General features: G+C 33.2%; 1 protein-coding gene across 1 annotated transcript; it reads right to left on the bottom strand.

Annotated features, from left to right (window-relative positions):
* Window positions 1–32,211: 32,211 nt before the first annotated feature.
* Window positions 32,212–88,688, bottom strand: CNGA3_2 (Cyclic nucleotide-gated cation channel alpha-3). The gene is made up of 12 exons (XM_051215560.1): window positions 86,737–88,688; window positions 59,699–59,757; window positions 51,331–51,392; window positions 48,449–48,537; window positions 46,329–46,431; window positions 44,907–45,061; window positions 43,937–44,020; window positions 38,616–38,712; window positions 35,760–35,883; window positions 35,557–35,716; window positions 33,790–33,853; window positions 32,212–32,307 (listed from the first exon to the last, which is right to left on the bottom strand). Exons 1-12 carry the CDS (start codon window positions 88,272–88,274, stop codon window positions 32,224–32,226), a joined length of 2,619 nt encoding a protein of 872 aa, XP_051066093.1. The 5' UTR covers window positions 88,275–88,688; the 3' UTR covers window positions 32,212–32,223.
* Between the last annotated feature and the right edge of the window lie 55,491 nt (window positions 88,689–144,179).

Below are 144,179 nucleotides of genomic sequence, written 5' to 3'. Positions count from 1 at the left end.
CATTCAGCACCTTCCTCCACCTTCAAATAGTTGTCACGTTGTACTTTACTTTAAGCCTCGGATACATGATATGCGGCACGTATCTGCCCCACCACGTCCCAATATCCGGTTAGCTTGCATTCCAATAATCAGAGTCTGTGCTGTCTCAACAGACTGGTCGGTCAGTGTAGGTGGGTGGATCGAAGGCGCATGAAATAAGTATAAAGCCACATTTGAGTCCGTAACATCAGCGTATGTCCCATGGTCAAAACGTAGGTTATCATGCTGCCCTCCATGGATTAACAAGGAAAGCTGAAAGCTGTAGAAGTGCAAGAAACAATTCTGGAACTTATTCTTGTCAACAGGACATGAATCACTTCCGTGTAGATACCGAAAAATCCGGAATGTATGTTAAAAGATCATTGCTAAATGCCGTACTATTTACGAAAGGCAGATGACAGTGATAGCGGCACTTTCGCGAAACACTTGTTCTTTTCACATTTAGCGAAGAACAAAGCTTAGTAATGGTATTTCTCTATTATTGTTGCACGAAAATCCAGATATACTTGTTTGATCGGATCTGACCTAAGCTGATAATTTATCAAACTATTTCAGCCGACTCTACCCTACGAGTATTGCCAACAATACTCATAACAATCACGTCATTGAGGTACCGGCTATGGGACCTGTACATGTGACTGAGGTAACAGTTGTTCGATTGAATGTCAATCTCAAACGTGGTATGATACCAAGCTCTGGTAGGTTATATCCACGGGTGTTGTCATCTCCCTTGGACATTATTTCAAGGCCCCTCACGGAAATCTTGAATATGTCTCTTTACTACACTTAACCCCCAGGGATTAGGAAGATGATATAGTCAGTCCTATGTTTAAAGATATTCAGAGATCGATAGTATCTAACTGCCGACCAGCTTAGTAGTCACGTTACTCGAAAAGATAGTTCGGACTAAGCTACTAAGTCTCATAAAATCATGCAATTTATTAACTGTCGAGCAACACATAATTCGAAGCAAGCATTCGTGCTTGACCAAATTACTAACTGCGAGAAAGGATAGGACGACAGCCCTAGATAATGGTCTGTCTGTCTATCGGTGTGACAACCATAGACTTGTAACGGTAAATAAATCCCCGAAATAAATAGCTCTGTAAGTTTTCGACATTGGATGCTGACCACATTAGTTTTAATGGACTCGCCTAGCTGAAGACGCCCGGTCATGCATCCGCACTAGATCACGAGTGGGAACGCCGTTCTCAACAACCCCTGCGATCGCTAGCCAGATTAGATCAGGTGATCCTCGATATATTGATAGCCTATCAAATATATCTTCGAACCTCCTCGCTTCTCCCTTTTGATTTCACTTGGTGGGTACGTTTTATATTAGTTGTTACTGGTTAAAGTGTTGTCAAACTCCGAATACTTGTGGCATCTTCAGACTATAGCAATGCGTTTACAAAGTTTGTAACCCAGGTCTTATCCAGGAGCTCTTGAATAACTGGTGCTGTTTAGGAATGAACATGTAACTTCCTATGCTGCGGAAGACAGAGAGTGGGGATAAGTGGAAACTAGCTGAATGGTAGCCGGTCAAAATTGGTACGGTACCACCTTCAGTCCTCTACTTTTCCTTTGCTGTGCCAAACAATAACCACGACTTCATAGGTCATCTACATTGTTCCGAAGAACAATAAGAAGTGAGCCTGATCATTTTGATCTTCAAGCTTACCAAGACGAATTGGAAAGGAATTAGTTGTAGAAAGAGTGAGCTCATGCACATCGGATAAGGTGACAATTATCAGTATACTATCGACGGTACATCTCTTCCACGTATTCAGGGGGGAGAAAGACTTATGGGCAATAGTAATTAACGACTTAAAGGCAACTGCGCATTGCAACGCAGCAGATGTCAAAGGTTTACGTGCGCTACTGTTACTTTGACGAGCATTCAAATGCTTTGACGAGATGTTTCGAGTTTTACGCATCACCTACGTATGGGCGAACTTCGAGTGCTGTATTTAGCGGTTGGTCCACGCCTTATTAAAGATATTTACTTACTTGAGTATGTCCAGTGTGTGAGAACAACATTTGTGAAGGATCTCTCCAAACTCACTTACGATGAGCGCTTGAAGCACCTAATCCTTTCCCCCTTATCGTATTGTGAGACAAATCGACATTTTGTTGGCATTCCGTATCTTGAATTGCGATTTCAGCGTTAACATGTTCCATCTTTTTGCTTCCTCCACCACTAATAATTTTCGAGGTGGCAGCGAAAAGGTTCACAAACTGCCATGTGATAATCTCAGGGTTGGGTTTCGTTTTTTTCACCGAGTTGTCAGTGACTGGAACGCCTTACTCGAACAAGTGGTATTAGCCCCATCAGTGAACATTTACAAGGAGGAACATTCGCTGAAAAACAAACTGTAAGGATTAGCACAGGTCCACCAACCTACCATCTTTATTAACTGACTGATAATAATAGCAATAGTAATGATAATAATAATATATTCTCAAATAGATGGGAGATACAATGTTAGAGGCAAGATCAAATTGTAACAAGAGATACAGTTTTCACCGAAATAGGTGACTCAGTTAAGTTGATATTTTGTAAGGTACATTGGCCATAGAGTCATGGGGAATAATACTTCTCACATATGGTTGTAGATAGTATTAGTAAGACCCGTATTGTCAGTACGACAGTTGGTTTGCTGATGTTAGAGAATAGATCCATTCAAAGTTGAGAGCTTCTAGGCACCGCAACCTTATCTCTCTCTGGAACATCTGAGGAATTAGTGATTGCTCACGACGAAGTCACCCGTGTCATATGTGTTTTCGGTGGCATATCTCGAGGTGGCTGAAAAGGATGGAAAGAAAAAGGACGAGAAGCAGAGCAGATGATGTTCATGCCTATCGAAGGAAAAGTTAGGATATGACTGCTTATTCGAATTCCCTTCCATTAAGGTACTTTTTAACGTTTTAGAAACAGATAAAGTTTATCAAGCCAAATAGCTTACTTGTTTTGACTTTGACTAAACCAAGACTCTGTGCTCGACAGTCTGGAGAATAGCTCAGAGTTACACCTGTAAGAAATTGATTCCTACAGGTGGTTCGAAAAGAAAAGGATTGTGTAGTTTTAAAAAATAGTACTGAAAACAGTAATTCCACCTGGAGCCCCTTCGGGGCTACTGCCGGTCCCAAACTCGGATAAAAGAGAAGGGTTGGACATGGAGCTAGTGACCCAATCCCGTAGAAAACCAACTCGCTGAATAACGCCGGTAAGAAAAAATCATTCAAACCATTTAAACAGTGCTCTGGGAGTTGGGAGGTCTTCACTTAGAAGAATCATGACGCCTCATAGTGAAGTCACGAGACTTATGCCCCTTCTGACAACCAGAACAACCATTAATATAGGTACATGGAATACTCGTACAATGTGGGTGGCCTGGAGAGTCTTCTAAATTGTTGCACTGAAAACAATATTCTGATACATGAATGGCTGACTATTTTTTGTCGCGGCGATTTCAGCTAATTTTTTTATTTTTGTAGATTTATAGGGTCATGAGCAGGCTTCGTTTTTGGCGACCTATTCTTGTTTGTAGTAGGATTACTCGGTAGGAAATGAAACCAATTCAGCGTTACAAACACAATTCATAGAGGTATTTTGCATAATAAATTAGCATCAATGCCCTTTGTTCGTGATATTCCACTAAATCTTAAGAAGCCTTTGCAGGAACATATTATTATATTATAAACAAAATTTCCTGTCACACAGACGTGGATTGATTGAAATCATCTCCTCACCGTTGCGTTCGCTGGTTAATAACGCCACTCCCCCCCTTGTGATGCTACGCACCCTTACGTTTGTGTTTAGTACGAATATTGCATTAATCTAAGCCCCTTGTTGAAATAAACTGTCTCTACTAGTGCCATGTTACAAGTAAATCAGATAGCTAAAGCCTTTGTATTGTGAGTTAAGCATCCATTTAGTATATCACGTTGCCATGAGGATAACTAATGGTATAAGTTATAAGACGTTGGTCAGATAATATGTGGTTTCGAGATTGTAGGGACGAATAGAAAATCAAAAAATATTGAAGACTATAGGATTGTTAGCTTTCAGAGAAGGAAAACAAAATATTGAGCAACTCACAAGAATTTATGACATCATGGGCTTCTTATGATCGGCCTTAGTTAATCGGGCATCCATAAGATTGATGAGCTATCCGTCTACTTGTAATAGAAAAAAGGACGTGACACTTGGGAAGAATGATGCGACTTTAGCCAACAGAGAATTCGAAATCTGATAGTGAGAAGTAGAAGCATAAGGGTATGATTAGTGATCAATCAATAATGGGAGAGAGTAAACCATGTGTTCTATCATTCGACTATATTCATACTAATGACATTAAGGTCTGTTATATTCATGATCGGTCTAGATATTAGGCGGTTCATAATAAAGTGCCTCAGTGATGGGCGGGAGTTCAGTTATTAGTTGATGAAGCTTTTTAGAGTCTAGTCACAGGGTTATTAGTCTTTTGAACTTTGTGATAGTGTTACAGATGGGTATTGTCAACCTGTTCCATAATGAACTATACCGCAGTATAAAAAACTTGCAACGCAGTGGTTTTTGGTGTTTTACTACAATATTGTATATTCGATGTTTCTGAGTCTGCAGACTGGGTCATGGATCATAGTCGGGCAGGAAGTTTGAAATGAGAGTTCATATATTGCTTTGTGAAGAAATAATGCATTGTTCCTTGGACAACACGACCCAATCACACTTCATGGAGAAACTCTGGAAAATGTGGATACTTTCACATGCCTGGGAAGCATAATCGATAAACAAGGAGTACCGGATGAAGACCTTAAGGTGGGGACTGGTAAAACGAAGGCCTCAATTGAAGAACATATGGAACTCAAGACAACTTTCAACCAACATCGAAGTCAGAATCTTCAGTACGAACATCAAGACAGTTCTACTGTACGAAGCAGAAATCTACAGAAATACTACAACCATCATCAAAAATGTAAAGCATTCATAAATAATATAATATAACATATTTCTGCACGGGCAAGTATACGCTGTTTTTACAGGCATGATCTACAAATTACGACATTTATTGTTTCACAGTATGCATGTAAGATAAACTTATTCTATAAAAGTGAATAACAGTCCATTGGTTTAGATATACTGAGTAGTCTTCAAAATAATATCCAATGTGCTATAGCGTCCACGTTGCACACTGCAAAGTATTTACGCAATGCAAGTCTTAAGTTTATGGTTGCTATAAAGTAGACTTGTAGAGCGCATGGCGTGAACTATGGTCTTGGAAAAACGCGTAAGTCTAGTTTGTTCCAGATGTCAGAAGCCCCACAGCTATGTCTTCAGGGCAAGATTCTGAAAAAAAGAAAAACCGAGGAGCAGCAAGGCACTTGGATATGAACGATAAACAATACCTGACGTTGTGTAGTGGAACAGACAGGGGTGTGATTTTTGTTATTTGACGAGGAACAAAAGTCTTCACGAAATAGTCCCGTAAAAAGTTTGGGTCTTCGTATACTTGTTTGTCCTCAATAAATATGTCTCCTGCCTTCGATTTACAGCGTTTATGTTTATTTTGAAAAGAATTATGGTGGGTGTGGAGGAGGCATTTTCAGGTTCGACACCACGATTTTCCTCTGTGACTGTTTTTGTTTACGTATTGCCTCTACCTGGACAAATATTTCTGTCATCGTTACTGAAGACGAGAAGTCATTAAAGTTGTGAAATAGAGTACAAGGTCTTTCAAGACGTCTTCACGTACAGATCGATATATACAGACCTGCAGAACATTTAATTCCCCAATATTCTTAAGGTGCGGTTTTGTTAAAGATATGTCTGATGTAGTGATAGGATATATTAGTTAGAGTGTCGGAATTGTTTACGGTAAAAATCTCCCCAATCAGTGCTTCTTATGTGATCTTTGAAGTTTTCTCGATCGACCATGAGTTAGTTTCTACGACGTGTTACAGTTTTACGTCTATCGGTCGTGGTTTTTATGTCAGGACTACACATGACAATGTTATGACCACTACCTGTAAACCTTTTTCCGAAATACATAGTATTGGGAGTGAGGCTATTGGTAAAGTCTAAGTACCAGACATTATGATGTGCTGGTGGGGCTACTGATATACTAAGTCCACTGTTCAAGATCTAGACATTCAATAAACGATTCATGACGTTTCGGCGCCTTAATTGAAAACCAAGAAGTTTTAGGCACGTTGAAATCCCCACAAATAAGCTTGTCTGTGAATGGAAGGGGTGATGCTAGTGGGGTTACCTCTGATAATACTGCTGTAATGCCGTTAGAATCAAAGGACTGTTTGAATATTTAAGGCCTTATTTGTCCTTGACCGGTCTTTCAATATTTGCCCGCCAGTTTCTTTGTTGTGTCATACAGTTACTTTATATTTTCTTTTGGAGCAGCTTTTTCGGCTGCTGTTGCAAGCTCTTCCGCGTATTCCTGGTAGTTAACTCTAACACTCCTCTTCACTTGCTTGTTTGATTCAGTGTATTCAACTTGTGCCTTGAATTTCTCTATTCTTGCTCTGCTTTTGTTAATTCCTACTTTTTTTCTTCCTTTCTTGAATCTTATTTAGGGTTACGATTGAGATTCATTCACTAAAATCATGCTTCTTGAGGCTCAGTACCTCCTGACACGTTAAATTTAGAGCTTCTTCGACCTCTTTTCTGTTGCTCTATTTTATATAAGGGGCATCGGCCTCGTAATTTCCGAAGAACATCGACTTTCGTCCTGAGGCGTCACAATTCTTCCCACAACTCGGAGGACAGAGTTTAAACGACTGAAGATGTTTATTCTGGGTTTTATCATGATTGTTTTGCCGACCCCATGCCCAACCCTCCTCCTCTACTCGGGCATGGGACCGGCGGTAACTCTAGAAGAGCTGCAGCCGAAGTTACCAACCAGTCACTACCACCTTCTTTTTGATTTATCTCTAAGACTATCAATACCAGGAGGATTCTTTTTATTACTTTGGTAACCTCTAGAGCGCAACAACCCCACTCGATATGGCATCGAACAAACGTCACGTTGATTCTGATGGGAGAGTTGTGTAGCGGAATTGGTCTTAACTGCACAATCCTCAAAACTGAACATTAGATAGATGGAAAAATGCACATTCAACAATAAACACGAAGAGAAAGTGAACGGTGGAGAAGGCGGGATGAATCAATTGAATTCAGTCGGATGACAAGGATCAGCCTTGTAGTATCGGTCATTCTCGTGTAACACATCTTTTCTATTCATATTAAACATAATGTTCTATCTTCAGCCTAAATGTGTTTTTTAGAAACGCTAAATATTGTATTGTTTTGATACGACGAGTCAGAATAGACAATAATGTGGCTTCTAAATAAGATTTTCTATTCTGCTCTAGAAGTGCTGCCAACTCTAATGAAAAAGCAAATGTAGTATGGATAGATTTTCCAGTCGATCAAAATGGTCTAAGGAGATCATTATTTGACAGTTGTAGCATGTTGATTAGTGCATCCCCGAGTAATTGTTTCTACAGAAACTCTGTATTTGAAACCAAGTCGAAAAGTGCAGATGGTAACTCTGTAAACTTAGATATAAATCCAGCTTGAAACTCAGGAGCACCGATCCATGGTCTGAGTGCTTAAATATTCGTAGGTGACGTGCTTGAATAAATGGAGCTAAGCGAGTCGTATCAGGTCTGAGACCATTGGCGTCCACATTAGAACCTAGGCAGTTAGTAGCGTTTGGTTGAATGTGATACTTGTATGAATTTACTGCTACATCTGTGTCAAAGTAGCAACTAAATATTATGTCCTAGTGACGAATAAACAGCTGGTAGCTTCTGAGATTTATTTATGGGCCAATATTATACACAAATTTTTATTGTATAATTATTCAATAACTGAATTGTGTATATTTATGTTCCTCTGAATATAAGCCTTATTTTGACCCATAGACTATTACGATATGATTTACTAACCTTAAATCATACTAAGTTTATCAATTACATTCTTCCACGTTCACAGCCACTTTTTATCTTAAATTTGTACAAATGTTATTTCCTATTTTATGGTATGATGTGGTTCGTTCAGCCTGTATGTAAACCAGGTATGTTTGAAATAAATGATTTACATGGTGGTGTAGCGTGGCGTCGAGTCCCAATTGACTATGAACACCGCTACCAAGAAACACGTGCCAAATGACTCCATAAAATCCCCCGGAAGCCAAATATCAGGAGGCAGTTAATGGACCAAGTCGAGATATATTTGCTGGCGATCTCGTGGTATCGAAAGGATACCGAGATCGTGCCAGGATACAACCTTGGTTACAAAACGTAACCGAATTCGCGCGAAGTCACAATCAAAGTGTGTGAATAATGGATGCTTTTTAGCACAGTTAAACAAAAGCACATTAAAACAGTCACTGGTACAATTGGTTACAATAATAATTGTTTTCAATAAACCAATCGTGTTCTCGTGATAAAGATGTGTCACTACAGTGGAAGCTGGTATAGGTGTTCTGAACTCAACTCACAGGGCTAGGAGGAAAAAGGACCAGTAAGGACGCTAGGCTGCTCATACCAGTTGAACTTCATCGGTTTGGCACAGTGCTAAGATTGTATAAGTTGCATTCCGATTGACCAATAAATTCTGATATAGTTAGTCGGGTTTGAAATCGCAACACTAAATAACCTTTAAAGATTCTTATTTTACACCTTCATATTTTCATCATAAACTATGATATCATCCTGATGCGATTCCACATCATCAAGATCGCTGATGATCTGGTTTATTACCTCCTGGAATATTTCAGTAGACACAGTCAATCTTAGTGGTAGGAACAACCCGAATTGTGTATCAACAGTAGCTAGTTCACTAGAGATTCCATCCAAGTGACTTTGCAAATACGCATTTTTCAGCCCTAGTTTGGAAAAATAACTTGACCTTCATAATTTATATGGAATATTATCGGTTTCTTTAGTGGTACAATTCCATCGGCTTCAGAGTATTGCATGAGCATATCTTTGATTAAGGTACTGCCAGAAAAAAATCGTACGTGAAGAAATGCTTACGCCCGGTGATCTTAGGTACTTCATCCCAAACACCAATGGGCCGTACTCACCAATTACTCTGGAATATGTTACAAATAAACAGGTGTTTTGTTTCTCGATAGAGTTCCAAATAACTTCAGGAGCAGCTTTGGAAAATCTGAAGATCATAAATAAACTTCTCTTAAAGCTTAATTCTAGTTTCACAACTCTATTCTCCATTGCATTGTGAGTGTTTTTCATAATCATAAAAAATCACTGACATTGGAGACTAAAAATTCACCAAACGTGTTCATGAAATTTCATCTGCCACCTTGATGCTGCTGACAAAAGCAATGGAAACAGGTGGCTATATGCTGCTGTGCAAGTGATGCCTATTTTAAGTTTAAATGGACGTCTAAAAAACAGATGCACAACTTCTTTAATGAGTTATAAGAGCTGGTTAAATTTAGGCCTAGGTCAGTTTTAGTGCAAATATCTACGCTACTAGAGTAGCACACATAATCCAAAAATGATGGACTTGCTATAATGTGTCTACCCAATATAAAATATTTCAAATAGGAATCACACAATGATCTATACTGACTAGTTCTATAGTATTAGTCAGCAAGGCGGTTTTAGCGAACCATCAAAGAATACATTCATTATGCTAGAAGATTAAAGAGTAGAATACAAAACAAATAAGTTCGCAGTGACCACTCCTGCATGGTCGAAACTGAGAATCTCGACAAAATGTTTTCCCATCGACGTTTATTGACCTCATCCAAACTATAACGCCTTATGTAGATCTTCACAGTTACTATATGTTCAGCTTCAAGGTTTGGAACCAGTGTCACTACAACTTGTCATATCCAAGCTTTTCACCTAATTTTGCGCATCTAAGGGACAAAATACCCACACTTATTATAGGCATGAAGATCTATAGTAAAGAACTTCACGTAAGGAAACTCTCCACTCCAGTTGGAAGAATTTGAATTATTATAATAACTAGGAATTCCCGAAGTAGTGCAATGTACAGCAAGTGGACCTAGATGAGCACAAATGAACGTTTTGTATTTAGAATTTGTAATTAGGCAGTCATCAAGTACAAAGGAATCATTAGTTCATACAAACACGACAATATTCGTTTTCATTTATGACGACAATACAAACAGTTAGTCTTCAGTAACCCTGATATGTTGTCATTTCCTCTTGTCGCAATGAGATGTCGTTTAACCAGTCCTCTAACCTTATCCTTTTTTTGGTCATAGTGACTTAAAAACCCAGAAAGGCTTCTTTATGATTAATCGCTTAGACCTTCTAGATCAATTTAGCGAAAGAACAAACCGATATTCTGAACAATCTGAATCTTCAATACAGACGTCAAAACAGTCCTACTGTGCCGAGCTGAAACTTCCAGAACTACTACAACCATCACGAAAAAGGTACGATCGTTTATAAGTAGCTGTCTGCTCAAGATACTGGATGTCCGTCGGCCGTTTACCGTCAGCAACAGCCTTCTGTGGGAGAGGACAAACCAGCTTCCATGTGAGGAGGAAATTAGGAAAAGACTTTGGGAGTGGGTGGGACATACATCGCGAAAATCAAGAAGCCGCATCACGAGGCAAGCCCTAAATTGGATTCCTGAAGGGAAAGAGTAAAGAGTAAGGCGGAAGTACACACTATTTCGAGAAACAGAGGCAGACATGAAAGGATGAATAGCAACTTGAACTGGAAAGGATTGCTTGGGACAGACTTGGATGGGGAGTGCTAGTGGTTGGCCTGTGCTCGTTGATGAGGGGTAATAGGCTTGCGTAAATAAGTAGGTATTCATATATGCATACATTCAGACGAGTATGTAAGAAAGCACGTATATGTCCTTCAAGTCCGTCAATTTTGCTCATATACTTAGACAGCTCCATCTGTAGCTAGTCTAGGACTAATACCGTTCCGAAGTCATTGTGAAGGAGAGGGAGTGGGCGCGGCCCCAGCATCCTCATCCAGTAGTCTTGCCAAAGCCACGCTAACCGGAATTAGCAGATTAAACCTGCTAAACTCTGCGCTTCCATTTAAAGAAAGAATTATGGCGCCTCGCGAAAGCGAAGATTCTTCGGAAGTCACAAGGCCGATGCCCTTGTCCAACAACCACAGCACCATTTAAAAAAGGCATACGAAATGTTCGGTCAATGATAGAGACGGAGAGAACTAATCAAATAGCTCCGGAAACGATGAGGTACAACTTGACGGTACTTTGAACCCAATGGCCTCGAGTTGGACAGAAAAGGTTAGATTTGAAAGAGATGCGGCTTTACTTTGGTCTTGAACAAGCAAATGCACTAATACGATGGTGATCTCATGGATCCAAGACCACCACAGCATCCTTCAAAATAAATAAGAAGGGAATCACGATGAATCTTATCCAATGTTATGCACCCACCTATGATAGCAACGACGACAATAATGATCGGTTCTATGTAAGCGTGCAATCAGTCACAACGAAGTACCCACTTAAAGACCTCACCACCCAGATGGGAGACTTAAACGCCGAGGTCGGAATGGACAACGCCGGATATGAAGATATCATGGGACGATATGGACAGGGAGAAGGAAATGAAAATGAGAAGAGATTGGCAAATTTATGTGCATTCAATAAATTGGTTATAGGCGGCACAACACTCCCACAAAAGCACACACACAAAGCTATACGGATCTCACCGGATCACACCATGGAGAACCAGATAGATCATATTTGTGTCAATAAAAAAATCAGAAGAACAATGGAAGACGTGAGAAGCAGGAGAGAATCTGACATAGCTTTAGATAACCACCTGGTGGTCATAATCTCTACACATTCTTTCTTGAAACTTCATTGTTCATATAATTATTTTTGACGTATTTGCGGATTTAGTTAATCACGTTATTATTTTTTTCCCAGTCAGTTAATTAACTTTACTGTTTTTATGCTTCTCAGAAATTTTGTTCTGTGTTGTGAGCTCAATACACACTTTTGATAAAGAAATGCTGTTCAGCGACACGGTGTGTCTATCATTAACTTCCTGCGTTGCTGGCATTAGGGGATATTTGTTTACTTTTGTGGTTTTGCTCATGATGTACCTCACTTAAGCTTCTTGACAAAGTATATGCCCATTAAAGACAAACAGATCTGATCATTTATCTTTATTAGTTTCTTATCAATTAATGAGGGTGTTTTTAAAAGACTTTCTGCTCAATATATTTCAGATCCATTAGCCAGATATTATCAGCAATAACCTACTGTGGAAGAGATCAATCTAGTTGTCAGTTAAGAAAATTAGTAAAAGACGCTAGATTTGAAAGGGACACTTAATGAACGTCATCGAACTGCATCAAAAGATATCCTCAAGACTAAAAGAATAGCAACAGAAAGCATGATGATGTAAATTCGAGGCAAATATTGAGATCATGAATAACACTTGCCGACAAATGGAAAAGAGAGCTAAAAAACAGAGTTGGTATTATACATGTGTGCATAAATTCAAATCAGTTAAGCCGTTTAATTGACCTGTTCAGCAAACAAATAGTGCAATTCAACTTCAGAATGTTTCATCTGATTTTCGTGTATTTCTTTACTCTTGTATCAATGAGAGTATACGATCGAATGCACGTACCAATTAAATAATTTGTTTCACTTATCCGTTTTAATACCGATTGCTTAAACTCTTGATGACTCAATCGCATGCAAATACATATTTACTTGTTAAGCTTTATTAATTAAGTCATCACTGTCGTTGCTCGGTATCTGATCATTGAATTCGGGCTGTTTGTAAATGTAAACGTTTCTGCCTCCTTCATTTTATGGTACAGAAGTTATATACAGTTGAGAACTATTGTCATAATGGTTGTTTAGTTGAATATTCTATAGTATTCTAATTGTCGTATGAATTAGGAATTCCAGGATTAACGCAATTGAATTAAGAAGACACAGGCACAACGAATGTATTGTATTTAGAATTCGAAATCAAACATTCAACTAGTACAAAGGTATCATTGGTTCATTCAAACACCACATCCGCCACAGCTTAAGTTGGAGTCTAGGTGTTTGTAATCAATCGTACGTCTTCTTCTCAAATTCATCCTGGGTCTGTCTGACATTGTATTGGATAAGGATTCTGTATTATCTAGAATATGCTCATTAGCATTAGAATTAACAATCGAAATTGGAACTGACTCACCTGGTTCCTGAAATTGTGTTTGATCTACATGTCGACTGTGTGTACTTAAGTCATTGATGTCTAGAATTCGCACCATCGATTTTCCGACATTCTTCAGAACAATACCCGTAGATGGTCGAAGATCATTTCCTCGATAGTATGTAACTTCTGCAGACTCCAGACATCTCATATTCGACCGAAGAATTCTTCCTTTAAATAGCTTCGCTGGAGTCTCCTTCGTCACCGAATGTTTGGCATTTCTATATTGCAATAGAAAGGTATCTACTCCCCTCTCCAGCTCATTAAATGTTAAGGGGGCTATAGAATCAATAGCAGTCTTTAATGTCCTAACAAAATTCTCTGCCTGACCATTAGAACACGGATGTCTGGGAACAGTAAATAGATGTTTGCACCCTATACCGTTCAACCAGGTAGTGACTGCATCTGCAGCAAAATGTGAGCCATTATCAGTCACTAACACCAAGGGAACACCTTCTCGACTAAACACCTTTCTTAATGCTTGTATTGTGAAATCAGAATTTGGTGAAGTTGTGAAAAAAACTTCAGGCCACTTTGAAAAAGAATCAATGACTACTGGTGCGTAGTATTTACCAAGAAATGGTCCACAATAGTCGGCATGAATCCTCTGCCAGGCCTCAGACGATACTGGCTATGGAGCCCACTTCCAAGGATGATTTTTCAACTGATGACATTTCTCACAATTGTTTGCCGTACGACATATATCTGCATTTATCTCTGGCCACCAGCATGTGAGCCTTGCCAAGGACTTCATTTTCTCAACACCTAAATGACCACTATGAAGATCTTCAAGAACAGATTTACGCAATGAAGGAGGAATGACAACACGATCATTTAAACACAGAATACCATCAGGAGTAGTAGATAACTCATCCCGCTTTGAAAAATAGATAGGAAATCTCCGTTTCAAATTAGCATTCCAACCTTTCCTTATAGCACTGAGTATACATCCAAAATATCTACGAGTTTCTCTAATGAGATCTGAACGTCTCACTGGTAAAGGTTGCACTAACAAACAATCCGAAGTATTAATAGGTTTATCTTGTAATGACTGTCGAGAAATGTAATCAACACGTTGAATCTGTTTGGCACTTCTGTGCTGAACCGTATAGTCATATGCACTCAAAGCAATACTCCATCGCTGAACCATAGCTGCTGAGGAACGTGCTAAGGATTTTTCGGGATGATAAATAAACTTTAAAGCTTCATGATCAGTAACAATAGTGAATTTCTTTCCGAATAAATATTTATGAAGTCTTTTAAAAGCCCAAAACACAGCTAATGCTTCTCGCTGAGTCTGTGAATAACCTTGTTCAGTAACAGTAAGTTTGCGTGAAACACAAATAACTGATCTACCTTCCTGTTCCAAAACTGCACCAATTCCCACAGGTGATGCATCAGTAATAAGCACAGAATGTACATTAGGGGAGTACGTTCGAAGAACAGCATCACTTTGAAGAAACTTCAGCAGACTTCGTAAGCACGACTCTTGTTCCTCACTCCATTTGAATGAATTGGATGTTGAAATATTAAATAAACAATTTGCACGACAAGAAAAATTAGGAATAAAACGGGAATAGTATTGAAGAGCTTCCACTAGTGAACGTAATTCTGTAAGATTTTTCGGAGACGGTGCATTAGTCAGTGGAGCTAGTCGTTTCATATCTGGTCTAAAACCATTACCATCAACTAGGTATCCAAGGCATTCAAAACTAGATACACAAAATGAACACTTATTTGGATTCACTGTTATATTCTTCTCAATTAAACGACGCAATAAAGCAATAAGTCTCTGGTCATGAACTACCTTATTAGAGCCATGAACAATGAGATCATCTTGATAAACTTCAACAACTTCAAGATCACTAACTACTTTATTCATAACTTCCTGAAATATGGCTGGAGAATAACTTAGACCAAATGGAAGGAAATTGTATTTGAACAGACCAAAAGGAGTGTTAATTGTCGTCAAAACAGATGAAGATTCATCTAAAGGAATTTGAAGATAAGCATCTTTTAGGTCAACTTTCGAGAACACTTTAGAACCATGAAGTCGATTTAGAATATCTTCAGCTTCTACCGTCGTGCACGTTTGCTTCAACAAACGGGAGTTCAGAGTTAATCTATAGTCACCGCAAATTCTAGGGGTCTTGCCGTCCGACTTCAGTGGCGTAACGATAGGAGTACCCCATGCTGAAGACTGAATTGGTTCAATTATGCCTTTCACACACAAATCGTTTAATGTCTTATGTACTGCTTCTCGAAGACCATAAGGAATTATTCGTCTTTTAAGAAAGACGGGATCACCCTGTACTTGAAGTTTTATAGGCTTAATTTTCATACCTCCACTGCACTTAGCACACATAGCTATCAAATCTTTAAGTAAAGTATCAGAATTTTCTTTAGAAACTAAGAAGGACAACTCCACCTTAGGCAGTCTGTGTCCAGTAATCCCCAGTATTGATACTTCAGTGGGTCGTAACACAACGTTAGGATCTAAAGCTTTCAAGTTCTTGAATGAAATAATGGACTCTATACTGCCTGTTTCCAGAATAAAGTCATAAAATGAACCAAGCGATGTATATAATCACTTCTGAATATGAGCATTACCTTTCGAAATAGTGGACAAAGACAAATGATCACTAGAAACATCCGAATTATTGAAATTTAAATTACAAGATTTAGTACAGCTCGAAGCAAAATGGACAGTAGCTTTGCATACTGACTGAATGTGTCCTACCTTACCACATTTAAAACATTTAGCATTACGAAATACACATGAATTGCGAGCATGAAACTTTCCACATGATAAACATTTACCAAACTTCATCTCACCTTTGTGATTTGCTTTGTAATTCCTCGTTGAAACACCTTTCATATTTACACGAGAATAGGAATCACTGTTAAATGAACGCAAGTTTGATTGACCCTGAGATTGTAGTTCATCACGACGACTAAGCAAAGTATTAGAAATCTTCATCGACTGGATATCAAGTTCATTGACTGCTTCGTAGTTAATACATGCAGTTCTAGCATCTTGAAAGGAACAGTTTGGCATTCTTAACAGCTCTCTTTCCAAACTCGGTATGTTAATTCCTGCAATTAATCGATCTCTCAGTTGCACATAAAGTTGACCACCGAAATTACACTTGGCAGCTTGTTTCTGTAATTCAAGGATGAATTCCCGACCCTTTTGGTCATTTTGACGAACCATTTTATGAAACTTCGCCCTTTCACGGCATTCAAAACTGGTGCATTTTACATGACTTAATAATAGCTCTTTAAGAGTTGCATAAGGGAGTGAGATAGATTTTTCTGGATATGCCAAAGTTTTTAGTAAGCTGTACGCTTCTCTCCCAATGAATGTCAGAAAATGTGCCACAATTTTCTCACCTTTAACATCTTTCTTGGTCATGCTCCAGATTTCGAACCTTTCCAAATAATCCTCAATAGCTTCAGGAGTTGAATGAATATCCAACTTTTCGATTGCAGGATCCTGCTCGCGACGCCAATATAGTATTCAAATTCTCGTATGAATTAGGAATTCCAGGATTAACGCAATTGAATTAAGAAGACACAGGCACAACGAATGTACTGTATTTAGAATTCGAAATCAAACATTCAACTAGTACAAAGGTACCATTGGTTCATTCAAACACCACATATTCCCACATTCATTCTTAAAAACGTGACTGCAGATCATTACTTTTTTACTTTATTTACTCTTGATACTCCCATTGGAGCATATGCCGCCGACCAGCATACTGAAGATCATTGGTCGGCGTATTATGCTCCATAAGGAACAGGGAATTTAGTTAAGTGATTTAGTAGAGACATTTCTTAATTTAGTGTAAACCGCATTCATTATCATGGTTATAACTTCAAATAAAGAAAATTTAGAATCTTAATTTGATGTTTGCCTAGATATAATTCCTCAGACGTTTGAGTTCATCCTCTCTACCTACCAAATTTACTCACACATCTGTAGTATTTACAAAACAACTTAATACACAGTATATGGACTTAACACTGAAATTATATATTCGGTAGACGATTTTGAAAAGGAATCATGTGGATGACAAATAATTTAAACTCAAAACTTGATGGTAATATACAAATTCAGAATTGGATAAAAAGGTAATTCAACCATGAGAAGCATAGAACTTGAAATCAACAGATATTTTCTCATATCAGCAAAAATACTTTACAAGGTTAAGACAGATCAAGTAAAAGAGTTAGTTTTGTTTCAGGGAAAAATCTGGAAATTGGAAATCCAGTTCTAAAGCGTACTTATTGGACCAAAGGATACAATGAATGGAGCTTTAAAGAGGACATGTAACTGAACAACATTGACTGTTTATGTGTCATGTCACTTGAAGTTTACACTCAAAGATGACGAGTTCTCCTTGGGTCGAAACCTATTATTTCAGGTATAATTGCAGCCTAATATTATACCATTCGAAATTCATGAATAATACAAAACATGTTATCTCTAAGACAAATTACCTTCTGATAACTAGACTGACATCTCACCTCTGTTGCATTTTAGGAAGGGGAAAAGTATCCCGAACAATCTAGACTTCAAGGCGTTTACAAGACTTCTCACGTTTTCAGCATTATCATACATAATGCAATCATATGTAAACTGTAGACCGGTAAGTGTTTCTGCAGGCAATAAAGCAATTCCTTGAAGACAAACTAGATAGCATTAGCTCTAAGAGTGTAACGATGTCAAAATGAGTGAAACTACAGGTAGTGAGCACCATTAGTTTATATAACTTAAAGTGACTAACTAGATGAAGGTTCACTTTAGTAAGTACCCCAATTGTTTATAAGTGTGGATAATAACCAATCAAATTACAAGTCAAAAATAAACCATTGGCCGACTGTGATGAAATCCTAGTAGATCAATTCTCGTTCAAATACTTGCTGTTGATGTTGTCCTGAACAACAATGAATTTTTCACGCTCAAACCATGTAGTTCAGAAACTACAACACCTTTGAAAAGTCAGACTTTCAGAAAAAAAGTATAATTACTGTCGTTCACGTAAAGACGAGGATTAGTAAAACAAGGGACGCATTCCTACAATTGAATAACATATGGAACTAAAAACAACTGTCAACCAATATCAGAGTCACAATATTCAGTATGAACGTCAAGGCAGTTCTACTGTACCGAGCTGAAACTTCCAGAACTACTACAACCATCACCATGAAGGTACAAGTATTTATAAATAGTTGTCTTCGCAAGATACTAATATACATTGGCTGGATACCATCAGCAACAGCCTTCTGTGGGAGAGAACAAACCGGCTTCCAGCTGAAGAGGAAATTCGGAAAAGACGATGGAAATAGATAGGACATATATTACGGAAGTCATCAAACTGCATCACGAAACAGGCCCTATCTTAGAAACCTGAAGGCAAGCGGAAAAGAGGAAGGCCAAGGAACACATTACGTCAAGAAATGGAAGCAGACATGAAAAGGATGAATCTCAACTGGAAGGAGCTGGAAAGGATTGCTTGGGATAGGGTTGGATGGAGAGTGCTGATGGGTGGCCCATGCTCCTCCACGATAAATAACAGGCGTAGGTAAGTAACTATCGTCAACCTGCACTGATCAATGTTAACAACAAATTGATTAGTAAAAAAAAACTGAGTTAACTGAATCAACTAATCACTGTGTATATCAAAACAGTAATCAATATATTACTCAATAATCACTGAATCAAAACTTTAATAAGTTCCTTACTTGATATAAAAATATATATACAGACTAATATTCAGATTCATGTTCATGGAACTACTGATTAGAATGACAATTTTTTAAAAACAATTAGTCCCTTTGATACATTTCGGTAATGCAACGAAGTTTATCAGAATTGTGACATATTTGCAGAAACAAATGGATTCCAATGGTCAAATAAGATCACAGGATAGACAGACATCATCATCCATTGCGAAACATTTGATTGAGACGGGTCATTAGGTTGACATCAAATCAGCATTTGTAGTGTTATACAAAAACCTTCAAGAACGTATACTAACGTTTATTGAAGCCTTGCCTATACGGAATTGAAACCCCCGTTTATGCGTTCAAAAACAATTTGTCCTTACACTTAACCTACCCTGATAATACTGATTTATTATCCAGAATGGTGATCACATTGTTTTTGTGTACTCTATTATTATTTTTTTTCTTTGTTATGGCTTACCATTAACCTCACTAGTTGTCCTTTAATTTTCATTAAAAAAATGTCTTAACAAGTACATTACGTGTGATCAGATTGTTCGAGATGTATTGCTCAAGCATATCACATAATTCTGATATAATTCGTCTTCTCATTGCATTATCGAAATATACTTTAAAAAAAACATACAACAGAATTGTTTCTTCAGATGTTTTCTCTACACTTCCTTTCTACATGTTATAATGAAATTATCCCATGTAAAGATAATCAAATATTTACCAGATTGTTTCATGTATCAATATTTTAATTCATTTAACGCCATACAAAAAAAATTAATGAAGCTTGCTAAAAGTACTCAAATTTTCTTTTAAGCAAAGATGAACGAATACATAGTAGATCCTATAAGAGTTTACTGTTTAAAGATTTGAACTAACCAGTATAACTTGCAATAGCTGTTGCTAGCCCAATCCTTCGTATTTCTTGAGTTTGATAATTCAATTATTTGAAAATAATAAAAAAACAGCCTTAAAATGTTTCATATTCTTATTAGTCAGTTATAATACTTGCACGAAGTGTCGGTATAAAAAAACGATATATAGTAAATGATGAAATATTGTTATTCATTAGTATAGATACTTGTTATAACTTGTGGTTTGTACCTTTGGTTCTTTGTTTTTCACCCTGTCCTCAATTGTTATAACGCTGTTTTATTTCATCTAATGTTATAACGGTTGAGTTTCCACGTCTAAACGTATGGGACGTTAATTCACTTTAGACGAATATCTACACTAGATTCCCTCCCTCCCTCTCCAGGATGTCAACACAACTTAGATCAAGAACACGTGATTAGCCTGACCACAACGTAAATATATTTCCATACCAAAACTCCGACACAATCCAACAACAATGAACACTCAATAATAAATGAGTAATAATAAGAATGATAGGGGAATATATAACTCATGTGACACACCTATCAGACTATCTATATGTCTGAGTAAGCACACAACCAATCATTATCATACTCGCCTATACATCAATACTAATATGAAAAACTAACGTTTTTGTTATTGCACGATTATTGTTGAAAATGTTAAGTATTGAAACTATTCCATATCTTTCAATTTTTATTCTTTAATTATTGAGTACTTAAATTATTGTATTCAAGTATTCTACTGTTTGTAATCTGTTCCTTAATGTATAAATTGCTGTTAGGTAGTACATGTTTCTTAAGCTACAGTTATAACTTGTGGCCTTGTATCCTATTAATATATAACGTAATGATATCGCCAATTAGAGAACAGTGATTTGTTGACCGAATCAATGTCACGTAAACCCGTACGAATAGTCTAGAGTCATTACCGGTTCTACTTCCTGCCTAGCTCTGCCTGTTAAGTCCAGAATATCAATTTCAGTCTCTACGATATGAATTATTTATTTCAAATATACTGGGTTTATATACAAACCAAACAGACCAATTAGTACCATAAAATGGTAACTAACATTTATACAAGATCTAGCCAAAAGTGGCTGTAAATGTGAGAGACTGTAATTAGTTGACTGGGCATAACTCAAGAATGGTAAATAGTATAATAATACTCTATGGGTCAAAATAAAGTTTTTAATAATAGGAACATGAATAAGCACAGTTTAGCTGCTTGACAATTATACAATAAAAATGTATGTATTATATTGATTCATAAATTGTTCTCAAAAATTATCATTCATAATTCTCGTCGTGACATAACACGAATATAACCAACTCTCTCTCACTTAAAGAGTAGTAATGCCATTATCGTGGTTTCCAAATTATTTTGATATGTAGTCAAGATTTTACTCTATATTATTGTGTGGGTTTTGAATCATGAATTCGATTGACTGCAATAAAGAACTTGTTTGCTTCCAATCTTCGTTTTCTTATTGTCGTCAGGGATCAACAAGGTTTAAGTTCCTGGGCGTTGTTTATTGGTTTTTCCATCAATTGGTAATTGGAAGGTCATCAGTCCTACAGGAAATACTGGTGATTTAATCGATATTTGGAATTTTGAGTGGGAAAAATAGCATTTGTTGTCGAACAATATCGCAAGTCATAACAGTCTTTTAGAAATTAAAAGCATATCGTTACTATTTAATTAGATGTCACTTTCCATGTAGATTTAAATCATTGGTAGTTCATTTAGTTCTGGTAAGGTTCACTCACCAAAATCATCAAAGGAATACACAGTGCAAATCGATTTCAATATATGAATAGAATATCATATTTAGCATACGTTGTTATCTATGCAATAAATTCTACAACGGATTTCGTGTAAAAATCTTTCCTATCACTTGAAACGTATTCGACTTTGAGTATTCAAGGAAAATCCGTAGTACCTTCTGAAGATTCTATTTTTTTATCACTGGAGTCATTTAAGACCTGTATCTTGTGCTCAAATTATCAGTGATTAGACGAAAGTTTACGTAATATCTTGTCAAGTTTAATCTCTAAATAAGATATTTTCTTCAATGTTAAAAATGGATACATTATTTGGTTACAAAAATGTTAGTGAGAATAATTTTATTTACAACCGATTAAACCGGGGATAAAAATTTCCGTTAAGATTTTTCAAATAAAATCTGACCAAAAACAATTTATTACATTTCAGGTAATAAATGACTCCATTCACTGATCTGTTATAAGTTCATGTACTCTTATTTACTTACTTACTTAATTACCCCTGTTACTCCTAATAGAGCATAGGCCGCCGACCAGCATTCTCCAACCCACTCTGTCCTGGGCCTTCTTTTCTAGTTCTATCCAATTCTTGTTCATTTTTCTCATATATGCCTCCATTTCTCGGCGTGTTCTTTGGTCTTCCACTTTTCCTCTGTCCTTGAGGATTCCATGTGAGGGTTTGTCCTGTGACGCAGTTGTGTGCTTTCCTCAATGTGTGTCCTATCCACTTCCAGCGCTTCTTCCTGGTTTCTTCCTCCTCTAGGTTCTGGTTTGTTCTTTCCCGCCTGTAGTCCCACCGGAGGCTTCTACCGGTCCCAAGCCCGGATAAAAGGGAAGGGTTGGCCATGAGTTAGCGACCCCATCCCGTAGAAAACTAACTCGCCAAAAAAAACACCAACCAGAAAAATTATGTACTGTTATTTAAGCTACACTATTTGTATAAAGGCTAGTACTATCACTTGGTTGTTTAACCCAAAGTAACAGAATCATTCTGTAAACTAGTTATGTGAAATTATATAATCGAGTGCTTTAACTCTCAAGTGATTATACTATCCATCCCGAATAATGAAAATGATAGTAGATGTAAACCATATAATTTTGTTTCTTATTAACTAAACATAATTACATATATAAATAGTTTTTAATTTGTTCTTATTGTATGTCACTTTGATCTCCCTTTTCAATTCACTTAATGTATATACACATTATACGAATATTAGTCAAGATTAGAAAGAATAGTTTGACAGTAATTGAGCGCCGAGTATAGAGAAGTCATTATATGTGAAAATTATATTTGAAATATTCTCAGCGATTGAAATTTAACTAATTCCAACGTTTCGTCCAGCTAACTTGTCTGGACTTCTTCAGGGTAATAATCAAAATCAAAATTATCAAAGAAATATATAGCTTTTAACAATCAGGATTATACTGTGTTAAACCAATCATATTTGGGTGTTGATTTTTGTAAAATAGGATAAAATGAGTCAGTTGACTACAAATCATGTGATGAATTCAACTACATGGAAATACTTAACTGAGTAACAAATCGTATGTGTGTGAGTGTGTGTGTATGTATGTATGTGTGAGAGATTGATATGAAGGAATAAATAAAGTTCAAGTTCAAGGATGAAAAATTGATAATGAAACATCGATGTACATGTCAAAACATAAATTGTATTGTTTAAAAACTCATTCAGTTCATTCAATAATAATAACGATGCATGTGATATTAAAAACAGGTTTAAACAAGAGATAGGTTCCAAATTTACTTGTCAAACGAAATTTGCCAGGTAGTTGCCATTTGAATACCATCTTTTGGTTCAGGCTGTTCTTGTTCGCCCATATATGCAGAGCTTCTGCTGTCAATCTTTCTTTATGGGTGTTAAAACCTTTCTGAAGTATTTTGGTCCCTTCAAAATTAATCTTGTGTCCTGTTTCTAACGCATGTAACGCTATCGCTGACTTATTTTCAAGTTTCTTTAAATCTACCGAGGATTTTGGAACATTTTTCAAGCATTGTTTGTGTTCCTTCAATCTTACATTTAATTGCCTGGATGTTTCTCCAACATAGGTAGCATTACAGTCATGACAGTGAATCTCATACACAATGTTCTGTTGTTCTTCCTTTGCTAACTTGTCCTTAACTTTCACCAATGTCGATCTTAATGTGTTATTTGCTCTAAAATACACTCTTATATCATGTTTGTTTAGAATCCGTTTGATTTCTTCTGATGTTTCACTCCGGTAAGGTATGACTACGGTGTACTTCCATTCTTTTCGTATACTTTCTAGTTTTGTTTTTCTTTCATTTTTAATAATCTTTTTTAAAAACCTTTTTGGGTAGTTGTTATCCCTAAGAGTAGAAAATACTTTATTTAATTCGGTTCGTTGGTCTTCCTTGTCTGTAACAATCTTAGTACTTCTGTTCATTAGATTTTTACCACATTAATTTTCGTGCTCTGTGAATGGGCTGAATTAAAATCCAAGTATCTCTCGGAATGCGTTGATTTTCTGTAAACATTTATTTTTAACTTCTTATTGTGTCGACGTTCAACCAGACAATCTAGAAATGCTAGTTTGTGGTCAACTGATTCTAATTCCTTAGTTAGTTTAATGTTTTCAGAAATGCTGTTTGCATTGTTAAATAGTTCTTCCATACCATCCCGTTTATTGATAATAAAAATATCGTCTACATACCTTAACCATAACTTTGGTGGACATAAACTCTTTGCGATTGCACTAGTTTCTAGGGAATGCATGAATAAATTCGCTACAATCGGAGAAACTGGTGAGCCCATTGCTATACCCTCTTTCTGTCTGTAAAGTTGACCTCGAAATATGAATAAGGTAGATCTTAAACATAATTCTAAGCATTTATCAGTCGAGCTATGAATATTATCAATGATTGTTTAGAATCTGATTTAGATTTGAATTTACGATGCCCATTAGATCCATCAGAGGTTATAAAATGCTTAAAATTATGTTTAAGATCTACCTTATTCATATTTCGAGGTCAACTTTACAGACAGAAAGAGGGTATAGCAATGGGCTCACCAGTTTCTCCGATTGTAGCGAATTTATTCATGCATTCCCTAGAAACTAGTGCAATCGCAAAGAGTTTATGTCCACCAAAGTTATGGTTAAGGTATGTAGACGATATTTTTATTATCAATAAACGGGATGGTATGGAAGAACTATTTAACAATGCAAACAGCATTTCTGAAAACATTAAACTAACTAAGGAATTAGAATCAGTTGACCACAAACTAGCATTTCTAGATTGTCTGGTTGAACGTCGACACAATAAGAAGTTAAAAATAAATGTTTACAGAAAATCAACGCATTCCGAGAGATACTTGGATTTTAATTCAGCCCATTCACAGAGCACGAAAATTAATGTGGTAAAAAATCTAATGAACAGAAGTACTAAGATTGTTACAGACAAGGAAGACCAACGAACCGAATTAAATAAAGTATTTTCTACTCTTAGGGATAACAACTACCCAAAAAAGTTTTTAAAAAAGATTATTAAAAATGGAAGAAAAACAAAACTAGAAAGTATACGAAAAGAATGGAAGTACACCGTAGTCATACCTTACCGGAGTGAAACATCAGAAGAAATCAAACGGATTCTAAACAAACATGATATAAGAGTGTATTTTAGAGCAAATAACACATTAAGATCGACATTGGTGAAAGTTAAGGACAAGTTAGCAAAGGAAGAACAACAGAACATTGTGTATGAGATTCACTGTCATGACTGTAATGCTACCTATGTTGGAGAAACATCCAGGCAATTAAATGTAAGATTGAAGGAACACAAACAATGCTTGAAAAATGTTCCAAAATCCTCGGTAGATTTAAAGAAACTTGAAAATAAGTCAGCGATAGCGTTACATGCGTTAGAAACAGGACACAAGATTAATTTTGAAGGGACCAAAATACTTCAGAAAGGTTTTAACACCCATAAAGAAAGATTGACAGCAGAAGCTCTGCATATATGGGCGAACAAGAACAGCCTGAACCAAAAGATGGTATTCAAATGGCAACTACCTGGCAAATTTCGTTTGACAAGTAAATTTGGAACCTATCTCTTGTTTAAACCTGTTTTTAATATCACATGCATCGTTATTATTATTGAATGAACTGAATGAGTTTTTAAACAATACAATTTATGTTTTGACATGTACATCGATGTTTCATTATCAATTTTTCATCCTTGAACTTGAACTTTATTTATTCCTTCATATCAATCTCTCACACATACATACATACACACACACTCACACACATACGATTTGTTACTCAGTTAAGTATTTCCATGTAGTTGAATTCATCACATGATTTGTAGTCAACTGACTCATTTTATCCTATTTTACAAAAAATCAACACCCAAATATGATTGGTTTAACACAGTATAATCCTGATTGTTAAAAGCTATATATTTCTTTGATAATTTTGATTTTGATTATTACCCTGAAGAAGTCCAGACAAGTCAGCTGGACGAAACGTTGGAATTAGTTAAATTTCAATCGCTGAGAATATTTCAAATATAATTTTCACATATATATACACATTAGTTACTAATTTGCGTTATTTTATCTAAAATAAATTCCTCCTACCCCTTTTATTTTTGCATGATATATACTTTATTTTGACTTTCTCAAAATTAATAATAATAATAATCATTAAAGTTTATTTTATGGCACTTAGTAATTTACTCATATATTTTGCTTAAAATAAGATTTATAATTAATTTAATAGTTTATATGATGAGCTAGAATTGACTCATGATCTCAATTATTAAATAACCATAATATCCAGAAAAACCTCTTCTTATATTAATCAACATATGCTCATTAGTGACTAGCTTCAAGAAGCATTTCATCAAGTTCTAGTGAGAAATAGTGACCAGTTGGTCTCAACCGGGTATGTTGTGAAATAGTAACTCACTGATGACAATGATTGACGTGTGGCTCAATTTCGTGGATTAGTTGAATTTAGACATTAACACCGTTAGATGATAGCCGGTTCAGTGGTCTGAATGTTAAGCCTTCGCCCGTGATACTGATAAGTCCTAGGTTTAAATCTCGTGAAACGGGACCGTAGATGCGCACTGCTGAGGAGTTCCACAACAGGTCAAAACAGCCTTACGGTGCTCCCAGGTTTTCCATAATGATCTAGCTTCAATTGAGTCATAAATTCAACTGTTAAAATTACTATAATTTCCAAAAAACCCCATTCTGATTATAATTAATTCATACTTTTGAACATTTTTATTGGAATCAGAAGGGGTTTTGTGGATATGATAGTAATTTTAATATTTGAGATCATAATTCAATTGAGGCCAGACTACCATGGAAAACCTTGAAGCACTGGATGGCCGTTTTGTCCTATCGTGGGACTCCTCAGAAGTTCTCAATTCTTTACTTATAAATAAATAAATATTTGTTTCTTATTTGTATTTAAATTAACAGAAATAAAGTGTTGCTGTATCTAGCATTTATTCAAGTAGATGTATTCTTAGTCATTGTAGGTAGAGAGGACATCTGTGGTGTAGAAATTTGAATGACAACTAGGGACTTAAGTCAATGAAACTTTCAAAAGTTGATAATTTCATTGAATTCAACAAAAAGTGATAAGAAAATATGAAACGAACAATGCAACTAACTATAAATGTACTTAACTACTAACTTATGTATAGTACAAACGAGCTAATTATTAATCATTTTGATTATTAATAGCTAATAGAGGCCAAAAGCGATAAATTTACGGTGATACGGTAAAATCTTGTCAATGTTTCAAAGCTATCCTTATAATTACATCCAAGGTAGTTAAATGTTATGAAAATCTTTAAAGGTGCTAGGTTTAAAGCTTATTACGACAAAAGTTTTGTAGAGATTTCGTGATTGACACCACAGATTGATCTAAGTTAAACACTGATTGAGAACAAGAAAGCTCTGGATAGTTGTTTCATCTTAGTAATTAACTTTTCACGAGTGTTTCTTCACTACTCCACTCGGGCTTTGATCTAGGACCTTCAGGTTTTTCAGCAAATTTTTGAACTTTGGACGATTGTGCTGAAATCCACTGGTGTGTGTCAATTAAATTGAGATATCGCTCAGCCTAATATGGTTATAATGATCATGTGTTCACTCATGGATAACTTCGACAGGCCATTCACACAGTCCTAATGGTGCACCCCGACCTGTTTAGTTCAACCAAATCATGCACTAGGCAGTACCCACCAACGTCAATGAAAGATGACTGTGAATTAATGTGAGCTGAATGTAGTTAGACATGTCTACCACTGGATGCTGGTTTGATAGTCTAAAGTTTAGGAGATTACTGAGAGACCTGAAGATTCTGAGTCAAATTTCTAGTGAAGTTGAAGACAGGCACTGCCGAAGAGTCCCATAATCGGGTAAATCAACTATCTAGTACTTCTTGATTTCCGATGAGCATCTAACCAAGATCAGTTTGAGAAGTAAAGTATGAAAACAAAAATCTAATTTAATGCGTTAACTTGCACTATGTTTACCTAGCTCATAAATGAAACCTCATTTACTCGATTTATATAATAGTGTATACAAAACCAATGCATAGATGATCTTGAAAATCTTCTATATCATAGCCTATAATTACTGTCAATTAAATGAACTGGAAATGGGATTGTTTCCTTAAAAAGAGAATCACTGACAAATGTACATCAAGAGATTTTGTAAAGGATAGATAATATAGCAGAAAATATAACAGAATTTATTCAACATTAGCAACAACATGATAAGTGGAATTCTCTCTAACAATGATATAATCCAATAATATTTATATAATAAACATCAATAACAAATGAGCCTATACTAGTCCCATATTATATTCCCAGAAACGTTTGGAAAAAATGTACTTTTTATGTAATATTGACTTTATTAAAAAAACTATGGTTGTAACTAGATGTTTGAAATCTTGCAAATAATTAGTAGATTTGATTGAATAAATAATGAAAACAATCCATTCTATTCTAATTCTTTCAATTGACACATTTCTTTTTTGACAGAACAAAACACAAGTATATTGAAATTCATATACGAAAATAAAAATACCATAGTTTTGCACTACTAGGTAAAAAATATATATGTAATAGAATGGAAACATTTATAATAACTAACTTAATAAAATACTTTCAATCGTTGAGATCATGAGTCAATTGAAGCTAGACCACCATGGAAATTTCGAAGCACTGGAGGGCTGTTTCGTCCTACTGTGAGACTCCTCAGCAGTAGGCGTCCACGAGCCCGTCTCACGAGATTCGAAACAAGGACCTAACAGTCTCACACGCGAGCGCTTAACATTCAGACCACTGAACCGGCTATCATCTAACGGTGTTAATGTCTAAATTCAACTAATCCACGAAATTGAGCCACACGTCAATCATTGTCATCAGTGAGTTACTATTTCACAACATACCCGGTTGAGACCAACTGGTCACTATTTCTCACTAGAACTTGATGAAATGCTTCTTGAAGCTAGTCACTAATGAGCATATGTTGATTAATATAAGAAGAGGTTTTTCTGGATATTATGGTTATTTAATAATTGAGATCATGAGTCAATTGAAGCTAAACCGCCATGGGAAACGTTTTGCTACTGAATAATCGAATAAATGTTGAACAAGTATTACATCGACATTGCTACGTAGTTATTTGATTTTTATCAATTGAAAGTAACAAACACAATGAATTGAGTGAACTTATTTGGTATCATATACTCTGAGTCTTTTAAATACTCCATAGGAAGACATATGTTAGACAGAGTTCATTCAGTGAATCCTATTACTGAACCAGGAAACCAATTACATAAAATGAGTTTATAGTTTTTCTGAATTCATGAGTCTATTCGAGATAGATCACCATGGAAATCCTAAAAGCACTGGAAGGTCGTTTCGTCCTGGTATGGAACTCCTAAGCACTGTGCATCCATGATCCCACCCAGGACCTATCAGTCTCACGCGCACGGATGAAACGGGTTAACCATAATGGTTAACCATAATGGTCTAGCTTCAATTGACACATGAATTAAACTATTAAATTACTATAATAACCACAAAATCGCTCTCTGATAATAGTCATTTTGCTAAAGGAATGAATCAACATAGTATGTATTGCGACAAATATACGAAATTCGGATTCTATAAAAAAAAAACAGTTTAACAGTTACACAACTCCATTTAAATAATTCCTATCACTAAAAACTGTAGCATATCTAGGTTTGTGTTGACAAATGGATAACAGATATTTAGTTTGGTTACATCTATAGCCATACATCCGCAATTCTAAAGTATATTAGTAGTCTAGGTTTTTTAATGAGGAAATCAGTGAAAAACAAGTTTTCTTAATGTTCATCAAATGATTAAAATCTTATTTATAAACTAATTTGATGGGAAGAATACCACCTACCAAAATATTCTTTAGTATAAATCTCCAGGTGAATTCGAAAATCGCTTGTTTTTTTCCATTGATAATGATGCTATTGTACTATACTTCTGTTGTGAAAAATATGTGCATTTAACAACGAATATGTATCTAAGCAATATAATTGTGTAAATTAGTGTTTTTCAATAAATATTTATCTATGTACTTTTAAAATAGGTTCCTACCTTTTATCGTTACTAGCCGTATAATCACTGTGCACATATTATTAACACTTATAATTTTATATTACTGTTTTCGATTAACTAATTTTTAGTACACAAAGTTCAGGCAAGGAATCCCTTTTCAACGAATTTATTATCAAACTGTACAATCATATATAAATAAATAGAAGTGAGAACTGTGCATACAAAAGAAGTATGTTTTATCCTTACCATTATCATGACTTTAATTTATTAACTCTATTGAGATCATTAACCGATTATTGTTAGACCACCACCACCACCACATTTCTGAACAGCGATTACCACGACGCGCAATGCTAAATAGTGTTGGGGATGGTTAGGAGCGGCCAAACCAAAACGTGGCATCAGTCCTTAAGCATCTAGTTTGAACCATTTTGGTAGATGCAGACTGCCTGGTTTGGGTCCGCGTGAATATCGTAACCAATGGTTGGAGACTCTTGGTGACATGGTTCAGGATAGATCACAATGGCGTCGATGTATACATTCGCTGTCTTCCCTTAAACTATGAGATTAGAATCGCTTCATATCTTTCTACTAACTAATTCTTTCTTATTGTACTATGTCCTTATATGCAATCTTTGTTTTATATGTTACCACCAATGAATTAACTACTTCTATGAATCCGGTATTTATGTTGTTGTTCTAATGAGGTATGGCAACTCGGATCGATGCATATATGTGCCTGGTCTGACTGAATGACTGAAGAGCTCCGTGATTAAACCATCCATCTCAGACTATAGAACTTCATTAAAACCATCCACTTAAACTGTAAATCTTTCTCAATGTCTCGATAAAAATAATAATCCATTATCCTCATCTTAATAAACTTTTCGCTGGTTCTACAATGTAAATAAATTTCGAATAAATATAAACTGATCATTGAAGGGTTTTTGTGGATATTATAATAATTTCAATGGTTGAGATTATGAGTCGATTAAAGCTAGACTGCCATGGAAGACCTGAAATCACTGTACGGCCGTTTCGTCTTATTGTAGGACTCCTCAGCAGTGCGCATTCACGATCCCGCCTCGTGAGGTTCGAACCCAAGACCTATCGGTCTAACGCGCAAGCGCCTAACCACTAGACCACCGAGCCGGCATCCAGCATTTATTGTAAGATAGTAACTCACTAAAGAAAATGGTGGAAATGTTGTTCAATTTCGTGGATTGTTCGAAGTCAGACATTAACACCGTTGGATAACAGCTCAATGGTCTAGCGGTTAAGCATTCGCGCGCAAGACTGATAGATCCTGGGTTCGATTCTCGCGAGTTTGGATCGTGGATTTACACTGCTGAGGAGTTTAATGCTTCCTAGTTTTCCATGGTAATCTAACTTCAGTTGACTCATGATCTCAACCATTCAAATTATAGTTTACTTTGAAAAAAGGCTAATCAAATCTTCACAGTTAAATGAATAAAAGTCATTTGATGTTGTACACTTATCTGTGTGTATGTATGTGAACAATAGTAGTTTTTTGTTTGTTCTGTTTAATAATAGGTTACATCCACATACAAATCTTTTCTTTAAAGTATGAATGATATAAAATAAAAATAATGAATGAATTCTAAATAGAGAGAAAGACTTTCTTACATAATGTAATGTCAATAAACAGATATGTACATATAGAGATGAAGAAAAGATATTGTCTAATGCGTTCCGATAGATGTATTGATAAATTCATACGAACAAGATAAAAGTGAAATTACAAATATAGATACATTTACACTTGCACTCATATATATATATATATATATATATATATATATATATATATATATATATATATATATATATATATATATATATATATATATATATATATATATATATATATATATATATATATATATATGGTTAGATAATATTAACTTGTATTCGTTGAACTGAACTGTATAATTTGTTCACGTAGTACACCAATTTCTTCACGGTAATTTTTAGTTATATTCGTCTAGGATAAAATAATTGGGAAGAAGAAAATATGAAAAAAAACTAGTACTGCAATAGAATAATATAATATTCAATTGTCAATCACCATGAGACTGAAATCAAAATTTATTCATATAGAAAAATTATCTTCATTTTGTGTTGTTTGCTTGAATTTTCTTATTGATATTTAGGACTGCAATTGTGTTATATTTGGTCGTCGCAATTGTTATATCTGGTCGTCGCTGATTGTTGTGCCGGAAAAACTCTGATCACTTATACTCGGAACGAGGGACCTCTGCAATTCTCACGATGCGAAAGTAAGAACACAAAGACTGGTATAAGTGAAGATTTAGTAGCCCCAAAACACTATGACGACGACGATGATGATAATAATGATAATGAATAACAGTAGTCTCAAATACACTGGTTTATATATTGATTGTACTCCCATTTTAAATAATAATTAGGATTTAATCAGATACTCAATTACAATAAATCACTTACTGAGTATAGGTCATGTCAACTGAATACACGAATATCGTATATTATACAGAAGAAAATATCATACTGGGAAAACAAATCAAATACTACACTGAATGATCCTCGCGTTGAATCAAAAAGGATGTCAATGTTGAATAAAGCTCATAATGAGTAATTCAATCAAAAGTTGAATTTACTTTCCATCATATCAAATTGATCAGTCTCTTATTGTCATATATGCATTCTGTGCGCATTGTCTCGATATTGCTTCAAGTCACAGAGATTATAAACAAAAATAGATGGAGGCTAGTAGTGGAATTTTGTACGCACGTTCCGTCCTATTTGAGACTCGTCAGCTGGATGTACCTGCATTCTAGAGTTGATGTTCACTCTGGGACTCGATGCAAGCACATCTAGCCGACGAGTCTCAGACAGGATGAAACGCGCGTCCTGAATTCTATTGATAGTCACTACCCATCTCTGCCTAGAAGAATTATCTATTGTTTTAGTTAAAATATCACTACATCAAATGTGATTGATAAAGTATGAAAACTAAAATTATGGTTAAAGTAATAACATTGTCAATCAGTGCAATAAATTTCAAAGGTATATTCAAAAATGATGACGTTCTTTATAATTATATAAAATTCTAGTTTTCATCCTTTAGACAAAATTTATTATTCCATAGAAAACATTTCACTAAAACTATTTATGACATTTGGAAGAAAATCTTTATTTTAATTTTTGTCTAACTCCGCCTGGAGCCCTTCTAGGGCTACTGCCGGTCCAATGTCTGAATAAAAGAGGAGGATTATATAAGAGGTTAGCGACCTCATCCCATAGAAAACCAATTCTCTAAAAAGAACACTAACCAGAAGAAGTAATCCATTTATTTTTGTCTGTGCATTATACTAAATTAAGGGAATTACAAATTAAATGCATTTAGTTAATTTCTTATTAGAATTACCCAACATACTATTAATAGTATACTTAATCTGTTATAAAAAGAATATGATACGCTTACTAATATTGTTTCCCATCGGTCTGCAAATTGATCTATCGTTTCTACAAGTTGATTTGTTTCATTCCTGTTTTTTTTTAAAAATTTAATTCATGGGGGTGATAGAAATAGAAATATAAGAAATACTCATAGAATTAAGTAAATCGATGAAAAAAAAGTGAAACACACTTTGACATACAACGATGAAACTGATCTATCTATTGAAGGTCAAATGAGAGGAGTAGAACGTTCGAAATTCTTTGATAATAAATCTTAAGATTTATGATGCCTACATAAAACATACACTCTTCTCTTATTTATAATGGTAATAAGCGATAAAGGTGAGATGGTTCTAGTGCATATATATACCGGCTGGTCAAACGAAAAGTTGTCCACATTTTAGATTCTTGTTGATAAACTATCTTATTAGAAATTCATTAATTTGCCCTTTTGATCGTGCTCTTATTAGTGCGAATAATTTTGGGTAGATGAAAAACTTGTTTTATTTGAATCTATCATCAAATAAACTGATGAATATTCTTAAAAGAACATGTTTAAGAATACAAGAATATTTATAGGATATACAATAGTACTAGTCACATGAGGATTGGAAAGGGTAATCACAGGTAATTGTGGGTCAGGTTTATCTGATCCACAAGAGTTTGTATTTTAAAGTACATAGTGTCGGTTGATTCTTCTCAGTACTTAGCAAAACAAAGGTTCGTTTACATATGAAATCATGTGTGTAATATTCAGCTAAAACGTGAAGCATCTAAGAACAGTTTCGGAATTCCTCGCAGTCTCCCCAGAAATCTTGCTTATAAATGCAGTCATTAATTGTCCTAACTTTGTCACTTTTCAAATGAGCTAGTTTACAATTTATTTTAGTAAAGAACCATCATATTAATTGTTGGAGACTAGCATCATGACGCTTAAACTTCTTAGTAGCTCATTATGTCTGTCATTCATATTTGAATCATCACTATATTTCATGTAAATCTGAAACCCAGATATTCTATCGACGCTGGAAAATTGAAAGCCATATTATTTATGTTTAAGACTTAATAACTGATTGTTCAAACACTCTGAACTCAAGGATACCTAATTAAGGTCTCATATACACCAAGATTTCGTTCCTTTAGGCAGAGATTATCGGAGGTGATTTTGTTGACAGTATTCAGTGAATACTAGGTAAAGACTCTGAAAGTGGATAGGGTATACATTGCAGAAACCACCAAACCGCATCACGATGTAATAGCGAACTTGGAATCCTGAAGGGAAAAGAGGAAAGACCAAGGAACACATTGCGTCAGCAGTTGGAAGCACACTCCAAAAGAATGAATAGCGAACTGAAAGGATTGTCTAGGACAGAGTTCTATAGAGAATGGAGGTAGAAGGCTTATGCTCCTCGCCGATGGGAAACCGGCGCAGGTAAATATATAAGGAATTCAGTATATATGAGGTTTGATATTATGAACATAAGGTTTCATGGATTTTTCTGAACTAAAAGATTGCACTGCAAGACGTTACTTATAAAATGGTTTTCAAAGTATAAAATGGGTAACAAGTTTAATATAAAATGCTTTGAATCGTTCTAATACAACACAAAGCTTCAAAGATTCCAGTGATCACCTTTAAACTATTCCTTCAATCTTATAAATGTAATTAACGAAACTAAAAAGATTCCCTATGCATAGTGAAACTCGGAGTATAAGCGAAGTAAAATCCTAAAAAATTATTAAAAACAGACTTTGTAAATAGGATTGGATTAAGAATAAAAAGACTACTCACTTTCCACCAGTATGTCTTGATTTCCATTGTGCAAGTATACCGGAATTAACTGTTGTTTGTTGACTTTGTGAATCGTTTTCATTATTAAATAACATTGACAAATTCCTTATTGTCCCAGATGATGGTACTTCTAATTTGACTGAAGCATTTTCATGTACACCTTTTAAATTTAGACTAGAGTTTTAATATAAAATTTTAATTACCAGATGAAATGAATGGTTTACAAAAATTATTAGATAAGATTGGTGACTTTTTTCCATGCAGATGTGCTTGTTGACGTACACGTGTTTCACAAAGGCGTCTTGTTGCATGTTTTCTTATTACTGCCTATAAAGTACAGAATAAAAATATTTTCACTTAGATATTATATATATATGTATATACAGAATAGTAATTTATTATGAAAAATCTAACCAATAAAATACATGAAAATGCATTTTCTTTCATTTATACTGTAGTGAAGGAGAACACAGGTGACGACATCCGAATTGTATTTAGCACAAAATTACAGAGTTATTTGGTAAAATGGAAAAACCGTACTATAATAATTAATTTGCAAAATGTTCAATAATTGTCTCGAACTTCGTTGTTCTTGCATTTCCATACTAACTGCTTTCTATTCCCGCTCTTTCTTTCCTGACCTTCCCCGTCTTCTGCTGCCAGACATTACATTTCTGACTCACGTTATATACTACTTATATCAATATAAGTAGCACACACCACAATACTACATAGCAATATTAATTGAATATAAGTCAGTGTATATTAACCCAAATTACTGTTTCATTCTTATAACCATAAGCTCAAGTGACCATAGTGTAAAAAGTATGTTCCGTCATAAAATTCGGTTAGAAAGATTCTTGAGTAATATTCTATATTATTCTTTTACTACATATACCATATAAAAACATAAAAATGTACTGAATAATGTTGGATTAAGTGTTTAGTAATGTTGACTAATTGGAAGATCATACAAAAACATGTTTACTCTTACATGTATACATAAAAATAGGTTAACACTGAATTTATAAATACTAGCCATTTCAAGTTAATTAGGTCTATGGTAAATTTTTATGATAATATCTCGATAAACAGAATATTGAACTCCTGACAGTTTGAATTGAAATATTCCACTTGTATAAGATTATAACATAATCGCAGTGTGAATTCACTTACTCAAGTAGAGTAAGTTACAAAATGATATGCTTCATTAAGGGGCAATGTTAGCGAAAAAAAACACTAAGTATCCTATCTTTGTTTAAGCTTAATGATAACGATTTATTTAAGTTAAACCATTTCTTTTGTTGTAATCCAGTGAAGAGAAAAATTGTATTTCTAACGTTACATGACTTGATATAAGCCGCTTATTCAGAGTATTCATTTGTTTTTACACTGAAGAAGTGGCTTACATCAAGTCACGAAACATTAACTCCCTACTTAATTCTCAATTTATTTGAAACTATGAAGTCTAACCCTGGTAGTGATACCATTTCTACTAACATTCTGGTATGTATTAACTTGAAAGAGTCACCTACTATGATTTAAAAGAAAGTAAATATTATGAAATCACCTACTGTAATGAGTGATTAATTAGTATACATTATATTTAGTTATTCTATTTTTCAACTACATTCCTTATTTGAGAAAAAAAAACAGGGATTTTTGTGATATCCATTGTAAGCTATAAGTTGAAGCATTTTGATTGTATCTAGCATTGCAATTTCCGCAATGTTACTATATTTATCTATTAGGTCTTAAGGAAACTGACCTGACCGTTGTAATGATTCACACTTAATCAAAATGTGAATGGTCAAATCGTCTTAACAACAGATTAGGATTATTTGGAACTCTTGAAGCAATGAAACATCATTTTGTAAATAATCTAAACTATTTTTAGTAAGTTTATTGATGAAAGCAAGTTTTACAGTAATGTATATTAAAATCATAGTCATTATAATTTTGTTTAAAAACAAAAATCCAAATCCATGACTATTGAAACGTATTATTTGGTAAAACAGGAAGTAGATGTGGGTGATATAAAGGAAACGATTATCATTTTATAGTTGGAATAATAATATTAATAATCTGGTTAGCATATGATTTAATAGGCCACCTTTGGTATAACTCTATAAGTTATACTACATGGAAAATATTGACATGCATCTAAAGTATATGCGTTTGTAAAACTTGATGAGTTTCTCAAATAAATTTGAAACTCAGGAAACATATTTTAGGTATTAAAATCGGAAGTATTTATACGCTTTACCTTCTGTCTGTAAATTATCGGTTTGGTGTGTGTTGTTCATAAATTCTACTAGATTATTTTTGTTCTATGAATTGTATACATTCTCTTTAAGTCATTCTGTCTATGTGTAAACTTCTTTACTACTACTGATACTTTGACAGTGTTCACCTCTTTGAGATTTGTCATCATAATTGTCTCATTAAGGTAAGATGGTGTAGAAACTTGAACTAAAATACATGTGCCATGTCCTGCATTACATATGATTAATTGTATGTTATCTTCTTATAAATGAATCAGAACAGTTGTCTTATTGATATGTTCAAAGCATTTTGATCATATCTATTGTATTACTTTTCAGAATACTACATCAAGTCAGTGAAAATTTAACTACTATGAAAAAGTAGTTCGTTATATCCAGTTGAGCTGTTTTACTAATGATCAACTTCTCTTACAAATAATAAACATTAAGTGAATATCTCACTCATTAGGTTTATATTTACACAGTTTGTCTACTCTCAGTATTTAGGAGACAATATATTCCGCCATCATTTTGAGATTAAAAGATAAACTACTTATAGTTATGTTTCTTGGGTCTGAGTTACTATTTTGTTAAATTCACTATAATATAGACATGTAACTATGGAACTTTTTAAGTTTGTTTCAATAGTTTTATAGACCACAACACTATACAGTTGATAACTATAGAAATAAAATCAGTTATCTGATAATTCACACACACAAACAAACATTAAAATCATTACGTTTACATATACCAATCAATAAAAAAAGTATTGCTAGTTTTACTCACTCATACCTCAGCGTCTGGATGATCTTTCAATGCTTTTAAAATATCATCTCGAGACAATACAAATAATTCGGCATAACCAACGGCACGTACATCAGCTGTTCGTCTAAGTAAAATGAAAATAGGATTATGAAATATATCCATGTGTAGTATAGCACATGAAATCTTACTGATATATGCGGTTGTTTAACTGTGAAATTTTATTTATATTTTACTAAGTATTTTCACGAATCGCTATAAGCTAGACTCCCACTGAAAACTTAGAAGCACTGGACAGCCGTTTTGTTCTAGTATGGGACTCCTTAACAATGCGCATCCGCGATCTCGCGTGTGGGGCTTGAACCCAGAACAAGCAGTCTCACGGACAAACTCTTGACATCTAGACTACTGGTAATAGATGTAGGGTTGTGCATGATCATGGATCAATTGAAGTTACACATTAATGCTGTTCGATACTGACTCATTGATCTAGAAGTTAAGCATTCGCACGCTAGACCGAAAGTCCTGGGTTTGAGTCCTATATGCGGGATCGTTGATGCACGCTGTTGAGAAGCCCCATACTCGGATGAGACGACTATCCAGTGCTTCCAGGTTTACACTAGTGATCTAGCTTAGATCAATTAGTGAATTCAATCATAATTCTCAGTTAGAATCAATTGAATATGAGTTCATCACATGATAAAATAACATAAATAATTAAGAATGTTGAATGTATTCCACTTAGATCCAATTAGAATTTTATTAATTAAACGATAATGAATTCTGTAGATGTGATACTAAGCGTTCTTTAAAACTTTCCAGTTAAAATTTAATGTAATTCATTGCTTAATGTCTTGTATTTGTAGCTAATTTCAGTACCTTATTTGTTAAACAAACAAGAAAAAAGAAATGATAGTTATCATTTATCTTATATAAATATCTTTTTATTCATATTGTTTATACAATGAAAAAAGTTAAATTCATTGGTGTTATTAAATAGTTGTCTAAGAATATAAGAACATTATAGCCAAGATAAATAAGAGTTCCTGCCTAAAGCTTTTATTGTTTAAACATAAAACACAATGTCTTTTTTACTGAACGGAATAAAAATTTAAAAGAATTAAAAGAACAAATATTTCTATCCGACAAGACTATTTACTTAAGCTATATGTTCGTATTTATAATTGTTTGGTAAATATGAATAGGGTTTTGGATTAGAATTTGACGGGGCGAGATCGTAGATGCTCACTGCTTAGAAGTCTCACACTAGGATGAAAAAGTAGTCTAGTGTTTCAAGGTTTTTCATGGTGGTCTAGATTCAATTGACTATTAAACATGGAAATCTTGAATAAATGAATTTCGAAATCTCTGAGAAAAGATTTATATTGTGTTCTCGATCCGGTATATCATTCATGGATATGTTAAATATAAATTTCCGCTTTGAGCTACATCAATAAGTTCATTTGCATTTGTGAGGCAGGCTACATTGATTCATCCTAAGCGAACACGTTTTAAACGTATTTCAGAACATTACTAGTCATGGTTTTTAAAATAGCAATACAACACTATCACGGGCTCATCATTTCTGGGCACATTGCTCCGATGGAATCGTCTTTTACAGTAATATTCACATTCAAAAGAAGTAGATCAAAGGGAAATCGTATCAACATCTTGTGTATTGCTAATGCATTAGAAATTCAACGATTCGAGACCAAGTTGTGCGTGCAAATGAAATATGTCCGACTTTTCATTCTTCTAACCTTTCGATTATAATGCAACCTTTCGATATTCCAAATCTCAGATAACTTTATTATGTAATCTCTTTTTTCCTTCTATAACCAAATATATTTATCATACGACCATGTGAACCACTTCATGTTAAACTAAGAATGATTTGTCTCTTAAAATAATTTTAAGATTGAAATTTGACGGTTGATATGTTATTTATTTAGCAAAATACTAATCTGTTATATATTAACAGTACATATAAAATGCACCCCCACCCGATATATTTATAATTCATTTCCATAGGCTACTAAATGTTTTAAAATCCCCCCACTCCATCAAACTAACATATGAATTAAATAAGCTAGATTACCATTGAAAACCTAGAAGCACTGGACGGTCGTTTCGTTCTAGTATGGGACTCATGAATTCAAATATTAAAATTACTACAATCTCCATGAACCCAATTCTGATAATATGAATGAAGATAATTTTTTCAATAAATTTGCTTCAGGTTCGATAAATGACTGAGAATGATTAATTCATGCCATCAGTATAATCAATTTATACTGCATGCAACAGTATCGAGTTATTCACTATCTCCACTACATCTCTGCTTATATATACTGGAAGGTTGCCGCAGGTATGAAAGGCGTTTAGTTCCTCTTCAAACGTTTCCGTAGAATATAATTTACATATCCTATAACTAAAGATCTTGATAAAGTTTATTTTGTACTGTATAGGTACAAAGTTAAAGAACTGTGTACTTACCTGTTCAGTCACTTTTCCCATTTAATTCTCTTCTTATTGACCCACTTGCTATTTTTATTAAAAGATTACCCAAAAATCAAATCCTACCCTTAAATTCCTCTTAAGATCTAAACATAGTGTAGGGAGCCTTCTTTCCTGAAATTTCCGAAAAGAAGACTCCCAACACAAATTATTAAAGGGTTATATAAACTTGTTAACCTCAAGTGCAAAATTATATTGGAACGAGTGAAACTGGATTTTTATAAATCTTGATTGTCAAGTCAAATATTTCAGAATCAGTTATGTAAGAATCTTCGGCCAACAAAATATTTCAAATCTTATTCGACTGAGGAAATTCTATGTGGACAAATGTCGTGTTAAGTTGATCAATTTAATTGAATTGCATACTTAAGCATTACCTGTAACAAGAGAAATGTCTATTGTTTGCCATATTAAATTCATCAATTTTTGTAGTACTGTTATTTTAAAAATGAAAGAAGGGATCAGAAATAAGCTGGAAAAGTCTTGCTGTAATAATAATATTTATCTGCCTTCTTTCCCAATCAATTCTGATAAATATGTCATTAGTTTATTCTCCATTGTATGGTCCATTTATGAAAAGGAGGCATATTCTCTGAGTTTCTTATTTTTCTGTCCCTACAACACAAATCTCTGAAGTAACAATCAATACCCGATTTGAAAACCTCTATAATCGATTGAGTACTTTAGCCTCTTCATCCTTTGAGAATCAAATTTGGTTTAAAGCGAAACAAGTGGATATAGAGCACCAGTTTCATTCTTCTGGATCAAAGCACAGAAGCATATTAACTTCATAGCACTTCAAGTCATTAAAAAAATTGCTAAATAATGCCGATATTATAATAGTTAAACCTGATATAGGATATAGTGTTGTTATTACGAATAAATCCAGTTACAAAAATAAAATGTAATCCATCCTCAGTGATAAAAACAAATTTCTGGCTAATGTTGACTCCGATGGATTAGAAACCAAAGTAAACTCGAATCTAATGATATTGTTAAACATGAATGCTATTTACAAAGATGTGTTTAATTTATTAAAACCTATGGGTTTGCTTTATCCTAATTTATATGGAATACCGAAAATCCATAAGCCTAATACCCCCATATGTTCAATTCTATCAATGTGTCGATCACCTACACACAACCTTGCAAAATGGCTAACAAAAGTACTAAACCATATCCGAAACCACTTTTATAGGTATTCCTTGATTGAATCATTTGGATTGATTTAGTGGATGTGAATATAAAAACAAAGACAATGTTCTCCTTTGATGTGAACACTTTAAATTACAAATGTACCTCTTAGGAAAACTATTGATATTTTATGTGACTATATGTCATTGAATAACCTTCCATTGCCACTTCCTGTTAAGTCTTTCAAAGATTTATTATCATTGTGTACTGACAACGTAAAATTCACTTTTGAGGGTGAGCACTTTCGACAAATCAATGGCGCAGCTGTGGGTAGCCCTTTAGGACGGTTGCTGGTTGATGTGTTTATGGGATATGTTAAAAATCCAGCTGAAGTCTCAATTCGATAGATGTGTCTGTACAAACGATACGTTGATGAAATAATTATCATACGGAACAAACATGAAGATGTGAACTGCTTGCTAAAAGAGCTCAACACAAATCAAAAGCATATTCCTCTTACATGTGGGGAAAAGAAGAATAAACAACATTTTTTCTAGACATATTGATTAGTAGGAAAGATGATGGTCCCATCAAATGTTCTGTATATAGAAAGCCGACACGGACAGGGCAATATCTTAATTTTTATAGTCACTGCTCAATTCATTACAAACGTGGATTGATAAAAAGCTTATTCAATAGAATCAATCATACTTGTACTCGAGATACTATTGAAGTAGAGACGAAGCTCATGACTGAAACAATAATGAATAGCAGTTATTTGTTGAAATTTATAAACCCCTAGAAGGGTTGCTATACGATAAGATCTATGACGCTTCTGGCACTCAAAAAGCAAGTTTACATTATAATGCCATTCAGAGGCGATTGGAATAGTTTCATTTTGAAACGGAGACTTAAATTAACCATCTACAGGACGTTTCAACTTTATTCATTTATGTACAGGTTTTGCCGTTGAACTTGAAATTCACATTCGTGACAATTCAGAAATGTCTCCTGTATGCCAATAATTGGAGCTGTAGTTTCTATATCTATTTTTCTGAATCATTCACATATTTATTCTACAGCCCGTACGAATGTGACATCTCTGACTGATGATGTCACATCGAAAGACAACCTTTTATTCCATAATAATGACATTTTGGTCTCATCAGCAAATTGCAAAAACATCCCAAACATTATGCTGCACGAGTTTATTATGAAATGGTTTCGTCAATGTATTTGCCAATAATATAGCTAACAGTTCATAAATAACATTGTAAATAGGAACATCGATTACTTGAATGACATATACGAAAACAGTTTCCCTATAGTTAGAGTACAATGTGATTTTCCAATTGAATAACTACTGACGAATAAATACTTGTCGATTCAAATAAAAAGAATAGAACATAATAGACAAATATGGATTTCGTTGATTGGTTGAAGTTAGACATTAACACCGTTGGATGCCGGCCGGCTCAGTGGTCTAATGGTTAGGCACTTTCACGCGAGACTGATAGGTCCTGGGTTCAAATCTCGCGGGGGGGATCACACTGCTGAGGAGTCCCATACTAGAACGAAACGGCCGTCCAGTAATTCCAGAAAGAAAATAATGATTATTGTATAAATGATTACAAAATCATCTTATAGTTTCACGATGAAATTTAACTTCAGTTTTTCTAAATGTTTATTAATTAACTTACTTATTTACTCCATCCACATTCAGTACTCCAATTTCACCAAAGAAATCACCAGCACTCATCTTTGATAGAACTTCATTAGAATCACTAAGGAAATCATCATCATAATAATAAAACTTTGATAATCTTATTGTCATAAATTTAAATATTATGAATCTAATTCTGTCACATATTTCAGAAGAAAGATTTTTGTTTAGAAAGTAAATGATTATGTTCACATTGAAGATGGATTCATACTTGAATGGGTTGATTTGATAGCCTCATTATTTTCAGTTGTATGATTTCTATTTAATGGAGAGAGATGGCTTGGTGGATTTGGCGGTTAATTTCAAGCACTGAGTCATAGATTTGAATTCTCCTCAACCTACATCAGTTTGTGTAAATGATTAATACTGCTAATGATCATACATGGAATGTGGCTCTAAGCCAAATACTGGAATTCGTACCGGATAAATGAGTGACCAAATAAAAACAATACGATTTATCTGATAGTGATTAATTTCTGAAATTGTCTACAAATTTGTAACTCAATAGATGACCGACTGTAACAGGTTAAGTTATTTATCTTACTCAACTGATAAATTTTTTTTAACTCATGGACTTCTTTTGTAAATGTAATACCGATATCTCATACATAATATTCACTAGTAGCTATAATCAGACGTGTAAACTACTCCAGTTGAGTCATAATTATAAACTCTATTAAAAAGTACACAATACTAATTTTATAAATTAGTACTCATTAAATGATAATGACGATTCTCGTCATCTTGGATTAGAAAATTGTTCGCAGTGAGAGCGTCAAAAATTAATGTGGTATGGTTTTCAAATACTCAAATTCTATATCTTGTTTCAAAGAAGAACATATATAATCAAGGAATAGACTATCAAACAGCTTAACGTAAAGTTAATAATTCCGAAATTCTGTTTTAAACTACTGAATAATAAACGTGAATATCTTCAGTTAACTCACCTTAAAACTTCAAGTACACCATCTGCAATGATAAATATTTCACGTGCTATTTCACCTTTACGACATATTAAATCACCCGGTGTGAAAACCAGTGGACGCATTTTCAAAACAATATCATGTAAAAATTCTGGTCGACATTCATGAAAAATAGTTACCTATGACAGAAAATAATGTCAACAGTTTATATAATGATAATTTGATCAATACTAAGACGATCTTTTATATCTAAGACTAAACATTCAGACAGCTGAATAAGAGTGAAACAACACAAAACATGTTTCACACTTGTTTTTAAATTCTAAGAAAACTTCAGAAATCCTGATTAAGGATTAGGGTTTGTGGAAATAGTCAGGACTGTTAGAAATACTGATTTTTATGAGAACATTTCTATTGTAGAATGGTTATGACTAGATTCGGCAATGTGAATATTATGGATTGATATGGGATGATGAATTTATGTAAAATAGTTTGATCATGTTTCGGTTTGGTTGGTATCAAACACATTTCCTAAAAACATTGATTTTCTTCTATGTGATATTTTGGATTCATTTATTTTTAGGGAATAATTTTGTAACTAATGTTACGCCGGTCTCGTTTCCATTCTGAATCGAATTCTGTCGATAAACTCGTATTGTGACCATTGAGTTACTCAATCTAGCGTGAACAATGTTTCGATGTTCCGTTGTTTGGAGTGATTGACAACAAGTCCTAGACGCAGTTTTGTAATAGGTAAAACTCTTTAGCACGACCTATCTACGTTGCCTCACACATTGTCACATTTAAATGCATTACCAGTTAGCTATTTTGGACGTAGGATTGAGTCATGTAAACTGGTTAATCGACATAAAGCCATTCAAACTAATGGTCACATTCCGACCTAATAGACTGAATTCCATCAGCGCTGATGACTATAAAAGCATATCACTAACTAAGATATAATGATTAGTCATTTGTATTATCTCAGTCCAACATAAAATCAGACATTGTCTGTTAGGGTGACACCACCGGCTATAGCACTAAATAATGCGGAGGATAACTAGTGCCTTGAAGCTTTTGAATATTTCTTGGTTACTATTGCCTATAAACTTCTCACTAACTACCTACAACCATCTGACAACGGACAATTCAATGTCTAATAAATAATAACGTAACAATTCTTATTATTACTTAACTTTTACAGTCAAGTACGTAATTACCTCGTAAGTATTTCTGATGGAATCAGTAAAATCTAAATTGGACCTACAAAAAGTACCATCCTGTTATTATCTTTATTATTGTAATCTTATTAATTAGTAATATTTTAAGTGTAAAATTTACTAGAAAAAAAAAGATAGAAATTACATATACATATATTGACAATAATAAGTAGTATGTTAAATAATCACAAAAATAACAATCGGTATTATTATTAAATGAAATTACTTTTTTCAATGTTTCCAAATTCACATTAAGAGCTAATTCCGTTTTTAATTTATCTGGTAATAAACCTATTGTATTAATATCTTGACCACCACCACCGCAACCTCTAATTCATATTATCATAAAAGAAAATGAAACAATAAATCAATTAATTAATTAATCAATCAATCAATCAATATTATTCATTTGGCAAATATCCAAATGAAAAGTAAACAAATATTGATAATATTAAAGTTAAAATATAAACAATTATTGAATAGAATAGAAGATAATAAACAAAATACCAATGATCATTATATTATATTACACTATACTATGAAAATTATCCAAACACATTAGTAAAGAAACCCATGAACTAGAATAATAACTATTTATGAAGTCAATGTTTCTATGGAACTTTTTTGAAGTTTTCTTTGATTTGAATGACATTCAAATATTATTCTTATAAGAAGCATAAATTGATTATAATTTCATTTCATTTTATGTATTTGGAACATTCTAGAATATTCAATTGAATGGAACTTATCTCAAAATAGTTAATGAATAATAGAATAAATGTAACTATTGTTAATATTTTTCATTATCGAAATGATTCAATCTGGATTCAATGTGTTTTACAGATTCCAAGAACTTTCAGATTGCATCATTTCATTTCTGCGACTCTCCTGGTCTTTCATATTATACGAGCATTCCATGTACCTATATTAATAGTAACTCTGGTTGTTAGAAAAGGCATCAGCCTCGTGACTTCCGAAGGAGCTCAACTTTTATCATGAGGCGTTATAACTCTTCTAAATGAAGACCTTCTGATTCTCAGGGAAGAGTTTAAATGTTTTGAGTTATTTTTTCTGGTCAGCGTTTTTTAGACAGTTACTTTTCTACCATCCTTCTTTATCTGGGCTTAGGACTGGCAGTAACCCCAGAGAGGCTCCAGGTGGAGTTCTTACCGAAATTACAATGAATATATTTGACGCTTTTTACATTAATTTCCTGTTTATTGAGTTGTTCATCAAGTTTTATTCAAATCATATTGATGATGAAATTGCTTTGTAATCCAATTTGAAGATTGAAATCTATAACTTATAATGATTATTCTTCATACATTATGCGATATTAGTTAGTCTCATATCTACTTGTCATTAGTGACACTTATTATTCGTAGCATTATTAGTGTATCCCAATACAGAAGGTGGAACGTCTAACATAGTTTATTTTACAAAGAAAGAATTTAGCTATTGACTATTAAATTTGATCAGCGTGTGAAAATAATGTCCTAATCGCTTAAAAATAATCATAACTATTCGTTGGGATCCGAAAGCTCTCGTGTGGTAGGCAAGATGGGATGAATAGACAAGCGAAACTAGAAAAATCATCTTTAAAATGTAGGAACTAACTGCATGAAATATATTTGTTCAGCTGTTTAAAAGGTAATTTCTTTTCATAAATGGCCTGGTAGAATTTATCATAGAAGAATGTATGATAAACATAGTATTTTAATAATATCCTTCAGTTTAGCTCAAAATGAACAATCAAATATGTATGATCTTGGTAAACAATTTGGTCTTTTTATTTATAACTTATTATTTTCAAAATAGGTTTCATTATTGATTTGATGTTTTAGACAAGAAGTGATCATTTCACCGTCATCAAGGTGTTACAAAATCAACTGTCAAACAAGATTATATATACGTATACATTCATTGATTTGTATAACTTTTCTGGTTAGCGTTGTTGCTGATAGCCAGACACTATCAACAAAAACCTACTATGGGAAAGAACAAACCGTATTCCAGCAGGGGAACAAATCAGGAAGAAGCGCTGGAAGTGGATAGGACACACATTGAGGAATGCACGGAACTGCGTCACAAGGCAAGTCCTGATTTGGAATCCTTAAGGCGAAAGGCGAAGAGGAAAACCAAATAACACTTTACGCCGAGAGATGGAGACAGACATTCAAAGAATGAATAACAATTGAATAGAACTATGAAGGAAGTCCCAGGACGAAGTGGGTTAGACAATACTGGTCGGCGGCCTATGCTCCATTGTGGGTAACAGCCATAAGCATATATATATATATATATATATATATATATATATATATATATGGAATATTGTTTACTCACTTAGACCATGCATAATCATACCATCTTAGAATACGACTTTGTAAATCTTTATCAACTGAATTAGCCCGCATGTAACTTTTAGCGTGGTCCTAAAAAACGAAAGTTATAAAATAAAAAAAAATTAAAATATAGACTAGGAATTAAGATTTATTGCCTTATTTCATGCTAATGCTTAAAACTAGTAAACGTTTCAGTCGTATTAGGTTATTTTTGGGTTAAATGTTTAGAAATTGAATTAGAATCAAATTTCAATTGTTTTACAAATGATTAAATTCACCTTTATGAGGTTTTGTACAATAATTGGCACTGCTTGGAATAGCATTCCTTTCACTTATACTCTATCTTCTCAGTTACAACTTGAGAGGGATCTAGCGTTCGAGTGCTCAAGTTGTAAGCAGTATATAAGGAAAATATAAGCTCTAGATATAACAACTCCGATAGCCAGTCAAGTAATTTACAGTTTTGAAGCTTTTTAACTAAAAAAAATAGTATGTATCTACTCATTTAGACGTGAGAAATAATGTTAGATTTTGAATAACATCATCTGATAGAGAATAAGTTGCTCTAGCACAAAAATAGAAAGTACCACTACTATACTGAACAAGAAGACAAGTGGGGACAATCTAATGTATTTTTGAGTACAAAATGAAAAGATCTCTTACTAAGATCTGAGAACCATACCGTAAATAATTCATTTGCAAAATATCCATCAATTATGCCGGACTTGACTGTTCCTTTGTTTCCACGTCAATCAGTCTCGATTCTCGATCGTTTCTTTTCTATTTTCCTAACCTTGTGCCGCAAGTCATTCCACTTTTGATTGGTGATACATGCTACTTATATCTATCGATATCAGTAGCATACACCACACTACTACTACTACGGATAATAAGCAGAATAATTGGTCATTTTCTTTCTAGCTTTTATTAATATTTTTTCCAAAAAAATACAACCGGTCTGGATTACTTTGACAAGAAAAAAATATATTGCATTATATTTCTTCGTAGACTTAGTTAAGAAGTGAAACAAACATACATTACACGATTAATTTACTTTAGTCAGATAAAATTCGTGCATGTCATCAATTAAATTACTTATAGAATAAACTATTTCTTTCAAGCTTTATAAATAACTGACTCAGTAAAGGAATGAGTAAAGAATTTGTTTTGTATTTATTTACTTTCTTCCAAGACATATTCTCGTTTGACTCGGTACTTTTTTAGGTAAATAGGACGATTGTCAGAGATATGACTAGAATAGTAAGTACCATAAATCACGATATGTTTCTGCCACTGTCATCAATCCTACACTGAGTAATTGAATCAGAACCATTTACAAACTTAATTTTTTAAAGATATAACAATATCTCGTTACGGAAAAACGTTAGACGATTGTTAGATAATAGGCCAAGTTTCATTAAGCATAACGATGATGAAACAACACAGAGTGTAATGTATGAAGTAATGTCTAAAATGACTAGTTATGCATGGTGTTCAGATCATTTAGCTGGACATTATAAAAAAAGTGGAGTATGTTTTAGTGTAACTACCTCTTAGAAACTTCTTAGCGTTATCACACCAAACACAATCACCTGATCCAAAAATCCTCCTAATCATATCAGCTTCATGTATATTTATCCCATTGTTGATTTTAATAGGGCTTATCCGTTATACTTATTTATTTGTTTATTTAAACACATAAACATTAGTACAAGGAGGTACCAAATAGATATGCACCACATAAGTCATCTGATTTATGTGGGGGATGGGATACTGCTTGGGTGACCAAACCGAAGCGGATGGTCTTCCTAATGAGCCACACCCTGAGCTTTTCACCTAAAGGTCTAATCCACAAGGCAGTGGAGCAACGTCAGGAGATGCAATCTCATGGTAGCCGGTGACCAATAATTGGTTTATACGCCATTTGTTTTCTTAGGATCCTGGGGTCCATGTATGTTATTGGTTTGGAATCAGGGTTTTCCAACTCCCCGGTTGAAGCGTCATACATTCGTTTTTTTGTCCTGTCAATTTCGTAAACAACACCCCCGCCACGAGAAGGCAGTGAGTAGGACTTCTCTTGCAGTGGTTGTATGCAAATGACCATGTGAGAGGATCTGTTCTAAACATTATAGCCTAGAGAATTATTTGTAAGAGATTCACATTAACAAATTTAAATAGAATTTAAGAGCTTCTTTCATCGTTTCAAAGTACTAAAGCGTACACATGTATTTACACATTACAATACAGTTTTGAATCAAACTAGAAAGCTGTAATCATTGATTTAAATAAAGATGACAAGCGGAAATTTCATTTCATTTATAAATGAAATAAAATTTTATCACGCTAGTGATCACTTGATACCATCCCATATATCTGCACTTGAAGAACCATATTTCTACCATCATATTCTCTATTGAATGCGAAGAATTCATAATTTATAGAATATCCTAAATATAGCAATCAATTTGTGGCAAAAAGAAAGCTAAATGTGTTCTTTTCTTTCTTCCAAAATCAATTACAATGAATGGGTTGTTGTTTTTTGTATATTTTAGTTAAGCTGTTTCTCTCCTTAATAAATACTATTTTCTTTTTATGAATTTACTAAAGTAAAACTATTCCTGGACACTTTGAATTAAGGCCAATATTATTGATCTCTTTTTTCTGTTTTGCTCAGTAGTTCTATCACTGTGAACAAAATTATATTAGTTAGTTTCTCATTTATTTTTATTTCTATGCGAATGAGAAATTCAGTATTAAGGTGAACTAGTTGAAATCTTCATATTGTTTATACCTTATTTCAATGTAATATAACTTAAGTATTTTATAAATGGTATATACATATATGTGTATATGAAAGTGTTTTGTACGATTTATAATTCTTACCAAAATTTTCTCAAACTCAATACGATCAGCATTTCTTGTTGTAATGATATTTCCTACCTGACCTGAAAGTAAACAAAAAAGAAGGAGAAGAAACTCATTAATTATTCAATAGATAAATTTAGTAATTGTTTTTTTCTTTGTTTTTCATATATCAAATATGTATGTATTACAGAAGCGGACCGGCAAAGGAAGAGCAGCATATTTACAATAGGAGAACATCTGATACTCAAAACAACTGTCAATCAGCACCAAAGTCAGAATTTTCAATACAAATGTCAAAACAGTTCTAATGTATGTGACGGAAACTTGGAGAACTACAAAAGCCATTATCCAGAAGATACAAGTGTTTATTAACAGTTGTCTATGCAAAATACTTCGGATTCGTTGGTCAGACACTATTAGCAACACCTCACTGAGAGACAGAACAAACCAGATTCCAATGGAGGTAGAAATCAAGAAGAAGCGCTAGAAGTGGATAGGACACACATTGAAAAATCCACCAAAATGCGTCACAAGGCAAGCCGTCACTTGGAATCCTGAAGGCCAAAGGAAAGGATGAGGAAGACCAAAGAACAAATTATTCGGAAAAAATGGACACAGACATGAGAAGAATGAACAAAAATCGGATAGAGTGGATTGGAGAATGCTGGTTGGCGGCCTATGCTTCATTGAGAGTAACAGACGAAAGTAAGTAAGCAAATACTGTATTACCGAATGTATCTAGATTGATGTACAGTTTGAAGCATCATTGCTTCAATAATGAAATAAATTAGATATCTTGATAATTAAAAGTTAACAAGTGAGATCACTTGCAGAATTTGGATCTCTGTTAAATATTTCACATCATAATTGATATGCATGCATATCACTCTTTACGTAACAAAAGCTATGCAGAGAAAACAAATACGTTTTCAATGGTTGAGATCATGAGTCAATTGAAGCTAGATGATCATGGAAAACCTGGAAGCATTGGACGGCCGTTTCATCCTGTTGTGAGACTCCTCAGCAGCGCCTACCCACTTCAGATATTAATCAACGTATGCTTACTAGTGAATGGCTTCAAGAGGTATTTCGTGGAGCTCTAGTGTGAAGCATTGACCAGTGGAGTTTAACCAGGTCTGTTGTGAGATAGTAACTCACAGAAGACGGTGGCGCAATTTCGTGGATTAGCTGAAGTTAAACATTAACACTGTTTGATGCCGGCTTAGTCTTCTAGACGTAAAGTGTTCACGCGTGAGACCAGTATGTATTAGGTTCGGATCTCGCGATTCAGGATCGTGAATGCGCACTCCTGACGAGTCCCATACTACAGTGAAACAGCCGTCCAGTGCTTTCAGGTTTTCCATAATAGTCTACGTTCAACTGACTCATGATCTCAACTATTACAATTACAATTATATTCAAAATACCCATTTTGAGAAAATATATGTTTATACTAAATTAAAATACTGCAATATTTCCTAGGACATTTTACCTTAAATGCTTCAAAGATTTGTAAGGTCCACTGCATTTTGTTAAAACTTATTCTATTTATAAAGCTTATTATTCTTTTTTGGTAATCATATTCCAACCAGTATTGATTAATTACACATAATTGAGAAAAACAATACATACAATTACGTGCTTCTTTAGATAATTTTGTTAGAAATTTCGTGACTAAAAACTTAATATGGAGTAATAAATTCATGCGAGTGATTTTGTCTTAATCAATTAGATTGAACTGTATATACAGTTCGCTAAATAGACATTAAGTAGACTAGCAAAATAAAATTCTTTGAACTCGGTATACCAATTAAGTAAACTAATATCACAGTTAAATTCATGAATTGATCTATGCCTTACCACCATCGAAAATCTGGAAGCACTAGACGGTCGCCTCGTTTTAGTATGGGACTACCTCAGCAGTACACATTCATAATCCTGCATGCAAAACTCGAACCAAGAACCCTCTGTCTCGCGTGCGAACTCTTAACCTCTACATCACTGAGGCAGCATCCAATAGTGTTAATGTATAACTTCGATTAATTCATGATCTTGCTCAACCCAATATCCATTGTCTGAGGTGGTGGTTGGATATACCGTTCCCTACAATTTTGAAAACTAATAACTGAAGTGATTCAAAATATAACCTGTAATTTTGCTACTATAATTTGCCTACAGAATATATTTCATAAGTACTATATAGTTTGTTCATTTTTCGAAATAAATAACTCAGAGAACAGTGGGCTTAAATACTTTTACACAATCATTTTTTACTGTGAATTCATTTATTTCAGAGATATTCCTTCCTAAGAAGGTTCGGACAATGTCAATCATAAGAATTACAGATTTTCTAATGTATAGATTACCTTAAAGAAATTGATAGTTTAGAACGTTACTGTAAATTAACTGATGAAGATTTTGTTGAAGACGTTCACTTTCAGATAATGGTTACCGATGTTCATGCAAATTTATTATTGGAAGAGTAAAAATTCAAAAGAATTTATAGTTACATGTATTCTTTTTTTTATATTCGATTGTGTCTTCAGCTTATAGAAACATCACACAAATAACCACGTATTGTCTCATTTCTTATCCTATATTGAAAAGCTTACAATGTATCAGACCTTTAAAATAATCCCCATAATCTGATGTAGAACAAAATCAAATCCAATCTTATTCTACTTCAATACATCAAGTAGTACAATATGACACAGGTAAAACTCAGAAACATGACAGTTTGACAAATCAACAAAGCACTAGTATGGGGGTTGTGGAGATTATTACGTTTTTGATTGAGATCATGAACCGATTGATGTTAGACCACCACCTTTGGAAACCTGGAAGCACTGGACGGCCGTTTCGTCCTATTGTGGGAGTCCTCAGCAGTGCGTATCCACGATCCCGCTCGCGGGATTCGAACCCAGGGCCTTCGGTCTAACGCGCGAACGCTTAACCTACTGGACCACTAAGCCGGAATCTAATGGTGATAGTGTCTAACATCAACCAATCCACGAAATCGCGCGACCAACTTCCATTGTACTGAGGTAGATACCTGTCTCTACCCGACATGGATTAGCTCCACTGATCACGGCTTCTGACTAGAACTCCGAGAATTCCCTCACGAAGCTAGTCACTAGTGAGCACATGTTGATTGCTAGTATGGGGGTTATTACGTTTTTGATTGAGATCATGAACCGATTGATGTTAGACCACCACCTTTGGAAACCTGGAAGCACTGGACGGCCGTTTCGTCCTATTGTGGGACCTCAGTACAATGGAAGTTGGTCGCGCAATTTCGTGGATTGGTTGATGTTAGACACTATCACCATTGGATGCCGGCTCAGTGGTCCAGCAGGTTAAGCGTTCGCGCGCGAGACCGAAGGCCCTGGGTTCGAATCCCGCGGGCGGGATCGTGGATGCGCACTGCTGAGGACTCCCACAATAGGACGAAACGGCTGTCCAGTGCTTCCAGGTTTCCAAAGGTGGTGGTCTAACATCAATCGGTTCATGATCTTAATCAAAAGCAAAGTTTAATAAAATTTGTTTTCTCATCTTCACAAAAGTAAACTATAAGAGATATACAGTGTGTTCATGAAGGTGATTATCTAAAGTGTTCATAACTCAACATGATATAAAGAAGGAATACAATAAATAATCAGTTGATTCGATAGGTTAAGGAATTAAAAATTTGAACGTTTTCAAATTATCAAAAGTAAAATGACAGAAAATATTGATTAAACCAAAAACAAAATCTAACATGATTTGAAGGACTACCAAAATACTAATTTCAAATTAGTGATAATTATAGCAACTCACGCGCAATTGAGTTTGTTCTCATTTAATTCGGTTAAGCCCTTTTGTTAACTTATTTAGCGGACAAAGTCATCCGTACTAAAGCAACTTATTGTACCTTTATCATTGTTGTGCTTGTATGCTTGAACATTGCTTACCGCCTATGCATAAATTCATTCTGCTAGCTTCATTATTAGTTGCTTAGTTGATTTGATGATCCATTCATTTCCCTATATATATACATGTACATTCAACACTCTACACTCGGTTCACTGACTCACTCATTCGCATCATTGCATTGTGGTCTGAGTTATCTGCCAATAAAACTGTATTCACAGCTTCTCTTTGCCTTCTGATCTCAAACACCGTTGAAGATTATATGATAACGGTTACGAGGATGATTGAGCAACGAAGCACAGCCACTACATAATCATGATATAATAATAAAAGTTGATCAGTTCTAAATAACCTAAAACACAACATTCATTACTCCTCAATGTGTAGGTAAAAGAACTTCCAAAATCTTCTGGAATATCCATTATTTTGATTTGATAGAATTCTCATTAATCTTCCGATTTGAGTGTTAAGTAATATATATATATATATATATATATATATATATATATATATATATATATATATATATATATATATATATAGGAAAACAATATTGTTATTCATTTTTGTATTAGTCGTTTGAATATGCCAACTGATGTTTAGGATTGCAATTGATCGGTATCTTATTGGCATATGTGCATCCTGTGAAGATGGCCTTGATATTGTCTTAAGTCATAAGCATTATAATTAAAGACGGATGGTGGTTAGCAGCGGAAATCAAGACGTGCGTTTCGTCCTATTTGAGACTTGTTGGGTGGATGTACCCAATAGCCAATGATAGCCACCATCCATTTCTGCTTATATAATACTTGTAACTTAAGTCGATATCGAAGCCATACACACAAAATGCACATATACCAATAAGATACCGATCAATTGCAGTCCTAAACATCAATGGTAAGATTCAAACAACCAACACAAAAATGAATTAGACTTCACTCCATTGAATAATGTAGTAGCTATCTGGACTCATTGGCTATATGGATAATGAGAACTGAGCGAACGGTACTGGGTTTAAGTCACGTAATGAACATCAACTCTAGGATGCAGGTACATCTATCTGACGAGTACCAAATAGCACTAATCGCGCTTCGAGGATTCTACTGATGACCACCATCTATGTTTGCTTATAATGCTTCAAGCAGTATTGCGTTTTCGACCACTATGTTTGCTAACTAGTATTTTGGTGGAAATTTTGTGATAATTATATAGTACCTATCCTGGAAGTTATCGAATAAATGTATATATCATTGCATAACTTGTAACAAACAAATGAAGTTATTTTTGTACACAATTAATAGATTTTCAAACATGAACATGAAAACAGTTTACATTGAGAAGAATGATTTATCTGTATGATGTTTATATATAAACATAAGTGTTCTCAGATTATGTGAAAGATTGTTTAACTTGAATCTTTTGAAAAATGTACGTAAAATTGTTGTTTTTTTGTCAACTGATCGATGCAAAATTCTAAGATTAAATTGTTGTTTATATTAATTCATAAGTCGTAAATAAAGTCTTCTCCTTGATCGATGAAATATGATCAACACTTGAAAGACTGAAATCGTAGTTGTAACGTTTTAGATTTAGTATCTGGGTGACGTAGGTTAAAATAGAACAGAGATTATTAAATTCTTCAAAACATCATGTGTTCCAACTTGTATAAAGCTTAAATTTACAGTCACTTATTGACCATTCCAAGCTAACTCAATAAATCTTCCACCGATTGTTATGCGTTATTTAATATAATACTCTGTTCATACTGATTTACAATACTTAGCCTTTGTTAAATCTAGATCATGCAATGACAAGACATTGTTGATCGGAATATGATTCTAATATGGATTTAAAATAATATAAATTAACATGTCCCCTTATTTGTGTGAAAAGTATCTTGTTGTTTAGGAAAAACTATTTCGTCAAGTATAATTATCATTGTCTGTTTTATATATAATGAGGTAAGTAGGCATAAAAATCACTACACGATATTAAGGAGTTAGCATTGTGGGACTATTGTGGGACTCTTCTGCAGTGCGCATTCACGATCCCGCCTGATGAGATTTGAACTCAGGATTAATTGGTCTCGCGCACGAAAGCATAACCTCCAGACCACTAAGCCGGCATCCAACGGTGTTAATGTCTAACTTTAACTAATCCACGAAATTGAGCGACATGTCTACCACCGTCTTCAGTGAGTTAGCATGTATGTTGAAAAAGATATGATACTATAGAGTTATCATTCAAGTATTGTTAGAGGTACATAACACATGTCCCAACCATCTCAACTGGTGAAGTTTTACTACTTAATCATTTGATTTGCCATCCTCACCCAGTAAATCAATTAATGAAGTAGTGGAACGTCTTTCTGTTCGCCCAAGTTCTAATATTCTGAATTCTTTATGTCCTTACCTTTTTTTCTCTTTCCAAATTTATTTCACTGGATTATACTCCTTAAATAACATCTTCAAACGCTAATGTTTCCGATTACTGCTTATACTCTTACTATATCTACGACTATGGGATTTGAATCGGCAATTTTATCTGTGTGCTAAAGTGGTATGGAAACTCGATCTGATGTGCGTACTTACGAAGTTCTACGTTTTTGATTGACTGACTGACTGTTGGAGGTACTTTAAACGACTAAAATAATTTAATATTTGTCTTATTTGTCTACTTAAGTGTTAGTGTAAGTAGTTTTTTTTATTCAAACGTTCCAACAATCAATAAAGTAAGGAGAATATGCACTAGCTAAAAAGGATTTTTATGTATTACTATTGTTCGGTAATTTTTATCTTGATGACTTTAGTAATAAGGTGTGTTTTATCTTTCATTCATCATACTTTAAGTACAGGTTGATGTCTATTTTTACATAAAATCATTTTCTTTTTATATACAAATCTCAATCAACTTTCAGTCTTTTCTTTTTTGCTTTAATTGACTAAGTTTTTATTTATATCATAATGTACTTTGTGTCAACTAATTTGGAAGTAAACATCAAAAAGGTGAATAACAACTGGAAAGAATTGTCCAGGACACAGTTCGATGAAGAATGCTGGTGGGTGGTCTTTAATCCTTCATGATGGGTAACAGACGTAAGCAAGTAATAAATAGAAATATGAGAAACTGACATTGTTTTGTATTTCTCAAGTGTTTTACATAATTTCTTTCAACAATGAAGTATTTTTTTAACAAATAATTATGGACGTTTATTAATTTTTAGTGAAAGTGGGATTGTTTTCTAATCTGTTTAGTTTGAACACATAATTGTCTGCTATTTAGTTTTGAAGTGGGATTTAAAGACAGTATTGCGTAATAAAACCTGAAAAGTAATATCCTTAAACTGATGAATGTAATACCGTTAGTGTTATTAATTTAATGTAGCTTGAAAACAAATAGTTGAAGTTATTTAAAATAGACATAATTATATGACATAGACATTATAAAAAGATCAATCATAGTACATAAGTCAGTTATAAACAAAGTTGATCGTAACACATGTAATTATGATGATGTATGAATCACGAGTTGTTGTTTTATATGAAACGTAAATTTCATAGAAATGAAGTCCACTTAGTGTTGTTTACATATATCTTCCGATTGTTATTTAGGACTGCAATTGATCAGTCTCTTATTGACATATGTGTTTCCTGTGCTGACTGCCTCGATATTGCCTTAGGTTACAAACTTAATAAGTAAAGATGGATAGTGTCTAGCAGTGGGATCCAGGACGCATGTTTTCTCCTATTTCAAACTCATCAGCTGGATGTACCTACATCTCAGAGTTGATGTTCACTATGGGACTCGAACCCAGTACCGTTCGCTTCAAAGGCCATCGCATTATCCAGTTAGCTACTGATTTTCGATAACCATTTGCAATAGAGTGAAGTTTTAAATTCATTTGGAGTTTTTGTCCCAGAGTGAACATCAGCTCTGAGATGCAGGTGCATCCAGCTGACGAGTCCCAAACAGGACGAAATGCGCGTCCTGGATTCCACTGCTAGCCACTATCCATCTTTATTTCATAGGAATTGTTTATAAATAATAACCAATATGAACTCTGGAACCAAGACCATCTAGCGGTTTTCATCAATCTATGTCTGATCCATAGTTATAAAAGCGTTATCGTTTGGCTTCATTTCTTGTAAACAGATATCGTACTCAAAACACATTGAGTGAGGACAATTTTCTCAAATTGTCTTTCGGACTAAAAAGGATGGTAGATGTACGAATTGTGTTACTGGTAAAATTTCATTAATCGTGCAAATTTTATGATCATATAATAATAATGCGATTATGATAATTAAAGCACTATTTCTAGCTATTTGTCATCTCTTTTCAAACAAATTTATTATTCACTGTCAAATAGCCATTATTTTAATGTTGCATAAGATGAGTTCTGTCAGATCTGTATTATTTGATGACTTTTCTCATTAAGTATTTTTCATTTATTTGGATTAGAATTATTAACACTTACCTACAATTGTAGCAAATACAAATACCCCAGTTAGATATGATACAATTGTGAATGTAAGCCTAGAAACAACAAATAAGAAAATAAAGAGAAGAGATAATACATTTGTTATCACCATGTAAATTTGTTTATAATAATAAGTAAGATAATGAATAAATAATTTCTTGTACTGACATGACAACAGTACTTAGAAGTATCACATGACGTACACCTAATGAAGATGCTCATTCCACTAGTAATGAAATAAAAGTGAATGAAATATATTTTACATGCATTTTCTAGACAGATTACTGACGTTCTTCTAGAAACTTCTTATTTCAACAGGTAACAAAGTTATTAAAGTGCAAAGGATGAAACATTAAAATAAGTATAAATATACAAAAGTAACTATGAATAACAATTCATTTATATAGAACTGATTCATTCAATTCATAAACTTAATTGGAACAAAAATGAGCACATGAAGGTTTGTGATAAACAGAGGAAAGACTATAAAATAATAAAGAAAATTAGACCTTTTCACAACATCTAAATGTTCGTCGTATAAACAAAATGTATTTCACACACACACACACATGCGCACAAAAAGTGTTTACATTACAAACAACATGTACAATTTGATAAAAATAAGAAAACTAATAAACATACACAAATTATAATTGAGTTGAGTAAATGAAGACAATTCAGGTAATAATTGATTGGAGGTCTGCTTGAATATCTGGGCCACCTGTTCCTGTCATCTAGATATTTCAATAAGTTATCTGTTTTCCTGTTTGTTTCAAAACACATCATTATGTCTATTGAGGGTACAACCTATTCAGGCGCATTTATGAAAATTTTACAACCTTTCGCTGTACAGGTTATAAAAAGGTACAATCAGTGACATCAATGTGGCTGGCAATATGCATTGAAACGTGTTGGGATATTCGGAAAAATATACCAATAACTATCATGTTGACTCTAATGGTGACCTTGGACTTTAAATGGAAATTCCTTATTGGTCAATGTTTATTTCACTTGTTAAATATTATACAAATGTTGTTTTCTATTTCATGGTACGATACGGTTTGTTTGATTGGTATGTAAACAGAGTATGTCTGAAATATAATGATTCATATCTCAGAGGCTGAGACTTGCGTTCTGGACTCAACTGGCTGGGCTAGACAGGGAAGCTGGGTCAATCGGACTCTAGGTCGTCCTTACGTGTTTTACATGTCATTGATCCGATCGATAAACACGCTGCGCATCTAATCTGCAGTCCACACGTTACAACAAAACGAATGAGCATTATTCAGATGTTGATTATCGAACTGGTAACATCTAACTGGCTATCACTCAGAATCGATCAAGAAATAAGAAAAGGAAAGTTATTGAAATACCTTGCTCTAGAGATTCTATATTGTACGAAAAATGTAATATTGAATAAAGCCTGTAATAATAATAGTAAGAGTATGGAAAAAATCCTTGCAAAAATTCAGTTAATTATATCTTGGAATCTCTTTGAGGTATACCATTCAAATTATTTATGAAATTACGTGACTACATTGTAGATTATAGTAATTACCAGAAAATGTAAATGATATTTTCATTATCTTTGAAGAAACTGTTGACCAAAAATACATTCATCTTTTCTACAAACATATTTCAATCTAAAGAAAGGATTATAATACTGCTTAGTTCTCAATTGACATGAGTGGTACAGTAAATCAGAAGAATCTCAACATCAGAAACTTTATTTTCAAGTTCCTGATTAAGATTTTTTATCATATAATCAGTAAATACATCAGTCAGCCAGTCAGCTACAACGTGGGACTAGGCACATATATACATCGTTCCTAGTTGCCACACCTCATTAACACAACAAGATGAACATCGGATTCATGGAAGTAGTTAATTCAGAGGTGGTAATATATAACAGAAAGATTTCATATAACAACATAGTACAGGAAGAAAGAACTAGTTCGTAGAAAGAAAGAAAGCTTAAAGGAAGACAGAGAGTGTATACACCTACACCATTGTGATCGATTCTCAGCCATGTCACCCAGAGTCTCCAACCATTGGTTACGACAGTCATGTGGACCCCAACCAAGTAGTCTGTATCTACCAATAAGGCTAAGACTAGAAGTTAGTGACTTTATAGACTGATGCCAGGTTTTGGTTTGGCCACCCCTAACTTTCTTCCAACCATCTCCATCATTAGTCACTTTTGCAAGTATATACCATCGACTATTCAGCGAAAAAAATGAATTATTGATTAAAAGTTCTGACTTAAGAACAGATACTTAACATGATTCATTAATTGAAATGCGAAAACAACAAACTGTAAATCAAATTGGTAATTTGTAAATCCCTATGTTTTCTAATTTTTTTTTAAAAAAAATAAACAATCTTTAAAAATTTATTCAAACTTTTGTTTACCGCTTTATTTGATTAACGGTTTTCATTTGATTTACATATCTCTTGTAAATATGTATATATGTAAGTGAAATATAGACTGATATTGTATATTTTGTAATCATGTTAAAAGTAGTAGATGGTTTGGAAGAATATCAGATTATTTACTTAGAATAAGTTTCAGAAAATAATTCAATCCTCATTTTTACTTCTTGCTAATCACAGAAAAATACTGTCAAAAATCTCTGTTCAAACAGCTTATATATATATACTACTGAAATTCGAAACAATTTCCGAATTAAATTATTCAACACATTATTCATTGGATAAACTAATAGTTGTAAGTAAAGACGGATAGTGGCTAGTAGTGGAATCCAGGACGCGCGTTTCGTCCTATTCGGGACTCGTCGGATAGATGTGCCTGTATCTCAAATTTGATGTTCACTCTAGGATTCGAACCCAGTACTGTTCGTTCATGATCTCATCGCATTATCTACTTAGCTACTGAGTCTTTATAGCCACATACTTGTGCATCTTTGATTATAATACTGGTGAGTTAAGGCAATATTTAGGCAATATGTACAGTATGCACATATACCAATAAGAGACTGATCAATTGCAGCCCTAAACATCAACGGAAAAATTTAAGTAAACAGTACTAAGTGAATGTAGACTAATATTTATTTATAAGAACATTGGTAAATATCTCCAGAATCATTAACATATATCTAAAACATGAAGTCTATAATTCTTGATATATAGTTCTAAATTTTAATTGTATCTTGATTTCATAATGAATAGATGTTATGTAATATTTTGAGTGAGTTGTTAGAACTATTTAACAGTAAATATATGTTTAGTATGATGTAATTAGTACATACAAAACTTGTCCAATTGTTAATTTCCCCCCTTAATAATGATATGTAATTATTTAACATCATAAGGGGTTTTTGTGGATATTATAGTGATTTAAATAATTGAGATCATGAGTCAATTGAAGCTGGACCACCATGGAAAACCTGGAAGCACTGGACGTTGAATTTGAAGTTAGGCTCAAACACCACTAGATGCCGGCTCAGTGGTCTAGTGGTTAGGCGTTCGTGCGCGAGACCGATAAGTCCAGGGTTCGAATCTCGCGAGGTGAGATCCTGGATCCCACAATAGAACGAAACAGCTATCCAATGATTCCAGGTTTTCCATGATGGCGTAGCTTCAATTGAGTCATGAACTCAACCATTGAAATGTAATTATTTATTAATTTTTCTGTAAAAATAAATGAAATAGATTCCTTTTATCTTAAATATTTGATTGTCGGTTTTCTTTGAGTAAAAGTGTTATTTCAGAAACTAAAATATTCCATAGAATGTTCGTAACAAACATGCTTTAATACAGTAAATTATAATGAAGAAAAATACAGCATTCATTCATGCAACAACTATAGTGTAAAGTGATAAGACATTGATAAAAACGAAAACATATTGAGCATACCATAAATTCGACACTGAATTCTCATGATCACGAACACTAGATAGGTAATTATAAGAGAAAAATAAATAACAGATTAAGAATAAATTTAATAATACGAGGTTTTTGTATTGGGTTGTACACTTCTATCTGTTGCTTAATCTTTATTTGTCTATTCACAGCTCGAGAAAGCTTAATCTGGCTCAATTTTTTTTCTGTTTCAACATTACTTGAAACCAAATATCTAGGTCGAATTAGAGTAAGCAAGAATACAAGTGGGAACAACCAAATGCATAATTACAGAATCGTTTAGTAAAATCTGAGAACTATACAGTAAATAATTCATTTGCAAATTACCCATCAATTGTCTTAGACTTGACTGTTCCTTCGTTTCCACACCAATCATTCTCTGTTCTCATTCTCTTCTTTTCGATTTTTCTAATCTTCTAATGCTAGGCATTTCACTTTTGATTGGTGATACATACTACTTATATCTGTCGACTTCAGTAACGCACATCATAATATTATGTATGACCCTTTGTAGTTCAACAAAACGTTTTTTGAATTTCTTAGTAATAAATGATGTCGTTATTACAGCTCCTTAGATTATTGTAACTCAATTTTTTCATTCTTTTTTCCATATAGTATGGTTACAATTAGTCATGTCCATACTACAAATTAGGACTTTAGAAATTTAAGAGGACAGTTAATATATTTCTTTTGTGTAGCTTAATTTATATCTACTTCAAGTCAAATGTACTGTTGAGCTGATAACTTATCTACTCTATGCACACACACAAACGATCTATCAAAAATTATAATTACACATAATGAATAAATATTGTGATCTGAAGTTCTAACTTAATAATGACCGAATTGATATTGTCATATAGATCTGAAAGTAATTACGAATAACAACATAATATCATTAATACCAAAGTAAGAACATAAGAGTAACATCATAAATAATGCAAACATGTACCGAATAGCGAAATCATTTAATGAAATACAATATCTTATGCAGACATAGAGTTTGTAGTGGCTTTGTTTCATTAATCAATTATCTCGATAACCGTTATAATATAAATCTCAACCGTGTTTGAAATTAGAAGTTGAAGAAATAAGGCAACTATAGTTTATTAGCCGATAGCACAGACCACAAAGATATAAACACATCGAGCGTATTTGAAACGAAGAGGCGAATAAGTATATATGAGCAAATACATAGGTGAATTTATAGTCAAATTGCATAAGAGTGCAGTAAGCAAAACCAAAAGCTAATAATAAGATTTGAGTACACACATACATGGGGAGTAGGATGAATCATCGAGTGATATTTAAGCAGTCAACATTTTAAAAAGAGTCTGTCATGTGCTCTAGTGATTATAACAATACAAAGAAATATGCGAATTGTTACGGTTCAAATAACATTTCTCTTAAGTACGTGAATAACAGGGCTTAATCAAAAACTAACCATAATCGAAATTGGTTGTAGAATAGTTTCTATAATTTTCCTCATCATAAAATTTATTAAAAAATTGTATTCAAATGAATAATTCCTAGATGACTGTTAAATTCCAGTGACTAGCTTGTTAAATCTTGAAATAACGTCATAAAAGTATTTTTCTTCAATAAGTAAGGTTAAAATAAAACGTATGACGTTACAGTAATTCACACTGACAATGCGTTGTGATCCAGTCGGTTAAGCGTTCGCGCACGAGACTGAAGGCTCTGGGTTCAAATTCCGCGAGCGCGATCGTGGATGCGCACTGCTGAAGAGTCCCACAATAGGACGACACGGCCATTCAGTGCTTCCAGGTTTTCAATGGTGGTCTAACATCAATCGGTTCATGATCTCAATCAAAAACGTAATAATCTCCACAACCCCTATACTGATAAATATCAATAATAGTTCAATCAGTCATGTTGTAATAACATATTATCAAAATTACTGAGTGCTTGTTGAACAAAATTCATCATAGTTTTAGTTGTGATTTAGATCTCACAGCATCGTTTACCTGACAATATTACATTTCTTTAAATTCTGTTGTTAATATCTAAAACAAATAAACAGTGTATGCTATTTTAATAAATAACAATGCTTTTCGTCATCTTAATTTTTGACCTTTAATATCTATGCATTGTTTTTGATCTCCAGTTGATCGTAGATACACCCTGTTGAGAAACTGCTAGCTAAAACAAATAGCGGTCTACTAATTCCTACTTTTTAATGATTGTTTCAATCATCCAATAATCATCAGAAAACCATAAATTGAAATATCTTATGAAAGCTTTACATTCAAAATACTAATTCCTTTTTATTCCCTTCTTTATACATACTACTGAAATTTAACAACGAATAAAACCTCAGCTTAACATCATTCATGGGAAATTTCAATAATTCAAATATAATGATAGAATTCATCATATTGAATTGTTATTGAAGTGAAAATAAGAAACTTTTCCTTAATAGATATTTCCAAACTTAAGGTACGATACAATTTCGGTATTAAAAACACATACGAATCTTACAGGATCTTAAAAATTCTGTTGAGTCGGTTTCCGAAGACTACAAAGGAGCCTCCAGAAGCCCAAAGAGTTCCAGCCGATCAGAACATGATGGAGCTTTCTAGAACATCAACGTGGCATGCTACTATTGGTCAGTGGCGGATTGGCCAAAATATAATGTTGATTTACCAAATACAAATATCTATAAATACCCGTGATTTTCTGTACACTTTGATTCTTACCAAATAAACACTTCTCCAGCTTTTCTTCTGTCCTCTGATTTGCGACGGTGAAGTTCAATGTTCAAGTGTCGCAGTCGTAAACCGTATTCTACGTTAATCAAGTACCGAACTTAACAAATTCAAAAGGTTTTAATGGGATATAATGCTAGTAGTCTATGACTGGAATCTTTTGAACACCGACATACCGATCACATTTTTAGCCATTCGCATATTCACCTCATTAATTATTCCCTATGAATATGATAGGAAAGCTAATAATGAAAATGAGATCGTTAAAGAAGAAATTTCCTACATTGAATACATACTTTTATTCAGTTAAAGATAAAACTAATGTCTAACTAAAAGTTTCTGGCCTATGTAAAAAGGCTAGTATGGTTTTACGTTGTAAAATCATTGCATATTTTGTGTACTATAGCGTGCTGGGATTGAAATGCGTATACATTATATATATTTAGTACGGAAATGAATAATAGTCGCTTATGTTACGCAGAAAAATAAGCTTTATCTTAAAATCAAGTGAGTTCTGTGACCGTCTTGTCGCTGAATCAAGCTAACTAACAATATGAGTTTAGTCAAAATAACCATAATGAATGAAGTTCCTGATCCTTTAATAATAACAGATAGTCAGCTGTGATTATATTCAGATTATATTGTTATTACTAACTACCTATTCGTTAAGCAAGATTGTGTTTAGCCGTATAGACTAAGATGCTGGTATCGTCTTATTTGGAACTTGTAGGCTGGATATATTTCTTTCTCATATGATAAAATCGAACCTAGCCAACATGACTGTAGCGACCTCTGAAATGAATTGCAGGACTTTTGTGGTGTGTGCTACTTATATTAACATAAGTAGTATATGATGTTAGTCTTGAACAGAATGTCTGACAGCAGAGAGACAAGAGGATAGAACAGTAAAGAATGGAAACATAATGCAATTTGTATGAAAATGCAAGAACAATGAAGTCTGAGTCATTTTGAGACAATTGGTGGACATTTTGCAAATTAAGCATTTACTTTATGATTGATAGATTTTATTACCAAGTCCTCTAATGTCGTGTCCACTACGCTTTTACTGAATGTAGTAAAAGTATATCGTATGATACAAGAATTCAAACCATTGGCTGTTATTCGTGCTGTGTATTACGTAATCACTTTTAAAGGATTCTAATATTTACAGAACTCATATACTGTAACGTTCGGTTTAATGTGATTAAGATTATGTTAGGTGTGGACCAATCTAAATTTAAGTGAATCACTGAACTGTACTTAAGAAATATCCTATCATTAAATAGCATTCTATCAGTTATTTTCTTACTATCATATTAGTATCATATGGTAGGCCTTTTCTTATTTACCCTTCATTCTGGTATTGGTGGTATGTACATTTTCATATATGTTGGATGGTGAGTGATGCACTTTTAACTTTACATTCATAATTGGTTTGTAAGAGTCAACGATTTACTATGGTTACATTCTCTCAAAAAATAAACTGGGTTATAATGCCTATGATAAAGTAATTGGACAGTGCACATTTACTGAAGATTAAAGAAAGTAACATTTGAACAGTATTTGGTAGCACTTAAACTCTTATCATTTATTATTATTTTTTATTTTCCAAAGAAGTGAAATAGTGATTGCTGAATACTCTAATCTTATTTTCAGTAAATCAATGTTCTTTACAATATCAATTGTTGATTAAGTCTATAACCTTTGTCATGAATATTAGAAATCCAACACCCAAGGAAAAGTATTCAACTGAACAAACAATAAATAGTTGATTATATATTTCAATATACGTTGGAAACTAGTTTCAAACAGAAGATAATAATCTGTTATCACTATTCTTTATGACGTAATTAATCACCAAACCTTCCTTAGAAACAGTGTAGATTTGTTGAAGATACATTTATATACATATTTTAATTGTTTTTGGAAAACAAAAATTAGTTTCTCACTTGAAAACTAATGTATAAATCTATATGTGGACTTTGTTCTTTGACACTATCTCTATAATTTGACATTTGATTTTATCTCTATGCATTATAAATGAAAGTACGTTTTGAATGATTATAAGAATGTCAAGTTTTGTAACCATATGTTACTTTCCAATTTTTTTTTGAAAACTGTATTATTAACATATGTTAAATATGTTTACAATGAAAGTCAACAACATCTCTCATTAATTGAGTTTTCAAAGGCACTTAATTAACATGGGCCGCATTCCTACAATCGCAGAACATATTGAACTCAAGACAACTGTCAACCAATATCAAATTCACAATCCTCAATATGAACTTCAAGACAGTTCTACTGTACGGAGCTGAAACTTGAAGAACTACTACAACCATCATCATGAAGGTATAAGTATTTATAAATGGTTGTCTACACAAGATACCCAACATCCATTGGCCGGATACCATCAGCAACAGCCTACTGTGACAGAGAACAAACCAGTTTCCAGGTGAAGAGAAAATTCGGAAAAGGCGATGGAAACGGATAGCACATACGTTAAGGAAAACACCAAACTGCATCACGAAGGAAGCACTAACTTGGAATCTTGAAGGGAAGAGGAAAAGAGGAAGGCCAAAGAACACATTACGTCGGATAATAGAAGCAGATATGAAAAGAATGAAAGTGGAAAGGATTGCTTGGGACAAAGTTGGATGGAGTGTGTTAGTGGGCGTAACAGGAGTAACAAGCGTAAGTAAGTAAGTAAGTAAGTAAATTTGATTAACATATGGATTAGACTTAGGTTTATAACTTTCAGCCATCACATGTAGTTGGTTTCAATATAATTCAACATAAAAACATTCGAAATCATCGCTCGAATGTTACTTGATTTCATAATATTATCTGTAACTATCTTTTTATGTGTGATTCTACTGCTGTTTTATGAAGGTTTTATAGCTAATTTTTTAAAACATTCAAGCTTTAAAAGCGTGTAATTTAAATACAGTTAACATTTATGAAAAGTTAATTGTATCTTTGTACTCTTAGTCGGTGTAGACGCCAAAATTTATTCTTAACAGACATACATCTGTAAGAATCATAAGAATCTAATGAATAAATTGTATACATAACATAAAAATATAATGTAGCAATAGTAGTAACAATATCAGTAAAATCCGTTATAACAATAAAATTGTTAAGTTAAATAGGATACAATATCCAGGTGCAGAAATTGAAATGTTTATGAAACTGCCATTCATATTCTCCAAAATCTATCTTTTAAAGAAAAAAATCTGTGTATAAAACACTCAGATATGTCCCAAAACAAAAATCCTAACCATGGATACATAAATAAGTGATACATCCTAAACACATAAAGTGTAGGATGTGAGTTTTATTGTGTAATAAATATTTAGTTCAGAAGGGTTTTCGTGGATATTAAAGTTATTTCAATGGTTGAGATTATGAGTCAATTGAAGGTAGATCACCATGGAAAACACGGAGGCATTGACAGCTGTTTCGTCAGATTGTGGGGGTCCTCATCAATGCGTATGCAGTTCCATAATTGTTGACCACTATAGCAGTTCATATACATTCGAGTTTGTTAACATTTATTTGGTTAAGTCCTTTTGTTAACTTATTTAACGGACAGAATCATTCGTACAATAACAACTTATCTATACCATAGCACCTTTGGTAATGTTGCGCTTGTATGAATATGTATGTTTGAGTATTGCTTACCGCCTACGCACATATTTATTATGCTAGCTTTAATGTTAGTCGCATAATTGATTCGATGGTTCATTTATTTCCCTATATATATTTTATTTCTATTCATTGAATTCGCACGCTCCCTCGTTCGCTTGCTTTTCAGCATTAGCCTATCATTCTTGTTTTGCGTGTTTTTGATTTTGGTGATCTGTGCGTCGTGCATTAATCAACGCGATCAACAATTTGTACTCGTCTTATGATTTTTACACCGTTAAGAACATTATCTCGTAACGGTTATCCGGACCGACTGTTTACTAAGTTTAGGGATTATATCAAATACTGACCACTACACCAATGTAAAATTTAAACACAAGATTATCATTTCATGCAATAAGTGATTATGGCAGTAGAATAGAATAGCTGATGACTAAGCTTGGAATATATATAGCAACTAATTAACTTTTATTCAATACTCATTATGGTAGTTTTAACAATAAATGGATGATAAATGAAATACAATCTCATATTTATCTATAATTTAGGTCTATATGATCATGTTCTCGAAATAAATCTAATGTTTTGTTAAACACATGTGAAATTCAACTATATTTAAGTATCCATTGTTCTTTTTATTCGTATAAATTTGATTAAAACCTCACATAATTTTGATTTAAACTTGGAAAATGTAACATTTTGAACACCAAATTGTGATCAACTAAGTTTTTAGTTTCTTTAGGTTAATGCTGAACTATTTGTCTGTAAAGATGATTTATGCAAAGTAACAAAACTAGCGCCTCTGTGCTTTATTGAAGTAATCCCTTTAAAAAACATTTTTCTGAACAATTAATTTTAGTTTTAATAGTTGAGATCATGAGTTAATTGAAGCTAGATCACCATGGAAAACCTGGAAGCACTAGACGGCCGTTTCTGTTGTGAGACAGTAACTCACTAAAGACAATGTTGGATGAGTGGCTCAATTTCGTGGATTATTGGAAGTTAGACATTAACACCACTGGATACCGGCCGGCTTAGTGGTCTAGTGGTTAAGCGTTCGCTTGCGGGACCGATAGGTCGTTGGTTAGAATCTTGCGAGGCAGGATCGTGAATGCGCATTATTGTTAAGTCCTACAATAGGACGAAACGGCCTTCCAGTGCTTACAGATTTTTCATGATGATCTAGTTTCAATTGATTCATCATCTCAACTGTTAAAATTACTACAATCTCCACAAAACCCCTTCTGATAAATTTTATTTTTCCTATGTAATTTTCATTTTCTATATTCATATTCTATATATAAGTTTCAAAATGTCAAAGCTTTTATCATCCTTAATTTCTAAATTCAATATACTGAAAATGATTTCACTGACTTATAATAATCAAACAAATTCTAATCTACTTTGAAGTTTTAAAAATAAATTTAATTAAGAAACTATCAAAGTTTGTCATGTTCAATCGATGAAATGATCACTGTAATTTTATGATACATCTTAGATCATATTGACATAAAGTCGAATTTGTTGAATATCTGGCGTTTGTTTTTCTTTTTTTTTGTTGTTGTTGGTAGAATGAAGTAACTCTTTAGAATAAATAGTTCTGACAACTTAAATTAATGTCATGTTTAATATATAAAATGAAATTATAAATGTATATATTTATCTATCACGCGAACTAATGTAAAAAATAGCTTCGAACTGTTACTAGGGTAATACATGATGAGTGTGTGTACGTTTAACACTACAAAAACAAAATAAAAACTTCAGTAGAACTTTGCAGTATAATACATAAATAAATAATACACAGTCAATAAATATAAATTATAACAAAGAGTATAAACAAATAATAATACCGTTTGTTCATAGTTTCTTTATCCGACAAATTAATTCTAACTGCACTTGTTGTGATAACTAACTTCTGATTGAAATCATGAATTGATCTATGTTAGACCAACATTGAAAACTTAGAAGCAGTGGACACCGTTTCGTCCTTGTATGGGACTCCTCAGTAGTGTGCATCAACAAACCCGCATGTGTGACTCTATTATGGGACCTTCGGTCTCACGCGCGAATGCCTAACCTTTAGACTACTAAGCCTGTATCCAATGGCGTTAATGTTTAACTTCCAACAATCCACGAAATCGCGCGACCATTTTCTATTGTCTGAAATGGATGTCTGTCTTCACTAATCTTGATGATCTAGTGAGTAGCCGTTGGATGCCGTTTCAGTAGTCTAGAGATTAAGAGTTCTCACGAGAGACCGGAGGTTCTGCATTCGAATCCTGTGTGTGAGATGGTGAATGCGCACTATTGAAGAGTCCCACGTTGGAACGAAACGACCGTTGTTGACAAATATAACTATTATCAAAATCTAAATAAAATTTCATTTATTTCATTTCAGTAATTAAATATTCAATGTTTATTTCCCGTTGTCACATTTGTATCCTGTACTAAACATAACAAAAGCACACTACTTAATAATTATGTAATAAATTAAATAATTTAGGTGAGTAAGTAAGTAAATGATGATGTAATAAAGTGACTTAAAATATTTTATTTATCCCTACAGACTGAATTTAAAACCATAATAAGTTGTCCAAAGCATATGCTAAACTAGTCAAAATATATTAATTATTCAGTACTAATATGGACCAGGATGTAGTTGTATTCGAATGTTAAGCACTGGCCATAAGAAACAAAAAATTGGATTATGAAAAGCTCGACAAAGTATTACTGGAGAATTGGTTCAGAATATAGTTAAGCTATTAATAAGCTGACTTATATAATAAATAGAACGGCCGTTCAGTGCTTCCAGGTTTTGCATGGTGGTCTAACTTTAATTTACTCATGATCTCAACTACTGAAATAGATATTCGTTTACTGGTTTCATAGGTCAATTCCGCCTGTAGTCCCTCTAGGGCTACTACTAGTCCGAAGCTCAGATGAAGGATAAGGGATGGTCATGAGGTTAGCGACCTCATCCCATAGAAAACTAACTCTCTAAAAAATAAATCAAACCATTTTTTTAATCAAACATATTAAACCATAATTAATAGTCCATCACAAAAATTAACGAATTATACTACCTGACCATATCATAGAACATACATTACAAATCATGGTTCGAAGATAATATTCAATTGTTTAAAGACGAGTTTTAAACTTTTACTCAATTATCTAATTGTAGTTAAACAAACGAGATACGCTATAATTGGGACAAATTCAGTCACCATAGTGATGATTCCTGTATTTAGGTAGACAGTTGAAAATTCCCTAAATATCGAAAACAGAAGTGTGGAAAATCCATATAGATACGTTGGTTTATATCTAAATAAAATTCAAAAAACCGGTAAAATAAATTCTAAAAAATCATTTAAAACGAAATGTAATACAATTTAAATATTGCTGTCAATTAGCTTAGTCCCAATGAAATTGAAGAGATAAAATTTCATTGGTCTTAAAAAAACCATACTTGATTGATTGTTAGTGTATATGAAGTATTTATTTTCGACAGTTGAGATCACGAGTCAATTGAAGTTAGACCACCATGAAAAACCTGGAAGCACTGGACGGCCGTTTCGTCCTATTGTGGGACTCCTCGGCAGTGCGTATCCATGGCCCCGCCTCGTGGGATTCGAACCCAGGACCTATCAGTCTCGCGCCAGGCGCTTAACCAACTAGACCAATGGGCTGCCATCCAGGTTTTTCATGGTGGTCTAGCTTCAATTGACCCATAATCTCAAGTTTTGAAATCACTACAATCTCCACAAAATTCCTTCTGATACAAATATTTGTTTATTCAAATTTTTAAAAGAAATGTTAGTTATATTTATTCATTTCGATGTTTCCTTCTCTTTCATAGTTGAGTGTTAGAATGATTATCGGAAGGGGTTTTGTAGATACTGTAATAATTTCAATGGTTGAAATCATGAATTTATTGAAACTATACCACCATGGAAAACCTGAAAACACTGGATAGCCGTTTCGTCTTAATGTGGGACTACTCAATAATGCGCATTTATGATTCCGCGCGCAGAAACCAAACCCAGGACCTTCAATCTCACGCGCGAACGCCTAAACACTAGACCATTGAGTCAGAATCCGATCATGGTAATGTTTAATTTCAATCAATCCACGATATTGTGCGATCGTCCACCATTGTATTCAGTGGGTAACTACCTCACAACAGACACGATTTGACTCGACTGACTAGAACTGCAGAAAACACCTCTTGAAGCCAGTCGCTAGTGAGCACATGATAATTATTGGCAGGATGAGGGTTTGTGGAAATTGATTTTTAAGCTAGACGAAACAGCCTTCCAGTGTTTCCAGATTTTCCAATGTGATCTAGCTTAAAGCAACCGACTCATGAATTCAACCATTTAATTACTACAATTTCTACAAACCCTAATTCTGACAATATATTGTAATTAACGGTTTATATCTAAATATAAAAGTCAAGATGCGCTTTATAAACTCAATTGTCACATATACTCACGGATACAATTTCATCATTACAATTTATTAATACTATTTATTCCTAAAACTTTCTTAGGTTCAATGTCCAAGTAGATATGCCATAAGATAGTTAAAGTTCCATATTTGATAGAATAACTGTTTTTGATAGAATATGACTAGTTACTCTTAATGTATTACCCTGACCAAAAACACTGCTCTTTACATAGACTAAGATAATACATTCTTGTTTCAATGGTTAAAACAAATGTTTCCTATTAAGTAATCAAGAAATTAAAAAAAATAACTATTGGAAGAGGCTCATTGTGTTATTAAAGAAAAAAGAAGGTAATTCAACGAAGAAAATTTCCTTTTCAACGATTTTAGTCACTTAATCTGTATAATCATATTTATGGTTAACTTTATTCACTAAAATAATAGTCTATAGTGAGATAGTGTTGAATATTTATTACGTCATAAACTGTTGAAGGAAATCAGATATTGAAGAATAGTTATGTAATAATCGGTTAATAAAAAAGTAGTAAGATGAAGATCATTTTCCACTTGTTAATCAATAAGAAAAGAATAATTAAAGTTGTAATAACGGCTAACTAGTAGTTGTGAATATAGTTGGAAAGAAGTTGAAGAAAATGATGGATTATGGAAAATAGAAAGGAAGGCTTAGACAATGGAAAAATAAGGGACTGAACATAGTGTTTCCATACACAATGATTAGGCTTGAAATGTTAGATAGTAATTACCACTGCTGTACATAAATTTTTTGTTTGCATTTCTTATGACTGTGTGTATGATTATGAAGAAGGACTATGATAGGATTGGGTGACCAAAATTAACTGCATGATTCAAAACCGAGCTTTACACTAACTTCTGTAATAACCTGTAAAATCAGGCAGCCTAAAGCTCGAAGATGCGTTTCAAAAGAGCTCTCTACGTGAGACCACATTATTTGATTTCACCACAGACTCATAATATAGCAAATAAAATTAACCATAAATTAGATTGTACAGCTTAAGTAAATGAAGTCGTCAAAATGGTATTTTGGGGCTGACTTGTCTTTATTCTTCTTTGATCAATGAATATTTATTTAACAAATTAAACAGTGGGCACTACTTTGATTGCTCCTGGTAGATGTTAAAATCTTTTTGGTTTCTGATTGACGTTTCATTATAAAATAAAAAAACATACTGTCTAGTTTTATGTTGTTATAAACCTTATGAAGTCTCGACAACCTAACTGTAGAGCTTGTTTGCATCCTTTGACAATAAATTCCTTGATAGATGTATACTTGTTCTTAAACAATGCAATGGTTTGGTTTGGTTGACTATAGTATATTTACCAATGATTTATGATGAGTAGTTTTTGGGGATTCATGTAGTGACTAATCCTCGATTCCGTCGAAGTCGACAAAGTTTTCAGTATGTGGTTGCGGAGATGGTGGAATTTAACTTATTAACGGATCAATCCTGGATCACTATTGAAAACCTAGAAGCACTGGACGGTCCTATCGTCCTAGCTTGGGACTCCTCAGCAGTGTACATTTACAATGCCTGATAAGGGACGTCAGCCCAGCACCTTCAGACTTTCACACGAACGCTTAATCTCGATACAAGGGTGTTAATATATAGCTTAAACCAAACATCATGTGCTCACTAGTGACGAGTGTCAAGCATTTGCCCACCGAAGACAATGAAAGGTGTCTGGCCATTATCGTAGATTGGTTGAAGTTAGACATCAACACCGTTAATGGTCGGCTCAGGGTCATCAAGGTTGAGTTCGCGCGTGACCAAAGGTCTCGGGTTCGAGTTCTGTGTGTGTCATTGCGGGTATGAATTACTGAGGATTTCTATATTAGGACGAAACAGCCGTTCAGTGCTTTCAGGCTTTCAGTGGTGGTCTGACACTGACTGATTTATAATTTCAATTAAATAACACAATACTTCACACAAATTTGTGCATTTACATCATATGTATGATTGGAAACATCAGTTTGCTCAGTTTTTCTGGAACGAAAACTTGCGAATAACTATAAACAAATTGCTAGAAAATAATTTCTTTTAGATAGATTTTGAAAGTTACATTTGGCTTACATTAAAATAAAGACATTTTTAACCCTTAAAGCATTCACATACATATACTGCTGTGTTGATGATGAAATGATTAGTTACATATCCTACTTCCGATTACCTAAGTAAAATATTGATGTCATGTTGACAATACTTAATTTATAGTTATTCATGCAAGTTTAATAAATTCACATGTTCTTTGTAAACTACTTGGCTATTAATAAGATCCGGACTAACTGAAATAATTACTATGAAGCTATTCTTTGAAACCTTTTAAAGTTGTACATGTAACCATACTATAAAATGTAATATGTCTATTCCTACATAACTTGAATCAGTATCAGTTCATATTTAAATTATTTCCATACAAAATATTCACTGGCTAACTTGTTTAGTTCCTACTGTACCTAATTAGCACAAACATATCCAACCATCTTTATTTGGCCTATGACACCTCGGGAAGTGGTTTTAGCTAACGTACTACAAGGTCAGCATTTACAGAATCAATGAGGTGGTTGTATTTGGTCTCCATAAGTAAATAAAAAACTACAAATGAATCGTATGTGGCCTCTGAGTGTGAATTTTCACATTGTGTAACAGCTATCACAACATAATTCTTAGAAGAAATAATGATTACAATTAGACAGATACTCACTAAAGATACTTTTCTGGAAACTCTCAATAATTCTTATGAATATTATGACCAATATTATATTCAGTTAAATGTCCCACTTTTAGGTTTTACAATCCATCATCTGATAAAATATTTCTATTACAGACTTTAGAAGTGTTAGACCACCAACATTCATTGTTTAGTATATTTTACAGTGATTTCATCGTTGATGTAGTACTATTACTTGTTATGTAAAACAAAAAAGAGTTTATACTAAAGCAATATATATAGATTTAAAACAAAATGATGTGGTTTATTGTTTTATACACCATGATATTGTTCTAGCGCCAGTTACTAGCATTGATGACTACTTTTTTACATAGCTGAGTTTCATTAGTCACATAGTTATGTTTTGTATGATAACAAAAGGAGTATAAAGACAATAACTTCTTCTTGAAGTATGTTAAAGTTAATCGGATAATCTCTATATCAGTTTAATTTGCCAAGTAACAATATTTCGGGTATTTACAACAATATCCATGTATTTAATATTATCTAAGTTTAACATTATTCATTTTTAAAACTTCCGTCATGTTTATGGGTGTAGCTGGAAGATCTAAACTATGCAGATGATCTGGCAATTCTATCGTACACGTAAAAACAAATGCAGGAGAAGACGACCAGTGTAGCAGCAGCCTCAGCAGAAGTAGAACTCAACATACACAAATGGAGAGGAAAGACCCTACGACACACACACTTGACGGAGAAGATTTGGAAGATGTAAAAACTTCTACATATCTGGGCAGTATCATTAATGAAAACGGTGGATCTGATGTGAAGGCGCGGATTGGCAAAACAAGAGAAGCATATCTACAATTTAAGAATCTTTGGAACTCAAAACAACTGTCAATGAACATTATAGTCAGAAGTTTAAATACGAATGTTAAGACAGTTCTACAGTATGGGGTGAAAACTTGGAGAACTACGAAAGCCATTATCCAGAATGTACAAGTGTTTATTAACGGTTGTCTACACAAAATACTTCAGATCCGTTGGCCAGACCGTACCAACAACAACCTACTGTGGAAAAGACACGATTCCAGAGGAGAAAGAAATCAGGGAGAAGTGCTGGAAGTGGATCTGACACACATTGAGGAAAGCACCAAACTGCGTCACAAGGCAAGCCGTCACTTGGAATCCTGAAGTCCAAAGGAGAAGAAGTGGAAGACCAAAGGACAGATTAATCCGAGAAATGGAGATGGACATGAGAAGAATGAACAACAATTGGATAGAACTAGAAAGGAAGTCCTAAGACGGAATGGGTTGGAGAATACTGGTTGGCGGCGTACGCTCAATTGGGAGTCATATACGTAAGTAAGTAAGTAAGTAATCATGTTTCCATTATGATGGGCTTCGTTTTTGTTGTTGTAAACGTTTGTCTTTCCATTAATGGTTCCAAACTGCATGTTTTCTTCATATTATTCAAAATTCAATCGATAGGAATTCAAGATATTTTTTAATAAATTTTGTATATTTTTCCGATTGATTTTCGAGAGAATCTTCGTTTACGATTCGAATATTAATGATTTTATCAATCCATTTTAATTGTTGTATACATATCAATGTCATTACCGTTTTATGTCTACTTCATTTAAAAATGTCAAGGTTAAAGACATTTTGTTTCGATAAAATTTTAACTCAGTAAATCAACCAATATGTAATCATGTTGTCCTAAAAAGTATCCCTTGTCTTGTAGTAGACTCGAACACATTTTTTCTATAATATAAATAATTTTAAAATTTCGTTGATTGGTTTAAGTTAGACGTTAACACCGTTGTATGCCGGCCAGCTCAGTAGTCTAGAGTTTGACAGTTCGCACGCGAGACTCATGGGTCCGAATCTCGCGGGACTGTATCATATGTGCGCACTGTTGAGGAGCCCCACAATAGGACGAAATAACTGTCCAGTTATTCCGGTTTTTCTATGATAGTCTAGCCTCAATTGACTCATGAACTCAACCCTTAAATAAAAAAGACATCGTTTTTTCTCGAAATAATCTCTTATGTAAGATTTTCAACTGCTAAATATTACTTGAAATCTACATTCTTGTTTTATCAATAATAATAATCTTTTGTATGATACATACTGTAAAATAATGTGACAGCATCTTGAATGAATGTAATTAATTGTTAAAAAAATTCTTAATATCTAGAAAAGTGTAATACTAACAGCATATAGCTAATCAATTATGCTATATATGTAATGTCATGTGCAGTTCTTGCCAAACTGTCTATTATTAAGTTGTCAGATTTATCCATTCATATAAATTTAGTACTGAAGGATAACTATAGAATCAAAAAAATACATAGCAATACCCTATTGATCAATTAATTTCTAATACATTTTTGATCAAATAATGATTTGTGTAGTCACTAGGTTTACAAGATACTTGAAAACTGTGCATAAATAAGATAATAGAATATTCGGGGTATAAGTAAAACATAAATGTTATTTATAATCTTTAGTTAGATGCATTTATGTTTCAGAATTGATGTTCACGGTGGTACTCATACCTAGTACCTGTGGCTTAAAACATCATACAGTTTATCCAATTCAGCTGATAAATCTGTATAGTGAGAAATTATTTAACCGGTAAAATGATCATAATGTTTTAAACTAACATTTCGTTGATGTTCAGAAAAGAATTATGTTAATTATCTATTGACGAAAGTTCATTTTGATTGAATTGAATCCACATAAATTCGTTTCTTTCAAGAATACACACTTGCCAACAAGCATTGATCAAAGTTCAGTTTAGAAAATATCGACAATGAAATAATCCAAACACTTATTATTATACTATGTACTGGTTGGTACGGAAAGTATTTTTGGGAACTTGGCCCAAGTGAGTCTATTTTCTTTTTATAAATTGACGTGGTTTCAAAATCAGATAATAACACTGTTAGTAGTTTAAACTTAAATGAAAGACAATTAAATAATAGGCTTAAAAATCATTTATGCTTCTAAAACTAAATGGATTACATATAAATTCATATATATTACTAATCGATGTTGACACATTTCCAGGAATCAACAAAAATCAGTATGAGGTTTTTAAAGATTATGAATTGATTGATATTAGATCACTATTAAAAACCTGGATGCATTAGACAACTATTTCATCCTATTATTGAACTCCTCATCACTACACATCAACTCATCCCACCCCCTCCCAATGAAATTCTTACCTCTAGACCATTAAACCCAAACTTCCAAGTTTTCAATAGTGATCTAACATCAATCGATTCATGATCTCGATCCAAAAAAAAATTCAACAAAAATATTTGAAAAATGTATAATATCTATTAATGAATTTCCAGTTTGACCCTAATATAAGAATTATTTCATAATAAACAACAATTATTTATCGGTATATTTATAATATAAATTATTTAATTTGATAGAATATACTTAAATTGAAAGTATAAAAACAATACAAGAAGTTCATTTGTAATTTATTAATTTAAAGAATCTGACAATGTATTCATTATCACAAATGTAACCAATAGTTTTACTCTTTTTTTGTTTTTGTTTTTGTTGTTGTTGTCGGTGGTGGTGGTGTTGTTGCTGTTGTTGTTATTATTATTGTTCGAATGAAACATAATCATTTATTCATAAATTTATGATACGTTTTTTCTTAACTAATCTATTGTCCTTGCAAATATAAATAAGGTCAAATAATTATTAAGTTTAATAACTATTTATTGATAATAAAACGGAGGAGGGAGGGGGAAATATCAGGAATGAAGTATATATGCATATATATATATATATGGGACCATCATTGATGAACATGGTGGATCTGATGCAGATGTGGAAGCGCGGATAGGTAAAGCAAAAGCAACATATTTACAATTGAAGGACATCTGGAACTCAAAACAAATGTCAATCAACACCAAAGTCAGAATTTTCAATACAAATGTCAAGACAGTTCTACTGTATGGGGCAAAAACCTGGAGAACTACGAAAGTCATCATCCAGAAAATACAGGTGTTTATTAACAGTTGTCTACGCAAAAGACTTCGGGTCCGTTGTTCAGACACTATTAGCAACAACGTACTGTGGGAGAGAACAAACCAGATCCCAGCGGAGAAAGAAATTAGGAAGAAGCTCTGGAAGTGGATAGGACACACATTGAGAAAAGCACCAAACTGCGTTACAAGCCAATTCCTCACTTGAAATCCTCACGACCAAAGGAGAAGAGGAAGACCAAAGAGTGCAATACGCTGAGAAATAGAGGCAGACATTCAAAGAATGAACAACAATTGGATAAAACTAGAAAGGAGTACGCAGGACACAGTGGGCTGAAGAATGCAGGTCGGAGGCCTATGTTCCATTGGGAGTAACAGGCGTAAGTAAGTAAGTAACATTACAAACTGTCTTGACGTTCTTAATCAGGATTCTGACTTTGATATTGGTTGATAACTGTTTTGAGTTCCATATGTTCTTCAACTGTAGAAGTACTGTCCTAGCTTTGCCAATCCTCGCCTTTACGTCTGCATCGGATCCTCCTTGTTCATCGATGATGCTACTCAGATAAGTGAAACTTTCCACCTCTTCCAAAGCTTCTCCATCAAGTGAGATTAGCTTGTTGTTCTTTGTGTTGTATTTGAGGTTCTTGCTTTTATTTAAAACGTTAATAAACAATGACAAGCACCAGTTAATTTGAATAATTGTTTCAGTTCAGTAAGGCTTTCACTTTAAATGTATTATTTATTCTCAAATGACATGTTCATTTTGACAGGTTATTTTACTTGAACATTTCGTACTCTGTATATGGAATACATTCGATAAGTAGTCGGATGTAAAGTAAACGAACCTTGTTTCTTAATATTCTATATGAAATAGTAAACAAATCACCTTATTTTAATCACCCTATACTCATATACTGTTCAAATTTCACTATAAATATATTTCCATTTGTTTCGATGGGACCTATACGAAGTTATGAGATAGAATACGTACTAGTTAACATTCATAGTCACAATGAATCTAAAATACTGTAAATAAGTTTAATCACAAAGGCTTTTATTCAGAAGTTTAGAAATTTCCATAGAATATGCAAAAATGAAGAATATTTGAGCGAATAATTGATCACAATAACTTCATCATCAGGTTCTACAGTTATAAGTCCATGATTATTGTGATATTTTACAAAGATCAAAATAAGGCATGCATTAATGAATTTGACAATGTTATACATCGGGAAATGGAGATAGATATGAGAAAAATGAACAAGAATTGAATGGAACTAGAAAAGAAGGCTCAGGAGAGAGTGGGTTGGAGAATGCTGGTCGGCGGCCTATGCTCCATTAGGAGTAACAGGCGTAAGTAAGTATATATATAATACTCAGAAAATTATAACCGTCACATTTATTACTAGATATAATGTAAAGAGTTTTCTAGCTAAGGAAATTGATCTTGATGGTTTTATCATCTGATCTGAGAGATTTAGGTTCAAAGGTATCATTGTTTTTTTCCAGTTGATATCGTAAGTACAAATTTATTATAGAAGTGAACTATTTCAATTGACTCTAACATATGAGTAACAACTTGTTCTGTCATTATCTGTATATTTATTTTAATTATTTTGATTTCATCTCATTGACTTGATTATTAACCTTACAGTTGTCCATAAATTTTTTTCAAAAATTGGCCACTTTTATTTATGCTAATGTTCTTGTCTACAAAAGATAAGGATCGAGTGACGAATACACTATTCATCTCAGGAAACCTCAGTCTATTAAAAATATTTGAGCGTCTGGCGGTTTGCTTTTGGAATATGGACTTATTCGTATATCAAGTTTTTATAACATGTACTTAGTTGTTTATTGTTTAACAGCATTGAACGTCAGTTACGTTACAATGATTTAAAAAAAACTACTTTGAAAATAATGTAAATCAAATGTGATTATAGCATATTGATTGAAAACCTTCCAATAAAAATGTAAGCAATGTTCTGTAGATATCCATAATTATCTAAACACTATATTAATTGTTTATCCAATATTGATCATTCCAAAATAAAGAAATTTTGAAAATGAAAATGTTTATCCAGATTAGCAACTAAAGAGTGTCATATTTCTTTATGCGGAGTTTTAATACAAATTCCTTAGATACAAACGTGAACAGAACCAAACAGACGTTCAATATGGTCTGGTTTTCAGTGACTTAACAGCTGTTACATATTCTAAATGAAATTATCGTTTCATATCTATTTCTAGTTTGAATAAAGCTTATGGATATTTTCCAAAGATTATTACTTCATTACTTATTGATATCAAATTTAGTACTATTTGAAACTAATGAGTCCTTTACCATCGTTGTTTATCTGACTCCTTAAAAAACATCTACAAATCTGTCGTAATTTTAATGTTTGAGATCATGAGTCAATTGAAGCTAGACCACCGTGAAAAAGTAGAAACACTGAACGACCGTTTCGTCCTATTATGGGACTTCTCAACAGTGCGCATTCACGATTCCGCCTCGTGAAATTTGAAACCAGGATCTATCAGTCTCGCATGCGTACGCTTAACCACTAGACCACTGGGCCAGTCGGCATCCAAACATGTCAATGTCTAACTTCAACTAATCCTCGAAATTGAGCTACACATCCACCATTGTCATTAGTAATTTTTTATCTCCCTTGATTATCTTACTTGTTTAAAACAACATTGTTTTTAAGTGTGGCTCATAAATCTTAGTTTATCGTAATAATCCATTTAGTTGATACTCATATAAATAAATAAAAATCTACATCAGTCTAAAACTTTTATTTATTTATTTAATAAATAATAAGATATGTGAAATTGTTGAAAAGATCCAACTGAAAAAAATATTGGATTATATTAAGTTAATTAAATTCCTTATACTACTAATAAAAATCTCTTAACAAAAGTGGCCTTCAATTCACATATCACTGTTATTATTATTATTATCATTACTTCCATTATATATTTGATGTTTATTTATGTGATCGTTCGATAGTGAACGGTTTTGCTTTTCACCATTGAGTTAATCACTGGAGCAATTCAATTACAAATATAAATTTAAATTAATTGTGCATACAGTAACTATATATACAGACAGAGAGAGAGAGAGAAAGGCGAGAGAGATTGAAAGATTCGAAGCAATGGAGGTCATTGTCTTACATTCGGTGTTTGTTTTTTTCTAAAAATTATATAATAAATAACTAAAGATAAATTATTATAATAAGATGATAATCTTAAATGAAACAATGATTTATGTCAATAATTCATTCAATAAACTGTATCAGTATACTACTACTACTACTAATAATAATAATAATAGTAATAATAATGTTACTTTACATGAAGATTGAACAGGATTATACACAGAAAAATAAAGAGAATTCATTGAAGATAATGTTCTTTTCAATAAAATTATTTACTTAAACTGTATATTTGTATTTATAGTTATATAGAGTTTTGAATCCATTTATGATATAATCGTTTTCTATCCTTTCATAGACTCATATACTTTCTAGATCACTATAAATATTGATGTATAGCTTAAGCAAATGTTTTCATTGAAAAGAAGCTTTTCTTCATTGAATTATTTTTATTTTTATTCATTGACAAAATTGATTATTTTATTGAGTATCAGAAGGGGTTTTTGTAGATAATATCGTAATTCTAATAGTTGAGATCATGAGTCAATTGAAGCTAAATCACTATGGAAAACCTGGAAGTATTGGACGTCCGTTTCGTCCCATTGTAGGACTCTTCAGCAATGCGCATCCACAATCTCGCCTCGCGATAATTAATGAGTTAGTTAATACGTATGTTTTAAAGTATAATTAGGAGAATGAGCAATCAAGGAGTCATATGTCAGTTGTTGTTATTATTACAAATTTGATATTATTTCCAGAAATAATAAATGAATTAATCAAAGAATCAAACTGAATAAGATATTACTTCATCAATGTATTTAAACATGTACTATAAAAGACTAATAGATTGAGTTATAATTAAACAGTTTGTTGTAAAAGTAAAACAAAGGCACAAATAGCAATACTAAAGTAGGATAACCTCAACTTATAAAATAAAAAAAACACTGTTTAATAACAAATTATTTGTAGATAACTCTACTAAATCGAATATGATTGTGGAGAAAAGAATGAAATTACAATAGTAGGCTGAACTGTTCATCTCTAGACCACTGAGCCGGTATCCAGCGGTGTTAATGTCTAACCTCAACCAATCCATGAAATTGTGAAACCATGTTCCATTGTACTGAGATAGGTAACTGTCTCTACTTACACGGAATAGCTTCACTGGTCACGGTTTCTCACTAGAACTTCGTGAATTCCCTCACGAAGCTAGTCACTAGTGATAATTATCAGTATGGGATTGTGAAGATTATTAAGTTTTTGATTGGGATCATGAACCGATTGAGCTTAGATCACCATTGAAATATATATATTTCCAATTTAAAGGTATTATGGAAAGCTGAGTAAAGAGAATGTCTTTCTCTAAAATGTTGTAAATAAATTCAAATATACTGAACATCTTTGTATTTGATAACAGCTACGAACTTTTTCACGAAAGATAATGTCATAAAAACTATACTTCAAACGATTTCTATTTCTTCTCTCACTCCCTCTCTATCTTGTGAAGGATAAATAAATCACTGTATAAGGAAAATATTTAGTAAACTCAGATTGTCAGTCAAACTCCATCAATTTACTGAAAAAGCACTGGAATCAAACTTTTTTTGCCACAAATGGATATCAGGTGTACATGTTTTTAATTGTAAATGGAAAATGATTCAGATTGAATATAGATTTTTGATTGATAAACATTTCGAAGGTAAAACCATGTAACTTATGATTTAAAATTAAAAATTTGGTGCGACTATAACTTATAGACGACCTTTGAATGACGTCAGAGTGATCTTGAGAGTGTCCACCTAGTAACTAGGCCTAAATGAGGGTTATGAACCTATATGAGGAATTATAATCATAATTTATAGTTTATAATTAAGGTTAGACATTAGATTTAGGGTTTTCATCGTGAACTGGCATCAGTTATAATGCCAAAACTCTATTGATTCAAATGAATGAGTGAATTTCGTGTCAAAATCCGAGTCCTGTTATCGCCTACGTGATTGGTCCGTCCATAAATTATAGTCTCGTGAAAAGCTTATTTTTTTTAAAAAAAAACTTGAGTTTTAGGTAAATTTCACCATAAATTAACAAAGTAATCTATTATAGTCATTTAATTAATCCAACTACAAATCAATTATGAATATTAAAAATCTATAAACTCATTAACTAATCAATAAAAATCAATACAGAAGTTTCGATATTTTTCTTTATTGTTTTAACAGACTAAACAGTGTTGAAATCAATCTATAATTATTTTCACCAATCCTAAGGATATTAACACTAAGAGTTATGAATAAAGTACTTAAACAATTAAGAAAGTTAAGTCCTTGAAATATTGATTTATTAACAAATGTATCTGTCTATTGATTTGAGATCTATATTATATCCAAGTAAAAAAAAGAAAAAAAAATTATTATTGTTATTATTCAACTTACTCTATACTACTTGTTGGTGCACTAAGATCTCCAATTGTTGTTAATGTTAATGTAGCCCAATAAAATGATTTTAAATATATACGTGATATTGTATCATTTTCATTATTATTATTATTATCATTATTATATGGTTGATAACCCCATGGATTTTTAAATCCTTCATATTTTGATAATAAATAATAAAATGAAGCAAACCAATGACAACCTAAGAATAATATATGAATTAAATTTAATACTCTCCATAAATTAGGAAATATAGTTCTATTTTCCACACGTATTTTCCATTCATGACAACGATACCATTTAAAAAATCTTGGAAAACGTAACATTGGTTGTATCCCAATTTTAAATTGTATTAAATCTAATGGAAATAATGATAATAAATCTAATAGAAATTTATAAGATTTCATATAACATTTAGCTAATTTTTGATGATCACGTACTTTTAATCCACATTTTAAATAACTTGTATTACATTGTACAAATATATCAATTAAATAAGTTAAATCAGCAAATGTATCTAAAGTAAACCATAATAATTGATAAGTTATTTGTAATTCAGTAAATGCTTGACGTGCTATTGGTGCCCATAAATTATATAATAATGCTATGGATACAAATGTTAACCATATTAAATAACCGGAACTATTTGAATGAAATATAAAAAAATTCATTGGTATTTTAAAAGATAATAAGATGTGTTTTTTCCAATTTATTGATTTTTCAATATCGATTTCTATTTTATGATGATCAGGATTTCGATTTTCAGGAGATGAAAATGAATCATTTTGACCAGTATCAATTGGTTCAATTTCTGGTTTATTGATTAAGTTATCTACAATGGAACATTGTGATAAGGATGATTTAATTAAATGTTCAATTTCATGTTGTTTATCATCAATCTCTGGTTGTTGTTGTTGATTAAACCATGATTCATATAATGTACCACTTTGTGAATAATCATCATTTTGTGGTTTGGTATCATTTTTATTTTTAAAAGATGTTTGATAAGTTAATAATGGTGTTTCATTGAGATTTTCATGTTCTCGTGTATATGTTCCACGTCTTTGTGTTGAAAAGCGATATAGAAAAGAATCACGACTAGAATCATCATGTTCCGATTTGCTTTTAGATTTGTTTGACAGAACAAATTTCATTGTATGACGAACATTTTTCCAGTTTTTACCTGCTCCATTTATTGAAGAGTTTGAACTTGTAGTATGTTCTTCTTTCACTGGGGAATTTATTATCTCCGGAGATAAATTACAATTTTTAGAGTTTGCATTTGTTGTTTTGGTTGGAGAGTCTACAGATTTTCGAGGGGACTTTGAAAAATGTACACCTTTTTGTGAACTGTTCCGAAACATTTGATATCCTTCTTCTTTTAAACAGCATGGAACATCTTCATTACAAGTAGAATTACTTATAGGATCATTATATGGTTTACTATCGCTTGATAGACATTTATTCTCATCATCATTTGAAGTGGAGTGTATCGATGATTTAACTGTTGTAGGTGTATCGTTAGTATCGGACATTTGCAAAATTCTCCAGCTATATATATATACATTTAAACTGTCCTGTACTTTGCATACTGAGCTTGAGAAAATGTATTACAATCAACCAAGTTTAATGATATGAAAACAATGACACATGATTGGTTCCCACTAATTTTCTTTCTATTGGTTAATTCATATAACCTCTAATTATGTTAATCACGTGTGTAGAACGTAATGTTCTAATTTGTAAATGGGAGTTTAATCAGTAGTACAGGTTAATTTCACTTATGAATTTAATGTTCGCCTGATATTTTAGAATGACGGTTTAACTACCGAAAAGCTAACTAACTTCAAGATATAGTCTTTTTTGCTTATCAACAAAGTACATAAACGTTTTATAGATTATAGGTGTAAGTCTATCATTGACTATTAGAAAGAGATTGAGTTGCCCCGTTTTTTGATATCCTAGAATATAAGGATCCTATCTATATTGCCTCGATATGACTAACAGTGGAATCTGGAATATGTGTTTTGTTGTATTTGATAACTGCTAACAAAGATTGATCACAATTCCCTCCTGAATACAAGCAACTGGATAATGCAAGACTTACTATTAAATATATAAACATTTTACATGTTTTCACAAGTCAGTGGCTATTTGAACTCAGTATCTCAGTGCATAAGCATTTGGAACTTGAAGAGAAAAGTAATAGGTTTAAGTATCAATGTCAACACCAAAACTGAGATGAATGGACATCCAACTTATGAGTGCCAAGCGGGGCTGCTGGTATCAATTTATCTATTTTTTAAACCGTTTAGCATTAGTTTTGATTTATTCAGCTGAACAAATTGAGATACACTGAACCATATGTTGACAATGAATCTGTACACTTATACTTTTCAACATTTTAACATCAATTATCATCGCTAATGTTCGGCGTCAGTTACTATTAGCTAATATATTTAACTGATTATTGAGCAGAAACTCAGCTCAATTTGCAAGCTTTACGAAGAGAATCACCCATGTGTCTTAAGATCCACAAGTTATGTTTATGCGAAACTAGAAAATCAACGTTGAACTACATATAGAATCGAGGCATCAGTTCAAGGAATTGATTCACTTATAAAAACAAACCAACTACATTCTTGGACGCTATTGGAAAACAAATTTCCATATATCTTCGTAATACAATATGACAGGCACGTAATGTCATCACTGTTATCTGGTACATTTGTGATACAGTAGACTTTTCATTAATTCTAATTTGATCTAGTAATAGTTTTTATAAATGGATCAGTTTAATTTCACTGCTTGCAGAAATGACCTTCATAATTCAAGTGAAAGCTTATCGCTTAATACATTAGATTAAACGATTCGGTATTTCGACAAAAACTTAGTTTTACAACTGAGATTTTAGATTAAGAAAGATATAGGTTTGACAAGTTGTGGAAAAAATACAATTCACTAAAGTGTTCGAGTTTATTTTTATAATATCAATAAGTGAGCATCTATATGATCTTTCATTAAAATTTGAACGAAGCGTTTGACAGAAATTGAATGTCAGGTTAATTGAAGACGTTATAAGTGAACATTGTAGTATCAGTTGCTATGTTAAGCATACATAGATTATTCTAGCTTCTGGATAGGCCAATTTATCCATCCTTCTTGAGTCATATTTCGACCTTGTTAATTATTCACTTATCAATCTTGACTGTTTTTATGTAAGCGTATTTGTGTGCATTTCTCATCTCAATCATCACATGTCTGTAACTTATTTTTGTGTAACTATAAATATTGATTAACGCTTGTTTAAATCGAATTGGCTCACACGCCTTCTCCACTGTGCGTGATTTCACTTTTTTCCTTCGATTGTCTGTTTAGATCAATGAGTGTACAAAATATATGCATTCGAATAATCCTTTCTCGTATTTGACTGTTATTCAATAATGCAATTTAAGTCGATAATTTTATACGAGGAATGACATTATGTATATTTCAATAATAACCAACAAACAATGGAACTGGAGTCATGTCTCGAGCCACTAAAGTGGTGAACCCGTCAATAACATCGTCTGATCTAATTGGCGTTAAAATAACAGGCCACAAAAACATCCTATTTGAAATATTCTCACTGATTACAATTTAAATGATTTTAACTTCTCACCTGGTAAAATGATTGATTATTTCCCTAAAGACACTGTAACCAGTTTCCTGGGTAAAATTGTGAAACCTATTAAAATATCAATTACTAAGATTATAATTTAAATACAAATCTTACTTTAAATAAAGATAAACATTTAAAAATCCCCTTCACAATAATAAACATTTAAATAACGAATATACATTTCAAACAATTCTCTTCAGGGTCTACTGTGTGATCCAAAATGACAACCGATTGAAGGGGAAATATATCATTAAAGATTATAAAGAAATGAATTCAGGATTATTAATGAAGCAACATAAGAAATCAGTGATTACCTGAATAAGAATATAATTCAGTTGGACTAATATATTTACAAACTTCCAAATTTGTATTTTAATTCCCTGAATTTCATATTGATCAAATATTATACTTGTTATTACTAACAAAACTTAGTATGATTGTTTACCACTATGAATCTTGTAGACATATACAGAAGTTAGTTAGCTCACATCCTGTTTTCTTGTTTTCGTTGATAGTCTAAGATCAGTTTATGATTCGAAAATGATGCAAGTGTTATAATTTTCACAAAACCCTGTACTAATAACAGTTGTATGTCCACTAATGACTAGCTTTGAAATAGAATTCTTGAAATCCTAATGAGGAGCTGTAACCAGTGGAGCTCAACCATATCGAGTGTGAAACAGTTATCTATTACAGATGATGGATAAAGGTTTTGCAACATAGTAAATCGATTGATATTAGACATCAACAGCTCATTCCAGCTCAGTGGTCTTAATGTCAAGGATTCGCAGGTGAAACCAAAGGTCTGATTCTCGGATGAGTAGTAGCGGATGTGTACTGCTTAGGATTTCTGTATCAGGACTGAATAGTGTTTACAGATTCCCACTGGTTGTTGAACTAAGATTTATTCGTGTCTTAAAATTGGTGAAAAAACTTATAATTTCCACAAAACCTTATACTGATCATAATTATTCTGATTAATCTCACAACTTCATTTAACCAACAAACTTACTCGAGTAAACAGTGTATTTAAGTGAATTCGTGTGCTATATTTTTTAAAGTATGATTTTCATAAACTTGGCGATCCTTTTGGAGCAATAATTTCAATTAATTGATCACTGGGTGGCGATCAATGTCATGCGTGTCTGGTCCTTATTAGTGCAGATCGAATGCTATCGATCATGTTGCAATGTGACCACCAGTCTAAGTGACTCGACACTGCGGGCACTATATATTGAGATCAGATAGTGCACCATGATCGATAGCATTCGATCTGTACTAATAAGGACTGGACAATCAAGACATTGATCGCCACAAAGTGATCAATCAATTGTGATTACATCTCAGTCCTACAGGAGGTCGGTCGCGGTTCGGATAGCTCCGTGGTAACGTTTCTGACTGTGAAGCTGGGTGACACGAGATCAAATCCGCCAGAGAGCACCAGTTTCCTCAAGATTACAGGTACACCTTGCTGACGAGTGCCAAGTAGCACGAAACCCGTGTCCAGGGTTTCCTGCCAATTACCTTCAACCACTATCTAAGGACCAATAATTTATTTGTATAATCATAAGGCTGGATGAGAAGTTATTGTCAAGAATATGCTCTATCGATGTACTTGCAAGATGTATAGATATGTATTTAAAGTAAATGGTAAATAAAAATGATGATATAATGAAATAATAATCGTTATATTTAGTACTGTTTTCAATTTGCAGAGACATACATTTGAAATATAAGTAGTCCATGTATGTGAATGTTACGCTTGTGATGATTATTTCATTTGGAAAAAATGAAGTATGAGTAATAAACAAATTATTTCTTGAACTAGTGTGACAATCATACAATCTCTTCAGTGATTCATAGTTTTCCCCCAACATGGATGAAATTTGTCAGTTTACGGTTTATGTTAAAGTTAGTCACTACTGAGCAAACAATTGTTTGTCGGTGACAGAGCTCTATATCTTGAGTTGAATGGAGTTAAAATTTAAACTTTCCGGATGTAATTCACACGCTTCAAGACCTGTAAATCATTACTTCATTACCACGCAAGATTGTTATGGAACACTGCTAAGAACTCTCAAATTAGTTGTTCAACATAACATTTCAGAACATGAAGATGCTTGAAGCGGTTTCAAATTTCCCAAAGACCATCACTCCTCACAGAATTGTAAGTAAACCTTGCTGATTGAAGACGCATTTACTCTATGACTGTTAGATTCTATTAGTCATTCCTGTAATTTTGTGTTAAATACATTCGATTGTCTCCCCCCGTGTTCTGTTCACTACATCTGGTGTCGCTGCCAATCAGGAGAGGAAGGGTGCTGTTCTACGGACGCCGTTGCGGGCCTGAAGTTGAGGTGCTAGTTGGGGCAGTCTGGTGTGGAGAGATGGCGTCAATTGGAGTGTCCTGGCGAGGTGGCGTTGGCTTTAGCGGGTGCTGTCGACGGAGAGGAGCTATGAGACATGCGGCTGCTGAGCGGACATAGGAGGTAGATGGCTCAGCAGGCCGGCGGAACACGGGTGTTAAGCGTCCCATGTGCCGGGTTGATGTCGGGTGTTGTTGGCTCGTCAGATCGATGGAGCTACGGGGGTCAGCGCGTCGCAGACTCGACATCTTGACGGAGAACGTAGCACAGACTGCAGAGACGAAGAATGTGGCACGGCTAGCATGAACCACTGCAAGATCGACTGCTTTACGGGGGGGGACGAGTGTGTTGTGTGCTACTTATATCGACATAAGTAGTATATGATGTTAGTCGTGAACAGAAGGTCTGGCATCAGAGAGACAAGAGGACCGAACAGTAAAGAATGGAAACAGAATGCAATTTGTATGAAAATGCAAGAACAACGAAGTCTGAGTCATTTTGAGACAATCGATGGACATTTTGCAAATTACGTATTTACTGTTTGATTGTTCGATTTTATTAACAAGTCCTGTAATTTTGTGCTAAATACATTCGATTGTACCCACCCGTGTTCTGTCCACTACACGCCTAGTGTGAAGGTAAGGTCCACAATTTTCTGTAAACCACCTTCAATCATCTAACCGCCCAACTTAGTTCAGTTGATGTTGAATCTCTTAGTTTAGTGCCTTTGTCACACCGTTATCCACAGATTTCAATTAATATTAAAAGATCAGATAAGCCACTACTCAGTGAGCAATTGTTTATAGATGGTTAATATTTCCATAATTTTAGTATTTTTTTTAGTTCATGTCAATCTCTTGTCTAATTAAAACTTATATAATAGTTAATTACTTGAAAGGATACGAGCTAATTTTCAAAAATAAAAATAAAAACAATTACATACTTTCATTTAAATCTTAGATATTTGTATCTTGTTATTCAAATCACAACTGTTCATGACTGCTGACATATAAATTCGATCATGATTATAAGTAGAAATGATTCAAAGATGAGTATCATTTATTCCAGGATACTTGTAGGTATAGAAAAAAAAAACACAATATGAACTTTCCTAAAAATATTTTCAGTAGTTGTGATCATGAGTCAACTGAAACTAGACCATCATGGAAAACCTGAAAGTACTGGATGACCGTTTCGTCCAAGTATGGGACTTCTCAGTAGTGAACATTGTTAAATAACAGCCTCTTATCATTGTATAGGTGTGTAAAATTATATTGTGGCAAACACCACAAATAAACTGAACAAATGATTTTTTTCTAAAGTAAACAATATTTAGCTTATCTTTTATGCGATTCAAATCAGTTCAATTTTATATTGGTGAAGTGTGACCATATTAATATATATGAATAGTTCGTAAACAAAATGGTTTGTTAATATTCGATATTTTGAAAGCTGATATAAATCTACATAAAATTTTACGCACTAGTAAACAAGAAAATGTATCGTATCCACTTTTTTTCCCTCCAAAATCTAGTTACTACTCAAAAGATTCAACATAATCAGTGTTAATTATAAAATAATCATAACTTTGCTAGATGTATGGAGGTAGATCAGAGCAATCTTCAAACCTGCAGTTGATATTAGATGGCAGTAATCAGCAGGTAACATAAGAATTTTTGAAGGAACTGGTACTCCCAATATATATATAGTGAAATGTAGTAGTTTATTTTGACAGTCTATTAGTCTTCCACAAACATACTGAATGTAACGATCGCATGTTATGTCACAAATATGTGTTTTTTCGAGAACTGCACATCAAACTGTGAGATACACTATTTTAAGGAAGTACAATTTCCATAAACAACGGTACCCAGTAGAGTTTAATGAGTAATCAAGTAGAAGATATGTACATAAATTTGTTTGGAGCACTGAACGTATGAAAATAATTATAACAATAAATTACGTATTTTCGTAAAGGATATAGGCTGATAAAAGAGTCAACCCCCCCCCATACATTGAGATCAAGACAACGACTTGTCGTCTATTCATTATCAGGTAAAAATCAACTACCGATCATTCTTTTCAGTATTACAAATCCTCATTTTTATTGGCTTTTATCGATCATGTTTGGTAAACATGTAATAATTTCAAATGTTATTGGTCTACTAACTCACAGAAGCCCATCCAAGTTTTCAGAGTTTGTTTTTATATGATAAACCAATCTTTACTACATTTGATGCTCTCAGTATGTCCTTGCGGTACTTAAAATGAATAACATGATACCAATGATACATCAACAGCATAATTACTATTCCATAATGATTCTTATAACTCATGTTATTCCTTTTTAAATGAAAGGTTTTCACATATATCCGTTTTTAGAGTGTTAGTTATGGCTACTTTCTAAATTCTTCTTCAGGTTAAATTGATTACTTATGTCTTTTATAAAATATCCGTTATCTATTAAAGTTTTTTTCTATTTCGTTGATATATTTCATTATCATTTCATACTGTCATGTCAGTGTTGTTACTAAGTGAACTCAGTTAAAACACTTAATAAGCTTCTAAGCATAGTTATTGTCATCTCGTGTGTTCATTGGATATTGTCAATTAGCTAGGTATTCTCAATATTAGCCAAAAAAATTATTATGAACCCGAACCAATAAATCTTTCTTTTTACTGTCAGAAGAATTTAATTTCTTTTGTTCTACTCTTTGTCATCTATAACAACAATTACTTAACCTTCATATCGTCAATAATTGCATATGGTATCAATAGCCTACACAACTGAAACATTTAAGAATACAGAAATCACACTGAAAGTAATTATGCTTTTCATATATATATTATTTAAGTCAAAATTATCCCTGGAAACGTATACACTTTAGTCACTTACATTGTCACATATACAATTCACACCTAGTTTCTAAAATCTATGTATGTTTAAGATGTTGATCGTATATTATGAAATCAACACATTACATAACATGTTCTATAGTTTGTTTTATTCACTCATATTGTATTTCACTTAGAATAACTCCAAATGAGCATATATTATCTATACAGAAAGGTTTTATCTTCTAAACTAAAAAAAACTGACTAATCAATCGAAATTGTAAATTCAAACATTTTATAGTAATCATGAGTCAATTGAAGCGAGACCACCATGGAAAACCTAGAAGCACTGGACGGCCAACTCGTCCTAGTATGAGATTCCTCAGCAGTGCGCATCCACGATCTCGCATCTCGCGAGATTCGAACCCAGGATCGTGGATTCGCATTGCTGAGGAGTCCCACACTAAGACGAAACAGCCGTCCAGTGCTTCCACGTTTTCCATGGTGGTCTCGCTTCAATTGAATCATAATTTCAATCAAAAACTTAACAACCTTCACAACACTTAAACTGATAATTTTATAGTAAACTAAAAGCTTTTGAATACATTTGCTCTCTCAATTGTTTCTGGTTAAGTAATATATAGAATAAAAAGAAAAGAACTTAATGTGATCAATGAAGGAGATGTAACATTTAACTATGTACATTATGCTTAAATTAACTGTTCATATGTAAACAAAGTCTATACGCTTCGAGAATCAGGTTGTGATTTACTGTGCTTAATGATAATGTTAGCACATAAAAAAAGTGTAAGATTTCCGAAAAAAAGATTTTTTAAAAATTTCCTTCAATAAAATGAATTAGCGTATAGATTTAACAAACAAAACATGGTATTATTTTTGAAATACTAAAACAAAGTGAAACATCTGAAATACTGTTGTAGTGTATGCTACTTATGTTTGCAGATATAATTAGTATGAAACATCAGGTGTAAGTGGGATGTCTGCGAATAGAAGGTTGAAAAGATTGAATTGAAGAGAAAAGAGAAAGAAACTGAAAGCAATCAAGATAATAATAGAAATGAAGGAACAATGAAACTTGCAAGAGATAAATCAAAGAAGATATGGAAATGATATATTTGATGTGTAATTTTCATATTCTTAAATTTAAAAAATAGTGATAATAATATTATAGTCATATGAATAAACTATAATGGATATCAGTATTTGATTACAAAACAAAAGTTATATGAAAAGGTATTCTCAGCATTTTTTTATTGCACTCTCAGTCTAAGAAGTAATATTTAATGTATGAAGAGTATACATATACATATATATATATACATACAAAATGTCCACACTGATTTGAACTACTGGACATGAAAACAATCAAGTTAAAATGTGTTCCCTTCAAACAGATCATTCGTTTCATACCCAAGTATAGATTTCTATAATTGGCTTTAAATCACGCCAATCATCCATACAAATCTTCTCCACCATCTCAAAATCCATTGGATGAAATTATACATGTACAGGATTTTATCAATTCAGGACACCTCACTTAGCCTGGTCACCAGAAATACTTGTTGTTTGTAGTTTCATTATCATTCAGTCTATATGTGTCAATGTCGCAATTATTATTCTAATATTAAGGGTCTGTGGTCACGTAATGGTAAAAATTGTTGTTGTGAAAACCATACGTTCAATCGTTTATTTGCAAAATCTCCATTATTTGTCTCAAACGTCATTGTTCCTTCTTTTCCATACCAATATCTCTCTGTTCCCGTTCTCTTCTATTCAATCTTCTCAATCTTCTGCTGTCAGGTATTCCATTTCTGATTGGCGTTATATACTACTCATATCGACAATAAGTACCACACACCACAGTAATAGTGTAGTGAACGAACACTGAGATGGGGAAGACCAAAATAGTGTTTTAAGCAAATTGAAAATCATACAATAAATACATTTTTGTACGTAGTTCGTCAGTTTTTCTTTAAATGCTTCATGATTCACCTAATTCTATTGATATTACAATTGCTTTTGTTCTCTATAATTCAATCTTTTTCTGGCAGACATTCCACTTTCTATTTCTACTACATACTACTTATATCTGTCGAAATAAACAGCATCTATCACAGTAGTATTCAACTATAGCATAGAATGCATTTATGACTGTAGAATAAGTAATAATTTTCATAATAAACGTCACAATCGTAATTTATTGATTTGATCTGATTTTAACCATTAGTAGTCAGTTGGTTTGGATTACAATTATAATGACTTTGAATTAGTTTATTACAGCAAGTTCAACGATATTACATAACTATATTCACATTATGTTTGTTTATCATTTTGATGCTTTCTATAATCTACTAACATCTACATGTCTGTCTATGAACATCCCATATATTTACTTTTTTAAATAAATAATTTATGGGCATTACTGAACAATGAAAATAAAGTAAATACATTAATGAGATGGTGGAGAAGATTTGTAGCTCAGATGGATGATTTTGGTGGAGTTTTGTTCTCTGAGCTGGATGGTTTGGTCGTGGAGCTTTCATCGTTCTTCTGAACGACATCATCAGCACAAACTTCAGATAGAAGTGAAGTGTTTGAATTTCTTCATATGTGTCTCAAAGATTGTTCTATGCACCTCGACGTCAATAAGAACCAATCAACGTCGAGGTGCACAGAACAAGCTTTGAGACACATATGAAGAAATTCAAACACTTCACTTCTATCTGAAGTTTGTGCTGATGATGTCGTTCAGAAGAACGATGAAAGCTCCACGACCAAACCATCCAGCTCAGAGAACAAAACTCCACCTAAATACATTAGTGCATACAGTGTTAGGATGTAATAAATGAAGGCAAGGTAAACAATCAATTTGAACCCAATCCTTTTAAATAATTGATATAGCAATAGAAAAAAGGTATTTTTTCTCGTCTCCATGATAAGCTGCCAATGCATAGTGATAGGACGGAGTACAGAGATCATGTTACATGATCAGTATGCTATATACAAACTAGATCACGTCATACTAGACAGAATATTCACGACGAAATATGCTGAACCAGCGTACAGAATGGAGTATACTTTCGATAGAAGACAAAGATGACCAGAACTATGTGATATATTAGCGCAATACATTTTGAACAATCTGATCACACATATAAATGTTCTTAACAAGTATATATGCGATTAGTTTGTTCGAAATGTATTGCGTTAATATATCACATAGTTCTGATAAACTTCGTCTTCTTATTACATTATCGAAATTTATCAGAGGGGCTGCTTTAAATTTCTTAAAAGGAGTATACTTTATTGAAAGCAATTACATACCTTTACACTTTGTATATCCAGAATAGAAATTACTAATAAACAGTAAGTATCTGTCAATCCGCCTTCAATCAATTCTTACTTTCATTACCATATATCGATTCCTTAACGTAACAAAATGTTAATTCATCCATTTGATCATCAACAGTGAATATGAGATAATGGTTTATCTAAAATAATAATTTGCTTTAATAGTATCTATGACTTATTCATCCACCTATTGAAAAAGTATATTAATGGTCAACTAATTTTTTATTATGAAATGCTGGTCCAAGTGTGTTTATGATTTGGCGTTATTATTCTGAAAAACAATCTCACTTGAAGACTAGACGGAATAATGCTATATATTCATCGTTTTAGTTAGACCAATGAAAGGATTATTATCAGTTTAGCTGTTGTGGAGATTGTTAAGTTTTTGATTGAAATCACGAGTCAATTAAAGCTAGACCACCATGTAAAACCTGAAAGCACTGGACGGCTGTTTCGTCCTAGTATGGGACTCCTCAGTAGCGCGCATCCACGATCCCGCACCCCACGAGATTCGAACCTAGGACCTATCAGTCTCGCGGGGTGCGGGATCGTGAATGCACACTGTTGGCGAGTCCCATACTAGGACGAGTTGGCCGTCCAGTGCTTCTAGGTTTTCCATGGTGGTCTAGCTTCAATTGACTCTTGATTTCAATCGAAAGGATTATTATGTATACTATTTTATGTTGTTAGAATTTGTAAATATTTTTAGCCATTTTTAATTAAAAACGTTTGTTGACGTCCTTTTTTCAAACAATAACTAATTATGTAAATTAATTCTTATTGTTTTATTCTAAGCAAAACTATGAATATAGTAAACAAATGTTTGTAGATTCATAGATAAAAAAATACATCAAAACATAATTATCAATAGTTGAGTTCATGAATCAATTGAAGCTAGATCAACATGGAAAACCTGTAAGCGATGAACGGCCGATTCGTCCTGTTGTGGGACTTCTCAGCAGTACGCATCCATGATCCCGTCCCGTGGGATTTGAATCACGGAACTATCGGTTAAGCGCGCGAATGATTAACCACTAGACCACTGAGCTTGTCAGCATCGAAAGATGTTAATATCTAACTTCAACCAATCCATGAAATTGCGCCACCACTCACCATTATCTCCAGTGAGTAACAATCTCACAACAGACACGGTTTGAGTCTACTGGTCACGGCTTTTCATTAAAACTCCAGGAAATACCTCTTGAAGCCAGTTAGTGCCAAGCACATGTTGATTAGTATCAGAAGGGAGTTTTGTGGAGACCTTAGTAATTTAATAGTTGAATTCATGAGTCAGTTGAAGCTTGAACACCGTGGCAAACCTGGAAGAACTGGACGGCCGTTTCGTTCTAGTGTGGGACTCCTCAGCAGTGCGCATCCATATATTTATCAGTCGAACACTACGTACGACATATTACTAGATAAATAGCATTACTCCATACTGTGTCCTATTTAGGTAAGTAGGATGTAGACATTTAATAAAAAATCTATTTGGTGAAATATATAGTATATTTAAATGACTATTACAAAGTTTTGATATATTTGAATATAAAGAAAAGTCATGTGAATTTCACCGCATTCTAGAACAATAATCTGACAACTATCAATTAGGATAGGTATTATCATGCCCGGACGAAGAATAGGTGAATAGTGACGGCTAGGATCTATTCGTGGACTATTATTATATATGTTCTTACCTTACAACTATTATGTAACCATATAATATGTATATTCATATTCCTTTTATTATAACCTTTTATTTGACCTGATGACTGTTATCATATGATTTACTATTATTAAGGTATTCCCAATTTATTAGTTACAGTCTCTCACAAACACAGCCACCGTTAGGCTGAATCTAGCATAATTGTTATTTTCTATTTTATGCTATGATACGGTCTGGTTTGTTTGTATATAAACCCAGTATGTCTGAACTATATGATTCGTATCATGAAGACTGATACTGGCGTTCTGGACTGAAACGTCTTGATTAGAAGATGAGCTACTACTTCAGAGGATCAATAAGAACTCTAGGATGCTCGTAAATGTTTATGCGTTATTAGTCGGATTGTATAAGTTAGTGTCTCTAATTGGCGGTCGCATCATGTGATATAATTAATCAGACGAAAGAACCCAACAAATATGATGTCTGGTTATTAAGAAAAGATATGACATGACCACTAATCTGATAATAAGATATTGAACGAAATAAATAGGTTTTATCTGTAATAATAAAGACTGAACACTGAATTCTGTAGTCACGATTTCGACAGAGAACATGTCGATATTGTAAAAACGTTTCATTTCCGGTTCATATTTCATAATTTTTAATCGAATATTTGATCTTATTAAAACTGTTGGTTATAGTCGATTCACATCAATATTACCAAAATTTATCTGCCCAACTTACGACACCATATTAGCATATCAATACGACAACAACAAGGTAAATATCAAAATGATCTAAAATATTGTTAGAATCAATGATGGTTAGAAATATAGTGTCCTAAACAAGTACTTTGCAAACATCGAAACACTCCAATCTAATGGTTAATGATTTTATGGACTGATAATGCATTTTGGCTTTCCCGCACTTACCTTTACTTCAGTTAACTACTATCCAACTCAGTATTGGTTATCGATATATACAGTGGCTGTGCGTACGTAATACATATCTCAACAACCTCAGTCGATAAATCCTCAAAACCTCATCAATCAATTTCTATTCTCCATCTAGTACCTTAGTTTTAAGCATAAAAATAGTCATTAAGTTGTCCCATCACTTCCAAACAATATTTCGAAGGTATTTATGACGAACTAGTCGCAGCTTAAGCATGTATTCATATGTAATACAGTAAAATATAGCAGATTACTGCTTTTCAGACTTTCCGTTCTTGGTTGATAGACACCTATCTGATCTACAATGCAAATGCCTAAAGTTGTCGAAGGTAATAGAATTTTATGAATTTGTTCTGAGAAACATACATCTCGTCAATAATTATGTTACTATTTCTTCGACGGTACAATACTCATAATTTTAATCCTATCATTTAGAATCTACGTATCTTGTCCTATATAATATGTTACAATAAATATTAATGATAATTTATATATTCTGAAAATAATAATTACAGAATTCACGCTAGTTTACAGGCATGAGTAATTTGATATAGATAGTAGCATTAGATGTACAAAACAAACATGTAATCGAAGAAAGTTTCAAGTATACTAGTTCAGTAATTGTTTAGGTAGTACATGTATTATAGCAGTCCAATGCATCAGCGGGGAACTTTTAACTTTTCTTAAATGGACAGCCTGTTGATTTATGAACGGTGTAATTAAGGTCATTTCCTGTGCTAGATCAAATTAACGATAATTATCTACTAGAGAAATTAAAACAAAAACAGAGAGCACAGAATAACAAATCAGTAATTACCAAAATATGTCTATCAGGTCTACCAAAATACATGTGTCATATGACAAAGTGATATACTGTTGATGTAAGATATTATTCAAAGTAGTTAATGTTACTAGGGACGGTGTTAACATAAAATAATCTCTAGATCATTTATTTTTATTTTATAATAATTAAGTCGGACTGCTATAAATTGTGGCTTTGTGTCTTACTAATGTATAACGTAATGATACCGTCAATTATAGAACAGTGAATTATCAACCGGATCAATGACGCATAAAACAAGTACGAGCAGTCTATAGTCCTTATCGGTCCTGTTTCCTGCCTAACTCTGATGTTAAGTTCAGAACACCAATCTCAACTTTCGAGATATAAGTCGCTTATTTCAAGCATACTGGGTTTATATACCAACCAGATAGACCACATAGTACCATAAAATAAAAAATAATATTTGTACAAAATTCAGCAAAAAGTGGCTGTGAATGTACTTACTTACTTACTTACCCCTGTTACTCCCCGTGAAGGAACATAGGCCGCTCACCAGCATTCTCCATCCAACCCTGTCACAAGCAATCCTTTCCACTTCTTTCCAGTTCCTATTCATACTTTTCACATCTACTATTTCTCGACGCAATGTGTTCTTTGCCCTTCCACTTTTCCGTTTCCCTTCAGGATTCCAAGTTCTGGCTTGCCTCGTGATGCAGTTTGGTGATTTGCGTTATGTATGTCCTATCCGTTTCCATCGTCTTTTCCTAATTTCCTCTTCAGCTGAAAGTTGGTTTGTTCTCTCCCACAAAAGGCTGTTGCTGATGGTATCCGGCCAGTGGATGTTGAGTATCTTGCGTAGACAGCTATTTATAAATACTTGTACTTTCTTGATTGTGGTTGTTGTAGTTCTCCAAGTTTCAGCTCCATACAGTAGAACTGCCTTGACGTTCGTATTGAAGATTCTCACTTTGATATTGGTTGAAAGTTGTTTTGAGTTCCATATGTTCTTCAATTGTAGGAATGTGGCCCTTGATTTTCCACTTCTCGCCTTTACGTCTGCATCCGGTCCTCCTTGTTTATCGATGATGCTTCTCAACTATGTGAAGGATTATACATCTTCCAGAGTTTGTATGTTGAGGCCTACTGCTGCAGATGGTCCACCAAGATGCTTGGTACCTGAATGGTTGCGTCATAGGATTGAGCTGTACTATTCAGATTGTAGCGTTAAAGCCTATACGATGTCTGGTTCTCCTGTGAAGCGGGATTGAGCTGTACTGCTCGGTTTATAAAATGTAAGCCTGGGTACTGTCTGACTCTCCTGTTAAACGGGGTTGAGCTGTACTGTGTGGGTTGTCATGTGGAAGTCCGTATGTTATCTGGTTCTCCTGAAAACCAACATAAAATTATCCTAGCCCGCATGTGTATATTATATAACTGACTGTGAATGTGAGAGACTGTAATTAATAAACTGGGAATAACATATGAATGGTAAACCATACAATAATAATTCATAGATCAAAATAAAGCTTATAATATGAGGAACACAGTTATGCATAGCTTAGTTACTTAACAATGATACAATGGAAAAAAAAATACGTATAATATTAGTTCATAAATAGATTTCAAAACACTTACCATTCATAATTCATATAAGAATATACCACAGACCAAACAAACTTAAATTTAATAAAAATTTGTCTTAAACTATAAAAGATACACCTAAAATTAAAATAAATCATTCATTATTATTTGTAAATTTTATAGTTACCATGACAACTGAATTTATTTATCAATTTGGTCAATATTTCTATATATATTTACAATTAAATTTATTTGATCCAAAAAATGATTCTATGATGAACACGTGAATGAAATTGGCATGAATTCGAACTTGTCATAAATGACAAAAATAAATAAATTTTCTTCTTTTTTTTTTAAACTTTTTTTTTCTTTTTTATGTTTTACATAAAAATATTTTTAAAAAGAAAAACAATTTCTTCAGTTTTAACTTGAATATAGAAAATCACTAGACTCAAAATAAAGTATAGTAGGTTTTATTTCATTCAAAATAACTGTCAACTAATATCAAAGTAAGAATCTTCAATATTGAACATCAAGATAGTTCTATGGTATACAAGTGAAACTTACAGAATATCTACAATCATTATCAAAACAGTATAAGTATTTATAAACAATGGTCTATGCAACATAATCAATATCCGTTGGTCGGATACCAACAACAACAACAACAACTTCTACTGTTGGAGATAGTAAATGAGTTACCATTTGAGGAGAAAACGAGGAAAGTATATTGGATGGGGATAGAGCATACATTTTGGAAACTATCAAACTACATCATGAAGCAAGCCTTAATTTAGAATCGTGAAGGGAAACGGAAAAGTGGAAGGCCGAATAATACAATGCGTTGTGAATGGGGAACAGACATGAAAAGGATGAATAGCAACTGGAAAGAACTGGAAAGGATTGTTTGGGATAGAGTTTGATGGAAACTTCTGGTGGTTGGTTTCAACTACATTCATATTACTGATTAATATAATGTTAATCTGTTTAAGTAGACGTTATGAATGAGAAAACAAACTTGATTCTCTACTGTATAAAATACATAAATTGCATCTTTTCATTTCAAAGGTAACATAAAGTTATGGGATTTACTGTTAACAAATGCTGAACAATGATGATTTTGTAGTGAATAGATGTAAAATAACTGAATTAAGTAACATCGTAAAGCATGATAAGATTTACAATAAAACTAGATGAAATATCTGATGAATGATAAATTTATAGTAAATATATTGTAAAATTAAAGTAGCTTCAAATATTTATACCCAAATGTTTGATTGTTTCACTGAAATAAGTAGTATAAATGATTAACAAATATTAGTGTGTGTAAATGAAAGTATTTACTTTTTCACCATTCGTTTTGAGTTTAATTCAAAGTTATACTTCAAATTCACTATTTCAACATACATTGAAAGTAGTCATTTATCAAAGAACATATTCAACAAAGCGATTTTTTACAATAAAAAAGTAAGTTTTAAATGAATTTATTTGTCTAGACAATATGAATTCATGAAAATGATCTGCTCAAACAAAATAAATTTACTAAGCAAAGAACGGTACTGGGTTCGAGTCCCAAGGTGAACGTCAACTATGCGATGCAGGTACATTCAGCTGACCAGTACCAAATAGGACGAAACAAGTGTCCTGGATTTCACTGCTAGTTATGAACAATATTGGCCAATGAGAAAACAGTTAGTATAGAGTAAAATTATATTATAAAAAAACAAAGAATTAGAGTGGATACATTTCTTTTACATGGTTTGAAGACTCTTCAAGGTCGGAAAGAGATTCAGAGGTTCTGGATTCGTAATGCATACGATAGAGGAACTCATCCATGTGGCTCCACAATAGTCGACCTCTGGAGCCATGATAAGGTCGCAAAAACTCTTTCATCCTCGACCACTTAGCTTCAGTATTGTTTGTGTGCACTCCGGTTGTTTGGTTCACAAAATGCTGCTTTTGTACAACGACACAATGCACATAATCAAGTCAGTGTAAGGATCGGTACGCGTGTTCCCGCATAATTGATATCATCGTTGTAGCTTGTTGGTTTCGAACCCGTTGGAAATGTCCATTTTGAGATGATCTGTCGTATATTCCAAGGACATGCGAGGTATATTTATGGAAGTGCTACTTACCCAGTCCTCTTTAACACTACGTCCTCTGTTGAATTTTCGTTTTCTGACAACTGTTTTGGCTATTTCAACGATTCTCTCGACCCCCCTAAATAACTTATGTAAGCTTGTCATCTTAACTATGAATATATCTCTACAACACTCATACCATTGAACAGTCAAAGCTTCAGTAACATCCGCAGATGTTGCAGTCAGTGTTACTGTTGCTTTTTTTATCCAGTCCGCAACAATTATTATAATGTGCTTTATTCTCAGTATAACACGAGCGTTCCTCTTCTAGCAGACTTCTCCCTCCCATATATATGTTACATCGAGAGGCAACATCATCACAGTGGTTCGCATAAGGTCCACAAGTCATTTGATTAACGCAATCACAAATAAAGGAACTTCTCAATGGTCCCATTTGTTGTAGCTGCTCAATTACAATGTTTTCTCTAAAATCAGCAGTAAACCGATCGCACGTGAGCATCAGTTACTGAAATCGCCACTGTGACCTTGAACTCACTCAAACACGCCTGATTGGCTCGTTCATAAGTTATAGTCTCACCTCAAGGTTTTCTGTTTAGTCAGAATGCTATCGACTATGTTGCAATGTGACCAGTAGTCTAGGTGACTCAACATTGCATGCACTATGTTGAGATTAGATGGTGTTTGGAGGTAGTCAACAGGAAATCTTGGACCCGGGTTTCGTGCTATTTAGCACTAGTCAGCAAGGTGTACTTGTAGTCTTGAGGGGACTGATGCTCCCTGACGGTTTCGATCCCGTGTCACCCAGCTTCACAGTCAGAGACGTTACCACTAGGCTATATATATATATATATACGTTGTAGTTTGGGTATAAATATTTCTTATAATCCCTGCTAAAAATGGAATAATAGTTTTTATACCCAAAATCATGACTAAAATGATCAAGAAACCATTTCGTATATTCAATATAATTAAGCAACACTGTATTTATTCAATAGTAATTATCAAAGCTTTGTATTGTATTCAGTTAAATACGTTTTTCTTTTCATATGCTCACTGTTTATTTATTCAATGACCAGCTTTCATTTGATTTAAGGTTTCTGAATAAAAACTTAGTTGACTTTTGTCTGTCATTAGAAGTGGCATTACAATTACTGGGACAAATATACAAATCAAATTACTTACTATGTCTTGAAAGTGAATTGTCATATGACTGATTAAAAATGAGAATGTTTTCAGGACAGAAATCGGACTTGTTTTACTGTTTATCATTAAATAAAAGATAATTTCAGATTTCTTATCTTTAATGGTGAATTTCAAAGAAATCAGTTTATTGTTGCTAATCATAAAAAAATCTTGCTTTCTAGCAATAATCCGAATAGCTGAAATGAATATATAAGCCAGTTTATTAATTGATAATGCAATAGTATAAAATTTACCAGAATTTAATCATCTAGTAGTGCATAATGACTAACACATATACGTTCAAATGTAAAAACCGTTAGCCATGGTAACGAGTATGACATATATGTTGACCATTAACTTGTGGAATAGCACAACTTCTACATCACTATTGACTTTATAGAACACAACTTATTTATGAATTGAAGGAAGACTTATCTATAAGTTATTGATTAGTGAACATATGATTACGGATGACCATGATGTTATCTGAGTTATCTGAGCTAGATGGTTTAAATATAAAGCTTTATTTATCTTTATGGATAACGGTATCAGTAATTGTTTCATGTAGATGTAAGCCCCTTGGTTATTTCAGGAACTTTAAGTTAATTATCTTTTGATTTTGTTTTTTTATTTTATTTTCGCAGTTCATTGTTCTCATTTTTCTTTATGTTCAGGTTGACTTCCTTATTTTCTTGATCTCTGATCAGATTACTAATAGATCCTTTCTAACGGACTGGTAAATCGAGTCTAATTTAATGTATCTTTCGAATGTTATATACCATGGTCAGTCAGTCAGTCAGTCAGTCAGTAACAACGTAGAACTTCGTACGTACATACATCAGTTCGAGTAGCCACACCACATTAGCACAGAGATGCAGTTGTCCATTCAAATCCCATAGTGGTAGAAGCGGTAAGAGTATAAGCAGTAATCGGAAACATCAGGGTTTGAAGATGTTATTTAAGGAGTATAATCCAGTGAAATAAATTTGGAAAGAGAAATAAAGAGACAAGGAAGATTCAGGAGATTAGAATTTGGAGGAACACAAAGAGTGGACGCACCTAAGCCATTGCAAACGATTTTGAGCCATGTCATTCAGGGTCTCTAACCTTCGGTTGCTACCATCTCTCGATCCCCAACCAGGTAGTCTACACCTACCAACATGGCTCAGTTCACTTGTCAGTGACTTCATGGACTTGTTTTGGTCTGGCCGTTTCTAGCTTTCTTCCAACCTACTCCTATACCATTGAGTTATATACCATGGTTCCAAGAACAATTTACTGCTCTTAAACTTTATTCAAGTCAGAATTTCCACTTATTTCCAATGGAATTCATATTCATACTTATCTATATTTACAAATATCAATGATCGTTTATATTGATGTATATGTAACTTTAGAAGATGTCCACTTTCGCTTATATATTCTAATAAATACACATAAAAGTTTATATTTTCTATTTACATTTAACATTTAAAACCCTTTAAATGTTTAATCATTTCAATAAAATCATCACCTAAATGATCGAAACATTGATCATAATATAAAATGAATTTGTATCTAAGGGAATCTACACAAGTATTTATATTCATTGATTTCAATTCATATTCAGAATGTGTACCCGTTTAAGTTTCAATATTATTTAATAGACTAATATAAAATATACACAACAACCTATAGAATAAACAATGGTATAAAGTAATCTATTTAAGAACATGATTCTATATAGTATTATACAGTCATTACAATGTTTTCTAAAAAGGATGATTTATAGTCAGGTTTACGACTATTGTTTGATAAATTAATGATTATAAGTAATAAAGACAATTATGAGATAGAGTAATTAAGAGATAATCTAAAATGAAATATACCTATGATAGAAATGTTCATCAAGTATCTTAGATAAATAGAGCACTCATAATAATTAATTGATGACTAAAAGAAAACTGTAAACATTGAATGTAATAATATTGTGAAGTTAAAACACAATGGAAAACCTGAAGGCAGTGGACGGTCGTTTCTTCCTTTTGTAGTACTCTTCAGCAGTGCAGATCCACGACCCCGCCTCGCAAGATTCGAGCACAGCAATTATCAGTCTCGTACGCGATTGCTTAAGCACTAGATCACTGAGCCGACCAACATACAACGATGTTAATGTTGAACTTCAACTAATACACCAAATTGAGCCACACATCAACCATTGTCTTCAGTCAGTTATTATCTCACATCAGACACAGTTGAACTCCACTGATCACTGCTTCTCATTACAACTCCAAGAAATACTTCACGAAACTAGTCAGTATTGAGCATATATTGAATAATATGAGAAAGTATTTTTGTGGATATTATAGTAATTTTGAATAATTGGTGAGTGGATGGTGGATGTTTACTGCTGAGGATTCCGATAATAGGACGTCCATCGCTTCCAGGTTTTCCATGGTGTTCTACCTTCAATTGACTCATGACCTCAACTATTAAAAATTACTATAATATCCTCATAATACCCTTCTAATATTTTGATTATAAAACTGTGGTTTTAAATTTTGAATACTGAAAGCTTACGACAAAAACTTTCAAAAGTACTTGACTAGAAATCTTTAATAATGAAAACGTATGATTCTTAGACTTACTACTTCTTGGCTAAGTAATCTCGCACGAGACTGATAGATCCTGTGTTCGAATCTCGCGAGGCGAGATCGTGGATGTGCACCGCTGAAAAGTGTCACAATAGGACAGAACGACCGTCCATTGCAGCCAGATTTTCCATGATAGTGTAGCTTCAATTAACGCATGATCTCAACTATTGAAATTATCTTTATTTGTTTAGCACCAACCTATTTGTATTAATAATTTTCTATTGTTTGTTTGAATCTCCCTATGATTAAAAATCTGTAAAAATTAGATAAAGCGATGACGTTTGGAGCGAATGGCATTGGGTTTGAGTCCTGAAGTGAAGATCAACTCTGAGATGTTGGTACATCCAGTTGACGAGTCGCAAATAGGACGAAACGCGCATCCTGGATTCCACTGCTAGCCACTATTCATCATTGCTTAGAAATAACTTGATATTGCTTTCTTAAAGCAATAGTGAGATTTTTCTAAATGAACTACAAATTCTTAACTATAAAATATAATCATATTTAAAATCATAAACGAATGAATAATCAAAACAATATATGAAAAGCAGTGACCAGTGTAGTTCAACTGTGTCTGTTGTGAGGTAGTAACTCACTGATGACGATGGTGGATGTGTGGCTCAATTTCGTGTACTAGCTTAAGTTAAACATTAACACTTTTGGATACTGGCTCAATAGTCTAGTGGTTAAGTGTTCGCACTCGAGACTGACGGATCCTGGGTTCGAATCTCTTGGGGTCGTATCGTGTATGTGCACTGTTGAAGAGTTCAACAGTGGGACGAAATGACCGTCTAGTGCTTTTATGTTTTCCATGGTGGTCTAGATTCAACTGACTCATGAATTCAACTATGAAATTAATAAAATCTCCGTAAAAGCCCTTCTGATAATATATTTTAAGGTAATACAAAAACAAATGATATGACTGTATATATACATTTGATTGGTCGCCCAGATATTCACTCATTGATCTATTCAATTGACAGGTTCAAATCCCTCAAGTAGTATCAATGCATCCAAAGTTATAAATATTTCTTTCTGAAGAGTTCCAATTCACACATAACCTAGAATAAAGATTTCCTGGAGTCTAAATCCAAACACTTGAATACTTCTATCACACTACTCTTTGAAACTTTTGTATACTTTTTCGGATTAAATAACTATACATTCATTATTCATGGTCATATAGAACGGAAATAAATGAGAAAACATTAAAGATAGAAAATTAATGGGGTAAAGATGAAAGAGTTAATAATTTGTAATAAAATAAAACAAAAACAAAAAAAGCTTTCAAAGGAAATATAAATTGTAACCAAGTGCTGATAGGAAAACTAATACTTTTTTCTGTTATTTTTTTTTATTTTCTAATCATAAAGTTACTACAAATTTTATCAAATTGTTTATCAACTATTCTTATGATTGTGTTTAAGTTTATGATTTCGATTTTCTTTACATACATTAGCCAACTTTGTGTTTCTAACTGTAATGCATAGAAACTGAATAATTTTGAGATATTTAACATATTTTATCAGTATATTCTAAGTTTGTGTATTGACTTTGATAGTTGAAATCATGAATCAATTAAAAGTAGAACACCATGGAAAACCTGGAAGGACTGGATGAACGTTTAGTCATATTGTGAGATTATTCAGCAGTGCACATTCACGACCAACTCATCAACTATTAAATATTACTATAATATCCACAAAAATACTTTCTCATATTATTCAATATATGCTCAATAGTGATTAACTTCGTGAGGTATTTCTTGGAGTTGTAATGAGAAGCAGTGATCAGTGGAGTTCAACTGTGTCTGTTGTGAGATAATAACTGACTGAAGACAATGGTTGATGCGTGGTTCACTTTGTTGGATTATTTGAAGTTAAACATTAACATCGTTGGATGTTGGTCGGCTTAGTGGTCTAGTGGTTTGGCGTTCGCACGCGAGGTCGATATTGATATCGATTCATAGACGACACACAATTTGTGTTCGACGAAACTATCGACAAACACAGACTGTTGGACAGTTTCAATAATGTCCACTCAGCTATGAAATTCGCCAGCTAAGAGGAGGAAAATAACAGCGTAACTCTCCTTGATGTCCTGTTTTCCAGAAGAGTAGACGATACCATAAAAAAATGTATTCAGAAAGAATATATGGATGGGTCAGCGTACCCATTTTTATAACTTAACACCTCTTCAATACAAAAAGTTAGTTAAATGTCTCAGCCAATAGAGAAATAGATAAAGTGAAGAACACATTGAGTAGCAACGGCTATCTAGATAATTTCCTCAGGAAATTTCTTTCAGAAGGTAAAATAGAACAAACCCTGACAAGGTCGGTGGAAAAATCTCTATCTGAAACTAGATTTCAAAGGGAACATAGAGGTTGACATTTCAACACGTCGACTCAAAAGGTCTGTTGGTAGGATGTTTCACACCGCCGAGTCACATGTAATTTCCTCAACCAAACCGGTACATGCATAACAAATTAAGGAAAGGTTATTGATGATGGGCTCCTCCATTTGTGTATGCCAATTCAACTGGTCCTGTGGAGCTAGCTACATATGCCATACTCAAAGCATTTTCGTGAGTGTTCGTGAACATGTACCAGCATGTTTTGGAAAAGGAGTCACTAAATCGTACAACAGAGCTATTCTTTCTCACTTAGTAGATAGTAAACATTATAGTAAAATAGATTATGCTTTCTGTGTTTTGTATCAAGTTTCAAATAATCTATCTTAAGGCGCTTAATTATGATCTCTGTACATAGCTCGGTCAACTTCAGACAATCTGACTTATACATCCGAAAGAGGTATGCTCAGCTTCGGTGCTTAGTTGAATCACCATGTACCTAAACTGAATATCAGTAACCTCTTATACCTCCTCTCAGATCCTTTTGTGTTTACATCTTTTCATCTTTCCCGATTTATATGAATTCTTTTGATCGTAATAAGCTTGATAACACCTCTTTTATTACATATTGTATTCATACAACGTTATTATTGAATACCTCGATTAACAAGATGAAATTCTCCTACTATGCATATTATTCACAGGATTATTATTTTATTATTAGATGACTATTATACTGGTTGTCACTTGACACTTTACTACAAATCATTCTGACCATTATTAAATGACCCCTCTAATTTACAATTAGCATAATTTAGAAATATTTATGTCGTGAAAAATGCAGGCGTTCGCCATTTCTAACGTATACTTACTTACTTACGTCTGTTACTCTAAGTGGAGCATAGACCGCCGACCAGCATTCTCCAACCCACTCTCTCCTGAGCCTTCTTTTCTAGTTCCATTCAATTCTTGTTCATTTTTCTCATATCTATCTCCATTTCCCGATGTATAACATTGTCAAATTCATTAATAAATGCCTTATTTTGATCTTTGTAAAATATCACAATAATCATGGACTTATAACTGTAGAACCTGATGATGAAGTTATTGTGATCAATTATTCGCTCAAATATTCTTCATTTTTGCATATTCTATGGAAATTTCTAAACTTCTGAATAAAAGCCTTTGTGATTAAACTTATTTACAGTATTTTAGATTCATTGTGACTATGAATGTTAACTAGTACGTATTCTATCTCATAACTTCGTATAGGTCCCATCGAAACAAATGGAAATATATTTATAGTGAAATTTGAACAGTATATGAGTATAGGGTGATTAAAATAAGGTGATTTGTTTACTATTTCATATAGAATATTAAGAAACAAGGTTCGTTTACTTTACATCCGACTACTTATCGAATGTATTCCATATACAGAGTACGAAATGTTCAAGTAAAATAACCTGTCAAAATGAACATGTCATTTGAGAATAAATAATACATTTAAAGTGAAAGCCTTACTGAACTGAAACAATTATTCAAATTAACTGGTGCTTGTCATTGTTTATTAACGTTTTAAATAAAAGCAAGAACCTCAAATACAACACAAAGAACAACAAGCTAATCTCACTTGATGGAGAAGCTTTGGAAGAGGTGGAAAGTTTCACTTATCTGAGTAGCATCATCGATGAACAAGGAGGATCCGATGCAGACGTAAAGGCGAGGATTGGCAAAGCTAGGACAGTACTTCTACAGTTGAAGAACATATGGAACTCAAAACAGTTATCAACCAATATCAAAGTCAGAATCCTGATTAAGAACGTCAAGACAGTTTGTAATGTTACTTACTTACTTACTTACGCCTGTTACTCCCAATGGAACATAGGCCTCCGACCTGCATTCTTCAGCCCGCTGTGTCCTGCGTACTCCTTTCTAGTTTTATCCAATTGTTGTTCATTCTTTTAATGTCTGCCTCTATTTCTCAGCGTATTGCACTCTTTGGTCTTCCTCTTCTCCTTTGGTCGTGAGGATTTCAAGTGAGGAATTGGCTTGTAACGCAGTTTGGTGCTTTTCTCAATGTGTGTCCTATCCACTTCCAGAGCTTCTTCCTAATTTCTTCCTCCGCTGGGATCTGGTTTGTTCTCTCCCACAGTACGTTGTTGCTAATAGTGTCTGACCAACGGACCCGAAGTCTTTTGCGTAGACAACTGTTAATAAACACCTGTATTTTCTGGATGATGACTTTCGTAGTTCTCCAGGTTTTTGCCCCATAAAGTAGAACTGTCTTGACATTTGTATTGAAAATTCTGACTTTGGTGTTGATTGACATTTGTTTTGAGTTCCAGATGTCCTTCAATTGTAAATATGTTGCTCTTACTTTGCCTATCCGCGTCTTCACATCTGCATCAGATCCACCATGTTCATCAATGATGCTATAGTGACTCACGTGCAATTGAGTCTATTCTCATCTAACTCAGTTAAGCCCTTTTGCTAACTCATTTAGCGGACAAAGTCATCCGCACTATAACAACTTATTTTACCCCTATTATTTTGTGCTTGTATGAAATACGTATGCTTGAATGTTGCTTACGGCCTATGCATTTATTCACTCTGCTAGTCTTACTACTCACTGTTTATTTGATTCGATTACTCATTCATTTCACATGGTATATATATGTCCATGTTATTCATATTCAACACACACACTCTCGTCTCGCTCTTGCTCTTGCTCTCGCTCGCTTGATTGTATTCGCTTACTCATATTCGCTCACTCACTCGATCGCTTGCTTGCCTTTCGGCACAACTTTTCTATGCTTGTTTAACGCATCTGTACTTTTGGATGTATGTGCGTGGTCTCGTAATAAACGTAATCAACGCTTCGTATTTGCCTTCTGATTAATATACCGTTGGACGTTATATAGAACGGTTATCAAGACGAACTGTATACTAAGTTTAAGGATTATATCGGATACCGACCACCACAATGCTGCCCAGATATGCAAAGTTTTTTACATCCTCCAAGGCTTCTCCGTCAAGTTTGTACTATACCGATCTGAAACGTCCAGAACATTTACAATCATCATCAAAACATATATAAGTCATAATTTCAAGTCTTCAACTTGACATAAATGTATATTTCAAAAGTCAAAGCAATTTCCGGATTTTCATATATACAGGGAAAATACCACTTCACTAACTAATAAGTTGGTTTACTGATAATTTATAAGTGTTTATCATCAGTCATACAATTATTTGTAACATAATCAACTGTAATTTGACTGTGTCATATGACTATATACACATTTAAAATCAACAATGTATCTAAATAATGCAAATCAACTATTGAGAGTTTATGTTTTAAGAAATCTTTGAAAACATATATGTATTTATATTGTGAATAGAACCACAGGGACGTTCATCAGGACAACATACATATTATGAACTTGATAGATAACCTAATTGTAAAATGAATTGATGACACAAGGAATAATCAAATAACTTAATTCCTTAAAAAGTAATTTACTACATGCTAATGATTTTCTTTATTTGTGAAAATTCTATAGATTCATATATGATTTGAAACTGTGGGAGAACACGAAATCATGGGTCAGAACATTTGTATTAGTATAAAGTTTTGTTAAGACTATTCAATTTATATTCTACATAATTAATTTGATTCAAATAGGCAACTACTAAGAACTACGATTTTGTTCATGGTTGTGGCTATAAAATTTTCTAGAATGAAGATATGAAATACTAGGAAACTTTATACCATCCAGTATTTCTTTAGTTAATTCTTATTATACTCACGTTTTGAGTTATTCTAGATCAGACAACGTATTGTGAATACAATTATTCCTATATGTGCTCAACTTCGAGCAAACTGAATAGACATAGTATTCATAAACATTGATATTTTCTTTCAACCACATCAAAACGATAATGGAAGATATACTCACTTAGTGTTTTTTACTTGTATCATCTCATTGATGTTCACTCTGAGATTCGAAACCACTACCGTTCACTTCAAACGCCATCGTGTTTCACTTAGCCACTGAGTTCTGATAACCGCCTGGTTGTGCAACGGGGTGAAGTTATATTCACTTGGTGTTTTCTACTTGTATCTTCCCATTGTTATTTAGGACTGCAAGTGACTAGTCCCTTATTTGCATATGTGCATCCAGTGCGGACTACCTCGATAAATACTGGAAGATTTATATGTATAAAAATAAATTTACGAGTAACACAACGTTGTTACGCAATAAATGAAAGTTAAAAAACACAAGATAGAATAAGGAAGCAAGTGAAATATCTACAGTTCACTAGTTCATGGTTAATACAAAAAACTAAGTGAATATATCAGCTTTTATTTAACAAGTTATATATAAATTAGCTTATACACATTGAAAATAACGAATAGATCTATTGATATATGCATAAATATGATGATTCGCATTTGATTAGACTTTCTAGATATACTTTCATTCATACGAATACTAAATATCAAACCAACTGCACTTCAGCATGGATGGTAGATAGTATTGGAATCCAGAACATGCATATATCCCAATAAAAGACTGATCAATGATAAGGTTCAAATAACCAATACATAATAAATTAAATAATTACTTCGTTGAGAAATAGTTTATTGTATAACTTGAAACTAGTTCATTTGACATGAGCATATAAATGAATACATAGAAAATCTGATATATCTGAAGAATGTATTCACTGTTAACTGTCAGTTAAGTTTGAGGAGATTGACTGTAAAAAGAACAAGTTAATCATAAACATAGTTTCACTCTTACATTTTAGGAGCTGAAAAGTGGATATCGTTTTACACCGAAAACGTATTCAGACTTTGTTTATAATCTGTACATGCATTCAAATCAGTTGGTAATCAACAGATTAATCAACATGGATTCAATCTAAACTTTGTCAACAATTATTATGGGACCACATCTCTTAACGTTGCTCAATTGCCTTGTGGATTAGATCTCTTAATTAAAGCCTCGGGAGTAGCCTCTCAAGAACATCACCTGTTTTAAGTTGGACACTCGGACAGTATAATAGCCCAAACACCAATTGAATGATGCCTCTTTGAACCAATATTTACGTGTCCAAATAAATAGAGATAAGGGGTCAACTAATCATAGGACTGGTAATCACCATAGATAAAAGAGTGAAAGACAATACAATCTATAAAGATAACGAATCATAAATAATACGATCAGACGGAACGAAATAAATCACTTATAGAATAAATGTAAAGCCATGTTTACAAAGGTTACAAAACCCCCTTGGTTAAACTATCTAACTTGAAAAACTACTACATTCATCATACTTAATTGATGAGAAGATATTTTAAATTGAGACTTAGAATGCAAGAACAATTTCAAAAGAAAAGAAATGAATATAATAAGCTAACTGTGTTCATCTTGACTTGCAACATTAATGTGGATTATTTATTAGTTGGAGAGAATGCTGGTGTGCGGTCTATGCTCCATCACGCAGAGTAACAGGCGTAAGTAAGTAAGTAGGTAATTTATTAGTTTATTCATTAAATAGTTATAGCTTTATCTCATGTTATTAATCTAATTCATTGAACAGTGTAAAAAACAAACAAATCATATAATAAATGAATTACTCTAATATTTAAGTTATTTTGAATACCTTGATATATATTTATCCTTGTTCATTCCTTTTAACTATTATTGAACTCATTCTCATGCATCTATTAATACTAACACATACCCATACTTATTTTCATATACATCTTCCCTTGATTTATGTTTCTCCGATTGTGAGTTTTTGTATATTTGATCGATGATAAACAACTGGAAGGAGCTGGAAAGGATTGCCCAGGACAGGGTTGGATGGAGAATGCTGGTGAGCGGCCTATGCTCCTTCATGAGGTGTAACAGGCATAAGTAAGTAAGTATGTATGTCTATTTTTATGATAAGAAGTGAATAAAACGTAAATTTGCTTTTATTTGAATGTCTGAAGTATATTATTTTACAATACGGTTAACATAACTATGATATGAGAAATGAAAAAGGGAACGATATTTAATTAAACTCAAAAAAAGAATTACAGTTATCAAATATAATTGTTGCCTTAGAATCAAAACAACGAATACTTAAGTGGACAATTGTTTTCAATAACTTCATCAATAAGTTCTACAGTTATAAGTTCATAACTATTAAGATATTTTACAAAGGACAGAATAAGACATGCATTCATGAGTTTGACAATGTTATATGTTAAAAATGAGGAATGCTTGCTTCTGTTACGACACAAATACTTCTAAATTATGTTATTTGTAAATTAGAGGAGTCATTTAATAATGGTCAGAATGATTTGTAGTAAAGTGTTTTTGAATATTCTATGAGGATTTTCAAACTGGTAAAATCTAGTGAACACCCAGATTGTTGTTAAATATTGTAAAATTTTCATTGGCTATAAGCAATTTTAATGTGAATGTCCACGTCGATATCGTCAAATCATTTACTGTGGTAACAGGATATTTCATAGTGTTTTGATAAATTCTTATGCCGTGCTACAGCCGAGAGCGGGGAGAGTCAGCTGACCCTCCCGAAATCCTCTCATAAGGCCACATGTGTACAACCACTACCACGGAAGTCCTACCCACTATCTTCTCCAAGCAAGGATGTTGTTTACGAAATTGAGAGAACGAAAAATGAATGTCCGGAGATTAACCGGGTTGGTGGATATGGAGGATCCACCTAGGGTAGTTGTAAAACCCTGATTCCAAACCGATGGTACACATGGGTTCCAGGATCCTGAGGCAACAAATAATGTATGAACCAAATGTTGGTTACCGTGTACCATGGGACTGTTCCACTGCCCAGTAGACTTATTATATCTAATAAACATAGCATACAATACATTGAATGAACAATTGGTATCATTATTGTATTATTAAGAATAATTTTTATTTATTCCTCCTACTGTGTTTTAAACTAAGTTAATACTATATACATATATAATATAATTGATAAGAATCATTGGAGTGAAACATTCCTAATTTTAATGACCTGTAAAACTTGACCATATTTTGTATTTAGTACTAAACAATATTCGCTTAATCTGATTTCGTTAACAGTTGTTTTAATGTTTATAATATAAAAGAGCATACAGTGAAATATGTAGAGTATTCAGTTCATTTATATATGTGAAAATATGATCATTTTGTCTTGATTACTACACCAATGCTTTCTAATGAAAAATTATTTCAAGGCATAAAAACAGTACTATATATATTGAGGTTTTTCTCGCATACATTATGGAAACAGTGTTGGCATGTGATTACTATTATATACATATATTATAGACATAAATGGTATATTGTGGGTTTTTTTTCTTCTTTCATATAGAGTTTAGAAATTGGTTATTTAAGTGACCATGTAGAAGAAGTCACTTTCCCGAACATATTCACATCGGAAGGGGTTTTGTGGATGTTATAATAACTTAAATGGTTGGGATCAACATATACTCACTAGTGAATGACTTCAAGGGGTATTTCTTGGAGTTCTAGTGAGAAGCAATGACCAATGGAGTTCAACCAGGTCTGTTGTGAAGTAGTTATTCGCTGAAGGCAGTGATGGCGCGATTTCATGGATTGGTTGAAGTTAGACGTTAACAACTTCGGATACCGGCTCAATGGTCTAATGGTTAAGCATTCGTGCTCGAGAGCAATAGGTCCTGGATTCGAATATTGCAAAGTGGGATCATGGATGTGCACTGCTGAGGAGTCTCACAGTGGAATGAAACTGCCATCATGTGCTTTCATGATTTCCATGGTGATCTAGCTTCAATCGTCTCATGATTTCAACTGTTGAAATTATTATAATATCTACAAAAAACCCTTTCTGATATTTATCCTAATGAACACAATTTTAATATAACCTGTACATAATTCAGTAAATCCATAGTGAGATAATAATTGTTTTAGTTGTATATTTATACAATAAAATTACATTTTATATAATCAATTTATCATTAAAGTCTGTCCTTTTTACATTATCAGTAGTTTAGAGTTTTCTTAATTCAATTAGGTCATTAACGACAATGGAAAATAATCATTGAAATGAACTCAATATCACCGGAATGTTTATGAAAGGTAAAATGTTGATTAGTTAGTTACGTCTTTATTAGAAAATAAAATGTTCTACATGGAGATTGCTGTGAATCGATTTAATATAGAAATAACAATAATTCAATCATATTGTCATTGTTTAACGATAAAAGAACATAAAATTATACAAGATTGATAGTTATTAAGTTATTGAGATTAGGAATTGGCCAATGTTACATAATTGCTGAAAATTAGTGATTACTGGTGGGTGGTTTCATTCTAGTATGGAAATATTTAATAATTTGTGTTCACGGTCATGCTAAGGATCGAACCCGGAAGTTTCACATCTCACGATTAGTTATTAACCCCTAGACATCTGAGTTGGCATTCAACAATTTACACTGTCTAATTTCAAACGATTCACGATATTGCTAAACCATCTTCAATTCTTTCCCACACCTGAAACAATCAGACTTCATAGGACATTCATTTTTCCCTAGAATGACACAAGTGTTCGACGATTTCTGGTTTATAATGACTGTCCGATTTGCTGAGGTAAGTTTGTTTTTATTAATATTCAAAAATATTTACACACTCCCATGCTAATAAAAATTAAACTTTTTGATCGAGATCGTGAACTGATTGATGTTGAACCAGCATTCAAACCTGGAAGCATTTGAAGGCCGCTTCATTCTATTGTGGGACTCCTTAGCAGTGAGCATCCACGATCCCGCCGGTGGAATTCGAACCCAGAGCGTTCGGTCTCACGCGCGAACGCTTAACCTCTTTGTATATTTTTTAGCCATCTGTACTTGACTATGTGAATAATTATTTATCAATAAATTAATTACCTGAAAAATTCAATATGACTTTTGATTCGTTACAGAAACTGATTGAAGATTTTTAGCAAATTATTGCTATGAACCTCCACCAACAAAAGTATCACTGTAAAACAGAGGGTAATGAATAGATAACAAGAAAGCTTAACTTAAAATAAAATATTTGTTCATCGGGTTTTCAATGGTTCTCAGGTGAATGATTATTCGTGACAGTCACTAACTGAACGTTAGATTGACCACCATAACTGATTTATTATTTATGTTAAATTGTTTTTGATTGAAATTATAAAAGTACCATGAAATATTTGTGTAATATTTCTGTTTTGAATCTACTTCATACTCAACATGATAATAGACTTCGCAGATGACCTAGCTCTTTTATCTCATACGCACGAAAAAATGCAGATGAAGACAACTAGTGTAGCAGCAACCTCTACATCAGTGGCCCTCAACATACACAAGGGAAAAAGCAAGATCCTCAAATACAATATGAAGAACACCAGCTCAATCTCACTTGATGAAGAAACTCTGGAAGGGGTGGAAACTTTCACGCAGCTCGACAGCATCATCGATGACCAAGGAGGATCTGATGCAGACGTAAAGGCGAGGATTGGCAAAGCAAGGGCCGCATCCCTACAATTGATCAGCATATGACACTCAAAACAACTGTCAGCCAACATCAAAGTGGGAATCTTCAGTATGAACGTCAAGATAGTCCTACTGTACGGAGCTGAAACTTGGAGAACTACCACGATCATCATCAAAAATGTACAAGTATTTATAAATAGTTGTCTACGCAAGATACTCAATATATATTGACCGGATACCATCAGTAACGGCCTACTGTGGGATAGAACAAACCAGCTTGCAGCTGAAGAGGAAATTAGGAAAAGACGATGGAAATGGATAAAATATACGTTACGGAAATCATCAAACTGTATCACGAGACAAGTACTAACCTGGAAAATTTTACACTACTATTCCATTTCTGTAATACTGATTGTTTTGTATAATAATTGCTTTAAGTTTGTTAGACTGAACGATGAAAATTAATATCACTTGCATAAAAAACCGCTTACCTTACCCGTATGTGGCGAGACATGTATTACTTACTTACTTACTTACGCCTGTTACTTCCAATGGAGCATATGCCGTCGACCAGCATTCTCCAACCCACTCTGTCCTGGACCTTTCTTTCTAGATCTATCCAATTTTTGTTCATTTTTCTCATGTGTTACTTTTCCCCAACTACCACCTATCTTAAGTCTGGATGTTAGCTGATGCTAGAGTACGTAGGAAGAGAGCTAGAATTATACAAACTAAGACATGATATCAATCTATAAACGCATTGATTATTGGGATAGGTGCAAACCACCTGATTTTCACAAGCAATTGTTAGAGACGCTGGGTGACATAACTTAGAATCGATTTCGATGACATCCATTCTTTGTCTTTTCTCAAATCATACTTTAAAAATTATCTTGTAGTTTCCATTTCACAAATTCGATCTTCTTAAACCATATCATTTATGCCTGATATTTTCAATTATTTTCGATACTGTTAATACACTTTTTACTGTAGGGTTTTCTTGATAGTTGCATCTCACTATGCTAATGTGGTGCGATAACCTGTATTGATTCACGTCTGTGGCGGAATCCACATCAGTTTTGACTGAATGAATGATATATTCAAATGTATATAAGAGTGTTATTTGAATAAAAATACATAAATCATTTTTTAGAATGAATAATTTCATTTAGAAATGCTCTCACGCAAGTACAGTAGTAGATAGCTGGTTAATACAACATATATTAAAACCTTTATCTTCTCTGCGTATATATCCCCTACATATAGTGGGTTAGAATATAACATCCTTGAAACAAAAGCTTGAAAACTTGAAAAATATGTAATCATAGGGATAAGTAATTACTACCACTTATATTAGGATATCACTGAACATGTTTAAGTTTATTTCAAATCCTAATTGTTTAAATTAAATCATTTTACAGGATAAAAACTGCCTGCATAAACTACATAATCTTTATATATTCTCATATAGGATTTCGACGATACTGAAGTGACTCCTAATATAATTTATTCGAAAATAAACCAGTTGATTGTTGATCATATGACTTGGAGTGTACTGAAAATAAAAGTAGTTTTCGTACCATACGTATTTTTCAATTAAAACTGTTTATGTCTAACTTCAACTAATCCATGAAATTGAGTGATAGATTCACCATTGTGTTGAGTGCGTTACAATCTCACAACAGACCTGGTTGAACTCCACTGGTCACGGATACTCACCAGAACTCCAAGAAATACCTCTTGAAGCCAGTCAATAATGAGTACTTGATGATTAGTATCATAAGAGGGTTTTGTAGAGATTTTAGTAATTTATTAGTTTATTTCATGAGTCAATTAAAGCTAAACCACCATGGAAACTCTGGAAGCATTGGATTGCCGTCTCATCCTAGTATGAGACTCCTCAGCAATATGCATACACGATCCCGTCTCAATGGTCTAGAGGTTAAGCGTTTACGCGCGAGACCGATATGTCCTAGGTTCTAATCTTGCGGGGCGGGATCGTGAGCGTACATTGCTTAGGAGTCCCATACTAAGATAAAACGGCAATCCATTGCCTCCAAATTTTCCATGGTGATCTAGCTTCAATTGACTCATGAACTCAACCATTAAGTTATTAAAATCTCCACAAAACCCTTTTCTGATAAAACCATTTAGTTATTTAATCTAAAACTACATTACTTGCTTACTTACGCCTGTTCTCGTAGAGGGGGGATAATAAAATACCACATTAATAAAAAAGATAAAAAACATACATTTCTAAATGTTATGCCCCGATAAGCATAATGAGTGGTAATTTTTGGGATCCATTTATGGACCAATACTCTGCGCATAATTTTATTGTATAATTGTTGGATAACTAAACTATTCATATTCATGTTCCTCTTATCATAAGCTTTATTTTAACCTATGATTTACCATTCTTGAATTATGCCCTATCTATTAATTACTACTTCCCACATTCACAGCCACATTTGGCCAAATCTTGTATAAATGTTGTTTCACATTTTATGATACGTTGTGGTCTGTCTGGTTGGTACATAAACCCAGTATGTCTGAAATAAATGATTCATATTGCAGAGGCTGAGATTGGTGTTTTAGACTTAACAGGCTGGGTTAGATAGTAAGTAGGACCGATAAGTACTCTAGACTGCCCGCATGGGTTTAAGCGTCATTGGTCCGATCGATAATTCACTGCTCTCTAATTGACAGTATCTTTACGTTATACATTAACAGAACACACAGGCCACAAGTTATAACACCAGGATAATTTCTGATTGTATTCAATCTAAATATTTAAGACTGATTCTCTTGATGAATTTTAGAGGGAAAAAAACGAAACCGTATGTTAATGATTGAAATACTTGAACTGAATATTCTACATACCATTTACTTTTTTAAGTATATACATTGAAACAACTGTTGATGTAATTCAGTTAAACAAATATCATTTTAACTAATAATAGAAATGGTCATTTTTTACAGGTCACTTAAACTATTAATATTTTGTTTAATTCCCAATAATAAGAATGAAGTTGGGTTTCTATTTTTTTAATGGTTTCTATTATCAATATTGTTTAATGAAGTAAACAGCTTATATAAGTAAAGATATAAAATAGAATAGTAAATGTTACTGATACCACTAATGATTGATTGACATATGGTGTTAAATGTAACAATTGTTGCTATTGTTATTATTATTGTTAGTAGTAGTAGTTGTATAAAAAGAAAGAACCGATCTACTGAATATTTCTCATCTTTACTGTTTAAATTTATTTATATTAGAAGAAAAAAACATATTTGGTAGGGTATTATTGATTAAGCCCCCAAATGCCCTGGTTTGGTCGAGAGTTGGGTGGGCCCGCCCTCCCTCTCGAAATGCTCTCATACGACCACACGTATACAGCCTCTGCCAGGGAAGTCCTACTCACTGCCTTTTCGTGTCAGGGGTATTGTTTACGAAAATGAGAGGAAGAAAAGCGAATGCCCGGCGCTTTAACCAGATCCTAAACGAATGGTACACATGGGTTCCAATATCCTGCGGGAACAAATGGCGTATGAACCAATCGTTGGTCACTGAATACCATGAGACTGCATCTCCTCACGATGCTCCACTGCTTTGTGGGTCAGACCTTTAGGTCAAAGGCCAGGGGTGTGGCCCCCTAAGTAAACCACCCGCTTGGGTCTGGGCACCCGGGTAGTATCACGGCCCACACACAAATATGATTACACGTTGTGGTGCATATATATTTGGTGTCCTCTTGTACCAATATTTATATGTTCAAATAAATAAAATAATTATCGATTAAATTAGGCAAGGATAATAAATAAACCATGATAGTGAATTATTAACAAGGAAGAATGTATCGGTAAGATCTTAACTAATGAATTTGAACTTGGCGCCTAAATGTTATGAAACTATTTGACCAAATTTAGACATAATAATAAATATTCACTTATATTTTGTAAGTTTATATTAACGCGTTTGAAGAGAAGTTGTTTTAAAATATTACATAACATTTAAATCAAAATTGGGAACTTGAAAAGTTGAACTGACGATGATTATCAGGAATATGTATATACTTACAACTGTTATTCCTCATGGAAAAGCATAAGCCAATTACCAATATGATTCACCAAACTCTATCCCGGACAATCCTTTCCAGTTCTTTTCAGTTTTAATTCATTTTATTCTTATCTGTTTACATTTCTCGACTAAGTGTGTTCTCTGGCCTTCCTCTTTTCCGTTTATATATGTATATATATGATAGCTAACCATTTAGAAAATAAATGTCCAAAAGTGTTTATTGTTTGAATTCAAGTACATAGAATCAAATAAGTGGTTCTGCTTGTCGACTCAATCAAACTGTACTCAGTGTTTGTCGTGCAATGTCTGAGAACTTTTTTTCCTAAAAAGTGGAATACTCTAGTAACAAAAAAATGTTTTCACCCTTATGTCTATGTGTTTATTGTTTATGAAACTCCTACTTTAAAATGAGAAGTTCAATATAAGATAATTGAACATTCACAGTTTATTTTCATCTATTATTTTCACTAAATAAATAATGAGAGGATCTTATAAATCACTGCAAAATTTCTAAACATTGAGAATGATTAAATTCACTTGGTGTTGTTTTACTTGTATCTTCGCATTGTTATTTAGGATTGCAATTGATCAGTCTCATGTTGGCATATGTGCATCCTGGATTCCACTGCTAGCCACTATCCGTCTTTGTTTAAAAAACTTGTGACTTTAGGCTATATCGAAGCAATCCTCACAGGATGCATATATGCCAACATGAGACTGATCAATTGCAGTCCTAAATAACAATGGGGAGATACAAGTAAAAACACCAAGTAAATATAACTTCACCTCATAGCGCAAGCAGGTGGCTTTCAGGACTTAGCAGCTAAGTGGATATAGCGATAGTGTTTGAAGCGAATGGTAAAGAGTTCGAGTACCAGAGTGAACATCAACTCTGAGGTGTAGGTACATCCAGCTAACGAGTACCAAATAGGACGAAACGCGCATCCCAAATTCCACTGCTAGCCACTATCCATCTTCGCCTTAGAAAAATTGAGAATAATTGTCAGGAAATTCAAGATGGCATGTTGCATTTCGAATTATAAGTCGAAAATATAGTTGTCACACCATTCTAATTGGTATTATAAAATAATAAAACTTCTAACTAGTCGAATTTTACGGTTGATTGATTACAGTGTTGTGGTCCGTGTCATGAACTGACTTTCGTTAATAAATGTATTCGAAATTTAGTTTGTTCCTATCACAAATTCATGCGAAATAGTCTCAGTGACATCTTATACTCTAAGGATAATAATTAACACATAGTTAAGTTTACAATCACCTTATAAATTAACATCAAGCCATTTTTGTGAAATGATACAATGCAGAATACTTTTGTAAGCTTTGCATACATTCATATATATATATATATATATATATATATATATATATATATATATATATATATATAATAATTAACTGTGAACTTTCATTCGTGTAAATTTACGTTAGTATTTATGCATTTGCCCAATTCACACACTATTTACAGGCCTTAAGAAATAATTATTCTCAGAAGGGGTTTTGTGGAGATTTTAGAAATTTCACTGATTGAAATCATGAGTCAATTGAAGCTAGACCACCATGGAAAACCTGGACGGCCGTTTCGTCCTAGTACAGGACTCCTCAACAGTAAGCATCCACGACATCGCACCCCGCGAGATTCGAACCCAGGACCTATCAGTCTCGCGCCAGGCGCTTAACTTACTAGACCACTGAACCGGTTGGCATCCAACAGTGTAAATGTCTAACTTCAATCAATCCACGAAGCTGCGCCACCGTACACCATTGTCTTCATTGAGTTCCTATCACACAATAGACCCGGTTGAACTGCACGTGTAACGCCCGAGGAGTCACACAGTAGGACGAAACGGCCTTCCAGTACTTCCAGGTTTTCCATAGTGATCTAACTTCAATTAATTCATGACTCCAACTATTAAAATTGTTATAATATTCACAAAACTCTTTCTGATATTCATTTAATTATATTGGCAAACATTATGCTCTAGAATTTATTCGATCACCTTTGTAATAAGATTACAAGGAATTCATAAACGTTCATTGATATAAATCCAAATGAATAATGAAATCTAACAATTAAACTTGCCAAAACTACACCTTAATAATTATAATTATCTTCATTTCAGTAACTAGTAAAGTCTAGTTTATACAGGCCTAAAAATAGATTAGATACAGTCCTGTAGGTTTAAACTTATTACACAAAAACAAAATGAGTTTTATTCAAAGCATTAACAATAGAATATGTTAGAATGGGTTTTGTGGAGATTTTAGAAATTTCGCTGGTTGAAATCATGAATCAACTGAAGCTGGACCACCATGGAAAACCTGGAAGCACTGGAAGGCCGTTTCTTCTTACTGTGGGCACCCACGAAAGCGACTGCACAAAACTCATTCCGATAATAATAATCACCTGCTCACTAGTGACTAACTTCAGGAGATACTCCTGAAGTTCTAGTGAAAGCCGTTACCAGTGGAGTTCAACCAGGTCTATTGTGTGATAGGAACTCAATGAAGACAATGGTGTACGGTGGCGCAGCTTCGTGGATTGATTGAAGTTAGACATTTACACTGTTGGATGCCAACCGGTTCAGTGGTCTAGTAAGTTAAGCGCCTGGCGCGAGACTGATAGATCCTGGGTTCGAATCTCGCGGGGTGCGATGTCGTGGATGCTTACTGTTGAGGAGTCCTGTACTAGGACGAAACGGCCGTCCAGTTTTTCCAGGTTTTCCATGGTGGTCTAGCTTCAATTGACTCATGATTCCAACCAGTTAAATAGAATATGTCCCATAAATAATATACCAATAAACATTCATATAAAAATAAACATCTGTGAAATACAATTACATAATGTAAAAAAAATTAAAGAATTAATGGACAGAATTGATAAGAAGCCAAATTTAGATAAGATTAATCTAAACAAACAGGAATATTAATATTCATATATAAAGTACACGGTACTAAAATAATATCAAAGGAAAGTGATTATTCTATATAGAAAAAAAAACAGAAATGTTTACAACATTAAAATATACTGGTTCTGTGAATAGAATAATAAAGCGTCTAATTCAAGTCAATAAAACAATGTCTACTTACATTCTATTGAATATTTAGTACATTCGACCAGTTCTTTTTTTTAAAGTGACCAGTATTTATTATAAGTACAGCGCACGTTAATAATAGGGCTAAGTAGCTAAATGGATATTATGATGGTATTTGAAGTGAACGGTACTGAGTTCGCGTCAGGGAGTGAACATCAACTCTGAGATGTAGGTACATCCAGCTGACGAGTCGCGAATAGGACGAAACGCGCATCCTAGATTCCACTTTTAGTCACTATCCATCTTTGTTTAAAAAGCTTATAACGAGGCAATCTGTACAGGATGCATATATGCCAACAAGAGACAGATCAGTTGCAGTCCTAAATAACAATGAGAAGATACAATTAAAACAACACCAAGTGAATTTAGAATTATTAAGGTTAAAACTATCTTAAATTTATTGATAAGTGATGAACATATTTTTTGTTATATCCTAATTAATAGAAAAAAATGTATTTCTGACGTTTCGTGACTTAATGTAAGCCACGTCTTCAGAATAAATAATTAGTCGAAATAAATTAACACAAGTTTAAACAATGTTGAATATTTTCAATGTAACCAAAATCATACAAGGTCTGAATATGTCAATGTCATGTTATTTTTGGTCAAGGTGAATTTGTAGGACCTGTCACCGTATTAATTTGTGCGTCAGAATATGGGTATGAAGAATGTGGTGAAATTGTGTGTAGAAAATAAATTAAGTCGAATGCAGTTGTTTGGATAAACAGCCCAGGTTGGCCTTCTTTCTTGCTAAAGGCTGAGGGATTTAGCTTTATGTTCAACGCTTCTACTACTCGCCTCCCTTTGTAAATGAACATTTTAATAGTCGGTATCGTTACCAAGGTTTGACTTGATAATTTCGAATAATTTGAGCATTGGGTAGATTGGTATGAATAAATAATATATTTGTAATATTTAAAACAATTAGTCCCTTTGATAAATTTCGATAATGCAATGAGAAGACGTAGTTTATCAGAATTATATGATATATTTGCGCAATACATTTCGAACAATCTGATCACACATTATACTTGTTAAGAACATTTATATATGAAAAATTAAAAGGTCAACTAGACAGGTTAAGGGTAAGTCATAACAAAGGAAAAATATTAAAGTACACAAAAAAACAAATGTGATTACCACTCTGGATAGTAAATCAGTACTACCAGGGTAGGTTAAGTGTAAGTACAAATTGTTTTGAACGCATAAAGGGGGTTTCAATTTTCGTATAGCCAAGGCTTCAATAAACCTTAGTATACGTCCTTGAAGGCTTTTGTACAACACAACAAATGATGATTTTATATCAACCTTATGACCCGTCTCAATCAAATGTTTCGCAATGGATGATGATGTCTGTCTATCCTGTGATCTTATTTAACCATTGGAATCCATCTGATTCTGCAACCATTTTGGTATATGTTCACCCACCTTTAATTGCAAATCACTAGTACGACGGAACAACACAAGAATCTTATGTGATCGATAAAATCTTTTCCAGAAGAGCTAACAAGATTATCACATCAGAAAAGGATAAACGAAAAGAACAAAGAATGTAATTATCATCTTACAATTTCATAATTTTCCTATGAACGTTATTAGAAGTATATTGAAACAAGACGTTCCATTGCGTAATAGTAATAATCATTCGAATGAAACAACATGGATTGGTACTGCGGTTTTATCAAACCGTCATGGCACAACAGAAGCACTCCAAAGAATCTTAAAACAACACAGAATTAAAGTATATTACAAAACAACGAACACACTTCGAAATACTTTAGTTCGCTTAAAAGAAAAAATCCCATTCATGTCAACACAGAACTGAGTCTACAAATTAGGTTGTGTCAATCATGATGCCTTCTATATTGGAGAGTCATCTCGTGAAACAACATATTAGGTACACAAAGAAACCATTTAATAATCCTGCACAACTGGATAGACTTCAAATGAAATCGGCAATATCAATTCACACAATTCTCAACGACCACCAAATCGAAGTGGCTTACACTAAGTCATGAAACGTCAGAAAATCTATTTCTAATAGTCCTATAGAATTGGAAAATTTATAAGATAAATCAATAGCAGTAAATGTTATCCTCAATAATCGTCAAATTGATATTAAAAATATCGAAATAATTCAGAGAGGCTTTTCTATAATACTCTGTATAGGTTCCTTTGTACTATTTAAACTTGTGTTACTTTTATTTCGGTTATTTATTTACCATGAAGAAGTGGCTTATATTAATTCACGAAACGTCAGAAATACAAAGTTCCTACTTAATAAAATATATAACAAACAATATATTGATTATTAACTTTTGACCAAATGCTCAATCGATTCCAGTCTTCGTATTGATAAATGTTTTTTTACCTATTTCATTGAAACAAATCCGTCGACTTACGGTGAAATGGTTTTATTTGTTAATTTCATTTACTCATTATTGCTTTTACTTAGGTTATTGCATAGAGTGTATATCGTTATATTATAGCCCTTTAACAAGACCTGGAAAGATGAATATAGTAATCTTGAGTAATTACAAAACTTTTTAAAAAAAGGTGAAGTTTATTTTCACTGATATTTATTCATCTAATACACTAGTATACCTCTTGAAGAAAGTCGTTATCATTGGCAACTGTTCAGAACCTCAGACTAGCTCAATATTTTGAAACTAATTAATCAGCAAATCTATTTTTTAAATAATACTATAATCATCAAAGTATAGTTGGAAGTTTTTTAGACAAATACATCCCTTGTAAAATCATGCATATTACTTTGGAATGACTAAAAGTATTTGAATTCATATTTGATAGTTTCAGTTAAATACTTTGAAATTAAACAATATGTCGATCAGAACTATACTTCATATTGATCTTGATAAATAAATAGTTATTTAGTAGTTGAATTCATGAGTCACTTGAAGCTAGATCACCATAGAAAACGTGGAAGCACTAGACGGCCATTTCTTCCTATCGCGGGACTCCTCAGCAATAAGCATCGACGATCCCACATCAAGAGATTCGAATACAGGACATGCCAGTCTCGCGCATGAACGCTTAACCACAAGACCACTGAGCCGGCATCTAACAGTGTTTATGTCTAACTTCAACCAATGCACGAAATTGCGCCACCGCACACCATTATCATCAGTGTGTTACTATCTCACAACAGACCTGGTTGAACTCCACTGGTAACGGCTTCTCACTAGAACCCCAGGAAATACATCTTGGAGACCGTCACTTGTGAGCATATGATAATCATAATCAGAGAGAGTATTTTTGGATATTATATTAATTTAATAGTTGAATTCATGAGTCAATTAAATCTAGACGGCCATGGAAAACCTGGAAGTATTGGACTACCGTTTCGTCCTAGTATAAATAAATAGTTCATTGCTCAGCTATCCCCAATCACACTGAGCAGTTGATTGGAGGTCTGTATCTTACACCTGTTGTTGTAAAATGCTGAGTGAGACATTTGTGGACAAACTACAGTTGTTCTTGAGTTAAAGCCTGCCTTTTTGCGAGATTCTCCGATTTTCAATCAACGAGAAGCGTACTACACTCATATAATTTTGAGATATTGGAGACGTTTTGTAGCTCAGTAGTATGATTTTGATGGAGTATTGTTCTGTGAGGTGGATGGTTTGATCGTGGAGCATTCATCGCTCTTTTTAACGACATCGTCAGCACGAACCTGAAGTTTTTGATGATTATCCAGATCAGAGAACAAAACTCCATCAAAATAGTTTATTGTTGTAAAACGTGTAAGAAATTATAGCCTTGAAAATATTCTACAACAATTCTAAATGCATACTTTTAATTCTCCGTTTAACAGAACTGTAAAGTGAAATGTTAAATCTCGTAATAAATCGAATATTTCCGTCCTGACATTTTAAATTATTAGCAATTTAATTAGTTTTCAGTTGAGCCTCTCCGTAATGAGGCTACCAGTAAAATACCGACATAAAGATTATCAAAATCTGTACAATGAAAAGTTAACCGTAGTCAAGCTGTATGAAACTTTTTATAATCATCTGATATCAGAAACTAATAAGGAAGATAGACTGCCGGAAATTGCCACAGCTATGTGTTTTCATCAGTTTGATTGTTCTCGTAGAGCATCCAAATTGACAAATTCATCGTTATATCGCTAAGCACCATCCAGACTAGTTAAGCATATAACACAGGATATCAAATGAGCTTGAACATAACCTTTACAGTTATCCACTGCACTACATCAAATTTATCACATGGTTCACATCTTTGTCTTTAAATACTCCAAAATTTATTAGAATCTATATGTGTAAACTCAATCTCGGCACACATAAGAAGTTTTTTCAATCCATCTCTTTACCTTGATCATCATTGTAGGAGTAGGTTATAAATAAAATTCGATTAGGCTCATTCTTTATTATGGTTATTTAATCTACTACAATTTTTGGGTTTTTACGTAATGTCAACACTCGTCTACTGATTCCTGTATAAACAGAGAGACATGATCAAGAAGTTATTAAAGATTAATATTTCTTTGTTCTGTTCATCTCCCTACTAAACCAAAAACAATACCGATAAATAGATAGTTTTTAAAAAGTATTTAAACATACAAGTCAAAGTAAATTTTAACAGAAACCAGTTAATAATAAGTCTTACACATTAATTTGACTATAGGCAAAAATGGATAGTGGCTAGTAGTGGAATCCAGGATGCGCGTTTCGTCCTATTCGGGACTCGTCAGCTGGATGTACCTACATTACAGATTCGGTGTTCACTCCGTGACGTGAATCCAGTACCGTTCACTTCAAACGTCATCGCATTATCCACTAAGCTACTGAGTCCTGATAGCCACTTGCTTGTGCAATCAGGTGAATTTTAAATTCAATTGATATTGTTTACTTGAATCTTCCTATTGTTATTTAGGACTACAATTGATCAGTACACATTGCACAGTATGCACATATGTCAATAAGAGACTGATTAATTGCAGTCCTAAACATCAATGAGAACATTCAAGTAAACAATGCCAAGTGAATTTAGTTTTTGATTATGCCAATAAAAAAATCACTTTCAGGTACTTTGTCCGTTAATCTACATTCTTAGTTCAGAAATCTAACAGTGTTTTTTAACACAATAGTTTATATAATACAAATGAAAATTATCAATTCTTTTTTGTAATTCTATTTATTTTATATCTGAGAGTATCAATTTGGATGATTGATAGGTTAAAATAATAATTCAGTATAAAGATTCAGTTTGGAAGATTTATGTGAATTCTCAATATCTGTTCAATCATACTTCATTTATATTTTATTTAAGAAAAAGTAAGAAAAATATGTTCTATTTGAAGTTCATTAAAGTTTTCATGTTAAGTTGATGATTATTTCCAAGAGCTCACACGCGTGACTGATAGGTTCTAGGTTCGAATCTCACGAGGCGGGATCGTGGATGCGCACTACTGAGGAGTCCCATACTAGAATGAAACGACCATCCAGTGCTTCTAGGTTTTTCATGGTGATCTAGCTTCGGTCGACTCACGAATTCAACTGTTAAATTCCCAGTGCAATTATTCTTCGTACAATTACTATCGAGATTCCACATAAGATTTGAATATTTCGGTTGTAATATTTCTGACTGATTGATATGAAATCAAATCTTACAGGTAGAATGAATCCCCTCAATATTACAAGTGGATATTGCTGACTAGTGTCAAATAAAACAAAACGAAGATTTAGAGTCTCTTGTTTACTATTACTAGCATCATTATGTCTTGGCGTGACGCAAACGATGACAATAACTATATTACAGCATGGTCGATAAAATTCGATCACCACTAAGAAAGATGTAACATACATGAAATTGGTCATTACTCAGAGATCAATCAACTTACAATCAACACATCTCAGTTTAATGTCGGTGAAATATGTAAATATGTTTGATAATATTGGGACTGTTTCTTGTATGAAACTTTTCTCAATTGAGATGTGCAAATTTCGTGTTTTCAGCTGAACATCAAATATATAATCAGACCAGCACTGTATCTTTCGGTATAAAGAAAACATATTTTTGTACATATTCATTCACTGATTTGTATCAACTCTACTAAATGATACACTTCCTATGCATATTTAACGTCACATTCCGTAATATAGTAGAATCATTATCACGTATAAATCAAATAGAATTATTTGATTAAGCCTAAATTCACACTATTATTTATCACAGGAAGTAACATTCACCTGCTTGAGTTTTTTTACTGTGATTATGTACGGATTCTATGTAAGTGGCACGTACAAGATGCTAAAGGATACCGAATTTATCTATTAGACCATACATAACATTGAAACTACTTAATAGTATATACTTTCGCAAGACTTCGATTTCTATTGATCTAGGAAATCTAAAATGATAAAGTTCGTGTTCTGAGGGAAAATATAGTTACTGACAATAGACCATGTTAAAATATATCGCGTTTACGCCATTTGCTTTTGATTAACATTCAGGAACTAGCCAATTATGTATAATTTGACTACTGAAATTTAGGTTACTGATAAACAAATCAGTAGTCTAATAATAATTGATATATTAGTCCATGTCGAGCAATGCTTCATGAATAATGTACTATCAAGTTTTAAGAAATTACCCTATCAATACAAATGTCAAGACAGTTCTATTCTATGGGGCGGAAACTTGAAGAACTACGAAAGCCATCAGTCAGAACATGCAAGTGTTTATTAACAGTTGTCTACGCAAAATACCTCAGATCCGTTGGCTAGACACTATTAGCATCAACCAACTGTTGGAAAGAACAAATCAGATCCCAGCAGAGGAAGAAATTAGGAAGAAGCTCTGGAAGTGGATAGGACACACATTGAGGAAAGCACCGAACTGCATCACAAGACAAGCCCTCACTTAGAATCCTCAAGATCAAAGGAGAAGAGAAAAACCAAATGAGAATGCTGTTCGGTGGCCTATGCTCCACTGGGAATAACAGGTGTAAGTAAGTAAGTAAGTAAGTAAATAAATAAGTAAGTACCTTATTAATAAAATCTAACGCTTTTATACTACTTGATAATGATACCTTATTTTCGCTACTGTTGCTAACAGTAAAAAGAGGTCAATTAGGGAATATTTCCACTAACTTATAATCTCCTATCGTGAGTCTGAAACTTAACACGGAGACAGTTTTGTGGTACAAAAATCAGAGGGGCAATTTTCATAATCTGTTGGTTATCGTGACTTTGACCAATCTATATTTCTTTCTCTAATTCGCCATGATTGATGCTAGTCAAAATAATCAAATTCCCTATTATTGTTCTACTGTAAATACAAGTTAATGATGTTTCAAGTTAATATGACATATTAACTTATGATGTTTACAATTTACTTCGAGTTGACCATCAGTTTCCAGAAGTATAATCGGATGTTTGGGTTTATGGTATTATATTTTTTAACCATACATTACTATACGCATTGAATTTTAGATGAAAATGCCGATAAAATGTAATAATATAGATTGATAATTCAAAGTTCAGATGACTTCTTACTTATTCAGCGAAGAATGGACGCCCTTAATCAGGCATAAAAGCACCAAAAACAGGTTTATAATACAGAGAATGATAATCCTACAAAGCAATAGAGGATTAAGAATAATAAGAGAACGATTAGAGAATCAGTTCATACCTCAAAAAAGCTATCAACTACTTAATTAATTAGTGTATTTTTTTATAATAGTTGAGATCATGAGTCAATTGAAGCGAGATCACCATGGAAAACATGAAAACACTGGACGGTCGTGTCGTCCTATTGTGGGTCTCCTCAACAGTACACATCCACGATCCCACCTCAAGAGATTCGAACACAGGACATATCAGTCTCGTGAGTGATCGCTTAACTACTGGACCACTGAGCCGGCCGGTATCCAACAATGTTAATGTCTAGCTTTAACTAATCCACATCTAACAACAGACACGGTTGAACTCAACTGATAACTGTTTCTCACTAGAACTCCATGAACTACCTCTTAGAGACCGGCACTAGTGAGTATGTACTGATTAACATCAATGAACCTGTGAATTAAGGTCACTTTATTTGTAATAAGAAAATGCAACTGTTGATATTTGACCCAAGTCAATCAAGTAATCCACACAAATTTCAATGAATATTTAACTAAGTCAATAAAACCCGATTCTCGCATTAATTACCAATAGCTCAGAGCTAAATTGCATTGTTATTTATCACTCAACTATAAAATGAAAAGTCAATCATACCAATAATGTCTGAAGAATCCTTTCTGAAATTTCTTAACAATATAATTATTCAGTATAGAAGTTCATTTTACTATCATCTATTAATTTAATAATTTCGTGAAAAATAAAATCTACGATTTATGGTTTGTAATCAGTTAGAAATGGTGCAGGTTAATGCAACTAATGAAATTAATACATACTTGAACGAAATCGAAATTCAGAGCTTTCTTTCGATTCTTACATACAATTCGAAAAAACATACTATTTACATATTCCAGAAACTACTACTTATTAGTCAAAGTTCAGTAGTTGAATTAAATAAACAAAAATTTAGTAATCGTTTAATACTTTTTTGACTGGTTTGTGGAGATTGGGATTATTTATGGATTATGCTCGTTATAGATGGATGATACTTGTGGAATATTTAAGACTTCAAAGCGCTAATCAACAGTTTTACCTTGTTATACTACTTCTAAGCATTATGGACCAAAGAACAAATCAGAACATTTTGGTCATGAGGTGAATGTTTAACCGTCTTAATCACTGGTTCAATGTTATCTAGATTTACAAATACATAGCTTGCACATGTATACCGTGATATGTTCACGAAAATAAAAGTGATTTAGTTTAAATCTTGAACTAAATAGCAAACTATTTAACTGGACATGCTAGTCTTCCAATTGAAGCTGATCTATTAATTTATATGAACACTGATCACTCTTATCTTGTACAAAGTACTCTCTTCTTTATAAAAGGAGAAATCATTATGGTCACTAATTAATAATATAAAATGACGGATAATTCTCATTTAACCACTAAAAACTAAAAACATGAAGTTCAAAGAACGGATCTCTTTTCAACGAATTTATTATCAAGCTGTTGAAGTACTAGATCTGTGAGGAAATGTGATAAAGGAATAACCAAGATGACGTAATAGAAAGGGTTATACATTTCGAACAATCTGATTACACGTAATCGTCAACATATTTCTATACATAAAAACTAATAAATGCCAATCAAATAACAGTTTATTGGATGAACTCATGAGTCGATTGAAGCTAGATCATTATGGAAGACCTAGAAGCATTGGACGGCCGTTTTGTTCTAGTATGAGACTCCTCAGCAGTGCGCATTCACGATTCACGATCGAGGTTCAATTAACTCGGGAATTCCTCTACCAACTTACTATAATATCAACAAAACTCCACTCTTATTTTAATCAAATAACAGTTTGAATAAACATAAAGTAACAATTAGAAATAAGGTAAAAAAAAATAATGTGAAAATAAAAAGAGATTACCACATCACTCTAGGTCGTAAAATGGTCTAATGTTTACCAGGACAGATTAAAGGTTTTGAAAAATTGTTTTTGTGGAAATAAAGGAAGTTCAAATTTTCCCGTAGCCAAGGCATTTACAAACCTAGGAGATTCATCTTGAAAAGTTCTGTATAATGATTTAAAAGCTGTATTTATGTCAGCTCTGTGATCCGTTTCAGTTAGATGTTCCACTACTGTTGAATATGATTTTCTACTTCCTATGCTGGTCGGATCATTTGACACGAACTAATTCTGTAGCCATTTTGGTACATATTACATATTAGGATTGTATTGTTCAAGTACTCCTCCACACAAACATGAGAGTTTGTACATGCACTTGGACGTGACGTAACGGGAAATGTACTGTTTACACCTATATGTAATCGTGAGCTTGATTTTTCACTAAAAATTAATTCAGTATCATGGTATATTTTCTCTATGGCTACTTTCAGACTCTACCTCAAATTAATCCTATTCTATTCTCTACTAAGTGGTAAAGTGATATAAAATATACTCATCAAATTAAAATTAAGAAAAGGTTATTGTTCAAACTTTTAAACCAATCTGTAAAACTAATCGAATCATAGTTTAAAATAATTGCTTCGATTAGCAGATACATGTATCCCCTAAAAACGGATCTGCAGTATGTAATTCTTGACTTCTGTTGATCAAACAACGGACAGAAGCTATGGAAATTTACATATATTGCATTTTCTAGGTTGACCTGCTATCAACTGCACTATTTAATAAAAATTCTATCTATAAAACACTAATCACTTTACCAATTATCAAATAATGCCAACAGTCTATTTATTTATTTGAAGACATACATATTGGTACAAACGAACAACGAAAAAGGGCGGCCTGCTTGAGCGTCTGGGCTAACTGTTCCTGTCATCTAGATATTTCAACAAGTTATCTATTTTTGTTTGTTTTAATATATCGTTATGTTTATTAATCGCATAACCTATTCTGCTGCATTTCTGAAAAGTGTTCAACCTTTCGTTGTCAAAGTTACAAAAAACCCAATAAGAGACAATGTGGTTGCTGGCAGTATACAACGAGAAGAATGCACATTATTCAGATATTCATTTACTGGAATGCTAACATCTAACTGGCGATCACTCAATATTTATCGCCAGGACCGACCAAGAACTTGTTGAAATACTTTGCGCTGAGAATACTATATTGTACCAAAAATATAATATTGAATGAAGCTGATGATGATGATGATGATAATAATAATATACACAACACAGGTCACTTGATTTGTGTATGGACCGTAATACTTCCCGGGTATCCACAACGAACCAGGTGGTTTTCTTAGTGGGGCCACATTACGAGCCTTTAACCTAAAAATCTGATACAAAAGTCAGTGTAGCAGTCTAAGGAGATGTAGTCCCACGGTAACCGACGACCAACAATTGGTTTATACACCATTTGTTCCCTCAAAATTCTGGAGCTCATGCGCACCCATGTTTTGGAATCAGGCTTCGCCAACTACCCTACGTGTATCCTCCATATCCACCTTCCCGTTTAAAGTGACGGACATTCACTTTTCGTTTTCTCAATTTCGTAAACAATACCTCCTCCTCAAGAAGACAGTGAGTAGGACATTCGTGATAGTGGTTGTATACACTTGGCCATGTGAGAGCATTTGGAGAGGAACATCTCACTCTCCTTACTCTCGACCGTACTAGAGTATTTGAGAGCTGTCAGTAGTCTAATTATTCTTTAATGAATAATTTTTTTTAAAGGAAAAATAAAAGAGAATGTTAGTATACAGAAACAACTAATAGTAAAAGATAAATAATTTTCTTTTCAACTATTGAATGATTATTGAAAGAAATTTAAACACTTCCATTGTAACATTCAATTTCCATTTAGTGTATTCAGTGAATGTCATCCCGTGAAAATTGAACAATAGACGATAGTGATATAAATTTAATTTTATTATAATAGAACTTGATTTTACTTTTATTCATCGAAAGAAAAAAGAAGAAAAAAAGAAAAAAGAAAAAAAGGATAGAAGCCAAAATTGAATAAATAAATTTTATTTAAATTATTCAAAAAAAGAAAAATTAAATTAAATCATTAATCGTTTATTGTTTAATTTTAATCTTTTCCATTTTTTATTTTGTCATTTATTTATTTGATTGTTTTGTATCGGTTTATATTAAATATGCAGAGTATAAATAGATAAGAAAGAAAGAAATTAATGATGATGATGATGCTTTGGATGATGATGATGATGATGATGATGATGATGATGATGATGATGATGATGATGATGATGATGATGATGATGATGATGATGATGATGATGATGATGATGATGATGATGATGATGATGATGATGATGATGATGATGATGATGATGATGATGATGATGATGATGATGATGATGATGATGATGATGATGATGATGATGATGATGATGATGATGATGATGATGATGATGATGATGATGATGATGATGATGATGATGATGATGATGATGATGATGATGATGATGATGATGATGATGATGATGATGATGATGATGATGATGATGATGATGATGATGATGATGATGATGATGATGATGATGATGATGATGATGATGATGATGATGATGATGATGATGATGATGATGATGATGATGATGATGATGATGATGATGATGATGATGATGATGATGATGATCGTGATAATAATAATAATAATAATCTGGATGATTTGTTTGGTGATAATGGTAATGGACTGGTTTAATTTGAATTCTCATTTTTTTCTCAAATTCGGTAAATATTATTGTCTTATTCATTAAACTTTTATTACGTTTTTGCGTATTTTAGTGTTTTACGAGTTTATTGAATATTAAAAAGAAACTTCTTTACCTTTATTTTTAAAAACATAGAAAGTAGAATATTTACAAGTTAGTTCAATGAATAAGAGACCTCGAGGATTACTTACTTACTTATGTCTGTTACTCCTCGTGAAGGAGCATAGGCCGCTTACCAACACTCCTTATCCAACCCTGTCCTGGACAATCCTTTCCAGCTCTTTCCAGTTGTTATTCATCCTTTCCATATCTCCTTTTATTTCCTGATGTAATGTGTTCTTTGGCCATCCTCTTTTCTGCTTCCCTTCAGCATTCCAAGTTAGGTTTTGCCTCGTGATGCAGTTTGATGATTTGTGTAATGTATGTCCTATGCCTTTTTATCGTCTTTTCTTAATTTCCTATTGTGCTGGAAGCTGGTTAGGTTTGGACTATAATTTATGAACAACCTGTGAGAGACACCAAAGTTACTTTGAGAGTGTTCACCTACTTCCTATAGCTAAATAACGATTATAAAGCAGTTTGAAGAATAAATATTACGATTCACAGTTGATGGTTAGGGTTAGGAATCAGATTTACGGTTTTTCATCACGAACTGACATAAGCTATAATGCCAAAACTCTATTTAGCCAAATGAATGATTGAATTTCGCACCAGAATCCAAGACGTGTTATTCCTAATCGGATTGGTTCGTCCATAAATTATGGTCTCGCCACCTCAAGATTATGGTAGAATATTTATAGCTCAATATAAAGACACATTATGTTCTCCGAGTGAAACAGTTTAGTCGCAAAGCATTTATTGCCTTCCTAAGCAATATAATCACGATATATTTCAAGAAGAATTGGGCTATTACACTTTATTTCATAAATGATTAACAGTTAGTTTTGTTAACCTGGAACTTTTTCTTAGTGTTGAGTCCTTTGAGAAAAACAATGTTATCGTAAAGCTTTTACTGGTTCTTCCTAGGTCGGGTCATCATCATCATGTTTTTCAAGATAAAGTCAGTTATTTCTTCTTAACCATGTTTTGTCGACGTTAAATCTGACTGTTTGTTGCTCATTGTTGTTGTTCACTGTTAGTACTTTTATTTCATGACGAACACTGTTTATTTCAAATAGTATAAACAGTAAGAAAGTAACGTAGTTTGAATTTTTGTTACTGATGTTGAAGTAACCGTTTTTTCTCTGATACTGTTTAAAGGACCTAACGTATAATCTGTATAACTATTCAGAGGATAGGCTAGATAGATTGCTTATCAAAGTTTGTGGGCATTCTGCAGCTATTATCAGCTTAAAGATGCATTTACAAAATGATGTTCGTCGTCATGAGAACTGAACTGTCCTTATAGTGGAGGTTCATTATTGTATCTAATGGATCTCGAACAAGCAACCAATCTGAATATCTTCTCGAGCTTCATTTATGTAATTCCTTCTCATCATCTTTGAGTAATCAATATCTTGATTTTATAATTAAGCCACATAATAAATTCCGATCCTCAGTTCAACTCTTTATAATCAAAACATAAAGTGCATACTAATCAAATGTCTTCTTAATAGCGAAATATTGAAATTAATCAATCACAAGTCATGTTGTACATTATCAGTAAAGTCAAGTTACAGCACAAAATAAAATTACATGACCGATTGAATATCTAATCAGTGTGAAACAAATAACACCATTTATTTAGATTTTGTCATCATTCTTAGACGATTTTTTTATTAACAGAAGGTAAATTATTCTGATGCAAATACTGTCTACCGACAGGTCCTCGATTCGAATCTCGCGAGGTGGAATCGTGGATGAGCACTATTGAGGAGTCCTAAAATGGGTTGAAACGGCCATCCAGTGCTTTCATGTTTCCCATAGTGATCTAGCTTCAATTGACTCATGATCTCAACCATTAAAATGACTATAATATCCACAAAACCCATTCTGATACTAATATATACTACTTAAATAAAAATATAATACATATCACAAGTCATAACCAGCCTATACATTCTAATCACCAATAACAATTAGTATTATGAGATCAACCTAATAATAGCTTGATTTTACGTCACCATCTAAACATGTGCATAGATACTTTTTTTACTCGAATTCATCATCTATATTCTTCTTATTCAGTAGACACGTGTATGTAACTGACAGAAAATGGGTTCAATTAGTAAGACAAAGCCAAATTAAGATAATGTCTAATCTTACAATAAACGATTAGATATAAACAAAGTATTGTTTCAGTGAAAATCTTCTTAATTAACTTGACTAATAAAACTGGTATCAAATACCCAACAATTTGTATACATTTGGATGTATTTATATTATGTATATAGTAATATTATAGGCAGATAGTACATACTAATCTAAAAGATAATTATGATTACGATCTATTTCACATTCAATATCATCATTGCATCCTATCATGATCAATCTAATAATAATAATAATAATAATTGTCATGGTAACAATATATGTTATTCAAATGTACTACTGAATAATAAAAAACTATACATTACTCAGTTTAGCTACAATTTACTTTCACAAAAAAAGTACCAATTTTAAATGGCATGAAATAATGGACAGTGAATGCTTTGTGTAGATTTGTTTTAATTAATAAAGAATATAATTGGCTATCCATATTGTACAATGAGAGATTAACTTTGTTATGCATCTTTTTTCTAAACTCTCTCTCTCTCACACATTATTAGTAATAATTTTTCCAGATTTTCCATGGTGGTCTAGCTTCAATTGACTCATGAATTCAACTAGTGAAATTATTAAAATCTCCACAAAAACCCCTTCTGATAATAATCATTTGCTCAAGAGTTACTGACTTCAAGAGGCATTT

This window comes from Schistosoma haematobium, chromosome 4, assembly GCF_000699445.3.
Source record: "Schistosoma haematobium chromosome 4, whole genome shotgun sequence".
In the NCBI taxonomy this organism is placed as follows: Eukaryota; Metazoa; Platyhelminthes; class Trematoda; order Strigeidida; family Schistosomatidae; genus Schistosoma; species Schistosoma haematobium.
The sequence above is the reverse complement of the archived record's forward strand: the minus strand, read 5'-3'. Positions and strand labels throughout refer to the sequence as shown.

Bases quoted from the DNA above. Each gene is read 5' to 3' on its own strand.
- CNGA3_2 (XM_051215560.1), bottom strand. From the start codon at position 88,274: ATGTCCGATACTAACGATACACCTACAACAGTTAAATCATCGATACAC. The intron at 48,538-51,330 runs GTAAGAATTATA...TTCGTTTTTTAG, and splicing joins TTGAGTTTGAGAAAATTTTG to GACCACGCTAAAAGTTACAT. The intron at 35,717-35,759 runs GTAATTAAAATT...TAAATTTAAAAG, and splicing joins TAAACCATTCATTTCATCTG to GTGTACATGAAAATGCTTCA.